We start from the raw sequence: 118573 nt of genomic DNA, 5'->3' as shown, positions 1-118573 counted from the left end.
TGCTGGAGTCAGCAGGTGAGGAGGGCACTGGCAGAAGGAGGAAGGAGGAGAAGTTGGGGTGCTTCTCTCCCAGGTGCCGTCCCTACATCTCTTGGTCCAAGACCGCAGCTCTGCCAGATGCCCACCATCTCTGTGAGCCTTCATCCTGCGTGTGTTAACACGTCCTCACTGTTGCTCATCTTCTGAGTTGAATGACCCCAACCCTGTCCACCTTTGCAAACAGCACTGTCATAACCATCCTGAATCATCCACTTGGAGCGACTCCTCCTGGCTGCCAGGACCCCGCCTGACACTAGGAGCTTCTGAATTCAACCTAAAGGCCATGCAGGCCCCTGAGTGTTGTTCTGGGCCCTGCGTGAGGTTTCAGAACAGCCCCTAGGAACATTGCCAGGAAAAGACACTTGGTCAGAAGTGAGAAGTGGCAGCAGGCTAGCGCTGCCCAGGAGAACTTTCTGTGATGAGGGACAGAAACATTCTCTCTGTGTGGCCCCCCAGCCACAAGGTGTTACAGAGCCTTTGTGATGTGGCTAGTGCCTCTGAAGAACTGGGTTTCTCATTTTAGTTTGAGTTTTGTGCACTTTAAAGGTTTTTCCTGTATTTTTTTTATGGTGGTTAAATATGGATAGGACATAAAATTTGCCATTTTTTCCAGTTTTTAAATATATAATTCAGTGGCATTAGGTTCATCCATGATGGTATATGACCATCACAACTACCTATTTAAATGGCTACTGCAACTGCTCAGCCCAGTTTGAAGGAGACCCTGGTGGTTCTTCCCCTGCATACCTGCCCTGCCCCAGGCCTCCCCATCTTAATGGTCAGGACACCCAGCTAGTGTCTTGATTCTTCTCTGTCCTCCCTCCACCTTATCTCATCAGCAAGACTTGCCCCCTTGGCCTCTAGCCACATGCTTCTCTTTACCTCCATGGCAACTACTCAGCATCTACGCTGCCGTCGCCTCTCAACCAACAACCGTACCTGCCTCTTCTTGGGGGCCTCCCTGCTTCCCCTCCAGCCACTCTCCAGCCCAAGCGGCAGCTGTGAGCTGTCAGTATAAATTGGCTCCCAGGCATCCGTCCCTTCTGGGGTCTATTGTTACCATGAGGATCCCAAACACCCACATGTGCCACAGTCTGGCCCTACAAACACCCCCAACCACTTCTACTGAAGCTCTGCCCCTCATCACTGTGCTCCAGCCACATGGGTTTGCTCTGGATTCCTCGAGCCGACCTTAGTCCTTCCAGCCCAGGGCCTTTGCACTTACATTTCCCTCTGCCCAGAACACCCTCACAGCCCTGCTCTGCCTAAGAGCTCAACCGAAAGGCTCAGCAGTAGACATCCCAGGACATCCCCATACTGGGCCAGTAACCCATTATATCCACATTCAGCTCCCTGTCTGGCTTCCCTGTATTTATCATGTTTATAGTTGATTAGTAATTCTTTGTTTAAACATTGCCCTCTTTTAGCATTCTTTTATACGCCCCAGGAAGGCAGGTTCCCACGGGTTGCATGTAACGTGGCATGGAGCAGGTGATGAGCAATTAGCTTTGCTTGAGTGCTTCCCTACTTCCCCCTCAAGCCCTAGAAGCAGCCTCACCTGTTCAAGTTCATGCCCTGCATGGGGCCTGATCTTGTCCCTCCCCTGCTGACCCCCTCAATGACTCCCTGTTGCCCTCAACGCCATCTATTTTCCTCTGCTTACCTTTTAAGGGCTTTCCATACTCGCTAACTTGGTAGCCTCTTTCATCCGAAAACAAAATGGGACCCATCCTCACAGTTTCCGTAGTAACGTGAAAGGTCCCACCTCCAGGCCTTTGCTACAGCTGCTCCCCCTCTCGGAATGCCATCATGGATTTGGCGGGAATCTATCCAATACCCAGGACCCTCTTCTTCCTTCCTAACAGAGCTCTGGGGGGTTCAACCAAACCTATGTGACTCAAGGAAAGTTGAGCAGCATGACTGAAATCTCTTTGTAACTTGGTAAGGATTTTTTTGGAGAGAGACATGTCCTGTTAACTGGGGTTTCTGAGCTGGAAGATGTGAGTTTGGAGGGCCATTGTCATCACAATGAAAGAGTCTTCCAGAAGGGTGAAGACACACTGTATCTTCATGCCATTATTGGAAGTGTTGGATCAAGCTGTGCCTGAAGCCCACCCTGCCTCTTGATTTTTGGCTTAAGTCAGTTTGTGTTGGGCTTCCTGGAAGTGGAAAGTTGTGATCTGGGTCTCCTTGTCCTCCTTACCCTCTCTCTAGACTGAGTTCCAAGGGCAGAGCGTTTATTTTTGTTTATTTTTTTGCTGCTGTGCCTTCAGTGCATTAATTCTTAAAGCCCCGGTGACCAGGCCAGAGCTGGGTCCAGAGGGATGCCTCGTAAATGTGGAATGAATAATGTCAGTTGGTGAAGACAGAAGCTGTGAACACTGTGGGTGTATGAAGGGGGAGAGGAGTCCTCTCCAAGCAGCTGTTGAGTGATGGCTGCCTGGAAGAGGTGGCAGCTGACTTGGGCTTTGAGGGATGGAAAGAATGTGGGGAGAAGGGAGGGCGACCCAGGTGCATGTGTGTGTGTGTTGGAGGGATGAGTGTGCAGTCAGAGAAGAGTGACAATGTCTGCTCACATCGCCTGTCTTTCTGAGGGATTCTCTGGGGTAGGGGCCTTGAGTGGCAAGCAAAAGGTTTGGGCTCCTCCACTGGTAACTCCCAGAGTCTCAGGAGAGTGAGGGGCCTTTGCCTCTGAATGGGGCTTCTCCCAGGGGTGGGGGCTAGCGGAGGTGACCTTGTGAAGGAGCTCTGACTCACCACAGCTCTCTGAGCCTCAGTTTCCTTGTCTGCCCATCCCCACCCCCCGGCTCTATGAGACATCTGGAAAGCTGCCCCCTCTGTCCCGCTCTGCCTTCCTCCCACACCCTGATGCAGACCTGGTAGAGGGTGAGCGGGTGGCTGGTGTCTTGGCAACAGGCAGGAGCACCCATGCGTCCAGGTAGTTCAGGGTTGCCATGGTGACACCAGCAGGTCCCTGTGCCTTGGCAACAGGCCTGAGTTCTGGGCCCAGGGGGTAATCTGCCCAAGAAGGGAGGGAGGGAGGAAGGTGTCATGGCAGCACTTGTAAGCACTCAGAGGGAAGGATGGGCACTCATGTCTTTCCCTTCTGAGAGGGGAGGTTCAGGCCAGGCCCCAGCTTGGGGGAGCCCCGGTCCCTGTTCAGGGCTAGGGGTGAGCCCAGGAAGGAGGCTGAGGCTCCCAGGGATCCTGTGTCAGGTGACACCACCCGCCGCTCCCATCACACTCAATCCTGCCAAGCTCCACACGGCTCCCCGTGCTTTCTCCTGGGTCCCCTTGTTTTGTAAGCCGGGAAGCCTCTGCTCCGTCTCTGGCCAACTCTTCAGCTTGCATATTCCTCCCTGACCTCCTGGCTCAGCCTGGCCCCGTTAAGTCACTGTGCCCCAACTCAAGTCTCTATCATGTTGACAATTAAGTTATAGCTTCTTTACTTGTGTGTTGATGGGTTTAATAAATGTTCCCTCTGCCAAATGCAATGTGCTAGCAGGCTCGGTCACAGCTGTGTCCCACACACCAGAGAAGCTGCTCTCAATACATCTTTGCCAACACTTTACCTCCTTGTTCTGAGCCTTGCTTATGTCACCCCAACCAATGTGGTCTCGTCTCTGTCCCTCAGGCTTTCTGGCACCAGGCTTGGGCCCTACACATTGTTTCCACTTGGAATGTTCTGGAACATTCCAGGCTCTTCCACAATGTTATGGAACATGCTGGAACATCCTAGAACATTCTGTCCCCTGCTTTTATGAAAGTTGGGACATCACCTTCTCAAAGAGGCCCTTCCTGACCTCCTGGCTAAAGCAGACCTTCTACCTTTGATCACCTCTTGCCTTCATGGCAATAATCACCATCTGGAAAGGTCTTGGTTATTGGTCATTTTGTGTGAAACACTGTGTCTCTGGTTTGTCTTTCTCATTAGAATATACATTCCAGGTATTCTGGAACATTAGGGCATGGGTCTTGTCTGATGTGCTTACACACCTGGCACATAGCCTGTGTGTAATAAGGATGTGTTGATTGAATGGAGGAAGGCAGAACGAAACCAGGAAGTGGTGATAAGATTCAGAGTAGGGCAGCTCTGACACTCTTCTGCTGGGACCATAGGTCAGTTACTTACCTCTCTGAGTCCCAGGGTCTTTCTTAATTGAGGTGTAATTTACAAACAGCCACATGTACTCATTTTTGCTGTACAGGTCCACAAATGTTTATGCTCCTGTGACCCACATACAGAGCACCCCTCATCCCTGGGGGTTCCCTCATGTCCCCTTCCAGTTGGCCAACCCCCAGAGGTAGCCCCAGATCTGACCTTTATCACCTCCATCTCACCTGTTTTATTTTTGTTTTTTAATAAATCAGCTTCAATGAGACATAATTCACATTCAATAATGCAATCGTTTTAAGTGCCCAGTTCAATGAATTTTGACAAATGTAAGTTCCCCCTGTTGCCCTATAATCAAGATATAAAACATTTCCATCACCCCAAGTCCCTGTACCCCATTGTTGTCAATGCCTTTCCTCATTGATGATCCATTGCAGGTGGCCCCTGTTCCAACCTCTGTCACTATAAATTAGATTAGTGTGACCTGTTTATGAACTTCACATACATGGAATCACACAGAGGGTCCCCATTGTATCTGCTTCTTCTGGGCAATGTTGTGAAATCTGCCTGTAGAATGCATGTAGTGGTGGCTTGTTCTTTTTATTTGCTGTGTAGTATTTCACAGTATGACCATGTCACTGTTTATTCACCAACTTGTTGATGGCTCTTTGGGATGTTTCCGGTTTGGGGGTATTAGGATTGCTTATACTCATGTTTTTGGTGAAACCGTGTCTTCCTTTCTGTTGAATAAATATCTACAATGGGTTGAAAGGTATCTCCATCCTACTTGGTACCTGGCCACCTGGAATCTCAGAATGTGACTTTATTTGGAAACAAGGTCTTTGCAGGTGTTATTTAGCTAAGGATCCATATGAGATCAAACTGGATTAGGGTGGGCCCCAAATCCAACTATAGTGTCTTGGTAAGAGACAGAAATTAACACCCAGGAAAGACACAGAGGAGAAGGCTATGGGAAGATGTGGGCATAAGCAGAGGAGCTCTACGGATTGCAGACAACACTGGAAGCTGGCAGATATGCATCATGCTCCCTCAGAACCTCCAGGAGAAACCAACCCTTCCAGCATCTTGATTTTGGACTTCTGGCCTCCCAAACTAGGGGAGAATACATTTCTGTCGTTTTAAGCTACCTGGCTTGTGGTCATTTGTTACAGCAGCCCCAGGTCACTCAGACAATGTCTAATGTGTTAACTGTTAGCCACAGAGCATGCAAACGTTCTCTGTTAGTAAATATTGCCAAACGGTTGTCCCAAGTGGTTGTCCCAAAAGACATTCCCACCAGCCGAGTGTGAGAGCCACAGTTTCTTCATCTCTCTAATGGGGATAGGAGGAAATGGTTCTTCTCCCTTCAGGGATTAAAAACTCTTGTAAATGGTAACTTAAAAAAAAGCTGCAGCCAAGATGCAAACTCTGCTCCATCTGTTTTCACCATTGGGTTTTCTGTTTGTCCCCAGCACAAGTTACACACAAGGAGATGGGTTCCTGGGTAATGATGGGGACACTAGGAGGCCCAAGAGAGGCTGCAGGGCTGGAAGTGGGAGAGGCAAACCAGAGCAGAGTCAGCACACAAAAACTTCATTCATTCATTCACCAACAGATTTGTTGCCAGTTAATCCTGGATGCAAGAGGCTGAGAACCTGGCATGGCCCCACCCTGGACACAGACTGGGCAGAGGGGAGATAGGAGCTCTTCTGGGCAGCCAGGAAGGCTTCCTGGAGGAAGAGATCTGCAGTGAGTATGAAGAACAGGGTACGGCGCACAGGGGCCACCCTGATCTTCCCATCTGCTGTGATTGAGTGTATGAGTTTCATGTGGCTGCTGTAACAAATGACCACAAACTGGATGGCTTAAAACAATAGAAGTATATTCTCTCGCCATCCTGGAGTCCAGAATTCTAAGATCAGAGTGTTGGCAGGCATGCTCCCTCCAAATGCTCTAGGGGAGGATATCCTTCCTCACCTCTTCCAGATTCTGGGGGCTCCAGACACCCTTGGCTTATAGCCAAATCACTCCTTCTTCCCAAGGCTGTCTTCTCCATTTGAATTCCCCACTTACAAGGACACCAGTAACTGGATTTACAGCCCACCCTAATCCACAATGAATCTCATCTCGAAATCCTCACCTTAATGACATCTGCAAAGACAGTCCACAAAAAGTCATATATCAAGGTTTCCAGGTGGTCCTGTCTTTTGTGAGGGCACCATTCAGCCCGGTATACTGATAATGTTTGTTTGATGTCTTTGCAGGGAAACTGCCCCTCCGGGGGCAGGGCCATCTTTGTCTTGCCTGGCATGTGTGCCCTGTGTCCACCACCACAGGAAGCTGTCAAATAGTGCTTGTTGAGTGTCTGAATAAAAGAAAGGAGAGAGGAATCAGCATGGGGGACCCCCATGGAAAGGGCAGAGAGTGGGGGCCTCATTTCCTGCTCATGAGGCTTGGCAGGACACTTCCACCGTCTGAGGCTCACTTTCTCTACTTTGCAAGGCTGCGTGAGGATGAGTGTCAAAATCTGTAGGCCAACAAGCACCCTGTAGGTATAGCTATGGTGATGGTGGGGAGGGCACCCCAGGCAGGCAACATTCTAGACTGCAGGTAAGGTAGAGAAGGTGGACCCAGTGCAGACCTGACTTCACAGGGTGCTGGAGGTGCTTCGAGCTGGCGTGACAGCAAAGGAGCAAGATCAAGGGCAATTTATTTGTCACTGAGCCTTGCTCACCATCCTGGAAGGAAGTGGTCTATTTGCTCTTCCTTTTTTTTTTCCACTTAAGTGAGATTCACATAATGTGAAACTTGTCATTTTAAAATGAACAATTCAGAGGCATTACCACATTAATGTTGTGTAACCATCACCTCTGTCTAGTTCTAGAATGTTCTGATCAGCCTGAAAGGAGACAGTCTCCTATGAGCAGTCACTCCCCCTCCCCCTTCCCCAGGCTCTGGCAACCACTGATCTGCTTTCTATCTCCATGGATTTGCCTGTTCTGGATGTTTCACATAAGTGGAATCATACATAGGTGACCTTTCAAGTCTGGCTTCTTTTACTCAGCATATTTTTGAGGTCCATTCACATTGTAGCATGAATCAGAGCTTCGTTCCTTTTTATAGCTGAATCATACTCTACTGCATGGATGGATCATATTGTGTTTATTCCTTCATCTGTTAATGGACATTTGAGGCTTTCTCTTTCTGATTAATGTGAATAGTGCTGCTGTGAACATGTGGGCATATGTATTTGTTTAAACACCTGATGTTAATTCTTTTGAGTGTATGTCAATTTTATAGTTGGGAAAAAAGAGGCCAGGAAGGGGTGATCATTGGTCAAGAGTGTGGAATGGAAATAAAGGGAGATTCAGATGTGGTTTGAGGCTGGGCCCTGCCTGACACTCACACGTGACCTTGGGCCTGGGGGGCTACCAGGACCGCTGGCTCACAGGAAGAAGCCGCGGGAGGACCACTGTGAGCTCTTACCTGGTCCATATCAGCCATGATGCTTTTAATAACAAAGAAGGAAGATGGGACTCCTCTCTGTATCCTAAGCCCACTCCCTTTGGGAATCAGTTACTGGGCCCTGCTTTGCCTACCTCACATGAGGTCCCCCGGGGGTTGGCTCACCTCTAGACAGCAATCCTGGTCCTGTCTGGCTGTGGACTGGACTCTGCCCCCAGCACCCCAGATGCAGTGAGGGTTCCCAGAGGCTGCTTCTGACTCAGCCTTCCCCACAGCCTGCTCCCTAAAGCCCTTGTTGTGTGACTGCAGGAGCCTCCCACCCTCTCTGCATTTGACCTCTGCTATCCACGCCCTGGCCCATGAGCAGCTGTGGGAGAAAGGAATGCAGAATCAGTGATTCTTTTCTTGAGGACAATTAGCTGCCCACAGAGCATACACTGTGGACATCCAAATATCCGGCTCAGAGTTTTTTTTGAGGAAGGGGAGCTAATTCTTACTGAGAGAAGGAGTAAATTCATTCCCATTTCACAGATGTATAAACTGAGACCAAAGAGAACATAAGAGTTGTTGTCCAGCCAAGAGTGACAATGATTTGTTCATGCACCATTTATTTACCCAATGGGCCAGGTGCAACCTGGGTTTCTGCAGAATGGCCAGGAAGAAAACAGAGACCCTGCCCCTTGGGGAGTTGGTACTTCAGGAGGAAGACAGGTTATGGTAAGCAAGAAAAGGGAATTCATGACATTTCTTCAGAAAGTTCCTCATAGACCTACCCTGGGATCTGGTGATTCCACTCCTAGGGACAGAGTCAAAAGAAATGAACTCAGGTGTTCAAACAAAAATGTACACATGCATATTCAGAGCAGCACTAGTCACAATCACCAAAAGGGGAGCAACATAAATGGCCATCGACATTGAACAAATAAACAAAATGTGGGGTATCCACACAGTGGAATATTACTCAGTCATAAAAAGGAACAAAACCCTGGCACATGTTACAGCATGGATGAACCTTGAAACCATTATGCAAAGTGAAAGAAGCCAGATGCAAAAGGGCACATAGTGTGTGATCCCCTGTATATGAAATGGTCAGAACAGGCACATCCATAGAGACAGAAAGCAGATCAGTGGTTGCCAGGGGTTGGGGAGGAGGAAGGAAACCAGGTTTCGGGATTCTTCTGAGATGATAGGAATGTTCTGGAGCTAGACAGAGGTGATGATTGCATGAAATCGTGAATACACTAAATGCCATTGAATTTTCATTTTAAAATGGTGAATTCTACAGGAGATTCAATTGGAATTATATCTCAATTTAAAAAAAAGTAAAAGTAAAATACAGGGTTTGTTCGATAGGGGGAAAAACCAAATAGGGCGGGGAGAAGGGAAATAAATGGACTTAGGACCTACTACCTGAGCTGTTCTGACTGTACATTGTTTATTTCATCCTGGCCTCTGCTCTGTTCCAGAGGGATATTTTAAAGATGGGAAAACTGAGGCGTAAAGAGCTGAAGCAACCTGCCCAAGGCTTATAAGAAGTGGATGCAGAACTAAGGGTAATAGCAAAGATAGTGAGCATTTATTGGATATTGACCTGTCTAGCTTATAGGGAAGCAAAAGGAGGCCTTGGGAACATAAGCAGCTTGTATGAAGTCACTCAGTGGTGAAAAGCAGATAGATGAATGGATGCCAGTCCCAGCTGAAGGCTATAGAAAATTGGGGCATTCTCTCGTTCCTAGGCCCCAGCTTCCCCCTCTGTAACACCTGGGGGTTACAAAGAGGCCTCTGAGCTCCGACCTGGGGCTGTGAATCCCACAGCTGGTGCAGAGCGAGGGAGCAGGTGTCCAGGCCCTGCCTCTGGGAGAGCTGTGCCAGCTGTGGGCCAGATGGCGGCCAGGCCTGTGGGCTCCGCCTGCCATGTCCCTGCCTGCAGGCTCTGCCAGACCACAGGTCATCACAATTGGGCAAGGGGGTTCAGTAACCTTTATGGGCTCACCAGGCCCCTCACCTGCTCATGCCTCGTCCCAGGTATGGCAGCCAATCAGGCTCAGGGCAGGACCCCTGGGGAAAGTCCCTAGCCTTGCTCCGCCTCACCTCCCTGCCAGCACCATCTGCTGCATCTCCTGTTGGCTCCACCAGCAAAGTACATCCTGGCTCAGACCATCTCCTAACCCTTCCCTGCCTACCACTCTGGGATGAACCCCACCCTTTTCCTGACATACTTGCCTCCTATGTAGTGTCCCTAATTCAAGATATTGCCTTTGACCATCAGTGTTGGTTACATCCCTGGTGCTCAGAAGCCCCCTTTCTCCTCATTTAGTGGAGGGGAAATGCCTTCACAGTGATCCACAAGGCCCCCTCCAAGACCTAGAGCACTCCTTTTTGCTGTCCACCCTCCCTCTTACTTTTCCCCACCAGGCAACACTCTAGGCCTGCTCCTGCCTCAGAGACTTTGCACTGACTATCTTGTGCCATGTGATCTTGAAACATCTAGTATGTCCACAGCACCATGGGCCTGCATTTTGCTGCATTGTGTGAGCACACAGCCAGGGGCCCAAGTGAATTTCTTCTTGATTATCTTTGGCTGTGTGTCTGTGTGTCTGACATGTGGGTCGAATCTTGGTGTTTATGAAGTGTGAATGCATATGGATGCCATTGACTGCAGCTGCATATGTGGTGGCAGGCATGTGAGCTGTAGGTTTCTGCTGAGCAGGGTTTCATGCCTGCATGTGGTTCATCTAGAACAAAGGCTTGAGTGGCTGGTTGACCACGGGCGGGCTGACCATGGGCAGGTGAGGGCATGTGTGCAGAGTTTGCTGGAACTCAAGCTGGTCATACACACATGCATTTGACATTTATTGAGTGCCTATTTTATGCTGGAGAAGCCAATGGGGCCCTTCAGTACCTATTATCTGTCAACTTGCATCCAGAGTACAAATGGTTGAGCACCAACTGTGCACCTAACCTTCTGCTGGAGATTAATCAGTTGAGTCTGGTTCTATGTGCAGGTGCCTGCCCAGGCAGGCCCCTTGCTTCCTCCTCTGGGGTCTCCAGCTGCATGTCCACCCCCTTCTCCCAGCACTAACTGCAGGGAAGGCTCTGAGCCCATGTAGACCCCTGGACTCTGCCCGAGGCTACACAGGGAGGGTTTTCCAGCACAGAGGGTAAAATGGGCTCAAGGCTGGAGAAAGGATCCCAGGAGGGTGGACCCTTCCAGGGTGGAGATTCTAGGCTTTCAGTGGGCTGGGGGGTAGAGGGTGAACTCGAAGGCTCTGGAAGCTTTACAGGGGCCTTGTTGGCCCTTGGCTCCTCCAGGTCCAGCACGGGGAAGGAGAAAAGAAGGAAGTGGAGGAAGGAAGGAAGGAAATGAGGAGAACAAAGAACTAACGGACACAGAAACAGGACTTTGAGTTCTGGCTGAAGACTGGGGTGTTTGGCTGGCTGGAGTTTGGGGGTCCAAAGGGGTTGGGTCTGGTGGAATGGGCTTTGGAGGTATAACATGGGCTTGAAGGGTTTCCAGACAAGGAATTGAGGGAGTGGGAATTGGGATTGGAGTAGACAATGGGGGAGATAATCTGAGCGCAGGGGTTTTGGGGTGTGAGCACCAAAATTGTGGATGAAGCAGGAAGTTTGGGGATCTGAGGGCAGATGGTTGGGGGTCTGAGGATGGAGGTTCTTGAATGTGAGGGTGGAGGCTCTGGGAGAGTAGGTCACAGGAGGACTGGGACCCAAAATTGGGTCACGTCGGAGGTCTGAGGCCTGGGCACCGCGTTGAGTTCCGGCGGCTGAGGGAGGTCTTGGGCAAGGCCTCCGGAAGGGGGCGGGGAAGTTCTCAGGGCATTCGGACCTACTGGGATTCCTCCCATCTCTGCCCGCCCCTCCGCCTTCCCAGAGCAGACCCCGCCCCAGTCCTGCCGCACTTCACCATCCGCCTGGTCCGGATTCTAGCCCCCTACCCCCACCCAACCCACTCCCAACCTCGCCTCACCACTCGTCATAGGCCACGCCCACCCGCTCCAGTGGTCTTTACCCCACCCCACCCCTTCCCAGACCAGGCCCCGCCCCACGTCCGTGTACCGCCAATCTCCCTCCCATTCTCAGGCACGCCCCCGCCTCTGCCCAAGGCCCCGCCCCCTGGATCAGGCCCCACCCCTTTTGTATCAGTTTAATCGACCCCGTCTTCGTCCACCCCGCCCACCCTCAGACCCCGCCCCTCCCTACCAGACCCCGGCCCTCACAACCTGTCCCGCCCCTATGTGGAGTAGGGCCCACCCTCTCCGCTTTTCAGTTTCCCAGGACGGCGCGGAGCGTCCGTTACTCGAACGTGCCTCAGCGGCGGAAAGATGGCGGAGTCCGGCGGCGGCGGTGGTGCCAGTGGCGGCGGCTTCGGCGGGGGCCCGGGCCCCGAGCGCCCGAGCAGGTGAGACCGGGTCCGCAAAGTGGGCCTGCACTGGCTCCGCTGCCGCGATGACCTGTGGGGAGTCGTGGAGGTGTTCAGGGCCTGGGGAGCGACCTGGGCCGCCTCGAGGGCCCCTCCGGGGTCTTCAGGGGCCATGGAGTACGGGGGGGATGAGGGCTTCCCCAGCCCTTCAGCTGCCCCCTCAGAAGCCCTCATCCTCCCCGTACTCCATGGCCCCTAAAGACCCCGGAGGGGCCCTCGAGGCGGCCCAGGCGTCTGCATGAGGCCCTAGGGGTCTGAGGGGACATTGAGGGACATGAAGGCTGGAAGGGAAACCCAGGGGCTCCTGATTGTAATGGGGTAGTAGGGGAGCTGGGGGTGCCAAGGGGTCTGGAGGCAGAGAGGGCCTGAGCAGGGGCCATGGGAAGTCTTGAAGCTGGTGAGGCTGTCTAGGGGACTCTGAGGAGGGGACTGAGGGGAGCTTGGAGGTGCTGAGGCCCAAGGCTTCCTGGTGGCTGCGGAAAGATCTCAAGGTGACTTAAAGATGGCCCTGAGGGGATTCTGGGGGTGGTGAGGATGGTGGAAGGCTTGGGGTAGGGGTCTCGAGTGACTCAAAAGACCTGAAAGAAAGGCCTAACGGGCCTGGGAGAACCTGAGGGCGGGGACTGAGGGGCCATGGAGGGTGCCAGTGAGTCCTGATGGTCAGAGAAGGTCTGGGGGTTCCACAAGTCCTGAGGGGCTGGAGTGGGTCTTGGGGTGCCTGAGGATGGTGAGAGGGGTCCAGAGGAAACATGATGAGGGCCCATCCTTGGGGGGCTTCTCCCACTCATTCCCATGAGGTTCAAATCCCTTCCCCCTCAGACTAAAGGACTTGAAGTAGGGTCTTACCCTTAGACCAGGGGGGTAGAATCACCTCCTGTGGTCAGAGGGAGGGCTCCTTTCCCTTTGGCCAAGTCCTGAGATTGGTTGGTTGAATCCCAGAATTGGCTTAAAAGTTAAAGGTGTTTACTGTGTGGTTCTCGGTTCTCAGAGGGGAAGAACACCTGCCTTAGGGAGCACAGCCTCCCTCCCTCTCCCCATTGCACAAGGTCAGCATGGCCCAGACCTTTCCATCCTGCCCCCTAGGACAGCCCACTCCCCTTGGCTGGCAGAGGAGGAAATTCAGGCTCTTCCTTGATGCTGAGCTTATAGGAGTAAGTGATTTAAGTCAACGCGGTAAGTAATGAAGTACGCCCATACTCGTGTGCTGTGAAGTTAGTCCTCATTGAGGGGACCTGGGCCCGTGCTGGCGGGAAAGGCTTGATGGCCCGGGGGCATGATCTAGGCTTTGAAGGCCTGCAGTGGGGAGCGAGGAGGGGTCACAGTATTTGGGAAGACATTCAGGGGATAGAGTTGGCAGAACTTGGTGACCAGGCATGAGGTAGCATGTAGGGGACAGGCAAGAGGGAAACTTAGGAAGGCAGTATAGCATGGAGAAGACAAGTAAAGATCTTACTACGCTGATGGACAGTGACTGCAATGGGGTGGGTGGGTGGGGACTTGATAATATGGGTGAATTTTGTAACCACAATGTTGCTCATGTGAAACCTTGATAAGATATATGTGTATCAATGATACCTTAAAAAAAAAAGACTGAACCCTAGGTCCCTTCTTTGGGCCTGGGATGGGATAACCTGAGGCAAGGGTGAGGTATTTAATTACATGCTATATAGTTCACTCATTTAAGTTGAGCATTTCATTGATTTTTAATAAAGTTGTAGAGTTATGCACTCATTAACACAATCCAGTTTTTAAAAAATGCCTCCATTTCCCTCTGACCCATTGCAGTCAACTCTGCTCCTACCCCCGACCCCAGGCATGCCCTGATCTGCAATCACTCTCTCTAGTTTTGCTTTTCTAGAAATTTTATATGAATGGAGTCAAATGATATGTGGCTTCTTACGTCTGGCTTCTTTCCCTTAAAAGAATGTTTTTGAAGTCCATCTTCGTTGTCACAACTGTGAGAAGTTGGTTCTTTCTCACTGTGGCATAGTGTTCCATTATATGGACAAAGAGTTTACATCTTTACTGGCTGACAGACATTTGGGTTGGTTTCAATTTGACAATTACAAATAAAGTTGCTGTGAACTGTGAACAGGTGTAAGGCTTTGTGTGGACATATACTTTCATCCCTTTGGGTAAATACCTAAGAGTAGAATGACTGGGTCCTGTGGTAGGACCCAGAAACTGCCAAGCTGTTTTCCAGAGCGGCTGCACCATTTTGCATTCCTGCCAGCAATGTATGGGAGTTCCATTTGCTTTTCATCCTTGCCATGCTTGGTGTGGCGACTCGTTAATTTTAGCCATTCTAAGTGTATGCTGTTATCTTATTTTGGTGTTAATTTGCATCTCCCTAATAACTGATGATGTTGGACATTTTTTCATGGTCTCAGTGCCTGTTCAGGTCTTTGGTGAAGTTTCTCTTCATATCTTTACCCCTTTTTGAATTGGGTTGTCTTCTTGTTGACTTCTAAGAGTTCTTTATGTATTCTAGACACAAGTCCTTCATCAGATACTTGACTTGCAAATATTTTTCTCTTGTAATATTTTCTCTCAGTCTTTTCATTTTCTTAACGATTTCTTTCACAGGACAAATGTTCATCATTTGGATGAAGCCCAGTTTATCAATGTTCTTCTTTTATGGATTGTGCTTATAGTGTCATGTCTAAAAAATCTTTTCTAAATGGAAGCATTTTCTTAAAAGACGTCCTGCATCTCTGAGATGCTTATTTGCCTCCTTCCTTCCATCCCTGAGAAAAATCATTGGAGCAACTGATAGCAATGGGGTGGGGGTGGGGTATTATCCCTAAGGTGCTAGTGTGGGGAGAAGGGTAAGCATCCCTAACATGGTGAGCTGGAACATTCAGAAAGAGGGCCAGGTTTGAGGGGTATTGTGGCATGCAGTATTCTTCCAAGGACCTTTCTGAGATGTAGAGGCCTTTGTAGCATTATTCATTTGTTTGTTCCTTCATGTATTCCAGACACACCAGCCAGGCCTGGTGTACAACCTGCCTATGCCTCATGCCTCTTCATCCTTCTACACACCGAGGTAGTGGCCTTCCAGAGCTACCGCCTGGCCACCCTGGCTCAGCTTTTGCCCCAGGAACATTTTTTTTGGTCAACTCGTTTTTTCTGATAAAATTTATATCACATAAAATTCAGCCATTTAAAGTGAACAGTTCAGTGGCATTTAGTACATTCAGTGTTCTCCAACTACCACCTCTGTTTAGTCCCAGAACATTCCCATTGCCCCAAGAGGAAATTCTGTCCCTATCAGCCAACATTCCCCTTTCCCTCTCCTCCAGCCCCTGACAACTACTCATCTACTTTCTGTCTCTATAAATTTACCTGTTTTATTAATAGAATCATGCAACATGAGATCTTTTGTGTCTGGCTTCTTTCATTCCATGTAATGTTTTTGAGGTTCATCCACATTGTAGCACCAATCAGCACTTCATTCCTTTGTGTGGTTGCATGATATTCCATTGTATGGACATACCACATTTTGTTTATCCATTCGCCAGCTGATGGAGAGTTAGGTTGGTTCCACCTTTTGGCTATTTTGGGTAAACAGACGTGTATAAAGTCAAGTCTGAACACTTGTGTTCCCTTCTCTGGGGTGTATACCAGTAGTGGAATTGCTAGATCGTATGGCTATTGTATATCCTTGATCACACTATCACCACCTAACACTGCTTCATGTGTTTGTTAGTGGAAATGCCTTGAGGATGGAGAGCATATCTGTCTTGTGCCATCTTGTGTTCTTGGAGCCTGGGCGACATAGAGGTCAGGAAATATGGCCGGGAGGGAGGGATGGGTACTTTAGGGCTCATAGCCTATCAGGTAGGAAGTTCCTTCTACAGGATTGGGTCAGTCCTGTGCCTTCTTGGGCTGTCCCAGGCTGGGGGGAAGCTGGCCTTGTCTAGTTGTCCTGCCAGACAGTGCCTGCATCTGTCCCGTGAAAGGTTTTGTCATTTGGCCAGGGGTGGGGGTGGTTCCGGTCTTCCCCTTGGCCCTTCCAGCAGTTCCACAACTCACAAAACTGTCCACAGGAGGGACTGCACTCCCCTACCCGCCACCGCCCCCAGTCATTATATAATTTGTTTGTTCCAACTTCATTTCTCTGCAACCAAAGGGGAAGAAAGGAAGAGAAAAGCTCATTCTCCTTCCTTCCTATCTCAAGGGATCAACAAAAAACCCGTTGCCTAGTAGAGATGGTCGTTAATAACCAAGCTGAACCTCCGGGATGGATGGAGTGTGGCGGCCTGTGCCGGGGGCTTGTGGAAGGGAGGTGGGGTCCTAGTTGCAGGCTCGCTCACACAAAGGGCACTTGTTCTCCAACAGGCCCCCTCAGTTCTACCACAGGGTCCAGGCTGCTGGAGGGAGATGTGTGTGGCCACTTGGGGTCCCGAGGTGAAGAAGGAGCTCTCCGGGAGTTGTGCCTCCCCAGCTGAAATTCCATCACTGTGAGGTGCCCAGCTGGCTGAGTTTTGGAGTAACCTTTTCGCCATGGAGACTCTTCAGATGCTGGGCTTTTAGCACCCTCAGTGCCCGGCCTGTCTTCCCTAAAGGTGTCTGGATGGGGCCCAGTCTTGCTGACTCTCACTGCTTCTGGGGGCCTAGGTGGGGTATGCAGGTGAGGGACACACTGGCCACAGGTAGTTTTTTTTTTTTTTAATTTTGCATATCATTAATATATAGTCACATGAGCAACATTGTGGGTACTAGACTCCCCCCATTATCAAGTCCCCACCACACACCCCATTACAGTCACTGTCCATTGGCATAGTAAGATGCTATAGAGTCACTACTTGTCTTCTCTGTGCTATACTGCCTTCCCCATGACCCCCCCTATGTTATGTGTGCTAATCTCCTAATGCCCCTTATTCCCCTTCTCCCTCCCTTCCCACTCACCCTCCCTAGTCCCTTTCCCTTGGCAGCTGTTAGTCCATTCTTGGGTTCTGTGATTCTGCTGCTGTTTTATTCCTTCAGTTTTTGCTTTGTTCTTATACTCCACAAATGAGTGAAATCATTTGGTACTTGTCTTTCTCCACCTGGCTTATTTCACTGAGCATATACCGTCTAGCTCAATCCATGTTGTGCAAATGGTAGGATTTGTTTTCTTCTTATGGCTGAATAATATTCCATTATGTATATGTACCACATCTTCTTTATCCATTCACCTACTGATGGACACTTAGGTTGCTTCTGTTTCTTGGCTATTGTAAATAGTGCTGCGATAAACAGGGGTGCATATGTCTTTTTGAAACTGGGCTCCTACATTCTTAGGGTAAATTCCTAGGAGTGGAATTCCAGGGTCAATGGTATTTCTATTTTTAGTTTTTTGAGGAACCTCCATACTGCTTTCCACAATAGTTGAATTAGCTTACATTCCCACCAGCAGTGTAGGAGGGTTCCCCTTTCTCCACAACCTCGCCAGCATTTGTTGTTCCTGGCCACAGGTGTTTTCATGGGAAGTGATGGCTGGGACTCAGCATGAGCAGATTTGGCCCACTTCAGCCAAGGTGTCTCCTGGCTTGGTGGTCTTGGCTTGTTTAAACTTTCTTAATAAGACCTCACTGGCTGCACTCTAGATTGTCTCCCAAAAGCCTCTAGGCTCTGGAAGAGCCCAGCCTTAACCTCTGAGCCAAAGACTGGGAAGCAATTTGACCTTCTGCAAAAGTTCTGGTTCCTTCGACCTCGTCCTCTTTTCAGTCTGGAGGGAGAGGCAGGTGTTTGACCCCTTAGAGACAGGGACTCAACTCCTCTCAGGAGTCTGGCAGCATTACGTGTCTCATCAGACCCCCATGTGTCTGTGCTTCCTCCTCCAGTGAGCAGGGTGGCCCCACATACTTGTGTGCCTTGGGCACATACACAACCCTCCGGTTGTTAGATTCCTCACCTGGGAAGTGGGAAGGTCCACTGGGCAGGTAGCTTGGAAGAAGCAAGCTAGGATGAGGGTATGCTTAGAGGGTGCCTGGCACGGTGCGTGTGTGTTAGTGAGGAGGTGGCGACATCACCCTGTAGTCCTGAAGCTGACCGTGTTCCGTCCAACATGCCCATGTGGCCACAAAGTGGTCCTGGGCCGTTGGCAGGTCTTGCCAATATGTCAGTGTGGCATGGTGGGAAAAGAGAAAGTTGGTGTTTTAGTCCATTCAGCCTGCTGTAACAGAATGCCATAGAATGGGTGGCTTTTTTTTTTTTTTTTGGTATCATTAATATACAATTACATGAGCAACACTGTGGTTACTAGATCCCCCCATTATCAAGTTCCCAGACTGGATGTCTTTTAAACAACTATTTTGTGAAGTTCTGGAGGCTGGAAGTCCTAGATCAAGGTGCTGGTGGATTTGGTGTCTGGTGAGGCCACTTCCTGGTTTATAGACGGGATCTCCTTGCATTTCCTCGTGTAGTGGAAGGGGCTAGGGAGGTCTCTGGGGTATCTTTTATAAGGGTACTAATCCTATTCATGGGGCTCCATCCTCATGACCTGATCACCTTCCAGAGGCCTCACTTCCTGATACCGTCACCCTGGGTGTTGGATTTTAACATGGATTTTGGGGGGGGGGTTACAAACATTCAGTCTGCAGCCATTCGTCTGAGTAGTTGGGAGGACAGTGGCACCATTACTTGGTGGCCATGGGAGGGACAATGGCAGGGGCTGTGGGAGAATGGAACATGTCAAGGCTGAAGTGCTTCTGCCACATCAGGAGGGCAGATGCTTCCATGCGAGCCTGGCACCTGTGAACACACTGCAGAGCACGAGCTGTGTGCATCTAGGCAGATTATTGGGGTGGGGATTTGGTGTCAGGTCGGCTGGGGGGAGCCCCGGGCTGGGGGCTGAACCACGCAGCTTGCTTCTTGGGGAGCAAGGCGCCCATGTCCTCACCTTCTCTGCCTGGGTCCCCTGAGCTCCTGATGTGAAACAGCTCTGAGAACTGCATACTTTGCCCCGAGCTGTGCTGCCTCGTAGCTGTGACTCCCCCGCCGCCCCACCCCCACCCCACAGGCTTCTTGTCCTCAGCGTGGTTACTGTGCTAGACAGGTTTATTAGCCTCTGCTATCACAGCGCCATCTCCAGGGATCCCACGCCGCGTGTCATCGTACGATCCTTAATGTCAGTTATTGTTTATTGCCCATTTGCAAGGGGGAGCTCAGTGAGACCAGCTCTCATCCCCTCCAGACACTTTAAAAGTGGGGCTTTCTCTGTACAACTGCTCTTTGGTTTCAGGGTGTCTTTGACTGGAGAGGAGGAGGGCTAGGAAGGGCCCAGATAGAAACAATTAATGGACATGGGTGACTCCCTGGCAAAGCACCCCCCGCCCGGCAGTGCATGGGACTCATTTGATGCCTTTCTCTTCCCCTGTGGTCGTATGCCTCCTGTGTGCTTGGTGCTGGGCATGTGGGGACTCCCGGGACAGAGGGGACCCGCTCGCTTGGGGCACCAACATACCAGCAGGGAGTTAGCGAAAAACTTGTCTTAGTTCCCTCCAGTTGCTATAAAACAACCCCAAGGCAAAGTTGGAACTTCTTGCCTTCTCTGGAGGGTTCTGAGAGCCTCTTCACAAATGAGGTTGAAGGTTAGTGTCATCAGTTTGGGGGAAGGGGTCGAGGGAGGTGGCCTGTTTTCTGGGTCTGGGCAAGTGGCACATGCAGATTCTGAAGGGGGAGGAGCCTGGCCTTTCGGTGGCGGGTGGGGCGGGGCGGGGGGGGCGGGACAAGGGCAGAGAGGAGCTGGAGAGGGCAGGAGGGAGGAAGTGGGAGGGTGAGGGCTCAGGTGAGGGGGCACCTGTCATATTCGTGTTTTGGAAGGATCCCTTGGCAAAAGACAAGGGGACCTGGACTGGGGTGGGGGCCGTGGAGATAGTGAGGTGGGCGCGGGTTTGGGGTAGATTCAAGGTTGAACTTGTGCTCCATGCTGACTAATGGTGGTGGCTGGGCAGGGAGTCACTGGCACTCAGTTTTCTGCCATGGACCAAGTACTGAGTGCTGGTGGGGAGTAGGGGACAGGGCCCCACTAGGCTGCAAGCCTCTAGTGGATATGGGGGCAGAGTGGACCCCCTCACACCACAGCCCGGAGGTCTCGACGTCCTGCCTTTCCTTGCTTGAGGGTCTCAGGTTTTTCAGAAAGCAGCTCCTGGTCCCAGGAATGTCCCTCTTCTTGAGGAGAGGCCTTGAACTAGCAGTAGCCACCCTGGAGGGTTTCCCCTGCTTAGATTCTGCCCCCCAACTCTGAGCTTCACCTTGAGAGTGCTCACCACACATGTTTATTTGCTCTCCTCTCATGTGCTGACACATCACGTCCGTCGCTCCCTTGAGCTGCATCCCTGATGGGCCCTTCCTTCCCCCACCTCATCCCAGCTCTGGGCCACCCTCCGCTGTTGCCCTCCCTGCCCCTGGCCTCCCACTGGAGCAGCAGGACCTCCTCCCCAGACAGTCATCAGACCACGCCGCTCCCCTGCCTGACACCTGCCAGGATCTTCCCCACTCTCAGAACACAATTCACTTCTCCATGTGGCCTCCCTCGGCCTTCACGGCAGGACCCTCCTCTGGCACCCTTCCTGGGCCTTTGACCCAGCTCTCCTGTGGCAGGAGCATCCTGACCCAGCGCTCTCCATGGCTCCAGGGTGGCCTCCTCGGGGCCTAGCCTCTCTGCCCACCACGGCCCTGCTGCTTGACTTCTGCGTCCTCTGCCCTGTGCTCATGGACCCATGTGTCCTAGAATGTGCACTCCCCAAGGGCAGGGCGTCCCCGTGGTGGCTCTGATTCAATCCCACAGATACCCCCCAGCACGGTCTGTGGTGGGTTTGTGAGGAGAGCTGGCCTGTTGGCTTCCTTCTATAAGGACAGTGAAAGAAAAGGCAGGCTCGTCATGTTCTGAGAGAAATCTTCTGCATACATGGATGTTTATTGCCCTCGTCTAGCTCGGATTAACACATAGTCTACAGGCACACACCTGATCATCTACATTTGCTCTCTTACAACACTAAACTCTGTTTTCTACCTTTATCTCGTATCTACCTACCACTTCAGCATTTTATTAAAAATAATAATAATAGAGAAATGTGGTATCCACATATAAATCAAGTTTAAAAATCAAATGAATATTCATATTTGAACTGACTGTTTATAGTTCATAATGCATCAACAAAACCGAAAGCTTCTGTGATGACTGCCCTTGCACTGTTCACCATGTAACTTATTCACTATGTAAGAATTTGTACTCCATGTAAGAACTTGTTCGTTATGCATCAGAAGATTGGACACTGACGAAAATTAGGCTTGGGGTGGATTAATGATTGTGCATTGAGTATTGACCCCCCTATACAGAAATTTATTGTTGTTAACAACTATTTGATCAATAAATATGAGAGATGCCCTCACACACACAAAATATATATATATATATAAACAGACTTCCAATTGTAAAATAAATAAGTAACCGGGATGTAATGTATAGCATAAGGAATATAGTCAAAATATTGTAACAACTTGGTATGGTGATAGCTGGTACCTAGAATTATCATGTATATAAATGTTGAATCACTGTGTTGTACATCTGAAACTAATGTAATGTAATACTGTGTGTCAACTACCCTTCAATAAAAAAAAAAAAAAAAAAGAAAAAGAAAAGGCAGGCTCGGATGCTGATACTCACTTCTGAAGTTATCCTGGACGAGCCCCCAAAAATGATGCTGGGGTTATTGTTTGCAGAGTTAAAGAATGAACTTAGCAAACACCCAAGGAAGGAAAGCCAGGGAGAGGCTCTTATTTAGAGATAAAGTGAGAGGAAAGAGCTCCTGGCTTATGCCAGGAGGGGACAAGAGAGCCCTGTGCACATAATTTTGACAAATTTTAGGGCTGTTTAACATTCCTTGAGGAAGTACTTTCCATTGGAATCTTTCTGAAGGAGCTTGTAAATTTAAGGAGGGTACAGTAAAAGCAAACTTTTCCCTTTCTGCCAAACTAAAGGAATTGTAAAAAAAAAACAGTCTTTAAGATCAATGATAGCCATGTCCCAGTCTTTCGGAGTAATAGCTGGAGAAGGGAGGCCTTGTTGTAAAGGTCCCATAGGTTTAAGGACTGCATTAATTTGTCTTAAGTCATGCAAGAGTCTCCATTTTCCAGACTTCTTTTTTATAACAATACAGGGGAATTCCACAGACTTGTGGAGAATTCAACTCTATTCAACTGAAGCTGTTCTTGAACTAATGTGTGTAAGGTTGCCAGTTTTTCTTTATTGAGGGGCCATTGATCCACCCAAACAGGTACAGGGATAATGTTTCCCTGTCTGTGAGCCTTTTTTTTTTTCTGGTATCATTAATGTACAATTACATGTGCAACATTATGGTTACTAGACTCCCCCTACTATCAAGTCCGCCCCACATACCCCATTGCAGTCACTGTCCATCAGCGTCGTAAGATGTTATAGAATCACTACTTGTCTTCTCTGTGTTGTACTGCCTTCCCTGTGTCCCCCTGACCTACGTTATGTGTGCTAATCATAATGGCCCTTTTTCCCCCTTATCCCTCCCTTCCCATCCACCCTCCCCAGCCCCTTTCCCTTTGGTAACTGTTAGTTCATTCTTGAGTTCTGTGAGTCTGCTGCTGTTTTGTTCCTTCAGTTTTTTCTTTGTTCTTATACTCCACATATGAGTGAAATCATTTGGTATTTGTCTTTCTCTGCCTGGCTTATTTCACTGAGCATAATACCCTCTAGCTCCATCCATGTTGTTGCAAATGGTAGGATTTGTTTTCTTATGGCTGAATAATATTCCATTGTGTATATGTACCACCTCTTCTTTATCCATTCATCTACTGATGGACACTTAGGTTGCTTCCCTTTCTTGGCTATTGTAAATAGTGCTGCGGTAAACATAGGGGTGCATATGTCTTTTTCAAACTGGGCTGCTGCATTCTTAGGGTAAATTCCTAGAAGTGGAATTCCTGGGTCAAATGGTATTTCTATTTTGAGCTTTTTGAGGAACCTCCATACTGCTTTCCACAATGGTTGAACTAGTTTACATTCCCACCAACAGTGTAGGAGGGTCCTCCTTTCTCCACATCCTTGCCAACATTTGTTGTTGTTTGTCTTTTGGATGGTGGCCATCCTAACTGGTATGAGGTGATATCTCATTGTGGTTTTAATTTGCATTTCTCTGATGATTAGCGATGTGGAGCATCTTTTCACATGTCTGTTGGCCATCCGAATTTCTTCTTTGGAGAACTGTCTGATCAGATCCTCTGCCCATTTTTTAATTGGCTTATATGCTTTTTGTTTGTTGAGGTGCATGAGCTCTTTATGTATTTTGGATGTCAATCCCTTATCGGATATGTCATTTATGAATATATTCTCCTATATTGTAGGATGTCTTTTTGTTCTACTGATGGTGTCCTTTGCTGTACAGAAGCTTTTCAGCTTGATATAGTCCCACTTGTTCATTTTCACTTTTGTTTCCTTGCCCAGGGAGATATGTTCTCATGAAGAAGTTGCTCATGTTTATGTCCAAGAGATTTTTGCCTATGTTTTTTCCTAAGAGTTTTATGGTTTCATGACTTATATTCAGGTCTTTGATCCATTTTGACTTGACTTTTGTGTATGGGGTTAGACAATAATCCAGTTTCATTCTCTTGCATGTAGCTGTTCCAGTTTTGCCAATGCCAGTTGTTGAAGAGACTGTCATTTCCCCATTGTATGTCCATGGCTCCTTTATCGTATATTAGTTGACCATATATGCTTGGGTTTATATCTGAGCTCTCTAGTCTGTTTCAGTGGTCTGTGGGTCTGTTCTTGTACCAGTACCAAATTGTCTTGATTACTGTGGCTTTGTAGTAGAGCTTGAAGTTGGGGAGCGTAATCCACCCTGCCTTATTCTTCCTTTTCAGAATTGTTTTGGCTATTCAGGGTCTTTCTGTGAGCCTTTTTGAAATCTCTTAATACATTACTCCAATCAGCTTGTCAGGGGGTTCCTTGTGGGGGCAACCAGTAACAATGTTTTGTAATGTATTTGTGAAGTTGAGCAGAATCTTTATTAGAAATTTTCATTCCTGATGTTTTTAGGAGGGCACAGAGTAATTTTGAGTCATCCTCCGGATTATCTGCTTTAGTTTCATGTTGGCTCATTACAGTGCCCCTGACTTCTCCATCCTGTCCCCGTGTATGCTTTCCCGGGAGTCTTACCGGATCGACGATCTTCAGGAGCTTCTCCGCTCTGAGCTTCAGGTTCCTGTTCGGGCGCCACTTGTCGCTCCCCCCTGCCTCCGACCCGCAGATTTGGAGGGAATGCAGCGGAATGCTGAAGATCTTAAAGGCCAGCCAGGGGAGTCAAGGCATCACAGCACAAGAGTAATGCCGAAAAGGCACTCATATTTATTGAGCAAATGAACTTAAACGTCTAAAGAATTCTGAGTAGGGGGTTCAACATATGATCAACACACAATCATTATATGACCTTGAGTAGCGCTAGAGCGTGACTCTCCTCAAGGGTATTGAAACTATGTGAGGGTGGTCACGAGTTGTAGGAACTGTTTTATTACTCCTAAACTAGTAAAGAACTAGATTTCAGCAGAACAGATACTAGTTACATAGGATTAAGTAAACTGAGGAAGATGATTTTGTGGCTTTTTGTTTCAAATGTTGCTGATAAAGTGTTTTAAGCTTTTTCTCTTAAGCTGACAACAGTTTCATGAATGACAATACCTTTATAAGCAGAATTGAAACATTTATCTGTCTCTCTACCTAATTGCTCCAGAATTTAAAAACTCTCAGTGACTATTTTCATATTTCATGACAGTATGTTTATTTGCATAAGTTCAAGAAGAATCTGCTTTCCTTGTAAGAGGACCAATTAAAAACACAGGTTATATTACCAAGGCTTTGACTGGAATGTCATACATGAGAGACATGTGCGTAAACTCAGATATGATCAGACAGCTTTAAGGAACTAAGGTTGACTTTATAAAGCCGACAAAGCCCCTTGGAAGAACTGGCCTGGTTCCTTGCTTACAGAGTTCCCAGCAGCCTTACCAGGTGAGTAAGGAAAGTCACTTCCTGGCAGGTGCAGGAACCTCAGAATGTCTTGGGGACATCAAGAAGAGAGGAATTCACCCAAATCTACAGGTACTGCAGGCAAAACCTGACGGCAAGTCTGGCTTGGCTTTCTGGCCTTGAGGCCTTTAAAAGTCCAAGCTGACGTTCCTTATAAAGGGTTCCAGCAAAGCACATTTGCAGGAGCCTCTGCAATCAATGTTCATCTTGCTGCACTTATGCAAATAATCAAGCCAAGTATTCATTATTTTCTTAATCTAGTTACTTCTAATAAAAATGAAGGTGATTTTAGAGAAAAGTATTGTTTCAATAATGCAGCCTTGTCTAAACTGAATCCTAATGCTAGTCATTGGGACATAGACTAAATCCAGAATTCTAGTTTCCCCAAAATATCTGGCTATGAGTTCTCCAGATGTTTTAGTTTTCTCTTATCATTTCAATTAAAGTTTTACTATTTCTAGTTCTAATATTCAGCCATGCATTCTTAATCTCATCAAGTTGATCCAAAATGGAAAATCCAACTCCAGATGTTGGTACTTAACCTAATAACACGACTTGTTCTATCTTGCCTAGAAGCCATAAAACTGCAAATAGTAATAGAAATGGAACCCAAGATGGAAGCGCCCATCTCCCAAGGCCTCTCGACCCACCACTGATGGAGACCTAACTGCACCCCTTACTGTGCCCCCTCTCAGCATGAAGTAGAGTGGTTGTCGCCCCCCTTCCCTAGCAGCAGCTAGGGTCTCTATCTGTAGATGGGGGAATGAGACAGGGACCGTGGGTGTAGTCAGAGTAGGGTGAGGGCCTCTGAAAAAAGCAAGGCAGGGTATTTACAGTCAAAGCAATGTAACAATGTAAAGAAGTCCCTGTCAAAACTCTGTGTTAAGCATCATGCAAAGTCAAGGTCACACTAACTCTCTAGGGTAAAGATACCAGACTAGGAATATAGACATCTTCAGTGAGATCAGTTAAAGCTCAAAAGGCCAGGAGCAACTTGGCCTGGAATGTTTGAGTGTTCCTCAAATAAAGAAGGGTATCTCAGCATAACCCGTGACTTCACTGCAAATAGCCCTGGCAAACAGACAACAACCCAGCCCACCTTAGGGGCAGGGCAGGTGGCACAAGTCCACACCCTAAGCCCTCTCTTCACATTATCAAGGTATATATGGGACGCATCCTTTCTGCTCTAATAGGTTATCCCGGAAATAGACATAAAAGATTTCTTTGAGCTCTGCCGTCTGATTGTGATGACAACTTGAAACTTTTAGATCCCACCTCTGTTGCAGTTGCAGCTGCATTCATCCTGCCAGCTCCTGGGCTTGTCGGTGGAATGCAAAAGGAACTGTCTAAGCTGGCCAGTGCGTATAGCAAGACAAGAAATTTAACTCCTTCCATATTATCTGAACTCAATCAAGAGCTAGGAGAAGTGCGAATTGCAGTGCTTCAGAATTGCGCTACTATAGACTGCTGTTCAAAGAACATATGGGATGTGAACAATTTCCAGGAATGTGGTGTTTTAATTTGTCTGACTTCTCTCAAACCATTCAAAATCAACTAAACAGTATTCATGATACTATTAATAAGTTTTCACAAATGCCTGGGTTCCTTAACTGGTTTTGTTGGATATGGCCCTGCTTTCATTGTGTATCTGTATGCCTGTTTTGTTAATGTGTGTATGTAATTTAATTGAGTCTGTTAAAACCTATACAGGCTTATGCTACTCTACAAGAAGTTATGTCAGAAATAATCAGTCTTCTCACATTTTTCTTCTGTTTGCTACTTCCATAACTTTTCTTCTCCCTTCCTGAATACAACCCTGTTTCTAGAATTTGTGTCTTATACATAGAATTGTAGTGCATCACAGCCTTTCCAGCTAATGAAGATACTTCAAGACAAGTGCCGGGCATAGTAGCCATGAAGCATAAATTCTCAAAAAGGCAGAAAGCTAAGCTGAAAAGCTTCTGTACAGCAAAAGACACCATCAATAGAACAAAAAGGAACCCTACAGTATGGGAGAATATCTTTGAAAATGACACATCCGATAAAGGCTTGACGTCCAGAATATATAAAGAGCTCACACGCCTCAACAAACAAAAAACAAATAACCCAATTAAAAAATGGGCAAAGGAACTGAACAGACGGTTCTCCAAAAAAGAAATACAGATGGCCAACAGACACATGAAAAGATGCTCCACATCGCTAATTATCAGAGAAATGCAAATTAAAACTACAATGAGGTATCACCTCACACCAGTAAGGATGGCTGCCATCCAAAAGACAAACAACAACAAATGTTGGCGAGGCTGTGGAGAAAGGGGAACCCTCCTACACTGCTGGTGGGAATGTAAACTTGTTCAACCATTGTGGAAAGCAGTATGGAGGTACATCAAAATGCTCAAAACAGACATACCATTTGACCCAGGAATTGCACTCCTAGGAATTTACCCTAAGAATGCAGCAATCAAGTATGAGAAAGACCAATGTACCCCTATGTTTATCGCAGCACTATTTACAATAGCCAAGAATTGGAAGCAACCTAAATGTCCATCGATAGATGAATGGATAAAGAAGATGTGGTACATATACACAATGGAATACTACTCAGCCATAAGAAAAGGGCAAATCCAACCATTTGCAGCAACATGGATGGAGCTGGAGGGTATTTTGCTCAGTGAAACAAGCCAAGCAGAGAAAGAGAAATACCAAATGATTTCACTCATCTGTGGAATATAAGAACAAAGGAAAAACTGAAGGAACAAAACAGCAGCAGAATCACAGAACTCAAGAATGGACTAACAGGTACCAAAGGGAAAGGGACTGGGGAGGATGGGTGGGTAGGGAGGGATAAGGGGGGGAGAAGTAGGGGGGTATTAAGATTAGCATCCATAGCGGGGTGGGAGAAAGGGGAGGGCTGTACAACACAGAGAAGACAAGTAGTGATTCTACAACAGGTTGCTACGCTGATGGACAGTGACTGTAAAGGAGTATATAGGGGGGACCTGGTATAGGGGAGAGCCTAGTAAACATAGTATTCGTCATGTAAGTGTAGATTAATGATTAAAAAAAAAAAATGCAGTTCCTATGTGGTGACCTCTAATGAGTTCTACACAAGGATATAAAGGACATATAAAAGTGTAGGCAAAGGGTCTGTTTGTGTTTATACAGAGGATCAAAGCCTAATTTGGCTACCCCGAAAATGAACTAAGATACGATATGAAAAAGAACTTCCAACATCAGCACTCTCGGGAAGACTCATGACAGAAGATGATCAGAAAAAAAAAAAAAAAAACTTCAACAAAGATCCACGCACTGTCACAGGTGTAGATGCACTCATCCCACCAGTTCCTGGACTTGCCATGGGAAAGATGAAGGAGATATCTAAGCTGGCCTGTGCATGCAGTAAAACAAAAATTGGACTGGATCTATACTGTTGGAACTCAACCAAGAATTAGGAGAAGTGCAAATTGTAGCACTCCAAAATCTTACAACCACAGACTATTTATCATTAAAAGAACATATGGGATATGAACAGTCCCCAGGAATGGGGTGTTCTAGTTTATCTGAATTCTCTCAGACTGTTTAAGTTCAGTCGGACAATATCCACCATATCATAGATAAGTTTTCACAAATGCCTAAGGTGCCTAACTGGTTTTCTTGGTTTCACTGGAGATGGCTGGTAATTACAGGTATGCTTTGGATAGGTAACTATATTCCTATTATGTTAATGTGTGTGCACAATTTAATTAGTCGTTTAAAACCTATCCATGCTGAAGTTACTCTACAAGAAGATATGTCAAAGAAATAATCAATCTTCCCAGGTTTTCTTCTGCCTGCTACTTCTGTAGCTTTTCTTCTTCCTACCTAATCACAACCTTTAAATAGAACTCGTGCCACATGTCGAATTTACCGAGTATCATAATTCTTCCAAGTGGTAAAGACACCTCAAGACAAATGCTGGGCATAGAAGCCACAGGGCATAAATATGCAAAGAAGTAAAAAGCTAACCTTTTCAAACGATAAGGCTTCTCTCTCACTTACCAACTTCACATTTCCCTGTATGGCCCCGGAAGATGACTGGTTAGCCAGAGACGGGTAAGATTCCTCAAGGGAGGAACAACCTAAGACAGGCACAGTCGCAGGGGGCCATCTGGTGAGAAAATGGGGAGCAGCAGAGGTGAGGCTTAGAACCTCCCCCCTCATGTTCTGAGAGAAATCTTCTGCATACATGGATGTTTATTGCCCTCGTCTAGCGCGGATTAACACATAGTCTACAGGCACACACCTGATCATCTACATTTGCTCTCTTACAACACTAAACTCTGTTTTCTACCTTTATCTCGTATCTACCTACCACTTCAGCATTTTATTAAAAATAATAATAATAGAGAAATGTGGTATCCACATATAAATCAGGTTTAAAAATCAAATGAATATTCATATTTGAACTGACTGTGTATAGTTCATAATGCATTAACAAAACCGAAAGCTTCTGTGATGACTGCCCTTGCACTGTTCACCATGTAACTTATTCACTATGTAAGAATTTGTACTCCATGTAAGAATTTGTTCGTTATGCATCAGAAGATTGGAGACTGACGAAAATTGGGCTTGGGGTGGATTGATGATTGTGCATTGAGTATTGACCCCCCTATACAGAGATTTGTTGTGGTTAACAACTATTTGATCAATAAATATGAGAGATGCCCTCACAATATATATATATATATATATATATATATATATATATATATAAACAGACTTCCAATTGTAAAATAAATAAGTAACCGGGATGTAATGTATAGCATAAGGAATATAGTCAAAATATTGTAACAACTTGGTATGGTGATACCTGGTACCTAGAAATATCATGTATATAAATGTTGAGTCGCTGTGTTGTACACCTGAAACTAATGTAATGCAATGCTGTTGTCAACTACCCTTCAATAAAAAAATAAAATAAAATAAAAATAAAAATGGAATCTACCCCTGGACAAGAATTAGCAGAAAGTTGCTCCCTGCCTACTTATATAAGCATTTGAGCTCTATTGAGAGACAACAAGTTGACCCTTATTGGTCTGAGCCTGCCTAGGCTGAGTTTTTGAATATTAGAATATTTACAGGTTCTGGCTGACTGTGCTTATGTAATGACTTGTCCTTTATATCAAATGTTACTAACAACCTACCTATAAACAGTGTAAATACCTACAAAAAAAAAAAAAAAGGCAGAAAGCTAACCTTTTCAAGGAATACTACTTCTCTCTCACTTACCAACTTTACATCTCCCTGTGTAGCCCCGGAAGATGGCTGGTTAGCCAGAGATGGGTAAGATTCCTCAAGGGAGGAATAACCTAAGACAGGCACAGTCGCAGAGGGGGCCATCAGGTGAGAGATTGGGGGTCAACAGAGGTGAGGCTTAGAACCTCACCCCCCCCAGTTTTGAGAGAAAGCTTCTGCACCCACACCCATGGCTGTTTTGCTGCCTTTGCCCAACTCAGATCGAAACTCAGTAAATAGGCATAGACCTGATCACCTACTGTTGTGCCCACAGTCGCGAATCCCAGACCACCAAGGAGCCAACACCGATGCAAAAGCAAAGAGCCTTTATTCGAGCTAGCTCGAGCTCAATCTCTCATCTACACCAACGCAGTGGCAAGATGCCAGAGAAAGGGCGAGTTTCAATACCACAAAGGTTTTATGGGGTTCTAGGGCAGTTGGTGGGGTGATGGTCGTGGCTCTGGCTGATTGGCTGGATCTAGGGGTAGTTGATGGGGTGATAGGTCGTGGCTCTGGTCAATTGGCAGGGTCTAAGGGTGGTGGGTGAGCTCCTTGCTGACTGGAGAGGAGAGAGACCAAGTTCCGATTGGGTGAAATAGGATCCGGGTCCCGATTGGCTGAAGTAGAATCTGGGAGCTTGCCCTTTCACTACTTGCACTAAATCTACTTTCTATCTTTATTTTACATCACGTAAATTCAAGAAGTAGACTTTTATTTTATACTGCAGAATTTGGAGAAGTAAACTATGTAATAGCCTTCTGTTAGAAACTCTACTTGCTACAGTCTTTATTATGTATATCTTCTTAAAAGGGGGAAATGTGGGATTAATGGGATTAATACATAAATCAAGTAATATAGAAATCAAATGTACAAATACATATGACTTGATTGTTTTTCCTACAACTCTTGATGCGTGATCAAAAACAGAATGATTAGAGCGGAAACAGTTCCTACAACTCCTGACTGCCCTCACGTGGTGTCGGTGTCCTTGAGGAGTGTCACGCCCTTGGGCTAGACTCAAGGTCGGATAATGAGTGTGTGTTGGTCATGTGTTGAACCCCCTACTCAGAATTCTTTGATGTTTAAGTTCATTTGCTCAGTAAATATGAGGAGTGCCTTTTCGGCATTGCTCTTGTGCTGTGACCCCTTCAGTCCCCTAGCTGGCCTTTCAGATCTTCAGCATTCTGTTGCATTCCCTCCAAATCTGCGGGTCAGAGGCAAGGGGAGCCAACACCTGACCTCTAGGCTTCTGGAACAGTCCTCTACTCCCTGGTGAGGATCACTCTTTGGCTCACTTTATTTCACAGCAGGGGCTGGGGAGAGAGACCAGAACTCGCAGGCGTGTTGTCAGTGAAAGCAGCCCCACCCCACAAGAAGCCAGTGAGCAGTACCCTTTTGCGTGCACTTCATTTAGTGAACAAACAGGACCTTAGCGCTGTGAATTGAAGACGGAAACGGCCAGCCACTCTCCCTGTCCGGCTGCCTGAAGTGGGAAGTGGGGGCCGGGGCCTGCTGGGTCCCCACCGGGGCAGACCTCCCCTCCTCCTGTGGTAGCCACTCCACAGCTGTGCAGACAAGCTCTTAACACTTGTTAACCCCAAGTCTCCAGCCCCTTCCTCCTCTCCCACCCCTTTCCCCCATCCTCTGCGGAGATTGCTGCTCAGGATTCACAGAACTCCTCTGCCTCCCTAACATTCCACCTCTGCAGTGCAGGTCTGGGGCGCGGCCAGCCTGATCAGACCCCTCGCCCAGCAGCCCAAGCAGCTGACCTCTAAACACTCTGCCACCTCGCCGCGGACTGAGAATACTGTGATTCAGGGAGGAAGTAACCAGCACCTTCGGGGAATCGCAGATCTTTCCTGTGAGGGAAGCAGCTTCCGGAATTGAACACGCTCTGCCTGGAGGAAATCTTGAAGGGGTGGACCTTTGGGTTTTTAAAGGCCTCGAGGGGGTTCACCCGAGGATCCAGGCCAAAGATGTTTTCTGACGCCACAACTGTGAAATTCCACAGGGGTCAGAGACGGATCGGCTGGGCAGAGTGGGCTGGGCTGGAGATCCAGAGAGCTGTGCTCTCAGCGGAGTATTAGAATTTGAAGCAGTCTGCTGGAGGAAGCAGAAGCAGAGACATGATCACCCGACTCTTCTGTGATCAGAGCTGAGGGTGGGGCGTTCTTCGAGAAAGGGTTTAGGGGGAGGTGCCAGGCAGGCATGTCCAAGAGCTCCACTGAGGACCCCTGAGACAGCCTCCCCATGGGAAACTTCCAAGACTGTGGCTAAAGTTGCACCCGTTTGCTGGCCTTGGTGAAGTCCGCTAGGTCTCAGGAGGGCATCTCTTGCTCCCTGTGTTCTCTTTTCTGTTTTTGTCATGCAAGAGGGAGAGGCAGGGCGCTTGGGAGCCCACAAATGTTTATCTGCACGTGAGTCACTTGCTGAAGCAATGGGTGGTGTTTTCCTAGCCAAGGCTGATGGCATCTGCTGCTCTGCAGCTCTGGCCTTAGGCGTGCTTCCAGCATTTTAGCCTTTAGAGTCGCTGAACTTTCGCAGTGCAGGGTGCGGGTAGCTTGTTGACCTTTCCCAGGGAACCAGCTGTCTTGTCACAGGCTGGTGGGACTTAGGCTGAATACAGCCACCACCCTCTTGCCTGCAGATCTCCCAGCCTGGCTTCATTTGTGCCTCCCCAATTCCCATCCCCAGGGTAGGAAGCCTGTGTGGTGCAGGGAGAGGCGGCAGCTGCAGAAGCGTTAAGTCCAAGATGGTTCTTCCAGAGGCTTGTCTAGAATGGTAGACAGGAGCCCTGGGAGTGAGGCTCCGGACACCGAAGGCCCCCTTAGCTCACAGGAGCTAGAAATCCAACTCACTGTATTCAGTTAAAAACCAAAAATTTATTGTTCACATAAAAAAAAAAATTCAGGCAGCATTCCACTTTTAGGTGCATTGAGATTCAGGGGAATCTGTGACTCCCATCTCTTGGTTCTGCCTTCCCTCTTGGCTGGGCAAGATGACTGTAGCTTGCTTCCCACCATCTCAGCAACTCCAAGGGAAGGTGAGTCTCCATCCTGTGGCTCCAACAAAGTCCCAGGGAAGGCTCTGATTGGATCAGGTGGGTCACACCCCCATCCTGGGACAAATCAGTTGCTGGGGGCCTGGGAGGCTCTGGCTGGCCAGGCTGGGTCATGAGTCTCCCTTTTCAGCCCAGAGATAGTCTCCTGATCCTGTCCACTAGGGCAAGAATGAAGAATAGGAGGTTCCCCAAGGAAAACAGGGAACCCTTATCAGAATAGGGAAGGGATGTTGGCAGCCTGTAAAATGAGGGTATTCATGGCAGGCCCCTGCCAATGCCTAGCTTTGTTCTGCTAACTTTGTGCTGAGCTGGCCCCATGTCTGTGTGGGCATGTGTCATTTGACAGAACCGCCCCTCTTGGGGCCTTAACACCTGCCCTGCCAGGGAAGGTAGCTGGGCTGGGCCCCAAGGTGCTGCGGTTTGGCAGTGCGGGAATCTCCCTGGGTGTCCGAGTGGTGCTCTGGGGTCATGCAGTCGTGCACCTGCTTGCCTGATCTGTAGGGGTTTCACTCATTTAGGTGGCCTCATCTCGCAGGCTCAGGGCAGTGGGGGTAACAGGGGGATGGGCTCCTTGTCATCAGTCTTGCATCAGTGGGCAGGAAGCAACGGGTGAAGGGTCAGTCACAGTGCACAGAACTGAAGGGGGCAGAAATAGGAGTCAGGCTATAGCCAGTGCTGCCACCTAGCAGCCATTCACCTGCCATCTCACCCATCCTTCCACCCACCCACCCTATCCATCTACTCATGCACTTAACCATCCATCATCCGTCCATGCAGCTGTCCATCATCCACCCGCCCAGCCATCCAGTAGACAAGCATTGCTGAGCTCTGAGGACATGCCGGGCATGGTGCCAGGTGCCGGGACACAGCAGGAGACAGAACCTACCCTGCCCTGCTCTGGGGAGGTTCCTATTTCACCCTCAGGGAACCAGGCTGGAAACAGATAGGTGGGTACCAGTGGAGAGATGATCAGGAAAGACAAATAGAGCTGGCTTTGGGGCCAGAGAGGTGTGGAGCTCTCCCAGCATGACCCGGCAGAGTGGAGTCACTGCCCTTGTACTAGCTCGATGGGATAGTTTACAACCTTGCTCTGGCCAGCACTAAGGGGCTGCGTCCAGCTCCATGTCCACCCTGTGGTTAGGTACCCCTGGTGAGTGGTCTACACTCTCCCAGCCTGTCTCTCCATCTGCATCACGGAGGTGATCACAGAGCCCACCCACCTGGGGCTGTGAGAGTCCAATACTGGCCAGGCCTCTTGTGTGCTGTGTGGCCTCAGGCAAGTGTGTGAACTTTTCTGTGCCTTGATGTTCCCATCTGTAAGATGGTGATGATAGTGGTGTCCTCCTATGCAGCCTGGCCACTGAGCGGTGAGCCAGGAGCCAGGTCTGCACCACCCTGGCCCACAGGCCTGCTTGGATCGGGTGCTCCCTTGCCTGCACGGGGAGGGGTGGGGAGAGCCAGGCAGGGTAACCCAGGTGACAAGGCTTCTTTGAGTGGAACCGGCCCTGAGGTAGGCCAACCCGTGGCAGGCTTTGTGCACGTGGGATCTCGGAGGGCTTCGGGTGGGCTCACCACAGTCTCACTGGGAGGCTGGTGCCATGTGGGTCCAGACCCCAGCCTCTGCTCACAGCCCAGGGGGTTTGCTTCTGCCACTTCTCCAGCTCCTTAGGGAGATTCAGGATGGTTCTTCCAAGGTGGACAGGGGTTCCAGCACCTGCCTGCCTGCCCCGCTGCCTTACCCTTCCTTGCAATGTGGAGGCTTTCGGGGGCTGCCAGCCCCTGGTGCCAGCAGGTTGTATGGTTACCTCCTCCTGGTCATTTCCTAACACCCCCTCTCTGCGGTCACCCTGTCACTGCCTGGCGGGCACAGACAGGAGCCAAGGACACACATGTGGGGGATGGCCCCAGACGGCAATGCCAAGGTGAGGCCAGCAAACATGGCCTGGGTCTCTTTGGCAGGGTGCGGGAAGTGCGCCTTTGCAGGCTATAAGAAGCTCCCAGGGCGGGCTTGCAGTGCACCCTGGGGTGTCCGTGTCCTTGCTTATGGAAGAGGCAGGGTGGTAGTGGCGAGTGGGCACGCTTTGCCCCCACCCAGCAGCCTGGCGTACCTGCCCTCCTCAGATACACATAGATCTGCCCACAGGGCACAGACTGGCCTTGGTGCTGGGCATCCTATTTTAAATTGTCCAAGAATATGTAGGGGAATAACCAGCATGTTCGCCAGGAATGAGAGAGAACCAACCAGTGGTGCTGTGGAGAGAACCCAGCTCTGGGGTTTGAGTGGGGGCCGAATGGGATCTGGAGCCTTGGTACCGCTCTCCCCCTCTCTCTGGGCCCCTGTTCCCCCTGGTGACCTGGTCTCCTGGGACACTGCTGTTGGGACCTTCCTCTGCTCTGGACTTCATGCTTGCCCACCCAGAGGTCCCAGTGGTTCATCTGCTCCCCCTGGGAGTCCAGGAGTCCAGTCCTGAGAGAACCCCAGGCATATCAGAAGGAGCTGCCCATATAGCTGAGGGAGAGCTGGGATGGGCCTGTTGCCGATGGTGGTGGGGGCGGGGGCGGCGGTGCGGAGGCCGGAGCCTGCATGGGGTGAGCAGTCCCAGGAGAGAGCGCACTGACGTGAGTGTGGGGGCCGCTGGCCCGCCTGAGCCTTTGAGGGCTGTGTGAGGTGCCAAAACATAGTGACTCTATCCTTTGGTCTGGGAGCATCGTACCCAGAACTGTGAAATATTGTGGTAACCATGGCAACAGTGGCTGGGGGGTGTCTGCCTTTGTGGGGTATGTGGAACTCTGGCTCAGATGCACCTTTTACCCACGAGCTTGTGCCCAGGATCAGTGCCATGGCCGTGGCAGAGCCAGCAGGCTGCAGTGTAGTGAGGAGTAGGAGCTGGCTCTGGAGCTGCCCACAGCCATCCGGGGGGCTGGAGACCTTGGCTTCTCTATCTTGAGGGTACATTTGTGGCACTGACCTGGGCTGGTGGAGGCTCACAGGGTTACATGTGAAGAACCATGCCTGGCATGTGCTCAGCCTGTGGGCCTTGCCATGATAAGGGGCAGAAGTCAGCAGGAGGGAAGGCAGAGAAGTTCCAGCATGGCTGGAGTGTCCAGGAGGTAGGGTGACGACTGTGCATGAAACAGGGCGGAGAGGCGGGCCAGCGGCTGCCAGAGCTTCTCGGCCTGTAGTCTAGAGCCGCATTCCCTGCTCCAGCCCCGGGGGGGTTCTGTCTCCCACTCCTGGGGCTCTGTTCCCCTCTCTCTGGGTCTCTGTCTCCCTCTCTCTGGTTGTCTCTCCTGCTTTGTTCCTCAAACTGCAGCTGATGCACAGGGGCCCTGGGTGGAGTGGCCTGGAGCTCCCTGGTACGGCGGCGGCCGCCGGGGTGTGAGCCAACCAGCTGTGCTGCGCTGCTGTGCTCCATGGAGCCACATGGACAATAAAACCGGAGTTGGCTTTGAAAGTGGAAGCACTCTCCGTTTTGAGGGGAAGTGAGGGAATTTGCATGTCAGAACAGTATGTTAAAGGGGCAATATCGTCAGACTCTGTCCTGGCCTGAGCTTTGGGCTCCGTGTGGGGGTGGGAAAAAATTTTACAAAACCCCAAAGAAATGTTTCCATGAAATTTGTTCTTGTTCTTGCCTTTTCCCTTTCAAACATTTATTATTTACTTATTTATTTATTTATTTTGGATGTTCCTATGAAAAGAACTGTTCCGGGGCCTCGGATCCCTCCTGTCGGGTTGGGAAACTGACCCTGGAGACCAGGGCCAGTGCCTGGGCACCGGCAGGAGCTGAGGAGTGCCCACCCCACCAGGTGCCACCCTGAGGCCACCTCTGCCTCCACTGTGGAGCCCCGTCCCTGTCACCAGGTGGCTGCCGCTGGTGTGGCCCTGTGCTTCCTGTGGCCAGCCCTAACCAGCCAGCGGCCTTGGGGTGGATGCCTGCAAAGCAGACCCTCATTTGAGGATTCCAGCCCATGGTGTATTCAGGTGGAGGAGGAAAGAAAAGAGTGATCCCCCTTCTCACAAGGGACTGGTGTAGGGAGGGAAGGAGCTGGGGACACAGAGGGCAACAGGCTCTGCTGGTCAGGGACCCTCCTCAGGAGACTGTGGGGATCATGCCACAGGTGGTCCGCTAGAGGGACATTTGCCCTGCCTGGCCCCGTGCACAGGGGAACCCCAAGGGAGGCAGCAGCTACGTCCCCATGTCCAGCACAGGCCTGGGCCTGCTCGGTGGAGCCTGGTGACAGTGCTAGGGTGACACGGTGTGGGGGTAGAGGGCAGGGCAGCTCTGAGCCCAGGCCACGCCTGCAGGGCCATGGGCAGCCCCTCAGGCCAGACCCAGGCCACAGTTGCAGCTGGGGCAGCAGCAAGTGGCCTCCAGAGACACTCTGGCCGGCTGCTGACGCACTGGCTCTGATGACTCAGTGCGGGCGACCGTGGCCGTCTGCAGATTCGGACCAGCGCAGGGCCGCCACCGCCTTCCTGGGGGCCCCTGGCCCCACCATGCTGGCCACCCCCTGTCTGGGCAGCCTGAGTAATGGGTCTCTCTCCCTTAGTCATTGGCCTCAGGCCCCAGCCCTCCCTCTTCCTCCTGCCCACCTCCTCCCAGCCTGCCTCTCCATCCAGCCTGGGAACTCTGGGTCCTGCTGGCCCCCTCCCTCCCTGTGCTCGCCACAGGCTGTGATGGGTGTGTGGGGGGAGTGGTGAGGGCTTCAGGGACAGTTGTCCATCTGGGAGATACAGTGGGAGGGCAGAGGGAGAAAACAGCCTTGTGGGGAGTGTGAGCCTTGCAGGGGCACGAGGAGGGCCTGGGGCAAGACAAAGTGAGGGCAGAAAGGGTCTGCTTCCTCCCCATGCAGCGCAGCTCAGGCCTCATGCCCTGTAAGCAGTGGTGGATGGGGGTTCTGGGCTAGGAGCCCCGGATTCCCGCACAGGAGTGTTCTAATGCTCGGAGTGCACGTGGCCTCCATGCTGTGCTGAGGGCAGACTGCTATTCTTTGCATCCTCCTGGAGGGATGTTTAGCTCATTTCCCATCTTGGGCTCCCAGAAGTAACATCTCTCATCTTGCAAATGTGAGTGTATCTCAGATAAATCCCAGAACTAAACTTGTTGGGTAGAGGTTGGGAGCCTTTAGAATTTTGCTAGGTCTGCTGTGAATTGCCTTCCTGATATTTGTCCCACTTCACATTCCCACTGGGAACTGACGTGAGCATATCTGCTGCCATACAGTCCAATGCCTCTGTCCATCTGAGGGGTGAAGCCAGTTCCTTATTGAGTGCACTTTTGTGAGTGAGACCGTCTTAGGTTTCTATAGCCAGCTGTGCTTCCTTTCCTAGGAACTGTCTGTCAGTCCACATCCTTTGTGCATCTTTCTGTGAGGGTTATGACTTTGTGTTGATTTCTTAGTGCTCTTTTTGTATGGAGGACCACAGTAACTATATGTCCAGGAACCAGGCAGCCCCAGGATGAAGTTGCTGCTGGAGTGAAATCTTTCTTTTGGGGAAAATGTGCACATGTACTCCAATCCCCAGGACTTAGAGGAAGCATAGGAAGTCTTCCTGCCCTGCCCAACAATCTCTGAGGAACTTTTAAGAAAAACAGCATCAGCTGAAAGCAAACTGGCAAAGGCCTTTTAGGGGAGATCCTGCAAAATCTGTGAGGCCAGCCTGTTTCTGGTGCTTTGTGCATAGGATTCCAGGCTTCAAGTTCCCAAATGCTTGGCCCCATTCAAGGGCACACAGGCAGCTTGTATGAGTGGTGGCAGGATGCTGACCACCACTGGGCCTCTTCATCTCCCCAGCCCAAAGGGAGCTGGGGGAGGTCGGTGGTCTGTGGTCTATTTCCCAGGAGGTGATGGGGCGGGGGGCCTCATGGCTGCCCTGTGACATATGTGTTCCTGCCTTCCTCCTTTGACAGATGAGAAAATGAAGACCCAGCAGGGCAGGGGGCAGAATCCTGCTCTCTGCTCCTCACTCCAGGTGCCAGAGCCTGGTGAGGCAAGGGTCATGGTGTGACCTAGGTAGGCTTCCCGGAGGAGTGGGTCTCACCAAGCTGTATCTCTTAGCCTTTGGGTCCTGCCCAACACCCAGACCCTCTGCTCAGGGCCAGGCTCTGGGTTTGGGTGAGTAAGGGGATCCTGGTGATGAAGGTGACATGCTGATGCTGTGTCACCTCCTCACACCCCAAAACCTCTGATGTGCTGAGTGGGATGGCCTGCGAAGAGCAGCATCGCCATCCCCTGGTCCGCCCAGACCTGCCAAGTCTGACTCTTGATGTGGTCCCTCGTTATTCAAATACATGGTGACATTTGAGAGAGACATGCCTCTTCTCCGACCCCTGGCCCCGAGAGGGAGGCTCTTAGGGGTCACACCCGCTGTTCCCCAGGTAGCCATGCTGCACAGAGAAAGTGGAATGCCAGCCCCAGACAAAAGGGGGCCTGCAGTGGAGGGGAGGGGGGGCTGCACAGGCTTGTCTGTCGCTGGTGTAGGCGGGGCCCCAGGCCAGAGTTCAGGGAAGGGGTTGGCTTCCCAGGGCAGGCAGGGTCCCCAGGCAGGCCTTCCGGGCTAGCACTCATGATGCAGCCAAGCCCCCTGCTCCAAGGGAGAGGCTGTGTGTCACTGTCTAACCACAGAGGTGACAGACCTGGGAGGAGAAGCTGGGACACCCCTGCTTTCTGGCCTCACACCTTTGTCCCCGGCTCCTGTCCCTCCCCTCTGGGACATTCACAGCTGCAATGTGAGGCTGATTGATGATTTGACCACTTTGGGTTTCCCAGACTCTGTGCTCCATGAGGGCAGGACCGCTCTCTCTGGGTCATGTGGGGAAAGGGACAGGGGGCTGACAAAAGCTAGTGAGGCAAGGGCAGGAGGAGCCGCAAGGGCCTCGGAGGCTTGTGTGGGACGCAGCCATGGCTCAGGCGGCCACTGGAGGGTGTTGATGAGAGGACACAGCGAGACCCTGTCCCTGGAGATGTCCTGTGTAGTGGAGGCCACCCCAGAGGGTAGGCTCACTCTGAAGCCCTTTGAAGTCTGAGTGTCCATGGACCCGTGACATTTTCTTCGTGATCCTCAGAACTTGGGGATGGTTGTGGGACCTGGGTCCTGGGAAACTGAAGGAGCAGAGCCTTGGGCTTCCAGCCATGGCTTGGTTAGGCAGAGTGGGCTGGGTGCAGGGGCTGGACCGGCTGCTTCGTGTCTGGGAGGGGAAGGGGGCATGAGGTGAGTGTCCCCTCCACCTGGCAGGAAGAGAAGACTGGGCCAAGCTAGAGACTTGGGGTCCTTCTGGGTCCCTTTCCTTCCCTCCCTCCATGGCCTTCAGGAGGGCTGCATACCCCACCTCCCAGGTAAGCCCTGGGTCCAGCCACTGGCTCCACTGGCCCCCCAGCATTGCCCTCCCAGACAACCATAGTGCTGGGCTCCAAATCCTGTGTGCTTCCTCCTCCCAGGGATGGGAAGGCCTGCCAGGTGCAGGCTGTGTGCCCACCAAGCCATGTCCCATGTTACCCCACTGGGTCCCCATGCCTTCAGGACCCTGAGCACCTCACAGCTGTTGGCATCACCTGGGACCCTTGCAGCCCCTCTGCCCATTGGTTTGCTCAGCCCCTTCCCCCAGGCTCTCTGGAAGGGTCTCTGAGGCTGGTGGGCGGTGCTGGGTCAGAGATCTCATTGGCAGTGTCTATGTTGACTGAACACTGACTATGTGTTTGGCGTCAGCTCTTCTATCTCCAGGATTGTTTTGGGAGCTGCTGGGCAGTAGGGGCCGAGGAGCCTTCTTTCTTCTCCTTCTGCTTTCTTGGAAAGCCCTCAGTGCCCACATTCCTGGCCCTCATTTGTAGGCAGGCGTCAGTCCCAAAAATGGGAAAGCAAGTTCCAGAGATCTGGAGGCTGTGGGGAGAGAGCAGGGTGCTCGGGTTGGTGGCCTTGGCCCGGGTGCGGGGGAGGGCTGGGAGAGTTGGGGGGCGGGGGGTGTTTTGACCCCGTGGGGAACTGCCCCTAGAGGTGATGGCACTGACCCCTCCTGCAGTGGTTTCTGGATGGAGTGATGTAATGAGGCCTCCTAAGCCTTTGTTCAGGGATGCTTTCAAGAAGAGTTTTCTGATGGAGCAGCACAGGTGATGGGGGCACTGGATGAGGGTGAGTGGGGTGGTGGGGCTGGACCCCAGAGGGCCTCCCATGCAGAGGGCACTGGGGGGCACAGCAGGATTTCATACAGGACCTAAGAAGGCTTAGATAGCCTTGCCTTCGGTTGTGTTTTATTTTTTTTATTGAGGTGAAAGTCACATAACATAAATTCACCATTTTAAAGTCAACAATTCAGAGGCATTTGGCACATCCACAGTGTTGTGCAAGCACCATCTCTCACTAGTTCCAGAACATTCCTGTCACCCCAGAAGGAGACCCCGTCCCCACGAGTATTCGCTCTGCTTCTTCCCTCCCCAGCCCCTGGCAGCCACCGATCTGCTTTCCGGCTGTGGACTTGCCGTTCTGGACGTTCCACATAAATGGAACCGCACGCTGCATGGCCCCTGTGTGCGGCTGCCTTCCCTCAGCATGGTCTCAAGGTCCACCCACCTTGTGTTGTGTATTGGCCTCATTCCTTTTCACGGCTCAGTAATACTCTGTCTTGTGGGTGCATCACATTTGGTTTATCCGTCCATCCGTTGAAGGCTGTTTGGGTTGTTTCCACCTTTTTCTTTTTTTAAATGTTATTATTCTAAATGACCTTTGCCTCCTGAATCCTCATTTTGAGGTCAGGAACCTAGTTCACTTGCCCCCTCCTCACTTCGAGCTGCCCACAGGTAAACCCATCTTCTTAGTGCAGGTATTCTTGGTTTTGTGGCTTCCCCACAATTGGCTCTGTCCCCCCAAATCCAGTTGGCCACGGGGTGGCAGGTAGCTCCTACCGAGTCTATCACTTGCTGGGCCCAGCTTCAAATCCTGCTCTGTCGTCTCACAGCCTCGAGGTGTGGACAAGCCACTCACTGTGTCTCTGTCCCTGGAAGGGGGGACCAAGGACTCTTTCCCTCAATGGGGTGGTCACTGAATGCAGCCCAGAGCCAGATTCAGCTGAAAGCAACTTTGTAGTCATGTGGCTCTGCTCCCCTGGGGTGCTGGTCACAAGGAGGTCACCGGGCAGGTGTCAGAGCATCTGGGCTGTGAAGGCCAACCTCTCCTAGAAGTGCCCCTCCACCCCACGAAAGGCTGGCCCTCATTCCTGGGGCCCAGAACTGCCCGGGAGGCTGTGGGCCACCAGGTTCCTCCTGTGAGCCGACACTTGAATCCCACTGCCACCCTACGGGGAAGAGAACAGGGGTGCGCCCGTGCAGACAGCTCGCTGGGGCCCAGGGGGCAGTGGCATGACGTGGGGAGTCCTGTGTCTCAAAATGAACATCTAGGAGGCACATTTAGAATGAAAAATCACGAAATAAAGTTAAATAAAGTTTTAAAAAGTGGAGGGATGGAGGCAACCTGAAAGTCCATAGTATGGGTGACAGGATCAAGAAATTCTGGTCCATCCACACGGTACGTCCAGCCGCAGTGAGGAATGAGGCCTTGATACACGCCGTGGAAATGTCCAGGACAGGTGCATCCACGGAGACAGAGCAGATCAGTGGCTGCCAGGGCTGGGGGAGGGGCGGGGTGTGGCTGCTTACTGGGGCCAGGTCTCCTTTGGGGCTGATGGGAGCGTTCTGGAACTAGACAGAGGTGGCAGTCGCATAACATGGTGAATGTGCTGAGTGCCACCGAATTGTTCACTTTAAAATGGTGAGCTTTATGTTATGTAAATCCTACTTTAATGAAAACACTAAAGCTAGGGCCATTGGAGCCTCCTTAGGTTCTGTACGAAATCACGCCCATTTCACAGGTGGCAAAGGGAGGCTGGGGAGGCGGCGTCTGCTACCAAGGCCTGTGCAGGCAAGTGGGACCCAGGTCTTGTTTCCGCTCCTCTGGGCTGGTTCTGGTGATTTCCCCACCAGGGTCCCCGGCCTGAGGCCACTGAGCGCCACCCCTTTCCTGATCTCCCACAGCATGTCAGACAAGAACGGAGCCCTGAGGTGCACCTTCTCAGCACCTGGCCACAGTGCCAGCCTCCTGCAGGGCCATGCTGCCCTCCGCGCCCAGGGCCAGCTCCTGGATGTGGTGCTCACCGTCAACGGAGAGACCTTCCATGCGCACAGAGTGGTCCTGGCTGCCTGCAGTGACTACTTCAGGTGAGCGAGGGCCCCTGGGGGCAGGCTGGAGAGCGCCACCTTGCTCTGAGGGGGCGCGCTCTGTACTCTCCAGCCCCGGGGCTTGGAGGGAAAATGGTAGGTTTGGGCCACATGTCCAGTGAACCTAAGGGGCTTTCCAGGTTTGCAGCTCATTCAAACTTTATGGGGACATTGTGCAGGCAAGCAGAACATTTCTGAGGGGCAGAGGTGGCTTGTGGGTGCCCAATTAGTAGGTTCTGTCTTAGGGGCTGGCAGAGCTTGTGGTTTTCAGTCTGTCCTTATGTGACACCTGTGTGTGCCCAGTGCTATGCTAGGCCTGTAGGTCCGGCAGCGATAACATAGGTGCCAGTCCCTGTACTTAGGCCAAGAGGCAGGAGGAATGCCTAGATGGTGGCCCTGTGTGTGCCAGGCTGTACTCTAGTCCCCACGTGACAAGCACGGCCTCGCTGGGTGTACGGGTCAGTCTGCTGTGGAGGCCCTTCCCTGAAAGCTCCTACCCTGTGCAGAGCCGGGCAGAGGAGCGAGGGCTCCATGGAGCAATGCCAGTGGCCGTTCTCCTCACCCGCTGGGGCTGTCACAGTCTGGGCACAGCTCTTTCCCTTGGTGCCCAGGTAGGCTGCGGGCCGCATACTCCAGACCAGGTGCCTTGCCCAGCGTGCCCCAGCTGCCTGCCTCTTGGGCTCAACAAGGCTGTCCTGGGCAACCAGAGCAGCCAAGCCATCTGGGGCGCTGCTTCTATTTTTATTCTGGATTTGGGGTCGGGTGGGCCGGCCCAGCCAGAAATGTCCTTTAAAGGCTCCTCTGCACTGGCACTGCAGCCAGTGAGGCCTTAAAAGGCAAAGCTCCCTCCTGTCGCCGTGACTGTGTCTGCCTTCGATGGGCCGATGGGACTCGCAGGGACAGGAAGGGGCAGGGTCCGGGGGCTGGCAGAGCGCTGCTCGTAGGAGGCCCTGTGGCCCTGCTGCATGGTGTTGGGCCTGGTTAGGTGTGGTGCCGTGGCAGCGACAAGCTCAGCTGTCTCTGCTCTGGGTTTGACCATGGGCCAGGCATCTGTCAGGTGAATGGACCAGGCACGTCTCCTCCCCTCCAGCAGCTATCACAGTGTGCACGGATTGCAGTCACGGTCATGAGGAAATGCCAGCTCGCCCTGTGGGAGGAACTTTGTGCACACCATCTTCTAGGACCTCCTGTGAATGCTGAGCAGGCACTGGGGTTCTTGCCTCTTTTCCTGATGGGGGGCCCCTAAAGGCTGTGGGGGGGGCTGTGGCCCAGGTCCTGTGTCTCTCACTGGTGGTCACGTTAGAGATGCTTCCCAGAGCAGGACAGTGTGGCCGACAGGGTTGGACTCACGGGTTCTCATGGTGGGCTGGGGCTCCTGTGGGCCATTTTCTGGGGCTTTCCCTGACTGCCTGGGCCTCTCTCAGACTCCCTGATGGACGCTTTGATCCGGGGACCCTCTCCATCACCTCATCCCTGTGTGACAGCCACCAAGACTCAGGCCGGGGAAGGTAGAGCCACCTGCCCAAGTGAGCCTGCTGGTGAGAGGCTGGACTGTGGGCCACTGGGATGTAGTGCCCTGGGGTTGCCACCTTATCATCTGAGCTGCCCACGGGTGTGGTTTTCAGGGCTGGTTCTGGAGACCTGTGCCCAGAAGCAAGCCAAGGTTCAGTGTCCTCCTGCCCAGCCATACCCACCCGAGTGGACCCCGGCCTCTGCTCCTGAGCCAACTGGGCCTCAGCGCTGTGCACCTCCGGGTGAGGCTGGGTGGGGCCCCCCCCCAGAGTGGCCGCATGGGCAGTCGATGTTTATAGGAAGATGCAGGGATCTGGGGGGATTAAAAATCTTTCTTTGCCTTTCTGTATTTCTTTAATGAGCACCTGCACTGCTTCCCTGGCCAGCTGGGCCTGCTTGCGGGACTGAGGTTCAGCCCATTCCCAGTCGGCCAGAACGCCCAGGCCCACCTGCTGTTTCCAACCTTCAGGGTCATGTTCACTGGTGGCATGAGAGAGGCGAGCCAGGACGTCATTGAGCTGAAGGGTGTGTCAGCTCGCGGCCTGCGGCACGTTGTTGATTTTGCCTACAGCAGTGAGGTGACCCTGGACCTGGACTGTGTGCAGGACGTGCTGGGTGCAGCGGTGTTCTTGCAGATGCTGCCAGTGGTGGAGCTGTGTGAGGAATTCCTCAAGGGTGCCATGAGTGTGGAGACCTGTCTCAACATCGGCCACATGGCCACCACCTTCAGCCTGGCTTCACTCAAGGAGTCAGTGGACACCTTCACCTTCCGGCACTTCCTGCAAATCGCTGAGGAGGAGGACTTCCTGCACCTGCCGCTGGAGCGTCTTGTTTTCTTCCTGCAGAGCAACCGGCTGCAGAGCTGTGCTGAAATTGACCTGTTCCGGGCTGCGGTCCGCTGGCTACAGCATGACCCGGCCCGGCGGCTACGAGCCAGCCACGTGCTGTGCCACATCCGCTTCCCGCTCATGCAGTCATCGGACCTGGTAGACAGTGTGCAGACGCTGGACATCATGGTGGAGGACATGCTGTGCCGCCAGTACCTGCTGGAGGCCTTCAACTACCAGGTGCTGCCCTTTCGACAGCATGAGATGCAGTCGTCACGCACGGTTGTGCGCTCGGATGTGCCCTCCCTGGTGGCCTTCGGTGGCACACCCTACACTGACAGCGACCGCTTTGTCAGCAGCAAGGTGTACCAGCTGCCTGAGCCAGGTGCCCGCCATTTCCGTGAGCTCACAGAGATGGAGGTAGGCTGCAGCCACACATGTGTGGCTGTGCTGGATAACTTTGTGTACATGGTGGGGGGCCAGCACCTGCAGTACCGTAGTGGCGAGGGCGCAGTGGATGCCTGCTACCGCTACGACCCCCACCTGAATCGCTGGCTGCGGCTGCAGGCCATGCAGGAGAGCCGTATCCAGTTCCAGCTGAATGTGCTGTACGGCATGGTGTATGCCACTGGCGGCCGCAACCGGGCCGGCAGCCTGGCCTCAGTAGAGAGGTACTGCCCGCGGCGCAACAAGTGGGGCTACGTCCGCTCGCTGACGCGCCGCACCTGGGGCCACGCAGGGGCCTCAGCTGGGGGCTACCTCTACATCTCAGGTGGCTACGGCATCTCGGTGGAGGACAAGAAGGCACTGCATTGCTACGACCCTGTAGCTGACCAGTGGGAGTTCAAGGCGCCCATGAGCAAGCCCCGCGTGCTCCATGCCATGGTGAGCGCTGGTGGCCGCATCTATGCCCTCGGTGGCCGCATGGACCACGTGGACCACTGCTTCGATGTGCTTGCTGTGGAGTACTACGTGCCTGAGACGGACCAGTGGACCAGCGTGAGTCCCATGCGGGCTGGCCAGTCGGAGGCTGGCTGCTGCCTGCTTGACAGGAAGATCTACATCGTCGGTGGCTACAACTGGCGCCTCAACAATGTGACAAGCGTCGTGCAGGTGTACAACACCGAGACTGATGAGTGGGAGCGTGACCTGCACTTCCCGGAGTCCTTCGCGGGCATCGCCTGTGCCCCTGTCCTGCTGCCCGGAGCTGGGACCAGGAGGTAGCGCCTAGGTTTGGCTAGACCCGGCCACGTGGTTTGGCGAGTGCACCTCTGGGTTGAGAACTGTGGAAGTGTCCCTGCCCCCTGGGCTGGCCCATTCCCCAGTCTGTCCCTTCCCAAAGCATATCCTTGTCCCTCGGCTGCCCACCAGGGAGCCTGCTAGCAAGGAGGCCGACCTGTGGCAGGGGCAGCAGCAAACGCTTGCCTGAAGAGGTTTCCTCACCTGCCCTTCATCGTTGCTCTTGGGCAGGCATGTCTCCTTTGGGGTGTCCCCTTGTGCTCTGCCCTGCTTCTCTCCCTTCCCCCAACCCAGCCCTTTCAGACATTCAGGCACAAGCTCATCAACGTGGGCCTCCAATCCATGGTTCACAGTGTGGCCTCCTCAAGTGTCTTGAGCTTGCATGCTTTTTAAAAAAAATTGCACCCCAAATCTCTGTCATGTCTGGGCCTCCAGAGCAGGAGTGGCGGCTCCAAAGAGCCTGGCTCTGGGTGACCGAGGAGGGCACATTTCCAGCTCCCCAACAAGCCCAAGCTGCTGGAGCAGGCAGTGGCCTCACAGGAGGGTCCCGTCCTGTCCGCCTTCCTGTCCCCAGTCCCCGCACCATCAGGGCACGTGCTTACCCACTTTCAGGAGGAAAAAACAAAGCCAGACCCCGAAGCTGGTCCCTCTGGGCACTGGGCCTTGCATCTGGCCCTGGGTGTCTTGGGGGCCTTCCTGAGGTCTGCTCGAGGATGTCCTCCTGTCCCTGTTTCCATCGACAGGGGAAGGGAGGGGGTGCCTGCTCCAGAAACATACAGTCTGTCCTCGGTCCACAGGTCAAGTGACTTTATTTCTCTCCCTCTTTCCAACCTCCACTTCTCTTGGTCCCAAGTTGGGGTTGACACACCACCCAGCCTGTGCCCACCCAGTGCAGGAGGTCAGGCTGGTGGCGAGGCCTCTCCCTTCAGGGGCTTCGAGGCATCTCCAGCCATGTTTGTTTTGGTGTCTAAATCTCTAAAACTTTTTTTTTTTCCTTTGGTGTGTGTCTGTTTTGCTTTTTCTCTAAGAGGCCAGCACCACTATCTTATAAAAGGGATTTTGTACCTTGGGGGCAATTTAAAGTGTCCCTTTTGCTGCTAAGGGACGATTGATGTTGTGTCTGTGTGACACCCTCGCTGTGTAAAGAATTGACCTCTTAGCTTAGCAGATGTTGTCTCCTAATATTTTTATTTATTTAATAAATCTGTTTTATTATTTATTTAATAAAAATATTATGGGAAATGAAGGAGCGGGCCCAGCCTGAGCTTGTGGGGACTGATGGGTCCCAGATTCCTCATGTCCTTTGCGTGTCGGCGGGGGGGCTCCTGTCCCTGCCTTGCTCCGTTCCAGCATTGCAGAGGAGCCGGGGGCTCGGGGGCAGTGGGAGGTGCAGCCAGAACTTCCACTGTGCGTGGAAAACAAGAGTGACCCTGTCCTGGGCTGAATGGCCTTGAGACTCTCCAGTTTGTTCCAGGCACCTGGTGGCTGAGCCGCCTGCCTCCAGGCCGTCTCCAGCACCCCCACAGGTTGTGTCTCCATCTGCTTAGTCCCGGGGCATGAGTTCTGGGGAAGCTGGGGAGCCCCTCTCCCTGGAGGTGTGATGGGGGAGATGCAGGGCTGGTCCTAAAGGAAGCATGGCATCATCGCCATTCCATAAGGGCCCAAGAGCTCCACAAACTACCCCCCACCCCCGCCCTCCTGGCTGCCCTCAGCATGAAGCAGGCTGCATGGTGGTAAAAGGCCTGTCTGCTGTTCACAGACAGCATTCTGAGAGGGGAGGCCTCTGGGGTCACCCTCAAGATGCTGGCCCTCCTGTGCAGCAGCCATCAGGGCTTCCCAGTGAGGCTGGGTGTGTGTGTGGGGGGGGCCAAGTTGAAGTAGGAACTTGGTTGGGGACCAGGAAAGGGCCCACACTGCTAGGGGCATCCAAACGAAAGCAGCGGCCTATGGGGACTTACCAGAACATTCCAGCCCCTTCACAGCACCCCCAACCTGAGCTCCCCCAAAGAGAACCCTTCCTTGCTGGAGGCACGGCCCCTTCAGGGGGGCAGTGAGAAGCTTTTGCCAGCTGCAAGTCCCCCCAGATCAGCTCACACCTCTGAACATCTTGTCCCCAATGAGCTGGCAGGGGTGCTGGATTGGGGGGGCGCTGCCGTATCTAACCGGGTCGATTGTGCATAACCGTCCAGGCTGGTTCATGGAATGTTCTCAGGGGCCCCCTGCCCCTCCCTCTCCCTCCCACCTCCGGAAGAAAGGAAAATTATTTTTTGTATTGTAAACTTTAAACACGAAAAAGCTGTTTTTAATTTAGTAGAAACTGGCTTGAATCTTCACTTTGTGAATGTTTGTGTCCTTCAGAGAAAGGAAGAACACGCGTGCACACACGCACGCGTGCCTGCACATGCTCACCTGCACACATGCACTGTTAACATGCACGTTCATGTGGTCACGTTCATGCTCACATGTAGCCTCGCTCATACACTTTGTAATGCTCACATACTCACTCACACAGTGACACACATGCTCACACACAGCCCTGGACCAGCCTGGCCCTCCCTGTGCAGCACTGTGATGGGGGCTGAGCCCTTTGCTTTATTGCCTTCCTTGCCCAGGGCAGCTTGGGCCGAGAATGGCCATCCACCATGCGTGGAGAGCCTGAGCCTGGGGAAAGCCCGTCTGCTTCCAGATGTCCCACTTCCCCACTGCAGCCCTGGATGTGGCAGGCAGGAGCCTCCCTCCACACCTGGCCTTGGGCTGTGGGAAAACGCTGTCTCCCAGGACGGTGGGCCGCAGGCCCGCGAGAGGGAGGCCAAGTGTGACTTCTGGGGCCTTGTAAGGAGCCAGGGCCAAGGGGGCCTCGGGGGAGCCGCATGAGGTGGGAATCTGCCCCGGACCTGGCCAGCTTGGAAACCTGCCCCTGGCATTGTCTCCAAGAACGCACTCCAGCTTCTCTGTTCTCAGGGGCCCTGGAGATTTCACTTACCGTGGAACCTCAGCGCACGGGTTTATTAGGGGCACCTGGCTGTGTATCCCAGGAAGCACAGCCTGAATGTTGCACAAACAGAGGTTTTGGGGTGGGGAGTTACCAGAGCTTCATCTTCTCCAGCAGTCTGTGGGCACCATCTGCCTGCAGAACGTGAGGTCAAAGAGGGCCACAGAGCTGTGCTTACAAACAAGGCCCCTGCTTAGTTTTTGTGGCTGACCCTGCCTGTGGCCATCCCAACAGCCATTTCTCCCGCTTCATTAACAGAGCCCTGATCTGGTGCCAGCAGCCGTGTGCCCAGCCTTCGGGGTTAATTTAGGATTTGGCTGAGCCATTCTTGGCGATGTCTTTTGCCGGGGTTGTGTTCTATATGGGCGTGTTTCCCAGCTCTGGCCAGCAGACTTCTGGGGAAGGTCTGGGTTGGGGGTTTCTGGACATGGGAGGGGCCTTATTGTCCTATTCTCCCTTCCTTCTTCCTCTGAGGACACGATGCCAGGAGCTCCTGCAGCCATCTTGTGGCCATGAGGAGCAAGTTTAGAGAGGTACAGAGATGCTGCCTCCTGGAGCCCTGAAATCACAGGGTCACCAGTCCCACTCTGAAACCTTTAACCTTCAGACTCCTTTTTATGAGAAATCACAATGTCAGTGCCACTCAAGATAATATTGGGCAGATATTGTGATACTTGTAGCCCAGAAAGTTCCAAGATTATAATACAAATGTAACAGACACTGGGGTTTCCTCATTTTATGTAAGTCAGGGCTTTTATTTGTAAGCAACAGAAACTGACTAGCTAATTTAAATAGCAAACGTGCATTGGAAGGCTGTTTGGTTGCTCACAGAAGTGGCAGGAATGCTAGAAAATCAGACTCAGAAAACACTAGGAATCAAGGGGCAAGGCAGCCAGGACTCATGCCAAGGAACTGGCTGGTGAGGATGCTTCTGCCAGCACCACAGAATCCAGATGCCACAATTGGCATTGCCATCTGCCCCAAGGCACTCAGCCATAGCCTCCCCTGGAAACCAAAACTTCCTGCCCCAGAGCTGTTTCTTTGAACCACTTGTTTCCCAAGTGGAAACATCCTGTGGGCCCAGCTTCTGTCCTGTGCCAATGCCCCAGCTGCCTGGGAAGTGGGGAAAGTGAGTATGTCAGTGTATTACCTGCTGCTGTGTGACAAACACCCCCAGTTCTCAATGGCATGCAAAAATTAATGTTTTTCATGTGTCTTTGACTCAGCTGGTGGCAGGGCGGTGCCCATTCCAGGCTTCCCTCAGCTGGGCAGCTCCACTTCCAGGTACAAGGCTGTGGAGCAGCCAGGAGGCTCAGATCCAGCTAGCCAACATCTGTTCTCCTCCTACAGTGGTGCCAAAGGACAGGTAGAATCACACGAGGCCTCCTGTGGTCCAGATTTGGAGCTCATATGCTGCACTTCTGCCCATGTGCCTTTGGCCAAAGCAAATTATTGCCAAGTTTAAAATCAGGGCTGGGAACATGTCTTCCACCTTAAGAAGGAAGAGCCACACTGTAGCAGATGGGTAACTGAGTCCTGTAGTTTGATCTGCATACCTCTGGCTTTGGGGAATCTGTTGTCAGTGGCAAGTGGGTGACTTCCCATTGAAGGGACGCCCCGAACTTGGATGTGTACTCAGATGCTGGGCCACCACAACGAAAAGCCTGCTGTACCTCTCCTGCAACTGCTGCCCCCCAGAGGTTGGCGAATCCTCCTCTTAGGTCACCCAGGTTGGGGCTGTCAGTGTCCTGGGCTGTTGGGCAGTGGGGAAGGGGTCTGCATGAGAAGTTCAGCCTGGAGTTTGGCCAAGTCTCAGCATCACGGTGTCATTAGAAGGCCCACCCCAGACATCCCCTCAGCACAAGGGATTGTGAGGGAGGGACTGGACTCGGCTCTGCCTCTTCCCACCGTACCCTGGCTCTCTAGAGCTGTCCTGGGGCCCCGCCAGCTTCTTGCTGTCCTCTTAGGCAGACCCACCCCACCCTCAGCTCTAGGGGCCTGGGTCCTCATCTAACCTCTTCCTATGCAGTTGTAAGGAGTGAATTCCACATCTGGCATCTCTGGCTTCTGTCAGGTTCAAGCTTTTGCTTCATGATCAAACCTGGCTCTTGCCTTGCTTGCCTTTCAAAACGGTCTGACGAGGGCCCCATTTGGAAGTTGAATACGGGCTCTGGATGCTTTTCCTCTTTGCCTCCTCACTCCACTGGCCCGAATTCACCTCTGTGTGATGTGGGTACCCCAGATTGGCTAAGACTCCATATAAGGCAGAAAAGCAAGGCATGAAAACTAACATCTTGAGGTAGGGCTTTGCTTCCCGAACAGTTATCTAGTGCTTGCAAGGCAGCAGGCGCGGAGCTAAGTGCTTGCCACACATTATCTATTTAATCTTCCCAAGAGCCTGCTCTGAGGAGTGCCGTTCTCCACACTTAATACAGGAGGACAGCGAGGCTCAGAGGTGAAGTCACTTTCTGTGGTCACACAGTTGGAGGTCAGCCAGGACTGGGCCATGCAAGAACACGAATGCTCGGACTTTAGGTTTAATTTTGCTTGTATTTAGAAGCTTTATGTTGAGGAGTGCCATGGCCTACATGCAGGGGTAAGGGCCATCCTGCTTGTGCAAAGGCCCTGAGGCAGCAGCAAGACTGGAGGGGAGGACAGGGAGGAGTGGGAGAGCGGGGGTGGGGGGAAGCTGGCAGGGAACAAATGGAACCAGGCAGAGCTATGGAGCAGAGGAGGGAAAACTATATTCTGAGGCAGGAGGGAGAGGGAGTGGCTTATAAGGACTTACCTCTTAGCTCATACTCTGATGTGCTCTGTAATGAAAGTGAAGCTATTCAGCAGTTGGATACTCCCAACCCTTTTGGTTGGGGCTGGCTGGAGAAGGACCCAGGGCTGGTGGGCCTAGAGTGAGGAACACGGCTACCTTTAGGGGTCAGGATGGGCTTTCTGGAGGGTGGTAGGGGGGACACTTGAGATGGGTTTTGAGAGCTGAGAAGGTTTCCCAGGCAGAAAATGATTCATTTAACAACTTCCTAACACCCCCTCTGTGTTTAGTCTTGTATTAGCTCTGGGATGTAGGAAAACAATGAACAGACAAGTATAGCATGAAGCTTACAGTGCTCACAGTCTTGAGAACAAGAGTAGGGGATTGGGTGTGTCTGTGTCCCTTCTGCATCCCACAGGGAACTTGAGCCCTGAGTTTGGGAAGGGCGAACATACTTTCAGCTTGGTCTGTATGGGACCAGAAAGGACCCTGGAAACGGCTGCCTTCAGAGACTGAGATGCTCCTGGGTCAGGGGACATACACAGAGGCACACTTCAGGTGGGGTTCTCCGGGAGGGTCTCTCAGAGGAGGGGCCTGAAAGATGAGAATGCACCAACCACTGATGGATCTTGGGGGAGAGCTGTCTGGACAGGGGCAACAGCACGTGCAAAGACCTGGAGGTGGAACAACACAGAGGCTGGGGAGGTGAGGAGGGGGCTGAGGGCCTCGTAGGCCTCCAGGGAGGGTGATTTTTTTTTCTAAGTGTGATAGGGAGCTTGAGATCCACCCTGGTTTACAAAGATCACTAGGCTCCAAGAAGTCCTGCCCAAGCCACACTGGGTGGCAGTAGCTTTCTTTGATGAACGAAGAAAGCAAAAATGTCAGGCTGGGTTCTGCCCGGGTCATCAGACACCTCAGCCTCACCCTCCTTGGCGCTGGGTGGGTGGGGGGGGCGGTCAGTGGAGCGGGAGGAGGGCTTGGGTCACCGTCCGGCCGTTACGCAATAAGCAGGCTTGAGGCTTCCTCTGACTCATCTCTAGGGTGTAGGATGGGTTGGGTTACAGCCAGGGTGGGGTGAGGGAGTGAGTAGGGAGAGCATTGGCCTTTCACCTCTGCCCTGCAGGCACGGTCCCTTTCTGTGACCTGACAACCCTTGCTTCCTCCCAAATCTTTTCTCCTCTATCTTCCTGTGCCTGGAAACTGGCTCAGTGCAAGGCATGTGTAAGTGATCAGGGTAACCAGCACTTTTTTGAGTCCTTCCTATGAGCCAGGCACTTGGACAAGTGTTAATCTCATTTAAACCTTACAAAACCTGGTGTGGAGGAGGAAGCTGGGCTCTGCTGTCAAACCTGAGTTCCAGTCCTGGCTGTGGTGGTTAACTTCCTATGGGCAGCTGCTGTCCCTGCTTGCTGTCTCTATTTCCTCTCCATTTTACTAGAAGGAGCTAGAAGCCACATCTGTAGAATGCCCAGCCCTGCACTTGGCTCCCGGAATTCATTGTCTCAGTCAGTGCCAAATCTTGACTTCAGATTGACTTAAGCAAAAAAGAGAAGATAGAATTAGCTCAGATAGCTGAGCTTTCCTCAGTATGGGGTCACTTTCTTGGGCCATCTCTCTTCAAGTGGTGACTTCTGGCACTAGAGATGTGTGTTATCCTTCAAACCAGCCACCCAAAGAGGGTGCTTCTCTTTCCCATGGTTCAAGCAAAAATTCCAGAATTGCATCTCCTGGGCAAACTGGGTCACACGCCTGCCCTGAACCAATTGTGATGCCCTGAACCAATGGGCTCTGCTGACTGGCCAAGCTTTACAACTTGGGAAGGGGTGTTTGTGGGGAGAGGGAGTAGTGACACCCCCATCCATATACTATGGACTAAAAGTTGCAAAGAGTGTTCTCTGAAGAGCAGTTGGTTTATAGTCAAAAGGGGGAAAGATGCTTGTTAGGCAAAACAGTTAAAAGTCCACAATAGTACTCAAAACCATATGAACAAGAAGGATAAAATAGAGAAGTAGCAATGCCCAAGACACTCCAAATTAAAACCTATGTATGTCTGTGTATGTAACATGGGCATCTCATTAATCTGTTGTAAAATGTGAATTAAAGCACATTCAGAAAATGGTGTCCCCCTGTGATCTCCATCAGTGTCCTCTTCAGCCCTAGTAAGAAGCACGCTTGCGCAATTAGAGCCGTCTCACATTCCCTCAGCTGCTGCTCCTGGCTTCTGTTCCGTCCACACCCTGAAATCCGTGGAGCCTCCTGAATATAAACCTTTGATATTAGTGGTTAACGTCCCCTCTGCTTGGGAAGGGACTAGATGTCAGAACCCTTCTTGCTTCCCTGGGTCATCCCCCTGCCACTGGTGAGACTCTCCTACCCCTTTCCCTCCTGGTCTGGTCTGGTGGGATTTCTGGACCTTTCCTTTAGCACCCCATGGCAAACCTGGGCTCCTCCAGCAAGAGTGGACTGAAGAAACTTGTGGAGAGGAGGCTGAAGCTCTGTAGTTCCAGTTCTTTGGGCTTGAGGGTCCAGAGAATAGGAACTGGTCAAATGCGAATTGGGAAAAGGAGGTGTTAAGGATGATGCATGGGATATTTTTTTTGAGGGGGAGGTGATGTTCACAAGGTTCAGGCCTCGGCTCAAATGCCCCTCAATTCCCTGATGGCGGCAGCCACAGGCGCCTCCCTCCCAAACATTGCTTTCCTGCCAGCCAACCTCTGGGTTTATTTCCCACATCCCATGTATCTCCATCTGAAGTGTTCTTGGGTCGTTTGTTGGTGGGTTATGCCTGCCTCTTTCCGACTGTGCACTCCCATGAGGGCAGGGACCACGTCTGCTTGCTCACACCTTTTCTCCTGTGTACCCTGCAAATTTACATGCCCAGCAAATACCCGTTGCATGAATGAATGCATGAACGAACAACTCCCTGAGCTGGGTCAAAGTTGAACCGGTCTGAACCCAGACTCAGCCTCCGGGTCCTATCCATCCTTGCGGGGTGTGCTGGCTCCATCCTTGTAAACTGGAAGGGTTTGGGTCTGGCCGTCTCCCTCTTAGGGGCCTCAGTGCCCCAGCCCGTCCTCGGACTCTGCCCAACAGCCAGGCGGCCGCTGTCCAGCGGGCCAGGAGGCGGCCCACTGCGCCTGCGCTGAAATTCCTCTCGTTCTCCCCTACCACCTCCCACGCTGGCCTTAGAGCGCGTAGCCGCGGCACGCGCAAGCGCCGTCGCCCCCGCCGAGCGCGCCGCTCCTGTGCGCCTGCGCCGCGTTTCACGACCGCCGACGCGCCTGCGCTTTGTCTGCCGCCCGCGGGCCCGGCCGGCGCTTGCGCAGTGGCCCCGGCGAGTTGGGGGGGCGAGGAGGTGGAGGAGGAGGAGGAGGAGGAGGAGGAGGGGGAGGAGGGGGAGGCGGCGGCGGCGAGAAGATGGCGACTTCGAACAATCCGCGGAAATTCAGCGAGAAGATCGCGCTGCACAACCAGAAGCAGGCGGAGGAGACGGCCGCCTTCGAGGAGGTCATGAAGGACCTGAGCCTGACGCGGGCCGCACGGGTAAGGGGGCCGCCCACGCCGACCCCTCAGGGCCGGGGACGGAGGGAGGAGGCGCGCGTCCGGCGCGAGCACGGGCGGGGGGCGCGCGGCGGGGGCGGGGCGCGCCGGGCGGGGGCGGGGCTTGGCTCAGTCCGAAGGGACAGATGTCCCCACGCCCCGAGCGCCGTGGGCGGGACGGGTGTCCCTACATCACGGATACCTGAAGGGGGACAGGTGTCACTGCATCATCATTACCTGGAAGGGACAGGGGGTCTCTCCATCATTACTTACCTGAAGGGAACAGGTGTCCCTTCATCATTGTTACCTGGAGGGGACAGGGTCCCTCCATCATTACTTATCTGGAGAGTACAGGTGTCACAGCATCATAGCTGTCTTGAGGGGACAGGTGTCCCTACATCTTGCTACCTGCGGGGGACAGGTATTCTTGCATCATTGCTACTTGAGGGGGACAGATACCCCTATATTCCTACTACCTGTGGGGGACAAGATGACACTGAGGTGTGTGAACTGAGTGCTACTTCAAGCATCGTTTTGGCTGGGGAAGGAGGGCTGGCGCTCCCACATCACTGGTACCTGGTGCAGGACAAGGGCCTCTACATCATTGTTATCTGAAGGGACAGGTGTCTCTACATGGTTGTCACCTGTGCTCTCACTCCCTGAGTGTTGGAGGAAGAACAGGTCCCCCCACTTGCAGACCTGAGGTGGGACAGGTATCTCTTCCTTTTGGACACCTGAGGGAAAGGTCTGGTGGCATCCCCTGCTGGGACCTGAAGGGTTCAGGAGGAGACTGTACTCAGTCCTGGAGCTTGGAGTGGAGTCAGCTGCCCCTTCCACACGCTAGGTGATGTTCCTCCCACTGAGATGAGGGACAGTTGTCAACAGATGGCCCCTGGCCCTTCAGGACCAGTGTAGAAGGGCAATTCTTCCTCAGGTGGCTGGAAGCATCTGGTGTGCAGGGTAGGCCAAGTTACCTGCTAACCTTGCCTTGAAAACTGCTGTGAGCCTAGAGCAGGGACTTGGTTGGGACTGGGGTCAGAGGCCTGGCTCTTCTCCTGGGTTCTCTGGCCAAAGACCACAGAAAGGCACCAAACTCCTTGGGCCTCGGTGTCCTTTTCGTCAAGTGTGTCTAGCAAGCCCTTCCTGTGGGTCAAGGAGGTGAGCACACTTTGCACAGCTGGCAGTCAGTCTCCACTGCATCCCTGCAGAGTGGTGGGACTCCCGTCCTGCATGCTGGGGCCTCGGGGAGGGTTTGGGTGGGAGCTGTAGACAGCCACTTGCTGGTTTCTGGATTTGGCCTCTGATCTGCCTGTCCCAGGCCAACCTACCTCTCTGATGGAAGCCTCAGTCTCTGAATCCTTAGGTGGAATTTTCAGGTCGTGTTATTTTCTAATTAGTTGCTTGTTTATCCACGAGATTGTGACCTTACCAACTAGAGTGTTTATCTTTGTTTCTGTGGATTCTGTCCATATTGACTGGGGGCTCACTGTTGGCCAGGTAACTAACTGCTTGTCCCTGCTCCAGCTGCTCAAGTTTGAACTCAGGACATAGAGGAAGAGTTGACTGGTGAATGAATGAATGAATGAATGAATGAAAGAAAGTGCAACTTGAGAGTCTCCCTTAAGTCAGGGCTTCTGAGGGCAGGAGTGTCCACTTCATTTTGTCTCCAGCATGTAGTGTGCAGTAGGTGTGAAATGTATCTGCTGTGACAGGAAGAAGGGGGTCACGCTCAGTTTGTGGCTGTCTTCGTGACGAGAGCAGGGTCCAGTTTCTATACTGGGGTTGGAAGTGAATTGTTGCAAATATTTTTTTTAAATAACAGTGTTATTGAGATATAGTTCATGCCCCACATAGTTTACTTATTTTAAGTGTAAATATCCGTGAGTTTTAGTATATTGAGTTGTGCAACAATTGCCTCTATTCCAAAACATTCTCATCACCCCAAAAGGAGACCCCGTCCCCATGAGCTGTCACTCCCCATCCCCCTTCCCAGCTCCTGGCAACCGCTGATCTGCTTTCTGTCTCTATGGATTTGCCTGTTCTGGACATCACATATAAATGGAATCATTTTGTGGCCTTTTGTGTGTGGCTTCTTTTATTCAGTGTAGTATTTTTAAGGTTTATCTACATTGTAACATCTGTCAGGGCTTCATTCCTTTTCACAACTGAGTAATATTCCACTGTATGGATGGACCACATTTATTTATCCATTCGTCCTTGATGGATTTAGAAGATTTTTAAGAGATTCAGACAGCAATTTTCAGTTCAGGAAACCGTTTTCCATCTGCTTCCTCCTTGTCTGTTGCCTTCCTTTACAGTTGGGGAGGTGGGGTGGGAGTGGGCCATGGGCAGAGGTGAAAGTAATGCTGGATTTTAGAGACAGAATAGTGTTCTCCAATGGGGGCTATTCTGCCCCCTCTCCCCACCCGGGACATCTGGCAATGACTGGGAACAGTTTGCTTGGGGATGCTACTTAGGCATCTAGTGGATAGAGAACAGAGATACTGCTCAACACCCCACGATGCATGGGTGGCCCCCCGACAGAGAGTGATCGAGCCCCCAATGTCAGCAATGCTGGAGGCCGAGAAACCTTCAGTTTGGAGGAAATGTGGAGTGGGCAGGGGTGCAAACATTTTGTACTTGGGCAGGTAGAGTTCAAAGCTCTGCACCCACCGGTGTGGCTGTGTCATCTGAGGCGGGCTGATGGCTTTTCCTGTGTGGGACCAGGATGGGAAAGCTGCTTCCAGGCCTATTTGGCCGTTGCACGTGGCGAGTACCACATTGGTAACCTGACGCAGGCTCCTTTTCTGTCCTCCCTCCGCGGCTGCAGCCTTCCACACTGCCTGCCCCTGCAGACAGGTGGGCCACAGCCTGGTGGGCGCTGCTTCTCTCCCAGGAGTTCTGCGGGACAGCATGCCCACTCCTGGAGCAAGCAGGGCCATGTGGGTCCACTCACTGTCCTCCCTGCTGATGGGCATGCACCCAGGGCCTTCCCACATGAAAGACCAGTCAGCAGAAGGTCAGCCTGATGAGTAAATGCACACTATCACGTCACATGGGGGCAGGGACCCTAGGGGCCAGGTTGGTTTGGGGGATGGGGTGTGATGTCAGGGAGACCACTCTCTAATCTCCTGTACAAGGGTGCATACATGAGTGTTCCATTCTTGTCCTCAGACTTCGGGCAGCCCCATGTGCAGGGAGGACTGTGGCATTCTGCTGTGTGACTTTGGGCAGGTTTCTTAACCTCTCTGGTCCTCAGAATCCTGACCTGTGAAGTTGGGGTAGCACATCACAGGGGCTGTGTCAGGTGCTGGGGAGCCAGCAGTGTACCAGGCATGTGGGAGCCGGCATGGTTTTAGGGGGACAGGAGAGATGACTAAATGAATGGAGCAGATGTTCTCAGAAAAGAAGCAGTGGTAGGACTGGCTAGGCCGGGGGCAGGGAATGTTCCAGGGAAGAGTGCCCCAGGTGAGGCGCTGAGGTGGGGAGGGCTTGGTGAGACTGAGGACAGGTGGGAGGCCAGTGAGGCTGGTGTTTGGGGAGGGGCTGGAGCAACTCTGGGGGCCTGGATCTCACCCTGGGGGAGGGGCCCTTGAGGGTTTACTCATTTTTGTAGCAGCTTTATTGAGATTTCATTCCCAATACAGTTGACCCATGGACAAGGTGTTAGGGCCCCAACCCTCATGCAGAAAAAATCAACTAACTTTTGATTCCCCAAAACCTTAACTACCAACAGTCTGCTGTTGAGCAGAAGACGAACCAACAACATAAACAGTTAACATGTATTTTGCATGTTCTATGTATTATATACTGTGTTCTTAGAATAAAGTAAGGTAGAGAAAAGAAAATGTTTTTTCAAATTGTCACTAATCTGCAAACAATTTTCCAGTATATTTACTGAAAAAAAATCCAGGTGTGAGTGGACCTGTGCAGTTCACAACTGTGGTGTTCAAGGGTCACAAGTCCTTTCGATCCGCCCAGTTACAGGGCACCACGCAGTGGTTTTTAGTATATCTGCAGAGTTGTGTAACCATTGCCAGTCAACTTTAGAACATTTCCATCCCCCAGAAGGAGACCTGGTCCCCAGGAGCAGTCATCCCCCCTTCCCCAGCCCCTGGCAACCACTGATCTTTCTGTCTCTATGGATGTGCCTGTTCTGGACGTTTCACAGGCATGGACTCACAAACCGTGTGGCCTTTTGTTTCTGGTTGCTGTCACTCAGCCTGTTTGGGCCTCACCCATGTTGTACCATGTGTCAGTGCTTCATTCCTTTTTTTAAAAATTGTGATAAAATATAACATGAAATGTACCTCAACCATTTTTAAAATTTTTTTATTTTTAGGAGAGCAAGGCAGAGGCTTTTATTTAGAGAGAAAGTGAGAGGACAGAGCTCCTGGTTCAAGCCAGGAGGGGACAAGAGAGTCCCCTACCTTAACCATTTTTAAGTGTACAGTTCAGTGGCATTAAGTACATTCTTAAAATTGTGCATTGTGTCATTCCTTTTTAAGGCTGAATAATATTCTGTTATGTGGATCTAACACGATTCGTGTGTCCATGTATCTGTCGACGGACACTCGGGCTGTTTCCACCTTTTGGCAATTGTGAATAAGGCTGCCGTGGACATTCATGTCCAGGTGCCTGTGTGGGTGAAAGCCTTCCTCTCCCTTGGTGTGTGCTGAGGAGGGGAGTGGCTGGGTCATGTGGCCACTCTCCGTTTAAGGATTCTTTTTTGAGGATGTTTCACGTCTTACAAAGGTGGCTGTGAGCTGAATGGCCGAGCGGGTGAGAGGGGAAGCATATGGTGAGTGCCCAGGGTAGCATTCAGGTTGGGGAGTGTTAGGGTGGCTCGAGCAGTGAGCTGTGCGTGCCAGTGACCAGGATCGGAGGACTTTGGTGATACTTTGGCAGCAGAGCCACCTGGGTGTGTGGGTGGATCGCACGTCGGGGGCAGAGGGGAAGGGATGGGGCATGTTTCCCCCTTGCCAGGAACTCAGGACACAGGAGGCTTGTGTGTGACTGATCACTGAGCATCTCCGGGAACAGCACCCAGGCCAGGAAAAGGCCACACACAAAGCAGCCTGCGGGGGGCCCGGCCAGGGCTGCTGGCTCTGGCTCTGCTGAAGGAGGAGTTCTCTTAGCCCTTCCCTGGGATGGGGATGGCTCCGGGTAAGCTGGAGGAAAATGGGTCCCTGGGCAGCAGGCCCAGGGCAGCAGTGGCCTGGGTGAGCTGAGCGTCAGAGGCTGCCCCCAGTCCTGGCCCTGATCCTGCCTTTGGCACCGTTTTTCTCTGTGCCGGCTGCTTCAAGTGTCTGGTGCCATCTGCAGCCTCAACTCGCACGTACCCAGGGCTCCTCGAGCTGCTCTGTTTGAGAGGACAGGGGGAGCCATCTCCTGCCCCTAGAAAGCCCCAGTGTCTCTGCGCTGTCCAGGTGGTGAGCTGCATGGCCCCATAGCCGGTCAAGTTGGGGACCCCAGAAGATTTGCCGTGTCCAACCCCTGGAACCTGTGACTCTGACCTTATTTGGGGAAGAGATCTTTGCAGATGTAATTAGGCTGAGGATCTCGAGGTGAGGCCAGCCTGGGTTTAGGGTGGTGCTAAATCCAATGACTGAAGGGGGTGCACTGAGGGAAGAAGGCCGTGTGAGGACAGAGGCAGAGATCAGGGTGATGCAGCCATGAGCCAGGACGCCGGGGGCCCTCAGAAGCTGGGAGGCCAGGAAGGATCCTGTCTTAGAGCCTCCAGAGGGAAGGTAGCCCTGTCCACACCTTGATTTTGGATGTCAGGCCTCCAGAACTGAGAGAATTCTGTCTTGTTTTATGCTCCCCAGTTTGTGGTGATTTGCAATGGCAGCTCCAGGACACTCCCCTGGGCTGAGACAGCTGCAGTCTGGGTACCTTATTGAAACCACCTAGGGATGGTGGGCCTGGGGGCTGTCCACAGGTGCTTGCGCAGGTCGTGTGACGTTTCCCATGAAGACCTAGAGTGGAACTGGGCGCCCTCACTCCATATTGGGCATGAACAAGGAATTACAAATGCAGACTAGAACCTTCCATTGCTCGCCAGAGCCTGCTTGACTCCTCTTGGGCCTTGGTTTCTCTGGATGTGACTAAGTTTCTCCAGCTAAGCCCATGTTTCTGTGCAGCTCAATTCTGGGACTACATATTTCCTCCTGTTTACTGTCCCTGTCACAGGCGGTAGGCATGGAGTGCCATCATGTGTACCTTTGCACATGGTCCATGGCTCTTCTTCTCACACAGTCACTGGACCAGGCTGGGTTGCTGTGGTCTCTGCAGTCTGCATGGGGCAGACGAGCTTCTCGGTTAATTCAATGGGCTGTCGTTAGGAAGGGCTTTTCCTGGGAGCCCCAGCCCTGTTCTGAGCTTTTCCATGCATGCATCCCACAGGTGACTGCTGAGCATACCATGCCAGCTGGGGTCCTGTGCAGAAAACTCCTCCTAGAGCTCATGCCCAGCCCTGGACACCCCTGGTTCCACACCTGCTGCAGGCCCAGGAAGCCTTCCGGGATTCCCCAGTTCAGGCGACTCACCTCTGCATACCCTGACTGCCTGCTGCTGCCACCTAGTAAATCAACATGCATGGCAGTCCACCCCCAGGTGCATGCCTGCTGGGTGAAATCGAGCTTGTGCAAAGTTGCTGGGTGAGGAGAAGGTATCACTGTGTGAGGGACAGGCATGGAAGCCCAGGGCTTAGTCCTGAGGCCACCTTCTCACTTCCTTGACTGTGACGCACAGTTAGATATTTGGGTGGTTTGGCATCCCAGCACCCACCAACAAGAATTAAGATGAAAACAGTTTTCTCCAAGGAGGCAAACCCTCCCTGTGTCCCTGTGTGTGGGGCAAATCGATATAATCAGTTCTGTTCTGTTAAGAATACACAATGCCGGGGACCCACTGAATTGATTTCTTAACCCATGATCAGCAAGCTATGTATGTTTTTGTAAATAAAGTTTTATTAGAACACAGCCATGCCCACTCACTTATACTTTGTTTGTAGCAGAGTTGAGTCATTGTCACGGAGACCATATGGCTCACAGAGGCAGAGATGCACACCATCTGGCCCTGTGCAGGAGTCCGCAGGCCTGGGTCGATGGGCTCGCCCAGAGTCTGAGGCCCAGGGGCGCGGGGCCAGGTGACTGTTGGCCACGCAGTGGGCCTTCTGTTCTGGGTGGGGGTTAATTAGGTCGCTGTGGGTCAGAGTTGGGCTATCACCTGGGCATCACGCAAAGCTACATGTTGGCCCTTCTCTGCTGCTGTCTGTGCTGGGGGCTTTCTGTTTTAAGCTTGGGGGGCCTGGGACTTCCTTCCATTCTGCTCTGTGAGACAAGGCAATGGTGCCTCAGGGTTTGGGATTCAGAGTCCTTGGTGCCATGGATTTCTTTTTAAATGGGCCCCTCTGGAAGATGCCATGTGGATGTCACGGGTGGGGCCTGGCCTGGGTGCAGTGCTGGGAGCATCCAAAAACAGGTGGTTCAGGGTGCGTGCTCCTGCCCATTCGGCTTCCAGGGACTTTTGGCAACATCTGGGGACAGTTTGGGTTGTCATGACCTGGGGAGGGTGTGCTGTTGGCATCTTGTGGGTGGGGGTAAGGGATGCTGCTCAGCACCCTGCAGTACCAGGATGGCTGAGAATGAGCCAGTCCCAGATGCTGAGGCAAGAAGCCCTGCACTGGTGCCCCTCAGTGTGCCGGGATCATGCAGGTGCAGAGGGGGTGGGTGGAAGTCCCTGATGCCATGACATGAAAACATCGAGGCTGGTGACAGGTGACTACACTATCAGGCAGCCGATGGCATCCTCCCTAGTTTACAGAGTGGGAGACCGAGGCTCTGAGAACGTCACAGAGCACTGGAGGTGGCAGAGCTGGGCTCTGACCCAGGCAGGGCTGACCCTGTCGTGGGTATGTTTGCTCCTGCCTCACACTGCTCTGGAATCTTGCCAGCTGGTCGGGGTGGGGCAGAGCCTCCCAGGCTGCTGGAGCCCTGTGTGTGGAGGAAGCAGCTTGAAGTGGATAGGCTGTGTTGGCAGTGTAGCTGGGAGGGAGGTGGAGGGCTCTGGGTTGGATCCTGCTTGATGGCGACGGGGAGCCATGGAAGGTTCCAGCAGGATGGCGATGTGAGTAACACAAAGGTGTGGGGAGACTCGCCGGAGCCCATGTGCACATGCATGGTGGGTTGTTGTCAGTAACCTACGAGAAAGCCTGCTGTTTCTCCTGTTGCACAGATAAGGTCACAGGGTCCGCTGTGGGAAGAGGTGTTTGGTTTGAACTTGTGTATGTATCCGGGGCCCACGTTTTCCTTAAGGCAGCCTTAGAGGACCCTGCTGCATGCTGAGCTTCAGTTCATGCCCATCTGTTGAGGACGGTGGAGGTTGTTCATCCTTGGTGTTTTGTAAACCATATGTTCAAGGCGTGTGTCCCTGAGCATGCACACGCCTAGGTGTGGTGACACCTGTGTTTCTTCATGTCCTGCGTCAGGGAGTGGGGGTGTAGCAGCTTGGGGTGGGCCATCATGAGGACAGAGGGAGGGCTGATCGGGGCATTTAGGAAGTAATGACGATAGAGTTTATGGGGAGGTGAGGAGGGCGAGGTGTGGGCCACCTGGCTGCAGTGGGGGAGCAGAGAGAAAGGGGAGGGTCCCACCTCACCTTGGAGCTCAGGGAAGGAACAGCTTCCTGTCTCTGATTGGGGTGTCTCTGACACCTTCTCCCTCCTGCCACCACATGCTGCCTGGCCCCAGGGCAGAGGTGGGTGCCCTCTCCGGATGGGGGTCCAGGTGCATAAACAAGGAAGCCACTGCATGCCTTGCTGGCCAAGGACGCAAAGACAGTCAATATTTACTATTTGCCAAATGGAAACCGGGCCGCTTCCTCAGGGTTCTCAGATGGGTACAAAAGGGAGGAAAAGCACATAGCACCTGGGGCCATGCTGCTGAGCTTCTCCTGCTTCCTCCTGGGTGAGTTTAGACCCAGGTCTCTGCACCCTCTCTGAGAAGCAGGGATCACAGTAGTCTCCATCTTGTTGGATTGGTGTGAGGTGTGGACAGGTTAATGCATATGGTGTGTCAAGAACGAGGCCTGGCACATAGGTGCCTAGTGCATTCTCACTGCTGCTAGGATTCTGGAGGAGTGTACACAGCAGTGCTCAGGGGGCGCTGGGTTGGGCATACAGCGTGCATTCAGCAGACACTCATCAGGCACACAGTGTGTACTCAGCAGGCACATACAGCATGCACTCAGCAGGCACTCCCCAGGCACAGTGTGTTCAGCAGGTGCTCAGCAGGCACACCGTTTACTCAGCAGATACTCGGCAGGCACATATATATATTCAGCAGGTACATAACAGGCACTTGGTGGGCACCCAGGGCATACTCAGGAGACACTCAGCAGGTACATAGTGGGCATTCAGCAGGTGCTAAGCAGACATTGGACTGTGGTCTCCCAGAGGGCAGGCCTGTCTCCAGTTCGCTGTGGAATTGCCTACGTGCAGGTACCCTTTAAAAGAGCCACTTTTCTACCCAGTCCTCCCATAATAGCAGAGGTGTGGGGTTGAGGTCCTCCTCTCAATCTGGGAACCTGAGGTGCCACAGAGCTGGGCAGGTGGTATGGCAGCCATCGCAGAGCTTCATCTTTGCTGAACAACTTCAGGGAGAAACTTTGAGTTAGCCCTGATCACACACAGTGTGTTACGGAATGACTGGCAGACCTGTGTGGGCTTGAGGGTGTCTCAGGAGAGAATGGGAGGGGCATGGGGCTCTCCCTGCGGTGGCTAGGATTCCACCTACTGGAAAGTCCATTTCTCCTGTCAGTATTTATTGAGCCCCTTTGTGCCAGGCCCTGAGGATGCCTTGCAGAGCAAGTCAGGTGGAGATCCTGCCCCCACAGAAGACCACCACGGTAGCCAGCGGGCTTCTGGCCCTGAGGTCCCAGCTCTGCGAGAGTGAACCAGAGTGGGGGTGGGAGCCCTTCCGGGCAGTTTGAGCTGAGCCCTGGGAATGGGCAGGCCCCCCGGGAGAGCCTGACCTGGCTGGGCTCAGTGAGTGGTGGAGGGGTCAAGCTCTGGTTCTGGGATTCTCTGGGAAGGTTTCGAGCAGGACTGCGAATTGGGGTGTAGGTTTAGCAAGGATCCCTCCAGCTGCCTATGGGGACAGTGAAGGGGGAGCTGCAGGGACCCGAGATGGGGCTGGGCGGGTGACTCCTGGCAGACGGTGGGCGCTGGGGAGTGAGTTCCAGAGGAGACTTGCTGACTTGGCATGAAATTTTTAACCAAGAATCAGAATCTGATTCCCCAGGGGTGTGTTGGGGAGGTTAAAGAGCTTTGACTGTGTGCTCTAGTGGCCTTCATGCCAAGGAAAGGCATTTCTGCAGCAGTGAGGGGTCTCCGAGTCCTAGTTTCACATGTGAAATCCCTCCTCTGTGGGCCCATCCTGACACCCCAGTGGTTACAGGGGTCTCACCCGAACAAAGCTGGGCCGTGGGGTCCCATCCAAAGGGGTGCGTCTCTGTGGGCCAGGGCAGACCTTCCGTGTGGGCTGTCGCATGTATGTGTGCCCATGCCGGTTCTGCCTTTGAGCCCCGTGGTCTCTCCCTGGCTGCCCAGCGCCTGGGTCTCCCTCTTCAGGGGAGAAATCCCTTGAGAACTTTTGAAGGTTGTCCTTCCCTTGGGGTTGCAGGGAAGCCCTCTGCCAAATATATATATATATTTTTAATGAAAACAACAAAAGAAACCATGTATGTTTCAAAATTTTGATGAAAATCGCAAACTGAAAACCCAGAGCGCTTCCTCTGTGAGTCCGACACAACTCACCTGGGTGCAGAGTGGGGGTTGCTGCATGCCAGCTGGTCATTCTGGAAATCTCAGGGAGGAAGCGCTGGCCCAGCCAGGCGGAGTGCCTGGGGCTGGCTCTGCAGGACTGGTCAGCCTTTGGGCTGGGTACATGGAGAGCACATCCCACAAAGATTTGAGAGCTGTCCGAGCTTCCGCCCTTCCAGAGCCTTGCAGGGGCTGCCGTGTCCACACCTGGCCCCGCTGAAAAGCCTTCCTCACTTTGAGATCAATTTCAGTTTTATCAAGTAGCTAAAGATGCTAATTCCTGTATCCCTGTTTTGTGGGTCCCTTGGCACCTGTGAGCACCTTGCTGTCTTGATCCCTTCTGTCCTCCCAGGCAGGCGGGGTTTGATAGCTGTAATTAGAGTGGGAGCAGCTCATTAAATCATCAGAGAATCAATGCACAGCCCTTGGGGGGGGCGTGACTTGTGGGCCAGCAGCCTCTGTCTGCCTGCAGGTGGCATGGAGACGCCAACTCCTTCACTGCTGACTTGGCAAAAGCAGAGGGAGAAGCACTGAGGGTGTGTAGCAGAGGCCTGTGGGGGGCCACTTGTGCCTAACAGCCTGCCCTATGGCCCGCACCTCCCAGCGTCTGGCCACGTGCCTAGTCTCTGCAGTGTAACCCCTGCCTCTGCCGGCTTCCTCCAAAGGAGTCCTCCCCTCTGCCTGAGTTTCCCACCTGTAGAGTTGTACAGATAGGTGACATGCCTGACCCAGGGTGCTTAGCCTTGTGCCTGGATGGCATCAGGGTGTCCCACAGGGCCGCTGTGAGGGGAAGGTTGTACCCTTTGCATCCACCTGTGGTGGCTTGGTGTGGGACTGATTTCACGACAAAGCTTATAAAGCGCTGGCTCAGTTTCGTGGGGTGGTGGGTGTGGAGGGTTCATTTCTTCTCACGTTTTCTTTTGCGATGGTTTTAGATTTAGTGAAAAGTTGCAAAAACAGTTCAGACAGGTCCGGTAGTCTCTGGCTGTGAATGTCTCCCGTGACCAGGGCGGGCTGGCCAAAGCAGGGCAGCCGTGCGGTCGTGGTTTCATTAACTAGACTCCAGCCTGTGTTTGGATTTCCCCTGTGTCCCCCAGTGACCTTCAGCAGGCCCAGGATCCAGTCCAGGCTCCCACATCGCATTTAGTCTTGAGTCTTGGTCTCCCCCAGTCCGTGACCGCTGCTCAGGGTTTCCTCGTGGCCCGTGACCTTTAATCTCTTGAAGAGAAAGGCTCAGTCTCTTTGTAAAATGTCACTCAGTGTGGCTTGTCTTGCAATCGGGCGGAGGTGGTGTGCTTTGGGCAGGAATCCTACAGAAGTGGAGCGCTAATTTTCTTTTTATAATTTTTCTTTTCAAAAATTGTGATAAAATACCATTTTTAAGTGTACAGATCAGGGAGATTAAGCACATTCATGTGGTACCATCCCTACTGTCCATCTCCAGAACTTCGTCGCCTTCCCAAACTGAAACTCTGTCCCCATTAAACACTAACTCCCCACCCCCTCCACCCCACCCCCCGCAGCCCCTGGCACCCGTATTTCTTATTTGTATTTGACTGCTCTAGGGACCTCCTGTGAGTGACATTGAACACCTTTGTGTCTAGCTTATTTCACTGAGCATGATGTGCTCAAGGTTCATCCATGTGGCAGCAGGCATCAGAATCTTCTTCCTTTTTAAGCCTGAATAATAGTCCATTGTATGTATATCACATTTTGTTTTTCCATTTATGGACACTTCAGTGGACACTTGAATTTCTTGCATCTTTTAGCTGTTGGGATAATGCTACTGCAGACTTGGGTGTACACATATGTGCTCGAATCTCTGCTCCCATTTTTTGGGGGTATATGGTAATTCTTCATTTAGTATTTTTTGAGGAACGGCCATGCTGTTTTCCCCGGTGGCTGCACCATTTTATAATCCAACCAACAGTGCCCAAGGGTTCTAGTTTCTACACATCCTCGCCAACACTGGGTTGTGTTTTTATTTTATTTTATAGCAGCCCAGTGCGTGTGAAGTGGTGTGTCATTGTGATTTTGATTTGCATTTTCCTAGTGGTCAGTGATGTTGAGCATCTTTTTATGTGCCTGTTGACCATTTGAATCTCTTCTTTGAGGAAATGTCTATTCAGATCCTTTGCCCATTTTTGAATTGGGTTGTGTTTTGTTGTTGAGTTTTAGGCATTCTGTACATATTCTGGATATTAGTCATTTATCAGATGTATGATTTGCAAATGTTTTCTCACGTTCCATGGGAATGAGGCCCTTTTCATTCTGTTGGTTGTGTCCTTTGATACACAAATGTTTTCAATTTTGATAAAGTCTAACATATATTTTTTCTTTTGTTGACTATACTTTTGGTGTCATAGCCAAGAAGTCATTGCCAAATCCAGTATGAAGCTTTTCCTCTGTTTTTTCCTGAGTTTCATAGTTTTAGCCTTTCTGGTTTTTGTTTCATCGTTACAGTTTATAGTTGTAGCTTTAGGTCCTCATTCATGTTGAGTTAGTTTTCATATATGGACTAAAGTATTGCTCCAACTTCATTTGTTGGCACACGGATGTCCTGTTTTCCCAGCACCATTTGTTCAGAAGACTGTCCTTTCCCCGTTGAATGGTCTCGGCCCCCTTGTCAAAAATCATTTGACCATCTATGCAAGAGTTCATTTCTGGGCTCTTTATTCTGTCCCATTGGCCTGTCTGTCTGTCTGTAGGCCAGTAACACATCATGTTTCTCAGTGTGAGTTTGCTGTCGGGTCAGGAACCGGGACGTGTGAGTTCTCTGACTTTGCTCTTCCAAGGATTGTGTTGGCTCCTCAGGGTCCCTTAAGATTCCACATAAATTTTACTGTGGATTTTTCTATTTCTGCAAGAAACATTGTTGGGATTTTGATAGGGATTGCTCTGATTCCGTAGGTTGCTCTGGGTAGCGTTGCCATATTAACAATGTGAAGTCTTACTTGCTTTTTCCTAGCCAGGTGAGCCTGGGCAATCACGTATGCAGCCCCTGTGGGTTTCCCCATTGCTGTTCCTTAGATGCGCTGTGGAGGCGGCCTTCCGTGTCAGTGCGTGAACAGCCCTTTGCACCCTACCTGCACACACTTGGTGCTCTGTGGAGGGAGTTGTGTTTGCAGATCGCCCTCAGGAGCTGACTTAGAGAAGAGGCTACAGGAGGGTGGGACCAAGCCAGGAGGGCTGCCTGGAGAGCTCTGTAGTTGGACAGGAAGGGAAGGGTCTTTGGGAAGAGGAGGAACAGCAGGTTGGGAGGCCTCGAGGGGGATTGGGACATGACTGTGGTACAAGCTGACTCTGGGTTGGGGGGCACGTGGCAAGTAAGGTGGGAGGGCAGGTGGCAGCCAGATCCAGAAGGGCCCTGCAGAAGCCAGGCTGGGGATCTTGGACACGGCCTTGAAGCTGGCTGTAGGACAGGGGCAGGGAGACCCAGGCTTAGCCTTGAGTTTAAGGAGAAGCTTGAGAAAAGATTGGTTGGGGGAATGTGGGAATGAGGAGACCATGGGAGGCATGGGGCCTGGGGGCTCAGGAGCTGCGGTGGAAAGGTGGTTGTCAGGCCGGCCACAGCTGGGAGGCCTGAGGGAAGAACAGGGCCACTCCTAGGTTTCTGGCTGCTGGGGCTGGAGGATTGGGTGGGGGTTGGAGAGGAGGATTCAGGAGGATTCTGGATGCCATGAGCTTGGTGAGGGGCTGCCGGCATGGGGGAGACCCACAGCCTTCTGTGAGCATCACAGCAAGCGTTCTGGGGGCAGAGCCAGGTGGCACGTGGGAGTTGCTGGCTGACTTGGCATTCAAGGCCTCCCTGGAAGGGGTGGCACATGAGAAGTGCAGAGGCTTGAGTCCTTGGAGAGCTGGTTTGGGGGAAGTGGGAGGGAACCATGGAGCAGAAGCCAGGGGAGGAACGGGGTGATCCGAGGGAGGGGGTCCACTCCACAGGTAGCCATGGGCGCTAGGCTGGAGAAGCATACCCAGTTGACCAACATCTGACTAGTGCCTGCTTGGAGTCTACTTGATACCTGGTGGTACAGGGAGTGCCAAGTGTGGCGATGGGGGAACCACACAGCCTAGTGGTGCCATGAGGGAGGTTTGCCCAGGGAGTGGGAGAAGGTGCACCTAGTGGAGGAGGTGCACAGCAGCTGGAAAGGCTTGGCATGGGGGCGGTGCAGGTGAGGAAGTGGGGCGCAAGGGGACAGGCTCCAGGGAGTGCCCTGTCTTGGCCATGTGCTTCTGTAAGCACATTGGACCTCATCCCGAGGGTGGCAGTGGGGAGTAGGGGGTGAGGGGGGAGCACAGCCACTGGTGCTGGGGTGACAGGAGCTGAGGACCGCGGTGGCACTGTTCACTCATTCAGGGAGTGGCGGTGTGACCTGAGCTGGTGTCCGGAAAGGAAGGATGGAAACATCAAGAGGAAAGGTGTCCAGCCCCTGCACAGGGGTGAGAGAGGGACAGACAGAAAGCCTGGGAGTTGGCTGGGGGGGTCCACGTGAGGCCATGCGTGGGCATTGGGGTGGCACCCTCCTGGGACCCACTGGAAAGCAGGAAGCGCACCCAGGAGTGCGACTTGGGAGGACTCAATCCCCAGGACAGGTGAGGCCCTCGGTCCTGTCCGCCCTGGGCCAGCTTCTTTGTGCCTGGATGGCCACTCAGCTATCCGCATGTCCCATTGGGTCCCATCTTGGATTATGCTGGGTTCCAGCGTGCCTCCCCCCTCCCCCTGCCCTGCGCCCCATCTGCCATGGACGGCCCATCTGCTCCTATATCGCCTGCCACACACTGGCCTCTCAGTCCAGCTTCTCTCAGCATGGGGGACCCTGTGCTTAGGAAGGCAGCTCAGGTCACCTGGTTTACATCCTTTTCGTGGCTGCTCATCATACTCAGAGTGCCGTCCCACAAGGCTCTGAGCACTGCCCCCTACTCCTTGATTCCTGGCAGGTGGTCTGGCCTGGCCCCCTGGTGCTGCTCCATGCTGCCTCCCCAGACCCCCTTGTCATGGTCAGTGTGACCCCAGGGACTTTGTACTCCCTGGGCTTCCCTCCTGGAATGCTCTTCTAGCTCCAGTGTCACCTCCTTGGCCACCTGCCCTCCCACCTCAATCTCCCATTTCCTGCTTGTTTTCTGCTCAGCCCCTCGGAAATCCTCCTTCCTTTGTTGGCTGCCTCTCCGCCAAACCTGTGCCTGGAACACACCAGGACCTATTTATGCTTGGGGGGAGCACATGAGCCGACAGAGCTCACCCCCCACTGCCGGCTCCTTCTGGCCCCATTCTAGCACCCTCAGGCAACAAACGGGCTCCCTGTGTCTCCAGGACCCCATCGTACTGGCCCTGGACAGTGCTCCAGGGGCCCTCCCTGGAGGGGACTGCCGCATTGGCTAGGCCAGACACACAGGATCTTCTGGGACTGCTGGCAGGGGGACACAGGAGCTAGTGTGTGCAGCCGGGCTGTTGGGCTGTGTTAAGCTATTCCCTCAGGTGGGGGCTCTGGGTGGGGTGGAAGGTGGGCAGCCCTCCACAGACCCCTGGCTCTTGAGCAAGCCTTTGTCCGGGCCTGGATGCTGACCCCCTGCCTTCACAACTGTCCCTGGCCCGTGGCTTTGCAGGCCTTTTGGCCTTGGGGTGCTTACCCTGCCCAGGACAGCTAATGGTTAAATGCTGGACAGGCAGCAGTGGATTTCTTTGGGGTTTTGGCTCAGGGGGAGACCTGCATTCCGGGCCTCCCTTGGCCCACATGCAGCATCCCAGCTCTGTACCTTCTCTTCCCAGTTGGCCTGCTCCTGGGGGTGGGGTAGGGGCTTCTTCCCCCTGGGCCTTTGGTCAGGCCACACAGCTGCTGAGCTGGAGCAGGGCGCAGCAGGAATGATCCGAGGCTTGGACGCTGTGGGTCTGCCCCCAGCTGGGCGGCCTCAGACTGTGCCAACCCTCCCGGAGCCCAGGCTCGGGCACGGGGCCTGAAGGGACGCATGCCGCCTCCATTCCCATGGGGCAGGGGGGCCCGTGGCCTGCGCGCGCTGGTAAGAAACCACCAGCCAGGAATTTAGGCCCCAAGTTGTTGGCACTTCTAGTGTTTCAGGAAAAGCCAGCAATTCTGATGATCAAGTTAATTAAAAAAAAAAGAAATTTAAGAGTTGGCTACTAGTTCGCATTTTTAAATATGCTTCTCAGAAAAAAAAAAAGCTTCTCAGACCTCAGGAAGGCTGCAGTTGCAGCCACCAGACTCTGCTTGCCGGGTTGCAGGCTCTAATGTGGGCGGACAGACCCTGAGGCCCCCCGGGTTGCAGTAGGCATGCGGCCTTGCTGCTCTGGGGTGGGTGCTGGGCAGGTTCGCCCGTTCCCAGGCTGCCTCAGGTGGGGATGTGCAGCGGCTGGGGAGTCCCATGGCGGAGGGTCTCTGACTGGCAGGCCATGTTCTTCTGCGTACACACGTGGGGCTGTGGTGGGTTCCCAGTAAGATGACACTGTTCTGAGGACAGGGACGCTGTCCTTGGTGATAGTTCCCTACCCATGCTGTTGTCTGGAAGGCGGAGGCTTGGGATGAGACGCTCTGGGCTCTGTCTGCTGCTCACCTGCCTCCCTGCTGACATGTGCTTCGCCCTTAGCCAGAACCTTGAGAATGCTTTCTGTTTCTTCTTCGTATGTTTTTTATTATGGTAAAATTCACGTAACATAAAATTTACCATTTTAAAGTTTACAGTTTATCACATTCAATATGCAACCATAACCTCTGTCTAGTTCCAGAACATTTTTATTTCCCCAAAGGAGACCCAGTCGCCATGAGCAGCCACTCACTCCCTTTCCCCACCCCTGGCACCCCCTTCTCTGCTTTCTGTCTCTATGGATGTGCCTGTTCTGAACGTTTCCTATATATGGGATTACACAACACGTGGCCTTTGGTGTCTGGCTTCTCACTCAGCGTGGTGGTTTCAGGGTTCATCCACATTACAGCTGGTGTCAGGGCTTCTTCATTCTTTTCATTGCTGAGTAGTAGTCCACCATGTGGACAGACTGTCAGCTGATGGACATTTGTCATTTCTGTCTTTTGGCACCTGTGACTAGTGTCGCTGTGAACATGAGTGTGTCAGTCTGTGTTTGAACACCTGAGCTCAGTTCTTCCGGGTCCATCCCCAGGAGTGAAATTGCTGGGCCATGTGGTAATTCTGTTTCACTTTTTGAGGAACTGCCAGACCATCTTCCAAGAGATGACTGGTTTCACAAGCTGCTGCTGCCCCATCCTTAGTTGCACCCCTGGGAGCTGGGGCTCTGCACCCACTTGAGGGGCCCTCCATCTCCCGTCCCCACTCACTTCTGATTTTATCGAGTATCCTATTATTTTATAACGTCAAGGTTTGTGGCATTCGCACACGATACTGTAACCATAAGGCTCATTGCTGGTTGGTCTTAGCTCAGTGTCTGGGGACTTGATGCAGAGATTCCTGCCTGGGGCCATCTGGAATGTTCCATTTGTGTGCGAGGAAGTGATAGCTCTGAGATGTTATGCAAAGCACCCAGGCACAGAGCCCCCGGGGCATGAGCTCATGTGGAGCCCAAGGGCACACCCAGGAGGGGCCCTGGGTGTGCCATGGCTGTCCTGTGGCTGCCAGTGGGTCCCCTGGCCACCTGGCTGTGCCCCATACCCAGGGAGTCTGCTTCTCATCCCGGTGGGATGGCCTGCAAGTGTGGAAACACCCTGAAAATAGCAGCCATGTGCCTCCTATGGGCAGCCTGTGCTCGCCTCCTCCCCTTGCAGGGGGGCACCCAGAGGCAGCAGAGTGGGGGTGGGGCCCACACAACCCCCCACTGGCCTCCAGCATGCACTGTGACACTAGGCAAGCCATAAACATAGGGAGACTGTCTGAAGCTGGGGTCAGGGGTGTTCAGAAACCACCAGGTTCAAGGGTGCTTCAGAAATCACTGGGAATCCTACTGGCTTCATGTCTAGGAGGATGTGGGCATACAGACAGTAAGGGGCACCCCCAGTGGGGTCTGGGCAGCTTCATAATATGGACTTAGTCGTACATTTGCAGCAACACTGGTGCTCAGAGAACTGACAGTGGCGGCCTCCCAACCCTGGTCAGGTGTTATGGCCAGTGGGCTTGTGCCAGCTCACCAGGAGGGGCTCTGCAGAGCTTTTGTGTGTCAGGAGTGGCAGGTTAGGGATTGGGGCGTCTTCTCATCTCTGGGGGGGTGACAACCTTGGAGGCCTCCGCTCCTTTGCTGCACCCAGCTACCTGCACCCCCGCACCCTCCCTCCGCTCCCACTGGGCCCTAGTGGGCCTGCACGCAGCCTCAGGGCAGCCTCGGGAGGGCATCCTAGGAACGTTCAGGGAGAGTTCAAACACTGTTCATTAGTGTCTTGGGGCTATCACAACAAGTGGCCACAACCCTTGTGGCTTCAAACAGCAGGAGTGTATTGTCTAGCATTGCAGAGGTGGGAAGTCTGTGGAAAAGGGGTCGCCTGCTGGGTCCTTCAGGAGGCTCTAGGGGAGGATCCTTCCTTCCTCTCCCAGCTTCTGGGGGCTCCAGGTGTTCTTGGCTTGTGGCCACACTCCTCCAGTCTCTGCCTTCCTCTCTGTGCCTGCATCTTCTCCTCTTGTGAGGACACACCCCTCATTGAGTTAGGGCCCATATGGCTGCAGTGTGACCTTGTCTTAACTTGATCACATCTGCAATCAACCCTATCCTCAAATGAATGAAGTCACATTCCAGGCATAGTGGTTAGAACTTGGACATCTCTTTTTGGGGGGTGCAGTTCAACTCACAACAGAAGATAAGTAATATGTGAATGAGGTGTAAGGCTTCCCACCAGTGCAGGCCCTGAACCCAGCATGGGGAATAGGACTTTCTGCTCGATCATCCACCTCCCTCCTGCTTCACTGAGCCTCCCAGGGCACGTGGCCATCACTCCTTTGCTCTCGTCAGGGTGTTTTCAGAATAAAGTGCTGTTTGCATGTGCAGATGGACCCCTTGGGTCCTCAGTGTGATGTTGGATATTCTGCCACTTTGTAGCGCATTTTAGTGCTTCAGCCCTTTTCATGGCTAAGTCACATTCTGCTGTGTGGCTGGACGTTTCTGTTCATTCATTCATTCATCAACACATGCTTGGGTTGTCTCCACCTTTTTGGCTGCACATGCAGCATGTTGGTGGGGACATAGGTCATGGTTTTGTTGGGGTGCATCCCAGGGAGTGGAGTCACCATGTCCGGGGTAACTGGGTTTAACTTGTTCAGGAACTGTACTGGGCTTAGGTTTTATTTGAAATAGGGTAGCAACCTGTCAGTGTGTTTGAAACAGGAGCATGACACAGTTTGAACTTAATAAACAAAAGGAAAAGAAGGAAGCAACGGTGTGCAGAGGGGGCTGCAGGCAGGGACATGGAGAGGAGGTTGTATGGGCATCCTGTGAGATGACACAGGCTAGGCTCAGGGAGGGGGCCGCACACCAGTGTGGAGGCTAAGCTGCAGAACTTGCTCATGGAAGCAACGAGGGGGAGAGGGAAGGGGGGCCCTTCTGGCTCTGCGGTGCTCTCCCACCAGCCCCTCGCCTGCTTGGCATAGTCGTCTCCCTCAGGTCCTCCAGCCTGTCTGGCCGCCTCTCTGGCCTGACCCCTCTCGGTCTCCCAGCCACTCTGCCTGCCCAGCTACCCACACCACCATCAGTCTCATCTCCACAAGCCTGTGGTGTTCACCTTTCTGGGCCCATCTTTGCTTTCTCTTCTCCGGGGGGCGCGGCCACACTGAGGCCTGAACTGAGAAGTGTCCGCTGGGCCACGTGTTGTTCTGTGCGTTCTTGCCGGGCCCAGAATGTGCTCTGAGGGCAGCTAGGCAGCCGCAGGGCCCACCCTGTCCTGTCCCCATGCCTGGCGCAGGTGCCACCAGGGTCCTGGTCGGGGCTGGGGGTCCTGGGGCCATGGATGTGAAGGTGCCCAGAAGGCACAGGGAGGGCCCAGGCAGGCCCAGTATCCAGCCTTCCAGACCACGGAATGGCTTGGTGTTACGTAACTCTGGAGTTGTGCTATGTCTAAAAAATGGAGCATAAAAGCTATTTTGGGCCCATGGTAATGAGGGCATCCTGCTTTTGTCTTATCTTTCCAAGGCCCCTTCCATCCTGGGGGAGGGGGCAGGGCTGAAGGATCTGCCCAAGAGAGGCAGTTCAGCCTAGAACCTGAGCAAGGCCATGCGGCAGCGCGTGGATGCTGTTTTCAAAAGTCATTCATTTGGCATCTGCCAGAGGCAGCTGCTGGCAATGGTCCTGCGGCACCTGGGATCCGGCAGGTCAGGGGCTCTGATCCCCCAGGTGCGAGGAAGGCTGGTCTCCCCAGTGCATCTGGGACCCCACTTCCCTGAGGTGTGTCAGGCAAATGTCAGAAGCCCAGACTGATGTTTCCAAGGCAGGCGAGGCGAGGGACATGGCACGGTGGCAGCATCCAGGCCAAGGGGTGCTTGCTGGGAGGCAACCCCCATTTCCAGCGGCCGCCATCTCAGCTGGTGGTTTGTGTTGTCCAATCGGTGATGAGATTTAAACTGCGAGGGATCCGATCCCCTAGCTACAAGTAGAGATGAGTGTTTGCACATTCCAGAGGCCGTGTGTTCACTGAGGGGTGTGTTTGGAGTCAAGGCTGAGACATGACCAGGTTTGGGGTTTTCTCTCCCCGTGGACAGCACACGTGTATGTGCAGCACCTCAGGCCCACATTAGTGACCTGGGGCATAACAAAGTACCACAAACTCAGGGGCGTAAAACAGTGGAAGTGTATTCTTTCCCAGTTCTGGAGGCCAGAAGTCCAAAATCCAGGTGTGGCAGGACAGCGCCCCCCCCGGAGCCTCCCTCCCCCCTTCCGGCTTCCGGGGCCCTGGCGGCCTTGGCTTGTGGCTGCAGCATCCAGCCTCTCTGCATGGCCTCTCCCTGTGTGTCTTCTCTTCTGTCTCCTAGAATGACGCTTGTCATTGGATTTAGGGTCCATCCAGATAATGCAGGAAAATTTCTTCATCCCAAGATTCTTACCTTAATTACATCTGTGAAGACCCTTGTTCCAAATAAGGTCAAAGTCACAGGCTCGTGGGGTGACGTGGCTGTAAGTTGTCAGAACACGGCCCCTGCACGTGCTGAGCTGACCTGCATCGAGCAGCAGGTGGCACGACATGTGGGGTTGGCGGGGTGGAGGCAGGCGCTCTCACTGGCTCTGTACCCTCTGACCCTGTCACCTCCCCTACCCCCATCCAGTCAGCTCAGCACACCTTCTCTGTCCCTCCTACCTCCACACCTTTTGTTGGAGACCCACTGGAGCTGGGGATGTCCCTCCATGTCCCCCAAGTACACAGGGCACATGTCTGTGACCCAGTGTCCATGTGCCACCACTCCTCAGGCCCCTCTGACCTCTGACCTCCACAGGGCTTCTGTACCTTGAGCGCCTACCCTGGCCCAGCTCCACCCAGCCCGGGCATCCCACCCCACAGCCTCCAGGGAGCCCCTCCTGATCCTCACAGACCTCCCCCGTTCTCCATATTGTTGTGTTGGCCTGTTTTCCGGTTCCTGTCCGTCTGTCCTCGCAAGGATAGACCTGGGTTCCCCCAAGTGTGTGGTTTGCCAATGGTCCTGCCTTTGTTCCGGAGAATAGCTCTCCTGACCTGTGGGGCATTTCTGGGGCTGTGGCCAGCCCTGCCCCCCAACCCGTTTCCTGCACACTCCAGTGCCTGTCCCACTAGGGATGTCCCTGGAAAGGGCAGTTTCCCCACCACCCACCTCAGCCCCCGGGGCACATGTGTATCCTCTGCTCTTCTCCGGCGTGGAGCCCTTGCTGTGCCGACCGATGAGCAGGAACATCCTTGCACATAAATCTGCGTTTCAGACCATCTCCCTCGGGAGAGCTTCCCAGAAGTGGGATTACTGGGTCAGAGGGCAGGATGCTGATGAATGCTGCCAGAAGGCTCTGCAGACGCTGCTGGCCACCTGCCTCTCAGGGTCCCAGTAATTTCCGCTATGCTGATGTGTGCTGGGCCGGCCTCACCCCTCAGCCCCTGGCTGACAGTGGAGGAAATGGAGGCTCTGAAGGGGAGAGCGCTGCCTGGGGGGCCCACGGGCTACAGGAGAAGGGTTGGGGATTGAGTTTTGGGGTGTTGCCACTGTGGGAAGGTTCTTAGCATAGGACTTGAGGTGACACAGGTTTGGTTGACTGTGACAGGTTGCAGAGTGTCCCCCAGATTCATATCCAACCAGAACCTGTGAATGAGACCTTGTTTGGAAATAGGGTCTATGCAGTTGTCCACATGAGGTCTTCTTGGTGTAAGGTGGGCCCTAAAGCCAGTGACCAGTGTCCTTCCAGGGAGACAAAAGACAGACACAGGGAAAAGGCCACGTGACAGTAGAGATGGAGACCGGGGTGATGTGTCTACAATCCCAGAAACACTGTGGGCTGCCAGAAGCCCCCAAAAGCCAGGAGAAAGGACTGGGAGGTTCTCCGTCAGACCTCCAGAAGGAGCCGGCCTGCCTCCTCCTCGATTTCAGGCTCTGTCCTCCAGCAGGTTGATGGAGTGAATTCCCGTTGTCTAATGCCACCCAGTTTATGGTCATTTTTTTACAGCAGCCCCTGGAAATTTCTACAGTGCCCAAGAGTTGGATGTGGACAGAGAGGGGCTCCAGGGTCAGGTCCCTGCTCCCGGAGAATCCCTGCCCTGGGCAAGGCTGCCCAGGCGTTGGGAATGTGAACTGTCCTGACCCTCCTTTTTCTTTCTTTCTTTCTTTCTTTTTTTTGTTGTTGTTGCTAGATGAGGAACTTTATTAACTCTGTTCCAAACTTCATTCCCGGCCTTCTGCAGCTTAATTAGCTGCACAGAATGACTTTTGGACACACAGAACCTGAAAAGAGCTGCCATGTCCAAGGGGTCTGGACTTAAAATATCAGAGACCTAGATCTTATCAGCTAACATTAGAATGCAGCCACCATACTGATGAGCGGCTCCCGGTGGCTTCTTCAGACCTGAGCTGCTATTTGCCTCATGCCCAGAAACCCCTCCGGCCATGACCCTCCCAACCCCTGGGCGGCCCCTGGGGAGGTGAGGAGAGCTTTCTAGGTTGTAGATGAAACCAGGCGCCCTTGGCCTTTTTGTCTGGGTCTCTCTTCATGCTAGCCAGCTGCCTACCTCCAGGGACGCTGGCCAGCCCGCCCAGCCATGCCGAGGGGACCTTGGTGCCCAGGCAGATGGGGTTGGGGGTGGCATTTGGGTGCCATGTGGGGCAATCGGTCTCCTCTCCCATGGACGTCATGACGTACAACCAGAAATGTATCTGAAATGTAAAAGGCCATCTCCACAGCCCAAGGCTGTCTGTGGCTTCCCCCAGATGACAGCAGAAGGTGGCCCTGCTGTGGCCCTGGGCTTTGCCTTTGGGCTGCATGTGAACCTTGCAAAGCATGGCTCCCCACTTCCTACTGGGGGCCCCTCACACTTCTGGGCCTGTGAAGCTTGCACGGGGCGGGGGTGGGTGGGCAGACACTGGACCCTCCCTGCCTGCTATGCATACCCCACTACAGATCCAGTGGTGATGTGCTGTGGCCCCACCGTCTGTGTGGATGAGGGGGCCGGGGAACGTTGCACTGCAGAGGCCCCTGCTCACTGGATCCTGCACCAGCCCTGTGGGATGTGGCACCCAGATGCAGGCCACAGGCAGGCGTGTGCAGCCAGGGCTGAACTCTGTGTCTGGGGAGGCCTAACATCCTTGTTACACCACCTAGTGCAGCTGCCAGAGCCTTGGGGCAGGGTTGGTCGGGGTCAGGGACCAGAGCCCCAGGATCTTCCAGGGAGGCCTCTCCTGGGGAGGGACCATCTGCAGCTCCCAGTGGGCCGAGACCCCTGCTTGGTGAGTTCACTTGGTATCCCTGGCCCCCCGTCTCTGGCTAGACGTTTGCCACCCGTTATGCCTTCCTGGTCTGAGCTCTGGGGTCGCCCTCCCTGCCCTTCTGCAGTGACTGCCCATCAGAGCTGGCCTGGCCTCGTCCTTCACCCCTCTCCTCCTGGCCCTCCACCTCTGCTCCTGCTGTTCCTTCTGCCCACTTAGCAGCCCATTCCTCCCCCTGGAGTATCGCCTTGAGAGTCCCGTCTTTGGCCCTCCCTAACTGTCTGTGCTCAGGGTGCCTGCCTGCCCCATGCTTTGGCTCTGAGTGGCCCTGCCACCCCCCAGGGCTCCATGCACTCTGCAGCAGCTGGTGTCCTGGGGCTGCTGCAGCAAAGTTCCATAAACTGGGACGGTTACAACAACATCATCCCTCACAGATTTGAAAGCTAGAAGCGAGAGGTCAAGGTCCGGGCAGGGATGAATCCGTCCCAGGCTTCTGGGCTTGCTTCTGGTGGCTGCAGGCAACCCTTGGGGCTCCCTTGGCTTGTGTCTGCATCACCCCGATCTCTGCCTCTGTCTTCACATGGCCTTCTCCCCACGTGTCTCTATGTCTTCTTTTTATAAGGACACCAGTCATAGGACTTAGGGACCTTCTGAAATCCAAGGTGACCTCATCCGAACAGCCTTAACTGATTATATCTGCAGAAGCACTGTGCTCAAACAGGGCTGCATTCTCAGGTTCTGGGTAGGCATGAATGAGGAGACGCCGGTCAGCTGGGCTGGGGCCAAGCTGATTCACTGCGGGCTGTTTCTGATCCATTGTGTGGTGGTGCAGCCCATGACCCTTGTGAGCAGGGGCATCGCAATACATTTGGGCAGCAGATTGTGGAAATGCCAGCTCTGACTTTCCGCCCATCAAGTCTCAGCCATCCAGCAGCCCCTAGGATGTGGGCACTGGCTTGTCACCCCATCTTGAGCTCTCCAAGGCCAGACCCAGAGAAGGCCACTCCCCGCAGGATGCCCCACTGTGCACTGGGAGCTCCTGTTGGAGAGCCCTGGAGCCCCTGGACTTTGCGTGGGCCTAGCTGGCTGTGGGTGTTCCTAGAGGGTGTGGTGTGTGGCCATCCTGGATGCCCCGATTCCAGTTAGAGCTGCCCATGGTTGCTTCCTGGGGGCAGGTGCTGGTCCCTCAGGTCTCCCACAGAGGCCGGGCACGCAGGCCCCCAAGACCTGTGGACTGAATTGTGTCCCTAAGTTTATATGTGGAAGCCCTAATGGCCCATGTGATTGTATTCGGAGATGGGGCTTACAAGGAGATGATTAAGGTGAAATGAGGTCATAAGGGCAGGTCCTACCAGGGGAGGACGGGTGTCCTTATAAGAAGGGAAGGAAAGAGAGTTGTCCCAACACACACACACCCTGAGGAAAGGCTGTGGTGAGTAGGACACAGAGAAGGCAACCTGCATACCAGCAAGAGGGAGAGACCATGACAGCCCCTGATCTCAGACCTCCATCCTCCAGAATTGTGAGGCATAAATGCCTGTTTTATAAGCTGCCCAGTCTGTGATATGTTGTTCCAGCAGCCCGAGCTTATACAGAGGGTTATTTTGGAAGTGGACACTCAGGGAGGGCTTCTTGAGGAGGTGATGTTTGAACTGAAACCCAAAAGATGTGAAGGAGCTCCATGGGAGGTTCCAGAAAAGGGTAAGGTAGGTGCAAGGGCCCGAGGCAGAAGGAGGGGAGGGCCTTGTGGGCTGCCCATGGGAAGCTGGGGTTTGCCTGAGGGAGATCCTGGATTGTAACTGAAGTCCCTTCCCCTCACCAGGTGGCCTCAGGGAGAGCCTGTCATCCCTCAGTGCCTGTTTCTCCACTTGTAAAATGGGGGCAAAGCAATGTTGTTCTCTTCTCGTGGCTGCCATTAGGCCGTGGGTACCTGGCCGGCTTGCAGGGCTGGGGTCTTATTCACAGGGAGAGAGGCCCCTACCAGCCAGCTGTGCAGTGCTCAGACCCCGAGGGACCTTCCACGCATCCCAGCCAGAAGGTCTGTGCTCAACCGCCGCCACCAACATGGGAAGAAAACGTGCTCACAGGGACCCTCTGATCCAGCTGGGGCTGGAAATTTGGCAGCGGCAGCAGGGCCTGATTAAAGGCATTCCGAGGCGCACTTGGTGTTTGTGTATCTGGTTCTGTATTTACACTTTGGGAACGAGCGAGGAGGCAGCTGGGGAGTGTCTCAGTCGGCTGGGGGGCCGGGGGCCCGGGTGACTCAGCCTGGAATCCATGCTCGGCCACACGCCTGTGAAGCTTTCATTCATTCCTTGTTTCATTCATTATTCCCTCCTGCGCTTGGCAGCCTTTCAGTGAGAAATTCCAGTGTACCAGGCGTGCTTCCATAGGGTCAGCCTGGTTCCCACCGTGGAGCCCTCCATCGGTGCGGGGGCTGGTGATGAGGTGGAACGGGGGCAGCACTAAAGTTAACAATAATTAACTCAGGATGTACCAGAGACTAAGAGCTAAATCTAGAAAACTCCTAGAAGGAAGCAAAGGTGTAAATCTTCCTCGCTTTGGATTAGACAGTGGATTTTTAGATGTGACACTACAAGCACAATCAACAACAAAAAGTAGATTAATCAGATTCTGGCAACATTAAAAAACCTTTTATCAAGAAAGGGAAAAGATAACCCACAGAATGAGAGAAAATGTTTGCAAGCCAAGCAGCTCATGAGGGATTCATGTCCAGAATATGTAAAGAAGACTTAAAACCAAGCAAGGGAGACAAACAACTCAATTTAAAAATGGACAATGGCACAAAAGTAAACTCGAAATGAATCAAAGACTTGAATGTAAGTCATGAAACCATAAAACTCTTAGAAGAAAACATAGGTAAAACTCTCTTGAATATAAACGTGAACAACTTCTTCATGAACATATGTCCACAGGCAAGGGAAACAAAAGCAAAAATGAACAAGTGGGACTATATCAAGCTGAAAAGCTTCTGTACAGCAAAGGACACCACCAATAGAACAAAAGGCATCCTACAGTATGGGAGAATATATTCATAAATGACATAGCCAATAAGGGGTTGACGTCCAAATTATACAAAGAGCTCATGTACCTCAACAAACAAAAAGCAAATAAGCCAATTAAAAAATGGGCAGAGGATCTGAACAGACACTTCTCCAAAGAAGAAATACAGATGGCCAACAGGCACATGAAAAGATGCTCCACATCGCTAATCATCAGAGAAATGCAAATTAAAACCATAATGAAATACCACCTCATACCAGTTAGGATGGCCACCATCCAAAAGATAAACAACAACAAATGTTGGTGAGGATGTGGAGAAAGGGGAACCCTCCTACAACTGCTGGTGGGAATGTAAATTAGTTCAACCATTGTGGAAAGCAATATGGAGGTTCCTCAAAAAACTAAACATACAAATACCAACTGACTCAGGAATTTCACTCCTAGGAATTTACCCTAAGAATGCTGGATCCCAGTTTGAAAAAGACATATGCACACCTATGTTTATTGCAACACTGTTTACAATAGCCAAGAAATGGAAGCAACCTAAGTGTCCATCAGTAGATGAATAGATAAAGAAGATGTGGTACATATACACAATGGAATATTATCCAGCCATGAGAAGAAAACAAATCCTACCATTTGTAACAACATGGATGGAGCTAGAGGGTATTATGCTCAGTGAAATAAGCCAGGAGGAGAGAGACAAGCACCAAATGATTTCACTCACATGTGGAGTATAAGAACAAAGAAAAACTGAAGGAACAAAACAGCAGCAGAATCACAGAACCCAAGAATAGACTAACAGTTGCCAAAGGGAAGGGGACTGGGGAGGTGGGTGGGAAGGGAGGAATAAGGGGGAAAAAGGGGCATTACGATTACCACACATAATGTAGGGAGGTGCACAGGAAGGCAGTATAGCACAGAGAAGACAAGTAGTGACTCTATAGCATCTTACTACGCTGATGGACAGCGACTGTAATGGGGTGTGTGGTGGGGACTTGGTGAAGGGGGGAATCTAGTAACCACGATATTATTGCTCATGTAATTCTATAGTAATGATACCAAAAAATATATATATTATTTTAAAAAATGGGCACAGGACTTGAATAGACATTTCTCCCGAGGTGATACACAAGTAGCCAAGAAGCACATGGGATGTTGTTCAGCATCAGGAGTCATCAGGGAAATGCAGAGCGAAGCCGCGTCACACCCGGTGGGATCAACCTGCTGCCATCAGAACAACAGACACCCACAAGTGTTGGTGAAGCTGTGGGGAAACTGGAAGCCCCACGCTGCTGGTGGGAATGTGCAAGGGTGTGGCCACTGGAAAACAGTCTGGCAGTTCCTCCAAAAGGTAAATACAGAATCACCACGTGACTCAGCCATCCCATTCCTGGGTGTACACCTAGAGATTTGAAAGCAGAGAGTGAGGCAGATACTTGGGCACACGTGTTCACAGCGGCACTAGTCACAGCAACCAAAAAGTGGAAACCACCCCAATGTCCACCCACACAGTGGAATATTATGCAGCCACGAAAAGGAATGACACCCTGACACGCACTGCAGTGTGGATGAACCTTGAAACCACGCTGAGGGAGAGAAGCCAGACACAAAAGGCAACAGAAGACAGGATTCCATTTATATGGAACATCTAGACCTGGCACATGTGTAGAGATGGAAAGTGGATCAGTGGTTGCCAGGGGGCTGGGGGAGGGGGAGGGGGGTCTCCTTTTGGGCTCATGGGAATGTTCTGGAACTAGATAGAGGTGCATTTGTAGCACATTGTGGATATTTTAGATGCCATTGAACTGTACACTAGAAAATGGGTTCTTTTTCTGTTAGGTAAATTTTACTTTGATAAAGATGAAAAGGAGTTTGCAAAGAGAGAAAAGCAATCTCAGCCATCCTGGCTAGGCACCTGTGCAGGGGGAGTTGTCTCCCCCAGGGCTTCATCCTCTCCACGGTGGGCAGGGAGGCGAGAGAGATGGTGCTTCCCGTGGACAGGCCACATGAGTGCCTCCTCCTGTTCTCTTGGCAAGCACACAGCAGGGGCTGGGGCCTCCGGGGTTGGAGCCAGCGGCCTTGGCCCTCCTCTCCCTCGGTGTGTTTGGAGCTGTTCTCTATGGCCTCCATGAGATGTCCACAGATGTGCACGTCACCCAACCTCAGCTGAGCGTTGCAGGAGGTGCGGGGCTGTTCAGTTGGTGAGTGGAGCACAGGAGGGGCCATCTGCCTTACTTGAACTCACCACCTGGTACCTGAGCTAATCTTGGGGCCAGGCCTTGGAAGGAATGCAGCCAGACAAGCTGAATAGCGCACACCCGTCAGGAAATGGTGGCCCTGGAAAACCTGCCAGTGGCTGCACATGACTAGAAACAGATCTTACCAGGGGTTCTGGGGGGCTCCATCCACATACACCCATGGCTGCTGGAACGCTTAGGGAACCTGGCAAAGCCCTGGTACCTCCCTCCCAGAGAACACCCCCAAAAGTGGCCCATTCAAGCCACCTGCTGAGAACTCCACCTGGGGGATCCCTGAGGTCAGGACTGGAGCCAAGTTGCGTGAATTCCTTGGGGTCACAGCGAGCACCTGGGTTCTGGAAGTGTGCGCTTGAGATGCATTTATTTCCCACCTTCCTCTCTGGGTAGTTCTGTGTCTCCCTTGGGCAGCTGTTTATTCTTCCTTGGACTTCAGTTTCCCTAGGGGTGGGGGCGGGCAGGTGGTTGCATGTGGGTGCAGGAGACACAGGGTCCTGTCCTGGTTTCTTAGCATGTCTGGCAGTCGTTCCCAAACTCACATGTTCATCTGTCGTCCAGTTAGTTGCTCATTCCCCATGTGTGCCGAGTGACTCCATTGTGCCAGGTGGTTTTGGACAGTGGGCTGTGGAGGAGGTGATGCTGTGGGGTAAGGTGAGCAGTGTTGGGCTGGCCCAGTGGGAAGAGCCTCCTGGAGCCGTGCAAAGGCCCTGAGTCAACAGCCTACTCAGCTGGTGGGGTGGCGGAGGTCAGGGAGGGCAGAGGGCCAAACCATGCAGGCCTTTGTGGTGAGTGGGGAGACTGAGGTCTGCTCAGAGTACATAGCACCCCCAAGCCCTCCACAGATCTGCCCCTGCTGTGGCTTTCCAGGTAGAGCTCAGCCTTCAGCATGTCTGCTCCTGTTAATCTCATTAGAAGGCTGCCAGTTGCCATGATGATGGCTGGCAGACCTGACTAAGACTAGGTTTGTCTAGAGAGAGGCCTGGGAGGGTCCGGCTGATGGGGGTGTCATTGCAACCTGTGCAGGGGTCCCAGACAACTGGGGGATGCCCTGGAGAAGTGGCTGTGTCCATTATGCACACCTTCCCAGGGCCATACTTCACCCAGCCCTGTGGATGGAGGGACGTGCCTAGCAGAGATGTGGGTACAGATGGGCCAGGGATGCGCTGTGCTGGGCAACCCCACCCCTGTGGGGTCCTATCAGCAAGGAGGCCGGGTGAGGCCAGCAAAGCCGCCAATTTCACAGAGCTCTGCAGGGGAGTGGGTGTTAGTGGGGACGGGGAGAAGGATTTTGTGCAGGGTTAGGGGGTGGTCCAGGAACAGGCCGTGTTGAGTGGGGGGTACTCTGCCTGGAAACCAGGGGCCTGGGGCTGAGGCAGGGCCCAAGGGGGCTCTTTCAGTAAGACCTGTACTGGGTACCCCCTTGACAGAGCCAGCGTCGACTCATCATCCGATTGACGCTCTCTGGCCTTAAGCTCCCACAGGAGCTGATGGGTTTCCATCCCTGACATGACATGGCCTTCAGCCACCTGCTCCTGTGCAGGTCTCACGGGTCAAGTTCCAGGAGTGGGGTCCATGCTCCACTTGGCCACCTCCAAGCTGGGCGCACCCACCATGCTGGGGTTTTCCCATCTGGAAAACAGAATGTGCTGGGACCTCCCTAAAGGCCCTGTCTTGGGTTGAATTGTGTCTCCCCAGAAGATATATCCACATGCTCACCTCTGGAACCTGAGAATGTGACCTTATTTGGCAAGAAAGTCTTTGCCGACGTAATGAAGAGTCTGGAGCTGAGATCATTCTGGATGAAAGAGGGCCCTGCATCCCGCGACTGGTATCATGTATTACAAGGGAAAGAAGGGGGGGAGATTTGAGACCCATACGTGGGGGGGAAAGGCTGTGTGGAGACTGAGGCAGAGACTGGAGGGATGTGGCCACAAGTCAAGGGACATCGGAGCAGCTGGAGGCTGGGAGAGGTGCGGGGTGAGGCCTCCCTCAGAGCCTCCAGACAGAATCAAACCTGCCCTCACTTCAGTTCCAGAGTTCCAAAATGCCTGTTGTAAGCCACCCAGTTTGGGGCAGTTTGTTCTGTTGGCCCCCGGGCTGTTGAACTGCTTCAGTGTGCTCAGACTGGGCACAGGCTCTGAGCCCCACGGAGGGGTCTCAGGGACACTGGGGTGCCCCCTGTAATGTTGGGGTGGGGAGTTGGTGCCCCGCTGGCCTCTGTGCCACTGACCCCTAGGGTCTGGTGCTGCTTGGTTGGTTTAAACCTGAGAGCAAGAGGGTTTGAGAGGCATGGAGTGAGAATGATCTGGAAAGATCTGGGGCTGCAGCAGGCTGGTGGAGGGCACGGCCAGACACATGGCAGCACTTAAGGGGTCTGGCGTGACCAGCAGGCTATGAGTCTTGGGTGTCTGCTGTAGGTGGGGACCAGGATGGGGATGGGGGACAGAGTCGTGGAGTAGGGCATCATTTCAGATGTGGTTTAGACAAGCCAGGAGGCTTCCCCTGAATAGGATCTGGTTCAGCCAGTGGTGCTGCACTGCTGTTTTTTCTTTAGTCTTGACCTGGTAAGGTAAGAGGGTAGCTTTTGGGGAAGCTGGGTAAGGGGCGCTGAGTAACTTCACTCCACTACTTTCTGTAAATCCCAAACCTCCACAATAAAAACTTCATTAAAAGGAAACAAGCAACAATGCCAGAGGCTGATGTAATAGTGGCTTGGGGGCTGCTCCTTGGGCAGGGCGTCAGGGAGGCCCCTCCAGGATGGGCATGGAGGGAGGGCGTCTGCGGCCCTGATGCGGGGGCAGGGAGACTACAGGGAGAGCAGAGGCAGCGAGGCCACAGGGCAAGTGTGGGTGATGGAGCCCCCACCTGCTCTCAGCGCGGCCCTCTGAATCAGGTGGGGTTCACGGCCCCAGTCAGGGAGCCCAGACTGAGACCCTGGGCCTTCTGTCCCCAGGACCACCCACTTCCCTGTCCGTGCCACCTCCTGCCAACAGCTATGAGGACAGGCCTGGCTCAGATGCTGGGTTTGCAGAGCTCTGTTGGTGAGGTTGGTGGGGTGGGGGAGTGCCATTGAGGGGGCCACTGAGTGAGGACCACTTGGTGGAAGGTGCACGAGGACTGTGACCTGGCAGCCGGAAGAGACGTGAGCTTTAGCGTTCAGCAGCTCAGCAGATCGCCTGGTGGCACCGTTGTGACCCCCTCCCTGGGGACTGTCTGAGGCAGCAGGTCTGTGGGCAGAACCCCAAGCTGGCACCTTCTCACCCCAGGGTCCTGCTCCCAGGGGTTCCTGGCTGGCCTGGAAGGGCATCAGCTCCTCCAAGTTAGGGGTTCCCTAAGAACACCCTCACATCTGATACCAGCTGCAGAATCTGAGGGTTCTCAAGACTACCCTCGGTCAGGAGTTACTGGGAGGACTCAGGACTCCTGAAACTGTCCTACTCATGTTCTGGTTACTCCAGTGGGAGGACAGATTGCAGTCTGCCAAGGGAAGAGGTGCAGGGGGCAGTGTCCAGGGAATTCCACACAGGGATCTTCTGCTTGCTCCTCCCTGTGGAGTCATGTCAGCAGCCCTTCTCTCAAGGCCAGTGTGTGACGACATGCATGGTGTACTGCCAACCATGGGTGCTTCATGGTGTACTGCCAACCATGGGTGCTCCCTGAGCTCGGTGTCCAGGACTTTCACTGGGGCTCACCTCATGCAGACACATGTGGCTGCCTGCAGGTCTGACCTCTAACTCCAGCCCCTGCAGAAGGCAAGCTGCTACCACGTGGCCCAAGACCCCCACTCCAAACCACACTGTTGGCGTAGATGACCCAGTGTGACACAAGGCCCCAGGCAAAGACACCAGGCAGGATGTTCAGAGGCTTCCACCTCCCAGGAGCTGGAGACAAAGGCCAGACTTCTTGGGGCCAGGTTAATGCTTTCCTGTTCATTCCCATATGAAACCAGGGACCAGCTCGGGGTCCCCCAAAGGAAGAGCAGGATCCCCACATGGCATCCAGTCCAGACCCAGAGGCCATGCCCCAAAGCTTGACAGTCCCATAGCAAAGTGTGGGTGGCGGGGGGGTGGCAGTGAGAGGCCATCACCAGAGAGGAACGCTTGGGCAGAAGTGGGGCTGGTGTCGCAGCAGCCCAAGAACCAGAAGCACCCTGTGCACTGTCCCCAACACCAGGCTCCCTCTGGCCGGGAACGTAGCAGCTTTGCAGAGTGCTCGCTGGGCTGCTGGGGCTCCCACAGGCGAAGGGTCAGCCTGTGACCATGTGCATGTGGCGTGAGCACTTCCTGTATGTCATGCTGGCCCTTTACGCCCATACTTGCCTGGATGACTCACTCTAGGGAGGGGGAAACTGAGGCCCAGAAGGGGGCTGTGGCACAATGAGGCTAGGACACAAGGAGGCATGAGGGGCCTTGGGTCTTCAGTGACCAGTGCCAGGGCAGGGGTAGGGTCCCGCTCTGCTTGGCCTCCCCTCCCCGAGCTGGGGGCTGGCCTGCTTCATCCCACGTGGCTGTGGAAGGGACACAGTGGGGTGTTCAGAGTGAGTGTCCCCGGCCATTGGAGAGAGACCCTGGGCCAAGGCCCCACAGACACCTAAAAACCCCCCTTGAAGGAAGGAACAAGGTCAGTCTCCCTTCTGGCTCCACTGCAGCTCACAGGAAACAGCTGTTTACCTGGGTGAGGTGCTCAGCCGGGCCAGCAGCCAGTTCCTGAGCTTCACTTCCCCCTCCAGTGTCCGAGGCCCCCCAGGAAGCTGGGGCCCGGCGTGGGAGAGCGGGGCGGTGCGGGCAGCCAGCTCATGGAGCACTGCCAGGAGCTGTTTGTGAGGGAACAGTGAGCCGGCCTTGTTGTGTATACAGAGTCACCCCTAGCAACCGCCCCAGCCAGGGCCAAAGTTGACTCCCCCCTTCCTCCACGTGCCCGGCCGCCAGCCCTCAGGCATTGGGCCCGCCTCCCACAGTGTGGTGATGGGCCTTGCAGACCTGTGGCCCCGAGGGGTGCCGCCTGGTCAGGGGCAACTGCCCTTGTTCCCAGCAGAGTGGAATCAGCTGCTTGTGGGAGAAAAGACTGGATCCGGTCTTGCTCCCAGGCAGCCATGGCTGGTCAGGGAGCCCGGGCTTCTGTTCCGAGGTCTGGCCCAGCAGGACAAGCCCTCGTGTGAGTGATGGGTGGGCTGTTCAGGCGCACAGCCAACCCAGGGGAAGGTCCTCTACTGCGCCACCCCCGGCAAGGCTGGCTGAGTAGGCAGAAGGGGACTGGGGGCTTGGGCAGGACCCCTTAGAACTCAGGCGGGGTCTGGCAGGCCCGCTTGCCCTATGTGTAGAGCAGGAGGGATCTTGCATTCTGCACTTTGAAAGCCAGCACTGTGCTTCTGAGCCGGCCCTCCAGTTCAGGCCATTGGAAAGATGATTTCTCCTGTGTCCAGGCATCAGTCTGCAGCTTCTGGCCCCCGGCCCCTGGAACCTGGGAATGCAGCCTTTGGCTGTGATATGAAATGGCTCCCCTGGGTGGGCGAGGGGCCTCCTCTGTGGGCTGCAGGCTCCAGGTCCATCCCATGCTCTAACTCATTCACGAACCGGCCCGTGGACCCACCAGGTCAGCCAGCACGTCTCCTGCAGCTTTTGAAGGCAGACTCCTTCAGGGTGCACTGCTTTGCCTGGCGGGGGCACCTCGGGTTTCTGATTCTGCTGTTTGGGTGGAGAGACACCCAGCTTCTTTGAGAATCAGAGTCATGGGGTCCCCTACCCTCTGTGACTCATGCCACTGACCCCACCGCTTGGTTCCTTCCTGGGCCACTGAGGGTGGCACTGCTCAGGGTGTACCTGGGGGGTCCCTGGCCCCTGCTGCAGCTGACAGCTTCTCTCTTGCAGCTCCAGCTCCAGAAGTCACAGTACCTGCAGCTGGGCCCAAGCCGTGGCCAGTACTATGGCGGGTCCCTGCCCAACGTGAACCAGATCGGGAGTGGCACCGTGGATCTGCCCTTCCAGGTGAGCCCCTGTCCCCCTACACTGGCTCCCGCCTGGGGTGCGTGGCACTGCAGGCCCCACCTCGGCCATAGAGCAAGCAAGTGTGAGTGATGGTTGCTGTGGACAGCTGGGGTCACCAGACAGTTGCCGCAGCCCTCCCTGTCCCCACCTACTCCTTTTCAGCCCCCAGGTGGCATGCCCAGGCCTCTCTGGGATACCCCCCGCCCGTCCCCTGTCAGCAGACCCTGCAGCAAGGCCGTGATCTGGCTGAGAGCATTTCGGCAGCCGCTACACCTGTTGGCCGGCTGTGCGGCATCGGGAACCGCTCGGGGCCTCTGGGGCTTGGCTCCTTCCCGCCTCACTAATCCACAAGCCCAGCAATCCTCAGAAGGAGGCCCCGCGGCCTGACCCCACTTGTCTGCAAACGTTTCTTGGCAGAGACCCACACAGTGTGGCTCCCACAGGCCGCACAGCCGCCATGCACATCCTTATCATAAATAACAAGAGATAAGGTCCACCTCTGGATGTAGGGCTGGCCTCTTACCCCAGCCTGTGCCCCAACCCAGTCTGTAGGTGGAAACTGGGGCATGGTGGGCCAGGGAGCTAGGCCGAGAGCTGTGGCCACCCCCAGCATGATGTCTGGGCTCTTGGGGACAGGTCCACTGCACAGCCACATACCCCATTGCTGGGACAGGGTTCTGGAAACAGCCACTTCTCTCCGCATGCGACAGACCAGGTGGAGCCTGCCAGTCCCGAAGATGAGCTCAGTCCTCTACCTGCCTACCTGAGTCGCTCCTCCCCTCTTATTCCTCCCGTGCTGCCCTGGAACAGGGCAGGGCACCAGCCAGGGTTCCCCAGGCCAGTATGGGGTCCACTCAGCTGAGCTCTGCAGCCCTTGGGCCCCTCAGACCATGTTCCTCTTCACTGGGGTCCACCACACTGATCCTGGGTTGTTCCAAAAGCCTGACCTCTCTGTCAAGGCCCTGGGGTCCAGGTTTTCTCCCTGCCTCTCCCCTTCCTGTTTCCCCTATCCCCTCCTCCCTCCATCTGTGTCTGCCTGGGCATCCCTGAGCATGGCCCTGCTTGGGGCTGTCATAGAGATCCCTTGGGCCGAGGGTGCACGGGGGCCCACTGGGGGGCCAGGCGAGGCAGGAGTGTCTCAAAGTCTCGGTTCTTTGCATTTGCAGCCCAGCGGATTTCTGGGGGAGGCCCTGGCAGCAGCTCCTGTCTCTCTGGTAAATGAGCCCCTGGGCTGAGGCCTGGGCGACCCTGGCACGTGCGTGGGCGCTGGGTATCCCTGTGTGGCCACACCCATGGCCCAGTGGGAGGTATCCTGTCTGTCAAATGGAAACAGATCTGCTCTGCACCCCAACCCCAGCCGCTGCCCCATCTTGGGAAGTGCGTGTGGTCGCATCAAGAGACCCCTTTCAGGGCCATTGGAGCATGCACACCAATGCTGCATGGCTCATTTCTGTGACACAAACGCACCCACACGCACACACATGTGGAAGGATCCTAGATGCAGCCTCGTGAGCCAGGCCTGAGCTTTTCTCTGCCTCTGGCTCTGCTTCTGCTGCCTGTTTCCCCTCTGGTCTCCCAGGGATACTTGGGAGGAGATGAACAGCCCCTGCCCTCTGGTGTTCCTTCCTGGACCCCAGAGTTCCCACCCTCCCTTGGTCCCTGCAGTTTCCTAGGCTCAAGGACTTTTGGAGGCAAAAGTGCAGAGAGACTGAAGTCACCAGGGTCCTTGCTGGGTCAGAGAGAGGCAGGGGTCCCCAGATGCTGGCCTGAACACCGGCCTAGGCATTAGGATGGGTAGAGAAGAGCAGCAATTCCAGCCAGTGGAGGTCTTCCAGAAGGAAATTGCTTTTGCCCAGCTGCCCAGAGAAGACAGACAAGCCCAGGGGCCAGGGGATGCAGTGTCCAGAGGTAGCTAGGCCTGTCATAACCCAGTCAGATGGCAGGAGCCCTGGCTGCCAGGGCAGGCAGAGAATGCAGGCTCCTGGGGTTTGGAAGGCCTGGCCGGGGGCCTCGTGCCAGCTCCAGGTGCTGGAAGGAAGCCCATCCAGCCAAGCCATGGGCCAGAGCTCTGAACAGTGCCTGCACTTGGCTCCTGGTGGTGCTAAGATAAGGTGGGGGAGGGCATGTGGGGGCTGCATCCTAGGACCTGGGCTCAGCAAGGAGCCTCCAGGAAGCCAGCCCTTGGCCAGGTGGGCCTCTCCACGTCCTCAGCCGGAAGCCCCAGGGCTGTCTCTTGGCAGGCCCCTCCAGGGATGACGTAGGTGGGGGGAGGAGGCCGGCCAGGCCTGGAGAGAGAAGGCGGAGGCCTGTCTGCACCTGGTGAGGCTAGGGGGCGCTGGGGCTGTCTGTACCCTGGCACTCCGGCCGGCGCTGGGCCCTGAGCTTGTGCCACTCTGCCTGGCTCGTGCATGCTAGCCACACTGCACGTCTGCAGCCTGGCATCCAGGATCCCCAGCTCACTCCCACCCCACAGTGCTCGGAGGCTGGGGTCTGGGTCCACAGGAGGAAGCCCGTTGGGGCCACAGGAAGAAGTCCGTTGGGGCCACGGAATGGTGGCCAGGGGTATTTTGGGAGCAGGGGACTCTGAGGTCAGATCATGGGGACACAGGCAGGTTGGATCTCAGGCTGCAGCTGATAACTGCTGTTTGGGTTTCTCTTTTTCCCTGTCTCCTTTTCCCTTCCCTTCCCTTGCTGGCCCCCTCCCCATCCCAGACACCCTTCCAGTCCTCGGGACTGGACACCAGCCGGACTACCCGGCACCATGGGCTGGTGGACAGAGTGTATCGGGAGCGCGGCCGGCTTGGCTCCCCGCACCGCCGGCCCCTGTCAGTGGACAAACACGGACGGCAGATATCCTTTCCCCAGAGGACTTGGGCTGGGGGGCCAGGCCATGCTGGTGAATGATGGAGCCTCTCACTGCCCACTATGGGGATGGGATTGGGGCCACCCCAGCCTTCCAGGGTTCCTGGGCTGCACCAAGAGTCAGGGCATAGCCACAGGGCAATCTTGGAGGACTTCCTGGAAGAGTTCGTGTGGCAAGCTGAGGAGCCCTTGGCTATGCAGTGGCTGAGGGAGCACAGGGAACAAGGACGCAGAGGTGGCCACAGGAGCCTGCAGCCCACAGTGAGAGTCAGCGAAGGTGAGGCCAGACCAGATGATGTCGGACGCCTGATTGGGCAGGAGGACCCAGGAAGGCTGTGAGCAGGGCGCCTACACACTGGGGCCATGTGGGGGGCAGCCCAACTGAGGCAGTGGGACTGAGGGAATCTGAGCCAGGCCCAGACATCTCTGAGGGAGGCTCCATCTAAACACAGAACTTGCCTCTGCTTCTCCGCCAAGCAGAGAGACTGTCAGGAGTTCCCCGACTTGGCCGCCCCTTGGTGTTCGGCCAGCCAGCCCCTCCCCATCACAGTCTGAGCAGCCGCTCCTGGGACCCCCCAGCTTTCAAGAACAGAGAAGCCTGTTCTTTCCTGGTTCTCATTTCCGTGGCTGGGGGAGCCCAACCAGCTGGGCCCCAGACGGAGCACTTGGGCCCCAGGAGCTGCCCTGTCAGCCCAGAATTAAGAGTCAAGACCCCGGTCAGCTGAACTAGACTCCCCGCTGCCCCCTATGGGCCCTGGTTTCACAGCCGAGGCCCCTCTTGGAAGGGGTGTAGCTCACACGTGCGCTTGTAGGGGGTGAGTGCTGAGTGCTAGGTGGACAGGGCCGCACCCCGGGGGCCGCTCACAGCCAAGCAGGAAAAGCCCCCGCCCTGTGGCCCCAGCTGTTTGCAGGCTCCCAGCAGCCTGGCCTCGAGGTTCCAGGGCTGGGGTGGGGCCTGAGCCGACAGTGCGGTCCCCTTAACTCACACTCAAGCGGACAGCTGCCCCTATGGTGCCGTGTACCTCTCGCCGCCCGCGGACACGAGCTGGAGAAGGTCAGTGACCCAGAGCCAGCCCTTACCCCTCACGTTGAAAACAAAACCAAACTTTTGTCATGATTATGCTTTGAAAACCAATATACAGTCACTTTAAAATGACAAAACTAAGAAGTATCCGGAAGTTTCTGGAAGTCAGCTCTACCCTGTAACACTGAGATTACAGCTTTGGGGTCATCCATGGTTTTTTGCCCCCATTTATGACTTTTTTCTTTTCTTTTTAAAGCAGAGTTAAAATTATTTTGGATACTCAGTGTTGTAACTTGCTTTTCTTCATTTTAATGCTATTTATACATGCTTTCCCACATTGTCAGTTACTGAAAATGTGATTATAAAAGTATTACACATTTATTACTTAATTAGGAAAGTATGTAAACATACCTAGAAGAGGAAAAGAAAAAGGAAAAATGGCTTTAAAAAGATTTAAAACAACAATAATATAGTTAATATAAATACCTACAATAGTACAGGTGATGGTTGTATACCAGTGTGAATACACATAGTTTCACAGAAGTGTATACTGAAGAATGGTTAAATGGTAAGTTTTATGTTATGTATATTGTACCACATATGTAAATGCACATTAGCAAATGCCAAAAATAGGGAAGCTGTTAAAAATTACATATATATGTGATACAATACGTAATACATAATCCAATAACAGAATTGATTTCCCACCAGCCCCGAATCATCTATCAGCCTTATTTCAGCTATCATGTACATTAATGGATATAAAATGCAGAAAGTTTGGATAAGGTGCTGTTATTCTCCCCATTGTAGACATAAGGAAACTGAGCACAGATTGGTCAGAGTACTTGCTCAGGGACACACAGCTGGTAGGGGGTGTGGATCCTGACCGCTCCTCACTGCTCAGCTTGTCCCAAGGTCATAGACTCAGCCTGCCCATTCCTTTGTAACCTGCTCTTTTTCTCCTTGACCTAAGTTTCCTCCACATCACTTTCAGTGGCTGGGACGTCCCTGGTGGGTATATGAGGCTCTTAACTCTTGCCCCCAAATAGCCAGCCATGCTGGACCCACCCTTTGCACATCTGCCCAGCACCCTCTTGGGTACCCATGATTTCCTGCATAGCTGAGGGGCTCTCCTGGGGACCTTCTCTATAGGCATCTGCAGCTGGGGGCAGATTGGGTCACCCTGTTCCCAGAACAGAAGGCAGAACTAGAAGCATTTGGGGTGGTTGGAGCAAGACCCCATGTCCCCCACCATACCCCTATGGACTCCTCCCACCCTGAGAGGCTGCATTCCTTCTGGGACCTTCTTGAAGGTCCCTACGTCCTGGAGGGCAGGGTTGCGCATTGGTGTTTGTCACTGGGGATCCAGTGATGATCTGGGGGCTTGCACCCCCAAGGCTGGGCCTCTGTGGGATTGTCATGCCCCTTTCTGGAAGGTTTTAGCAGGAAGGCACAGTCCTTTCCCCAAAGCTGAGAAGCCCGTGGAGGGGTTGGTTAGAAATGGAGGGACAGCTCTGCTACAACTTTTTGTTTTTAACAGACTTTACAGACAAAAGCCATCACCCGTGTGGTTCCTTTGTCCTTAGGGTTTTGTTCAGGTGTAGTGGTTAACAGAAATGACCCACAACTTCTACCTAATCCCAGTCATAGATTGAGCAGGGCCAGGACTATCCCCTTGTCTCCTTTGGGGCCAAGGCTCACTGTCTGTCTCCTCTTCTCAGGACCAATTCTGACTCTGCCCTGCACCAGAGCACAATGACGCCCGCCCAGCCAGAGCCCTTTATGGGCGGGTCCCAGGATGCACACCAGAAGAGAGGTACTGGCAGTGCACATGGGTATCTTTCCTCGGGTCAGGCAAGTCCAGCGGGAGGCCTCTGTGCTTAGGTCATAAGCTCTGTCATGATGAACAGACCTGTGCAGAACAACTCACTGAATAAGGAGAGGGCTCAGGGAAACTTTCAGAGGTGGCACTACTTGAGTTGGGTTTTGAAGAGCATGTAGGAGTTTTCTAGGCAGAGAAAATAGACATTGACTTCCATGCATGAATTCAGGGCATGGCCACACAGTCTGGGGGCTTTACAGTTACTTTCAGATGTAAGGGGCAGCAAGCCAAGCATAAGTGACATTTATCAGCTCATGACTGAGCAGTTCAGAGCTAGATGTTCAGCTTCAGGTGCAGCTTGATCCAGGGCTTCACACTGGGCCATTTCCTGGCTCTTACCCTCAAGAAACTTCCTGATCCACAGCCCATCCTGGCTACCATAAGTGGAAAAGAGGCTGGTTTTTTTCCCCCAACTTTTGCCTGGAGCCTGCTCTCAGACTGAGCCATGAACACCCTGCAGCTGGGGCAGGTCTGTGCCCAAGCCCCCAGACCCTTCTCTGAGCCAGGCACATAGGCTGTGTCCCTGGGGCCTTCAAGGAGGGTATGTGCTATCTTAAAGCCTGGAGAAGCATCACCCAGAGAGGGGAGCGCCTTGCTAAATAAAGCCAGCTACCTGAGGCTCATTCAGGCCTGATCTGCCCCAAGACACTGAAACCAGAGAATTAACCACATGCATGCCACTGTCTCTGTTACTCTCAGATGGGCTGAAAGGGTCAGGGGTTAGCCCAGCCACCTTCCCAACCCCCAGCCTGCCCTCTCCTACCCCAGTTTGCAAGGGGGAGCTGACCCATCTGGCTATGTTCACTATGGCTGTATTGTAAGAGAAAAACAGCCTCCAACAGGCCTAAAGAAAATGGGTCTCCTGAAGAAAATGTTTAAACTCACCATAACTGATTCATCCACGGAAAGGGGCCTTTGGCCACGTGGGTGCCAAGGCCTCAAATGAAGCCCTTCCAGTCCCTCGGACCTGCCCTCTCCCCCACCTCTGGGGCTGGTTGGCAGTGCATCTAACTTGTGGGGCTGCAGCTACCACGGGGTGTCGGCCGACCTTGCTGACACTGAGTGTCACGGCCTGGGCCCCTGTTCTTGGCGCTGCCGGCCTGAGGCAGGGAGGCAAGTGTCCATGGAGTGAGGGGGGCCGAGGAACCACACCCCAAGGTGGGGACAGGTTCTTGGCTGTTCTCGGCAGAGCTTTTATTCTCATTTCTTTCTTAAGTCACAGGTTCTCTGAATGATTTTTTAATTTTTTCTTCACTGAAACCCTTTTTCATACTTCAGTACAATCCCCAGGTGTTAATACTGGAGCAGTTACCTCAGATCACAGTTGTGACTCTGTGTCAGAGATGCACCCTGTCCGTGCTGCCATGCAGCTGCAAAGAGATCCCTTCTCTGATTGTCCTTCTACCCCCGGCCCTCTCCCCAGTCTTACTATTAACAGTCCCAGGAATGGAAGAGACCACGTCAGAGACGGACAAGAATCTTTCCAAGCAAGCATGGGACACCAAGAAGGTAAGCGCCTTCAAAAGCAGTTTCCTTCTCGTTTTTTGTTGTTGTTGTTGTTAAGTGTAGCCTAGGTGAAGATAGAGAAATAGCATATTGGGGAACCTCATTCAGATTTGACCCATCACGAAGACCTTTTTTGCACTAAGGACAGGCTTGTTACAGTGGCAAAAAATCATGTGAGGAATTAAAACCCATGTTTGCTTCAGAAGCACATATACAAAAATTGGAACAGTACAGAGAAGATTAGCAGGGCCCCTGTGCACACAAATTCATGAGGCATTCATATATTTATGTATGGTGGCGGATGTTAACTAGACTTACTGTGGTAATCATTTCGCAATATATACAAATATTGAATCATCATGGTGTGTACCTGAAACTAACATAGTATTATATGTCAGTTATACATCAATAAAAAAAAAAGTTGAGGCCAGGGAGGTGAAGTTATTTGCCTAAGGTTGGAAAGACACTTAGGTTTTAGAACTTATACCTCCTAATTCTAAGCCTGTGATCTTCCTACTAACCCACAATATTGGGTAATTATCATTGTTTATAACTGTTTACAGTCAGCCTTAAACATAAACTTCCATTCATTTGCATAGCAACTTTTATTTGTACAGCTTTTATTGGGGTGCGAAGTCTTCTTGGAATTTCCACTTGGATTGAGATTTCTATATTATTTCCAGGTCCAGACACAGATTTCTCAAGTGTCAACCTATAAAAATATCTGTGATGGATAGAATTTGTGCCATGAATACATACTTAAAATAATGTGAATAGAACAAAATGCATTTAACACTAAAGCTATTTGAATATTTTAAAAAAATAATTAAAATCTTTCCAGTCCCTCAGATGTCCCCTTTCCTCCCGTGAAAAGGTTAGCAACACCACTTGTTCATCCCCTCCAGGAAATTAGGGAGATGACATCGAGCCAACAGGGACGTGTTCCTCAAAGGTGTGTGTTCAGAGCTTTTGAAACCAACTGAAAACAACTAGGAAGTTTGCCAGGATGGGATTTACAGTTGACCCTTGAGCAACACGAGTTTGGATTGTACAGGTCCACTTAGCATGGGAATTTTCTTTTTCCATAAATTTATTGGAAAATATTTTGGTGCTTTGTGACAATTAGAAAAAATGTTTTTTTCTTTAGCTTATTTTATTGCTAGTATGAGGTGTATTATACATAGACCATATAAAAATATGTGCCCATCTTCTGTGTTTAATCAGCAAGACTTTTGGTCAGCAGTAGTCTATTAGTAGTTACGTTTTGGGGAAGCCAGAATTTATGCTTGGATTTTCAACTGTGCGAGGGGTCAGTGCCCCTAAGCCCTGTGTTGTTCAAGGTCCAGTTGCATAAGGAAATCATCCTCTGTTCCTCATGTGGAAAGCTCTGTGTGTGGGGGTCTTTTACAGAATTGCAAAGGCATGAGAGACACTTGTGATCATATAGAAAGAGCAGGATAAAGCTGTTCAGAAAGGCATAAAATGCATATAGATGTATACAAATGGATGCTTGGATGTGTAGGACCAGGCCAAGGGGACACACGCAAAAGGGGCGCACCCTTTTCCACGGCAGGTGTGGGTGGCACTTTTGGCCCTTTATCTTTGTCTGCATGTCTGGTTTGGCACAAGGAACATACATGATTTTCCAACTCAGAGGGATAAAAAACACTTAAAAAGAATTCTACCAATCCAAACAAAGTGGAAAACTACCTGGAACATCTAGTTGCAGAGAAGAGGATCACAGGGGGTCCTTACAAGCAGGAATACAGTGCTGCCATAAAGAAAGTGAAGATGGTGCATGTCGGGGGAAACACCTCTGATACCCTTGGAGTGAGAAGAGAGGGTGGCAGAGACCGGCTTCCTGGTGGAACTCCTTGGAACTACCATGCAAAGCAGTGCAAGGGTGCCCATAAAAGAATTCCATTGGGTTTCTTGGGTGCAGAGTGGCGGTGGGGGTGTTTGTGTGAATTTTTAATGCTGTTTAGAAATTCCTTAGTATTTCCATAATGTTCATGGAATGCTTTTGAAAAGATTCTATAGAAAGTCATTGTCAACGTGCTTTGCAAAAATCTGGTAATGAAGCGAGTGTTTACTCACAGAATTAAGGAACCCGTGGCCAAGTAGAAACCTGCAGAGGCTTAACGCCCTGGTGGCACGCCACCCCTCGGGCGCCCCAATCACTGCCAGCCAGGCGTCTACCCCTCCCTGGGTGTGCATAGTGAGGCGCGCCCACCTGCCACCTGGATGGAGCCACCTTCTTGTCTGATAATCCCTAAAGAACACATCAGCCTGAGGGCTGTGAGGCGGACAGGGAGTTAAGGGATGCGGTACTGCCGGAGCCTTCCCTCAGCACGCGGCTCTGTCCCATCTTGTCTGCTGCCAGCAGAAGAGAGTTCTGACCTTTGTCCTTGAACGGGAGAGTCCAGGGGCCTGGAGCCTGCAGTTCTTTGGTGGCAATAGTGTCCCCAGCTCTCAGAGGAGGAAAGCCTGGTCTCGGTGCCTGCAGGGTTTCCCTGGTACCCCTTCCCAGGCCCACAGGGCTGCCGGAGTCTCCATCCTTGGGCGGTGGGGACATAGAAGTGTACCCAGCCCCAGGGATCCCCCTGGGGGCCACAGCTCCAGGGGACGGCTGGAAGGTGGGTCAGCTGGTGACACATAGCCCTGGGGTTTCTAGGTGCAAAGAGTGGGCAGGCCACATTCTTCCCTAAGTTCTTGCCCTGACAAGGGTTGCCCTTCGGCTGTGCCCACCTTACTGAGCAGATGCAGCAAGTCTGGGAGGGGCCTGTTTTCAACCAAGGGCAGGGGCTGGGGTGGAGGTCATGGGGACCCATCTCCACACCCTCTTGGTTTTGTCCCTGGGTGTGCGTGAAGCAGGCCCCCACCTCACAGTGCTGCCCGCAGGATTCTGAGACCTGATAGATTGGCTCTCGTGGGGAGGACAGCCATGCTGTGAGGGCTTGTGAGGGCTTGCAAGTGTGCACGAGGAGACCCTCTCAGCCTCTGCTGTCTCTCTCTTTCAGACAGGGTCCAGGCCCAAGTCCTGCGAGGTCCCTGGGATCAAGTAAGTCTCAACAGGACCCACCCTGCATGCCCAAGGCTCCTGGGGGGCTGCTCAGGTGACCCCCACGCTTCCCATCCACCATGAGGCTGCAAGTCCCTATGAGAGGGGCATGTGCTGTTGGTGGCCACCCAGGAGGCCCTGCCTGGGGTGCTTACACCCCTCCCTGCCCGAGAGGAGAGAGCTCCCAGCCTCAGCCCTGGCCTACCCACCCTGAGACACACCCCATCCCTGGACAGCAGGGACACCCTCACCCCAGCTCCTGCCCATCCCACAGGGATAGCTGCTTCCTAAGATCCCCCTGGAGGCTCGGGCTGACATTGGCCAAGCACAGCAGCACCTAATCACTGGGGGTCATTTTGTGCCCACTCATTTTTTTCCTGCCAGCTCCCTCCCTGCCCTGCTGCAGCTTCTGGGGGGACAGGCTGGCCGAGGGCTCACCTCCCGCTTCTGTCTGGCCTTTTCCCCCAGCATCTTTCCGTCTGCCGACCAGGAGAACACTACAGCCCTGATCCCCGCCACCCACAACACAGGGGGCTCCCTGCCTGACCTGACCAACATCCACTTCCCCTCCCCGCTCCCAACCCCGCTGGACCCCGAGGAGCCCACTTTCCCTGCGCTCAGCGGCTCCAGCAGTACCGGCAACCTCGCGGCCAACCTGACACACCTGGGCATCGGCGGCGCTGGCCAGGGTAAGGCCGGGCCAGGTGTGGGTATTCCATCCCTGCAGACTGACCGCCTAGTGAGGGTGACGTGTGTGTGAACAATGACTTAGGATGGTGACCTCCAAAATACCAGGTGTGGGGCTGGGTGAGGGACCTAGTATGGGGGCTTGGCACTTTCTGGCATTGCTCAGAAAAGACATCCTGGCCAAGGGCACAGCACAGCCTGGGCAAAGACCCAGGGGTGGGAAAGCTTGTGGTGTCCCCTGTGATGAGACTGTGGTGCTGAGGGGGTGCTGGGGGTTTCAGAGAGGGTGGGTGAGCCTAGAACATTTCCAGGAGGGGAGCCCCTGAGGGACTGACCCAGCTGGGGTGGGCCAGGCTTTCCCCTGTCCCTCCTCCCCAGTGCCTGACCAAGGGACAGGGCCAAGCCTCACCTGCTACTCCCACACTCCTTCCCATCCCCCGACTGACTGGCTACCTGCTTGGGACACTGCAGCCCAGGTCACATCTACGGCAACATTCCACAGGCACCTCACCCATCCCAATGGCTCCTGGCGCTGCCCCAGCCCTGCTCCCCTTGGGGGCCAGTGGCCCTCTAACCCGGTGTCTCAGGCCAGGGACCTTCGAGGTATTCCTGCTGATTCCTGTTCTCCTGCCCAACCCAACCTGTTGGCACGTGCTGTCAGCTCTGCCATCAGGACCTGGCCCAGTATGGACACTCCCCACCCTGCAAGGTCTCCACCCTCTCCACTGAGAATGGTTGTCAGCTCACGGTCCATCTCTGCTTGGGACCTTGCACAGCCCCTCAGCTTCCTCACAGTGAAAGCATGAGCCCCCTGGAGCTTCGGAGGTCCCCTACAGTGCTCCTGTGACCTCCTGTCCTCCCACCCCGCAGCGCTCCTACCCTCCCCCCACTATCTCCTCTGCAGCTACTGAGCTCACCTCAGGGCCTTTGCATGGGCTGCTTCTCTCCCGCCTGGAATCTCTTTTTCCAGGTGGCTGCAGGGACCTCACCCTGTCCCTACTCATGCCTCCCCTGGTTCAGCTCCCTGCCCACACCCTGGCCCCCAGCCCCTCACACTCCATTGCTTTCTGTACTCGCCCTGCCGCTTACTGAGACACCACTCTGCTCTTTCCTGTACCCTGGGCCTTTCTCTCCCATGTCCCTGGTGTGACTCCCAAGTCCCCACTGTGACCCCTGCACCCACGTTAACTGTGGGATGTGTGGGTTTGTATCCATGGAGGAGGTGGGCCCCAGTAGCCCCATGGTGGGAAGGACAAGAGGGGCTGTGGGGGGCCCCTCTGTGAGTCTCACACATCAGGACTCTGAGGTTATGAGAGCCCTACTGAGCTCTCCGTGCTGCTCGGGAGCCCCAGAACAGGCCAACACGCCCCCCATCCATCTGCCTTCTCTGCCCCAAGCATGGGGGCAGTGCCACTTGGGGTTTTCTGAGACAGAATCACATACTGCAGTTCACATCTGCCACAGCCCTCCTGGCCACCCAGGGGGACAGGTTGTCAGGAGGGGCGGCAGCGTCTGGACCAGGGCTGGACCCATCGGACACTGTAGAGAAATCTCCAAGTGCAACCGGCCAGCCTGGGAGCTGGGTTCTCACAGAGAAAGGAGGAGTGTGAGGGGGCCCGGGTCATCCCTGGCTTTGGTGCCGACGGGGATGGGGTCCAGTGAGGCATGTTGAAGAATGTTCCTGGGTTTTTGGGTAAGGGAACAGAAGCCAGAATAGTGCAGAAGAGGCAAGACCTGGCCTAATGGCATCAGGCCGTGTTCTTGCTTCCACATGTTTGGCACTGTGCCCCCCCAAGGCTCAGCCACTGGCCAGAGGGCCCTGGCTGTGCTTCCCAGGGGTGCCCCAGAAGACAAGACAGGCAGGTTCAGGGGAGCCAGAGACCCACAGGCCCCCAAGACATGGCTGGGTGGGAAGTACCTGTACTGGCCTGGGCAAAGCCAGAAATCAGAAGGGCAGCTCTGCCGCCCCTCGTGCAGATGCCAATCCTGTCCCTGGTTTTCTCCCCACGTCTCACTGTGGCCTCCAGAGCACCACTCAGAGGGTCCTTGGCAGCCCCCCAGCGCCCGCTTGGGAGCTGTGCACCTCCAGCCCACTCCAAGTCTAAACAAGTGCAGGAAAGCACCACACATGTGAAAGCACGGACGGGATGAGCGCGGACCCTGAGCGGGGAGCCCAGACGCCGGTCCTCCTGGCTCAGAGTGTCGGCCTGGTGAGGTCTGACGTGTGTGGTTGTTTGCAGACCTGCCACTCCAGCAGCTCGTCTGGGAGGGCTTTGTTTTCTGGGCACATTTTAAATCAAGCCGAGCCGCTGGCCCTTGACACTCATGGAGATCAGCCCCCCAGCCCACCCGCCAGTCGGAACGTGAGCCCCAAGCTGAGGGAGAGGGAGGTGTCCCCGCCAGGGAGAGAGCGGCCTCTGTGATCTCCTTCCACATTTGCTGAGGTCGTTTTCCTGGCTCTTTTCCAAAACCCGGAGGAGGGCAGGCCTGGGTCCTCCTTCCTGGCACAGCTTTGGCCAGCCGGTCCTGCACACAAGGCTTGCATGCATCGGGCCAGGCCCCTGCCACCTGGTCTTCCGCGCCCTGGCAGCTCTCCCTGCCCTCCCTGGACTCCCTTCCAACTGGCCTTTTCCCAAAGGGCATCCAGGTTGCCAAAAGGAATTCAAGGGCACGGCATTGAGGGGTAGTAGCCTCCCTGTGTGAGGCCAGGAGCTCACCCTGCAGCCCAGCAGAGGATTAAAAAACCCCTTATATTCAGGGCAGATGTTAGAGGCTGGCAAATCCAGCCTAAGGGCCAATTCCAGCCCGCCATTGTATTTTATCTGGCCCACAATTGTGTATGTGATGCTTTGAGTCAACATTTAAAAATCAGGAGTGTGTGTGTAAAAATGTGGCTTTTCTGGCATCTCTTAAAAGAATCAGCTGTCCCAGGAGCAGTGGGTCGAGGTCCTGTGTCATGAAATGGTCCAGAACGCTCATTTGCCACAGCCCCGCCCCCATCAGCCAGTGTCCCTTTCCATGTGGCAACTGCTTCTGATGCTCACCAGGCACTGACACCTGCTCCCTGGATGTTGACTTTTCCTCAGCCCTCTGGACACATGAGGTGGTGGATGCTCAAGAGCAGGCAGGGCAGCAGCCCAGCATGCCGACTCCCAAGTGTGTGCTCAGACTGGGCATCTCCTAGACTCCTGCCCAGGCCAGTTGGTAGTGCCCCCCTTGACGTTGCTATGTTTGTAGCAGTCTGAGTCTGGGACCCACGGTCTGTGCAGAAATTGGATCCCAGGACTCAGCCTAGGGAGCAGTCGATAGTGCCAGGTCCCCCTGCAGTGCTGGGCCCAGCTGAGCTGCCAGGGTGTTTGAGGGGAAGCACAGGTGTGACCAGGCTTGCCTTGCGTGGATGACACAGCCCCAGCAAACAGCTGCCTGGCAAAGAGAAGGGTGCCCCTCATCTCCCCTCAGTGCTCTCTGGGTGCATTCCTGTTGGGCTGCGAACCTGCTGTCTCACCTGCTGGAACCAGGTTGATCTGGTGCCCTTGGCAGGGGGCCCGGTTCCCCCAGCTGAGTCAGGCCCCTTCACCAGCCTTGACTGGGGGGCCAGACTCTCTTAGAGCTTGCCTACGACCTAATCAGGACCTCGCGGTGAACTCGAGAGTGACTGTTATCTCCATGTCAAGGATGAAGAGACCAAGTCCGGGGAATCAGGCCAGGCCCCCAGGATTCCCCCCAGGCATGCTGGGGCCTGATGCCTCCAGGATCACCTGGCAGGCTCTCACTGCTGCTACATTGAACTTGACCTTGCTCAGCTCCATAACAGATGCACCCAGAAGAGGCTTGCTGGGGGAGAGAAGGGGCAATGCGGAGCCCTTCTGGCAGGAGCTCCATCAGGGATAAGGCTGTTGGAAGAAGATAAGGGTACCTAAGGTTGTAGCTTGGGCAGCCCAGCAGGGCTGACCCTCCAGTGTGGGAAGTGCACAAGGTCTGGGCAGAAGGATATGAGCTGGCAGGCAGGGGCTGCCAGAAATGCAGGTCTGGGGCTGAGAGGAAATCTGGCTGAAGGAACAGTTATGGGAACAGACATGTTCATCAAGGGAGGATGAGAGCAGGAGGCTGTCGATGAAACCACAGAATCAGGCAGGACTGAGCCAGGTTAGGCAAAAAAAAAAAAAAGGGACTGATTATCTCCCCAAACCAGGAAGTGCCAGTGTGGCTGGACCCAGGGCTCATGTGCTGCCTCTCCCCTCAGCTCCTGAATCCCCAGCTGACCCTTCCCTTGCTGCCACAGGATTCTGGCCCCTGCTCCCCACCACACACACACATACCTTTAGCCGTCCCCTTCTTGGAGTCCAACACACACACACACACACACACACACACACACACACACACACCTTTAGCCGTCCCCTTCTTGGAGTCCAACACACACACACACACACACACCACGCACACCTTCAGCCGTCACACACACACACACACACACACACCACGCACACCTTCAGCCGTCACACACACACACACACACGCACACACACGCTTTAGCCGTCCCCTTGGAGTTCCAGCAAAAGTCCCAGGGCAGGGATCAGCATTGGAGGCGGGAAGGAGAGAGCCCACGCAGTCAGGGACCCCGAGTTCAGCATATTGGGGTTTTGGAAGGGGAGCCTCAGTTTGGCAGTCAGGACACACCCCCTGGCTTCTGTCTGAGCAATTGGACTATAGCCAACAGTGACCACAGATGTGTGAGTGGGCCTCAGGAGGCCAGAGTCATGCCCACCCTCCCTCTAGCTCTGTCTCCCTTCCAGGGATGAGCACGCCGGGGTCCTCACCACAGCACTGCCCGGCTGGTGTCAGCCCACTCTCCCTGAGCACGGAGGCCAGACTGCAGCAGGCCCAGCAGGTGTCACCCACCCTTTCTCAGCTGTCACCCATCTCTCAGGTGCGAGCGTGTAGTGGGGCATGGGAGGCTGGGAGGCTTCTTGATCCTTCCAGGGGGGCCTCAGAATCCCAAAAAATATTCCCAACACTTTTGGCTTTCTGTCAAATTTTCAAACACAGGAAATGCATTAATGAGTGGCCTGGAGTCTCCTGTCTGTTCAAGTGGGCATTCTTCATAATGTTACTTTCTCTTGCCTTGGATCTAGTTGAAATTTTTCAAAACAAAATGTTCAGAGTTTTTTCAGTTTATCATAATTTTTCTTCATCTGCTTCCTGGGTAGTTTGTATGTGTCGGTGGATCAGTCCTCTCCATCTAGGTCATCCAGCATGCCAGCGCGCAATTGTCCATAGCATTCTCTGATAATCTTTTTTGTTTCTGTGAAGTCAGTTGTGATGTTTCCTGCTTTCATTTCTGATTTTGGCAATTTGAGCCTTCTCTTTTTTACTTAATCAACATAGGCTCATATGATGAGTTAGGTGGTGTTCCCTTCCTCGTCTGTGTTTTGGAAGAGTTTGAGAACTTTGGTTAATTTAATTCTAATTTAATAATTAATTCTTTAAAGGTTTGGAAGACTTTACCAGTGAAGCTACCAGGCCTTAGCTTATCTTTGCTGGAAGGTGTTTGATTACTGATCCAATCTCCCTACTTGATACAGGTCTACTTAGATTTTCTGTGTCTTCTCAGATCAGTTTTGGCAGTTTGTGTGTTTCTAGGAATTTGTCCATTTTTGTCTATAACCCCTAATAGGTAATGTTTTTGTTGCTAGTTCGTTAATAGAACCTTAATGACATTACCCACTTACAACAAAATTAACAGGCATTGCTCCATTCCTTACCGTGCCCAGCCTGGGCCTGGTTCCCCTCCATGCCTCCGCCTGCTCAGACAGCTGCCTTGTTCGCATCGGGATCCAGACAGAGCTGCAGGTGGCTCCTGGTGGCTGTGCCTTCAGCCTTCCTGCCCGTGGCCCCTACCCCTTCTCCCCTGTCCCTTAGGCCTGCCTCTCTTTCTGGAGACTCTTTTGTTCAAGAGCTACCCACTGCTTATTAGGGGCCAGGCATTCTGCCAAGTGTTGACATCCCGTAGCTCCTGTGCATATCCAGCTTCTTCCAAAAGGCAGGAGCCCCTGCCTGCCCCAGGGGCTGCCTGTACAGGCTCATGAATGTTGAAAACATCTCACTGACTGGGAAAAACTTTTCCTCTTTCCAACTCCGAGAGGGCCCAAGCTGGTCATCACCAAGTGGCCACATCACTGCTGTCATCACTTGTACCCTTTCCAGTCTCCCCAGGGGGAGGCAGGCTGTGGGGTGGTAGTGGGGGGATCCCTTTCTCATCCCCAGGACCCAGAGGGGCTAGGCTGTGGCTGCCCAGAGTGTAGTGCCTTCTGCCAGCCCATGGGGAACGTCCAGCCCAGAGAGGCCAAGGGCCTCCTGAGCCTCAGGGAGTGCGGAGGGCAGTGCCTACCTCTTGGTGTGTGGAAAAGCACGAGAAAGTCTTGTTGAGTCCAGTTGCAGCCTAACTCTCCGGGGCCCTGGGAGAGGCTGCCCTCTCGAGGCTGGTGTTTCCTCCATCCAAGAGCTGGACGACCCTGTGTTCATCCATCACATTGCTGTCTAGCATACCAGGCCATGGGGGGCCCTCGGGTGCTCATGGCTGGCCCCCAATGCCGAGCATGCCTTCCGCCTGATGCTCTCCTCTCCCTGCAGGCTGTGGCCATGGACGCCTTGTCTCTGGACCAGCAGCTGCCCTATACCTTCTTCACCCAGACGGGCTCCCAGCAGCCACCACCACCGCAGCCCCAGCCCCCACCACCACCACCGCCCGCGTCCCAGCAGCAGCCACCCCCACCGTCCCCGCAGGTGCCCGTTGGCCTCCCCCCGGGTGGCCCCCTGATGCCAAGCGCCAGCCTGACACGGGGGCCCCAGCTGCCCCCGCTTGCAGTCACGGTACCGTCCTCTCTCCCCCAGTCCCCCCCAGAGAACCCGGGCCAGCCACCGATGGGGATCGACATTGCCTCGGTAAGTCCAGGGCAGGGTCCCATGGGGCCTGGATGGGGGTCACACAGGAGGAGTCTGGGGGCTGTGGGAGTTCCCCTTCAGGCACCCAAGACCCAGGACAGCTGGGCCTCCAGCTGCATCTGCTGCCACCTCAAGGCTCCACTGGCAGGTCGCCTTGGCCAGGGGTCAGGCCTAAAGCTCAGTGGGTGTTTTCTGCCTAGAATCCCAAGCTGAGGTGGTCACCCCATGTACAGATGGGAAGACTGAGGCACAAGCAGGGCTTACTTGCCCCAAGCTTCACCCAAGATGAGCCACCCCTCATCTGCTGCTAAGGCCTCCCCTCTGGCCCTTGATGCCCCCTTCTCAGCCCCTCCCACCTGAAAGGGACTTCTTTGGAGGCAGGGAGAGCACAGAGCTCTGAGGGCTTGGGGAATGGACTTCTGGGAGCCAAAGGGTGAGTGGTGAGCCTGGGGGGGGGAGGAGAGGCGAAGCTGGCCGTGTGGTTTGTGCGGCCCACTGTCCTGGCCGGGGCTGCAGCTCAGACTACAGGAGGCCCTGCCGGGGCCCCGGCCCCAGGACTCAGACCATGCGACCCTTAGCCTTGGGCTGGGCTCAGAGGAATAAGCGCTAGGTTTTGACCTTTCCCCAAACCTTCCTGTTTGTTCAGACTTTCACTCTGGTTACCCTGATCGCAAGAAGGTGATCACAGCTACCATTGGCCATGTCCAAAGGCTTAGGGACCCATGTTTGGGGCCCAGCTTGGCAAGCCCTCTTCACTTTGGCCCTTGGCTGCCAGCTCCAGAATAAACATCATCAGAACATCACATTCTCTGCAAAGGAGCCCTCCCTGAGCTGGAAGGGGTAGGCAGGTCGATACCCAAATGTCATAGCTGCTCTGACCCTTTGGAGGGCAGGTCCAGGGGTCCCCCAGACAGAAAGTATTTCCTTTGGCAGAAATATAGTAGGTGTGGGGGTGGCGGTGATGGTGGGACGCTCAGCTTCCTGATACCCTCCAGTGGCGGTGCCCAGCCGTGGAGCTGGGTGGACATGGGAGGCATGGGTGTCTGAGCCAGGCGCATAGACAGCTCCTTCCCAGGCTCTCAGGCCAGGACATCTGTTGCCTGGTAACCCCCACCGCCCCAAGGACTGCCAGCCCCTTGGAGCACAGGCTCCGGCGGCCACCTTTGAGAGGGTCGGCGGACTCGCCCGAGCAGGAATATCCCTCTGGACGTTCTCCTCTTTCCCGCTTTGAGAACGCCCGAGCTCGTTGTTGCTGAGTGACCAAGCTGGCACCTCTGAAACTCACCCTTGCTAATGAGCACTTCCTGGACCCTGGCTGCCGGGTCTCAGAGAACAATAGGCTCAGAGAGGATAGGCATCTTGCCTGGAGGCACACAGCAGGCCTTGGCCAGGCTGGGACCAGAGCAGGTTCTAAATCCAGGTCCCTGCCCAGCCCATCCTGCCCCGAGGGGCCTGGTGGGAAGCCAAGGCCATCTGTCCTTCGTGGAAGTCATAACCCCAAGCAAGGCCAGGCTTATGACCGCCTGGTGCTGGGAGCGCTGCAGTGTCCCAGCTGGCCTTCACTCAGCCCCACCAGCCCTCAAGATGGGCAGGACGTGCCGGTGCCCAGATTCAGGGCTCAGAGAGCCAGAAGACCTGCCCAGAGTTGGCTGCAGAAGACAGTTGCCCACCTGCCCAGCCCTGGGTTTACCCTGCTTACGTGTGCGTGGGTGTGACATGGGGGTGTGTTCATGCCGGTGCTCTGAAGCCTGTCAAATTAAGGCGGACCTCCAGGTGGCTCTGTGAGGCTGGATTCTCCCACCTTAGCCACCCACCACCCAGGAACTGGGTTTGGGGGCAGGTCGTCAGGAGGCCTTGGGTTCAGGCAGGGCTCAGGGTCCCACACATCCTACAGGCGCCCCAGCTCTTCTACTAACCTGTGGGGTCGGGGTTCCGCGCGTGTGGGTGCAGGGTGCTCAGCAAGGAGCAGGAAGCGGGCCCGTGGCCCCACCATGCACCGGATGTGTCTGCCGTCACAGGCGCCAGCTCTGCAGCAGTACCGCACCAGCGCCGGCTCCCCGGCCAACCAGTCTCCCACCTCGCCCGTCTCCAATCAAGGCTTCTCCCCTGGGAGTTCCCCACAAGTAAGGGACACTACCCCTCCCCTGCACCCTGCACTCCAGCCCTGCTTCGTGCCCTTGTGTGCCCCTGCCTGGCTGCCTGCCATCTGGGCCTCATGCCTCACTCCATCCCATTTCCTCCATCCCCCTGGGTGGGGCTGGGGTGGGCGGGGGAAGGAGAGGCGCTGTCCCAGCAGGCCCTCCCAGGAGCCGCCATGTCCTTCCTGCACCTGTCTCACAGCCCCAGCTGGTAGCGGAGGGCCCCTCGCTCACACTAGTGACCTTAGTTTTGGCCGTACCCCAGCGTGTGCCTCAGGGCACATTCTGAGCGGCCTGAGTTCACGTCCTTACCTGTGTCCACCCACTGCCTGCCCAAGCCTGGATCTGCAAGGCTCCCAGAAGTGGATGTGCCCCCCAACAACTGCTTTGGGGCACAGCTGAGGTGACATCTGGCCTGGGGGGGGGGCTCCCGACTACTCACTCAGCCTCATAGGAAAATGTGTCCCCCCAGGAAGCTTTTCTGAGAGGCCAGCAGCCTCTCTGGCGTCCTTGTCCCTGTCCCGCAGGTGAGACAGGCTTGCCCCAGATCTCAGGAGATAGTCAGGTCTCGACCACATCCATCGCACTTGGGACCCCCCACACCAGGCGCTATTAGAGCCCAGTCTCCGACACACACGCATGCACATGCTTGGTCGAGTTCCTCAGAATTCTGCTTAGCCTGGCTCAGCCCGTGGCCACATTCCAACCAGAACATCCCATCAGAGGAGATGACAGCCGGACCTGAAACTTCTCACTCTGAATTCCTCCCCAGGACCCTGCCACTCTGTCCCCGAAATATCACTAAGCTGAGAAACTCCTAAGAGCCACCGTAGTGCTCGAGGCCCTGAAGGTTCCTTCTCAGCCAAGGGGATGATAGGACTTTCCTTCCCAGCCAGGGCAGGGAGAGGAGCCGTTGCACCAGACAGGGCCAAGCAGGCATGATGTCCCGGGGTATGTGCTCCGCTCTCCTTGTCTCCCCACATCTCAGATGTACACCCTCTGAGTGGGGATTGGTAGGCATCTTGCTCAGGGCAGATCATGGCTGTCTGATAAAGGAGGGGCCCCCCAAGCCACTTCTTCCCACCCTGGCAGCCTGGGGTCTTCCTGGGACCATCAGTGTGTAGCCTCATGCTCCGTAGGCATGTGGAGGAGGCGGCAGTAAGCTGGGGATGGGCCTGGGATCTGCATGGTCTCAGTCCATCCACGCGGCTCTGAGCCCTTGTGGCCCCTGAAATGTGCCCGGTCTTCTCATGTGGCGTCGTGGGATGTGGTGGGGTACAGGGAGTTGGCCCAAGTGGAGAAGCCCTTTTTGCATGAGAGGCAGGACAGGAATTCAAGGGTCAGGCAGATTTCCTCGGGAGAAATTTGCCTGAACCAAAGTGGGCCAGTCTGGGCCAGGCAGGAAGCGTGTTGCTGTCTCGTCAAGCCTATGTCCATGTGTTGGTCTGTCCGCCCATCCTTCGTGTGCTGGCAAGGGAGGCAGGCGGCTGAAGCAGCTGTGGGGGCTTCAAAGGGCCAGGGGGCTTGCTCCAGGACAGACCATGCCGGCTGACGCCAGACCTGGCTTCCCACTGTAGCTGGGCCCCTGAGGAGCACCCGGCCTCCCTCGGAGGCACAGGCAGCCCTGCAGGCCTCAGGGAGCTGGGACAGCCCTGTGTGCTGCCTCCCACCTTCCATTCGGAGCAGACCTCTCCGGCAGGCGCTCAGTGCAGCCTCACGAGAGCAGCCTGTCTGGGACCTCTGCATAGCCTGAACCTCGCCGCAGCATCGTAGCCCCCTCTTCTGAACTTGAGTCTGGCCGTGATCACAGCAGAGGTGGCATTTTCACCGCACTGACTGTCGTCCTTTCTGCTTTCAGCCCATTGACTGCCCAGAGCAGACTGTGGGCCGTGGCCAGCCCCTCCCTGGGATGGAGGTCTAAGACTCAAGTTTTGGCAGTTGTCAGATCCATGTGGGGAACTTTCTAGGACAGGGAGCTCAAAGTGGGGAGGCCCAAGGCCTTCGGTCTGTGGACACTAGTAGCTGGTTGCATGCCGGACATGTGTGTTAGGCAGTCCATCCGGGAATGGCCGCGGTGTAGGGACTTTTGGGAGCCACCCTCTCCTGCCGAGAAAGACAGACTCAGGGTCCAGGCTGGGAATGTGTTTCCCAAGGCCTGGCATTTCAGGTGTGGCCCGGCCATGCACTGGCTGTCCCTGTCTTCCCTTCCATGTCATGCTGGGATCTCTCCAGCCATCCCCCTGGGGGCCTCCTGGGAACATGCAGGGGCTCTAAGCTCCTCTTCCTGGCACCTCCACTGCACATGAGGGTCTCCAGCCCCTGCTTCTCTCCAGGGGCAGCCCCGTTCCTGGCTGGCCTTAACAGTGGGAATGGGGCTGCCTACTCACCCATGGGCCCCGGAGCCTTCTAGGCAGGCAGCTGCAGGCAGGTGGGTGGGCAGGGGCTTCTGTGTTTCTGTCCTGTACTCACTTGGCCCGAATCTGGGTCTGTATGTCTCTCCTGCCCCAATTGGTCCTGAGCCTCCCCACGTTGGTCCTGAGTCTCCCCAGGGGCCTGACAAGAGGTGCCAAACAACGTCCCACCCTGAATGCCCAGGGTGCCTCCCACCTTAGCCCTGGCTACATGCTTTCCTCTGGGGTCCATCAGGTGGGGCTCTGCTATCTGTGGCTCCCCTTCCATCTGATGAAATGGGGTCACCCACATCTGAGCTCGAGGAGATGGGGGTTGATGTTGGAGGGGATGGGGTGCAGAGACCCCCACCCCAGGAGCAGGTGGTGGAAAGCAGCCATCCTGGGTAGCAGCCATCTGCCCAGGCTCCGAGTGGGCTGGGCTCCCCTCCATCCTGGTGGGTGTGGGCTCTCCCGGGAGCCCTGAGATACACATTGTCTTCCTCCTTCAGCCTGGGCATCTCCAGAGAGGGCCCCAGGGCCTCCCTGTGGGCATGAGTGGCCTGTGGGAGGTCCCTCCTGTAGCCTCCACGCCCCACCCCATCTCGGGGACCGTGACGACAGCAGGCCTCTTTTCTGTCTACAGCACTCCTCCACCCTGGGCGGCGTGTTTGGGGACGCATACTATGAGCAGCAGATGGCAGCCAGGCAGGCCAATGCTCTGTCCCACCAGGTGAGCGGGCACCCGGGCCACAGCCCACTGCAGATGCTCGCCCGGAGCCCGCCCGCCACTCGGGTGTGAGCTTTGCTTCTAGGCCCCCTCCTGTCTGCAGGCCTTGGCGTAGACGGCTTGGCTTTGCCTCCCCCAGCGCCTGCACCTGGCTGGCAGAATGAGGCCCCCAGCAGAGCCAGGGGAAGGTGGGCAGTGAACACCAGCAGGAATTGGCAGTGGCTGTCCCAGCAGTATTTTGGCATGGGCCGTGCATGTGGTTTTGATGGGAGGTTGAGCTGGCTTTGTGTGGAAGTTAAAGTCAGGGGCAGGCAGGCATGGGAGGGATGGGCCACAGCCTGGACTGGTCACTCACTACCCACCATCCACCCACCCACCCATCCGTCCATCCATCCACCCATCCATCCAGCAAGACTCCAGGGCCATGTGCCAGCAGGCAGGAGGGTTTGGGGAGGGGAGGTCCCAAGGCAGAGGGACTCCCGAGCACGGGCACTGGGCGCCTGCAGAAGAGGTGGTCCCAGTAGTGCCAGAGTGGAACAGCCAACGGCAGCCAGGGGCTCAGTGGGCCACCTTCACGCTGTGCTTCCCTCCCAGCTGGAGCAGTTCAGCATGCTGGAGGGCGCCATCAGCTCCAGCAGCCTGTACAGCCCGGGCTCGACGCTCAGCTACTCTCAGGCGGCCATGATGGGCCTCGCGGGCAGCCCCGGGAGCCTGCCGGACACGCAGCAGCTTGGCTACGCCAGCCACGGCAGCATCCCCAACATCATCCTGACAGGTGAGGCCCTGTGCGCGGTGTCCAGGGAGCTCTGCCATGGTGCACCCCAGGGACCTGGCAGTTTCAGGGGGAATGGTGCCCCCACTCTGCGGGGTGAGTTCTCACAGCACTGAGGTGTCCCTGCCTTTGGCATGGGCCCAGGGAGGCCAGACACCACCTCCAACTTTGACTCATGGCTGGGCTGTGGGATGCACACTGGACCCTGGACCAGGCATCCAGCACTTTGTGAACGGGACAGAGGGGGCCACTCAGCATCCCACACCTGCCACCCAGGCCCCTGACCCCTGTTAGCTGAGTGTGCTGGAGAAGCCGTGGACCCTGCCTGGTGGGACTCATCACACACAGCCCCAGAAGTAGCAGCTCAGTGACAAGTGTCCCCATCGTGCCAAGGGTGTGCACAGCATATGTGAGGAAGTGTCTGCCCCACCTAATATTGACCCAGACCCAGTGTCCGTCCGTGTCTCCCCCACCCTGCCCCCATCCAGTGGGTTCTGGATTTTAGCCAAGAAAGAAGCAGTTTACTCATAAAACAGGGCTGTTGTGGGATTGAAGGTGACACCCCCCAGGCACTCCCAGCTGACATCTCCAGGGTGAAGGGGTCCGTGCCCAGAGTGCCTGAGGCCTGGGCTCCCAAGTGCAGACCCAGGGTTTTCTGCCCCCACAGGCCTGGGCAGTGCTCTGCTGTAGGTGAGAGATCGGGTCCCTGTGAGAGCCCCAACAGCGTGGAAAAATGGGGGCTTTCATACCCGTTCCCCAGATCGAAAGACTGAGGCCAGGGTCTCCCTGCAAACAGAAGTGGAAGCCCAGGTTTGAGCTGGGTCTCTGTGGGGTAATGCAGGGTTCCCTCCAACTCACAGCGGGGGCCCCCCAGTGCGCTGGTGCACACATGCTCCAGCTTGCTTCTCAGTGACGTGTGTGGAGGCCACCTTGCAGAGCAGGAGATGCCCCTGCTCCTGCCAGGTCACACTGACATCGGTGCTGCAGCCCTCAGCTTGGGTTCCCAGCCTCAGCACCACTGGCATCTGGGGCTGGAGCTTTCTCTGGGGTGGGGCCATCCTGTGCACAGTGGGTGCTGAGCAGCACCCCTGGTTTCTACCCACCTGGAACCAGTAGCACCCTCAACTAAAAATGCCATGCAGGTGCAGGGTGTGGGGGCAGGGAGCCAGGGCTGAGCTGAGACTTCTACCCATCCTGTCCCCCACTTCCCCCCAGTGACAGGAGAGTCCCCTCCCAGCCTCTCTAAAGAACTGACCAGCACACTGGCTGGGGTCGGAGATGTCAGCTTCGACTCGGACAACCAGTTCCCCCTGGATGAGCTTAAGATTGACCCCCTGACCCTGGACGGACTGCACATGCTTAACGACCCTGACATGGTCCTGGCCGACCCGGCCACTGAGGACACCTTCCGGATGGACCGTCTGTGAGTGGCACGCCAGGTACACTGCCGCCCAGCCACCGGCTCCGCTACTCAACCGGTCAGTGGTTCCAACGGCATCTCCCTGAGCCCTGGGACGGCCACACTGCGTCCATCGCCGACGGCCGAGCTTGTGATTCCGAGCTTGCAATGCCGCCAAGCGCCCCTGCCCACCTACCCCTGGCTGTCCACCTCCCGAGGGAGGCCACGCATGGCCCCCCGAGGACTCCCACTGTGCACGCGCTCTTGCCCTCTTGCCCTGGGCTGCCAGCTGTCCAGTTGGATGCGGAGCCCGTTGGGCAGAGCCGCTGGTCTGGGGTGGGGGGAGGTGGAGCGCCATGTGGCAGTGGTGGGCTGAGGGGCATTGTCCGACTGTTGTCCAGCTCTCACTGCCTTCCTCCTTCCCCAGGCCCCTCCCTGCCATCCCCAGCCCATGGGTAGGTAGAGAGCCGGCCCCACCTGCCGAGGGGAAAAGGTGCCAGAGAGAGGGGCGGACACAAAGCAAAATAAACACTATTTTGACTGCTGTCTTTTATATTTCTGAGCACACATATAGTGCTAGAGCCCGCCCCTCAGGGGTGGGATGCAAAGGTGTGAACTGAGCATGCCAAGCAGCTGAATCTTCCTGGGGCCCACACCCCCGCCTCGCCATCCCAGCCCTGTCCCCTGGGACCATCTTCACCCTGAAACCCCCGGCCGGGGCACCTTTGGGGGGCTCACAACTC

At 53.9% G+C, this 118573-nt stretch overlaps 2 protein-coding genes and 1 pseudogene across 12 annotated transcripts; all 3 read left to right on the top strand.

Annotated features, from left to right (window-relative positions):
- The first annotated feature begins 11864 nt into the window (after positions 1-11864).
- Positions 11865-48456, top strand: KLHL26 (kelch like family member 26). The gene is made up of 3 exons (XM_036893087.2): positions 11865-12035; positions 43460-43642; positions 45624-48456. Exons 1-3 carry the CDS (start codon positions 11959-11961, stop codon positions 47203-47205), a joined length of 1842 nt encoding a protein of 613 aa, XP_036748982.1. The 5' UTR covers positions 11865-11958; the 3' UTR covers positions 47206-48456.
- A 7910-nt stretch (positions 48457-56366) lies between these two features.
- On the top strand, positions 56367-118041 carry CRTC1 (CREB regulated transcription coactivator 1). 11 transcript variants are annotated; one of them, XM_057489944.1, is made up of 16 exons: positions 64590-64646; positions 92321-92437; positions 93604-93651; positions 95150-95287; positions 96292-96353; positions 98045-98139; positions 99629-99714; positions 102732-102772; positions 103241-103461; positions 108256-108389; positions 110093-110245; positions 110354-110404; positions 112423-112527; positions 115576-115662; positions 116254-116434; positions 117647-118041. In XM_057489944.1, exons 1-16 carry the CDS (start codon positions 64605-64607, stop codon positions 117856-117858), a joined length of 1773 nt encoding a protein of 590 aa, XP_057345927.1. In that variant the 5' UTR covers positions 64590-64604; the 3' UTR covers positions 117859-118041. The 11 variants fall into 11 exon arrangements, with proteins under 11 accessions (XP_036748919.2, XP_036748953.2, XP_036748927.2 ...); XM_036893024.2 differs by lacking the exon at positions 64590-64646 and adding an exon at positions 56367-56519 and having other exon boundaries at positions 110093-110404; XM_036893058.2 differs by lacking the exons at positions 64590-64646; positions 93604-93651 and adding an exon at positions 56367-56519 and having other exon boundaries at positions 117647-118010.
- On the top strand, positions 99906-99999 carry LOC118916685 (U6 spliceosomal RNA; annotated as a pseudogene).
- Positions 118042-118573: the final 532 nt, after the last annotated feature.

Source organism: Manis pentadactyla, chromosome 12, assembly GCF_030020395.1.
Source record: "Manis pentadactyla isolate mManPen7 chromosome 12, mManPen7.hap1, whole genome shotgun sequence".
NCBI lineage: Eukaryota > Metazoa > Chordata > Mammalia > Pholidota > Manidae > Manis > Manis pentadactyla.
The sequence above is the reverse complement of the archived record's forward strand: the minus strand, read 5'-3'. Positions and strand labels throughout refer to the sequence as shown.

Bases quoted from the DNA above. Each gene is read 5' to 3' on its own strand.
- KLHL26 (XM_036893087.2), top strand. From the start codon at position 11,959: ATGGCGGAGTCCGGCGGCGGCGGTGGTGCCAGTGGCGGCGGCTTCGGC. The intron at 12,036-43,459 runs GTGAGACCGGGT...GATCTCCCACAG, and splicing joins GGCCCCGAGCGCCCGAGCAG to CATGTCAGACAAGAACGGAG. The intron at 43,643-45,623 runs GTGAGCGAGGGC...TCCAACCTTCAG, and splicing joins GCCTGCAGTGACTACTTCAG to GGTCATGTTCACTGGTGGCA.
- CRTC1 (XM_036893024.2), top strand. From the start codon at position 56,394: ATGGCGACTTCGAACAATCCGCGGAAATTCAGCGAGAAGATCGCGCTG. The intron at 95,288-96,291 runs ATATCCTTTCCC...ACTCACACTCAA, and splicing joins TGGACAAACACGGACGGCAG to GCGGACAGCTGCCCCTATGG. The intron at 102,773-103,240 runs GTAAGTCTCAAC...CTTTTCCCCCAG, and splicing joins TGCGAGGTCCCTGGGATCAA to CATCTTTCCGTCTGCCGACC.